Consider the following 137,722-nt stretch of genomic DNA (forward strand, 5'->3'; position numbering starts at 1 on the left):
CAGAATTTGATCCATATTTATTTATGGGTTAACACAATATTTAGCTCTTGAACTTGACACTTAAGTCTACTTCGATATCCGTTCTTTTCTTCTTTCCACTTTGCGATTTTAAATTGGTAACTAGGCCTACTTTAGTCCCGAAACTTATATTTTGTTAAAACATAATGATGTGACATACATAGATTGTGCCATGTTATCATTTGAAAAATTATGAGTTAATATTTTTTTGCTCTTGAACTTGACGATTAGGTTCACTTTGGTACTTTTTTTTTTGTCTTTTTGATATCGAAACTTGATAATTAATTTCAGTTTGGTTCTTGAACTTAAATTTCATAAAAATACAATGACGTAACAGTATGAAATTATGTCATATCATCACTTGAAAATTAAAATAAAATTATATAAAATCTAATTTATTTTTTTAAAATTAAAATGTTATAAATTTTTTTAATTTTCATACAATAATACGATCATGTCATTATCACACATTTACGAAATCCCGGAAATGTTCCGGTTGAAAGTATAAATGGGCCTTATAATATTTTATGTTTTTTAACTATGATGGGCTTTACTCTTATTTTGCCCAGCCGTTTTTTTTTTCACGGCAATTAGCAGGCGATTTAGATTCGAGTAACCCAAAATTTCGTAGCTGGATCCGCCTCCGCCTCCGAACAGTTGTCACCGGAATCGGAAATTGAGGTTGTAAACAATACATTTTAACAGATCGGTACTCATGTTGATGAAAAATGGGTTATTAGTTTTGATTTTTTGATCAATTAATTTAGTGGAGAAGAAAACAAAATTTCCTATTTTTCCTTGAAAATTGAATTTTCATTTAGGGTTTGGCTTTCCCATATTTATTTTTAATCAGCCTTTGATTGTTTAGGAGTATGACCTGTCATATAATTGATCAGAAAACATTATGTATTTTGCTTGTTTGTTGAGAATTCTTGTAATAAATATCTGGGTTTTTGGGAATCTATTGTTAGGGTTTATCTAACTTATCATTGTTGATTTCTTTGTGTTATAATTACAAGTTTTTTTTTGTTTAATTTCATCTGCGTATGGTTTCGAACATTTTTTATATCGTTTTCTATATAAATTGTTGGTTGAGATTCGTTATTTATGGGATTATTAAGAGCTATTGAACACAATGAACAGTAATTTCAGTTCTGAAATATTTTGCTTGTAATTTTTTTTGCTGAAATCTACGTGATATGTTGTTGGATTTAGATAAGTGAAGATGAATGGAGAAGTCCCCAACATAAAGAAATGGGTTGTTTTCTATCCTGTTTATATTAATTCGAAGAAAACAGTAGCTGAGGGAAGGCGAATTAGTTTGGCTAAAGCCTGTGAAAATCCCACTTGTGCTGAAATTGCTGATTGCTGCAACCATCTCAAAGTCCCTAATGCCATTGAGGTTTGTTCTTGTGGGATTTGTGATGTTATTGTGGAAATGTGGAGGAGGATGAGACCGTATCTAGTTTGAACTTTTTGCCTGATTAGAACTGGAGGTTTCAAATTACTTATTAAGTATTCATGATCGAAATTTGTTGTGGATTGTAACAATTGTAAGTATTTGGGAATTAGGATTTCAGAATTTGGATTTGGATTTCGAAAATATTATAAATTGAGTAGTACACTGTTTAGAAATGTAACATTCATTATCATTTCTCAAATCCATGGATTTGCTAGAAGCCTATTTAGTAATGAATTTGAAATCCTTAAAATATTTGGATTTTAGATTGAATACCAACTAATTTGACTATGATATATGCATTTCATTCTTACCATTTATATAATAATTAAAATCCAAATCCAAAATTTTAAATCCAAGTTCTCAAATGGAGCATTAAGTGACAATTGAAATTCACGGAGTCGACTGTCGCCACAGTTTTATATTGCCTCCTTTGAGGATTTAGAACTGTTATAGTCTCTGAAAGCCACAAGCATGGATTTTGGTTTCTCATTCATTGCTCCTTTCATCATCCAAGCATTCATTTTTGGTTCTATGCATGCAGTGTCTTACCATTGTTGCTTTTTATCATTGCTTCCTTCTGCCCTGTTTCAGAAATCTAGATATAAATAGATGTATAGGGCTTACTATTATCCATTTGTTCTAACAGCTATAAGTATTTCCTCGAGTGAATCAAAATTAACCGAGGGCTGTCGCCACAGTTATATATTGCCTCATTTGAGGATTTAAAACTGTTATAGTCTCTGAATAATGGTTTTTAGGTTTCTCATTTATTGCTCCTTTCATCATTCAAGCATTCATTTGAGAGTGATGGCTCTATATATATGGTGTCTTACCATTGTTGCTTTCTATCATTGCTTCCTTCTGCCCTGTTTCGGAAATCTACCTATAAATGGACATATATGACTTAGGGTGGGTTTGGATAGGTGGTGCGTTTACCTGCGGTTAATGTTAAAACAACGGTCGCGGTGAGATTAGATATTGTAGCGTGAGACAAAAATTAAGCTAAATGCACCGCACTACACCCCACCTCCCATCCAAACTCACCCTTACTATTATCCATTGTTCTAGCAGCGATGAGTATTTCCTTGCATGAATAAAAATTAACCAAGGGCTGTCATCACTGTTATATATCGCCTCCTTTGAGGATTTAAATATTTTCTCATAGTCTCTGAATGCCACAAGCATGGGTTTTTGGGCATTTTGTGCATTGCTCCTTTTATCATTCAAGGATCCATCCGAGAGTGCTGGCTCTACATATGCTGTGCTTTAGCTTTTCCATTGTTGACTCACTATTATTGTCCCTATCTCTTGTATACTTTTTTCCCGAGCCAAGAAGGTTGCCCCTCAAACCTCAGTGTCCTGCTACTTTTAGGGCAATTTATTAGCTAAATATTTCAACATCTTATGACAATAATCATTTACCTAACATCTAGGAACTCGGGGCACTCGGAATGTATATGCCTAATATCTTCTTCATCTCGTTGCATTGTTACTTTATCAACTATTAAACAAACTGTTCTTTCTACTTGTTTATAACCAGAATGGGTGATTTCTTGTTGTGCAGATTGATAAGGCATACCCTCGTGATTTCATGCAAAGAGGGAGAGTGAGGGTCCAGTTGAAAAAGGAAGATGGGACTTTATGGAATCCGGCCATTTCTTCAAGTAAGTGTAGCTTTAGAAAAGAATTCTACTGCCAGTTCTGAGTTCAACATGATTTTCATAGAAACATATGGGCATAAAATTGGTAAAAGTACCATGGAGGTCTCTAAACTAGGAGTTAGATTGTATTTTACCCTCTACCAAAAAAAAGGGGCAAATTAATCTTTGTACGTAAGTTCAAAAAGCAAATTGGTCATTTTTGTTAAAAATTTCATCCATTTGTGCTGTTAAAAATTGGCATGGCTAACAGAATAGTCAAACAGTGATATGTGATTTGTCACGTTTACCTCGTACTGACATACAAAGACTAGTTTTTAACAATAGAAATTGATGGAAGTTTTAACAGAAGAAGCCGATTTTGCTCTTTAACCTAATGTATAAGGACTAAGTTGACCATTTTTTGAGTAAAGGGGACAAAATGCAATTCAACTCCTAGTACAAGGTTTCCATGGTACTTTTACCGTTTAAAATTTGGTTTTGTGGTGAGTTATTTTAGTGTTTCCTCTGGGTTTGTACTGCTGTATCTGAATTATAATGTAACTGCACTTATCAGTTCCGAATTCACGAAATCAGATTATGAAGGGAGAAATGTTGTCATTCTCTCATTGCTATCATTAAATTTTAAGAAAAGAAAGAATAGTGCCAGGAATGTTACCGAGAATTCTGCTATAAAAGATCCATCCATAATTTGTTTGGTTGCAGGGAAACAGCTGATGCTCCAAGTTGCGGAGTTGGTACCTAGACACCCGGGAAGGACTAAGAAGCAGGAAGCTCCATCGACATCAAGTGCTGCTGCCGGATCTTCCAAGCCCGGGAAGGGTGGAAGAAAAAAGCGATAGTTCTGTAACTGCCTAATCAACAGAAGGTCATGATTTTCCCTTTGAACATTTTCAATTTTGCCATCAAGTTAAACATCTTCATATGGATATGGTTTCTTTTTGGTTTATCTGAGTGAGCTTTGGAGTAGATGGTTCCAAAGGAATTCCTTAAATTATTGATAGGTTAATCATTAAACCCTTGGATTTCTTTGAACTTTAGGTTTTGGTTTATGAAATGCAGTTTACAGGGCATATGCTTCTTAAATTTTAGGGATAAAGCAAACATTTAGTCCTTGAATTTGACAATATTTTTCCAATTTGGTCCTTGAAATGTTTTGGGTCCACACTCCACATTAGTCTTCAAACTTAGCAACTTTTCTTAATTTGGTCCCTGAACTTAAATTCTGTTAATGAGTGATGGCATTGGCACAAGTTGTCAAGTATTGAGACTAATGTGAACAAAAATATGTAGGTAGAAAAGTTGTCAAAATCAAATAGTGCATTAACCCTAGTATATTAAACTAAATTTCTCATTATTCCTCAAACGGTGTTTATATCTTACATTTTACACTTCTAAGAAACTATTACCCTTTATTCAATCTTGAAGTTGTTTTCTGGTCCTTGGTCTTCATTTTTTAATATTAATTGCGCAAAACGTCTCAAAGTATTGCCCAAATTTTAAATTGGTCCTTAAATTATAAAGTGTTTTAATTGAGTCTCTTTTTGTCAGCCTAGTTAATTGAAATGATATGAAAATAATAAATATATAAAAATCTTGAAAATAAGTGTATATCTATTTTAGATAAATACTTTTATTTAATACTCAATAACATAATTTTTTCTGTAGTTTTATAATTTTAAGTAGTTGATATTTTTAAGTTGCACCCAATTATTAACAAATTTATTTAGAACAATAAAAGAAAATGTTGCTAAAATCCAATGCAACAAAATATATACATATATAGATACACGAGGAGTGATCTATTTATATTGGTGTAAAATTAAAGTTGATTTACATATTTTTGGATTCTTTTTGTATGGTTAATATTTTAATGATCCAATTGTTAAATTTAATATTCCATTCGTATAGGTTACGTATATCAAATTTGATGTAAATTAAAAAATTCCAATTATTTGCTTTATATAAAAATATTTCTCATTGAATATGTATATTAATATATTTAATATTGTAAATTAATATGATAAAAATATTCGATTGATTTGAAAATTTATATGCATGACAAGTACAATTATATCAATAAATTTAACGTGAGGATTATTAAAATAATGACCGTACGAAAAGATGTAAAACAATTTTAATTTTACACCAATGTAAGTAGATTCCTCCTCTCTCTATATATATCTCGTGAAATGTTGGTTGCATGTTTGCAATTCATTTACAAAAATAATTGAGATTGCAAGATAAAGTAAATAGAAATTTATATTCTTTTGCGGACTTGGCTTTTAATTATAACGGTAAATTATATTTAATGTTAAACTAAACTATTAGTAAGTTCACATTTTGGTCACTCGATATTAAGAAGTTACAAAATAACTATTGAATTATTTTAAAGTTTTTATTCAAATCATTGGACTATTCAAAAGTCGTCTTCAAGTCATTAGACTTTTAAGTTTTTTTTTTGTCTTAAAGTTGGTCTAGCAAGCTCCAAGTGATAATCGATATGATGAGTGAATACCCATTGACGAGTATAACATATTTTAGATCCAAGTCGATTCGACAGTTAATGTTGGAGATCAAATAAGAAAGTTATTTGGATTTTGATTCGCAAATTTATGGTAGTTAAAGTTGTTTTATGAAAAAAATTATGATAAAAAGAAAGGGATTGAGAGTTTTCGGTTGGTGTAAGTAGTGCAGATAGAGAATGCCATACAATAGCTATTTTAACAGCAAATTATAATACAAATGAAAACAAAATGTAACCAAAATGTAAACTTATTAATAGTTTAATGACTTTGGATGTAATTTACCCTAATTATAATTCAAATGGGTACTGAATTATAATTATGTTGGAACTTGGCTTTTTATTATAATACGAATGGGACGAAATTATAATTATGTTGTAACTTGTCTTTTAATAATAATACTAATGGGGACGAAATTATAATTATGTTTGCAAAAAAGTATGCATAAAAAATCTCTCTCAGAGTTTCTAAACATTAACAATAGGGAGAATTAAACTTAAAAAGAGTTTCTAAATTTTATGCATAATTTTTTAAATATATATAAATTATTACCATAAAATTATTTTTTAAATATTAAGTTTTTTATGCTGAGTTTGAGCTAAAAAAAAGTTCAATTCGTCGATTAAGTCATAGTTAAATTGTTATAGGCATTATTACAAATATAATAGGATGTGAATTTGTGTGAACTGAAGTATATTATCTTTCTATTTACGGATTAGAGAGGAAACTATGGGTAGTTTTAAATATTGTCTCAAAACGAGTAAATACAATCAGAATTTATAACGAAATTATTAAAAAAAAATCCAACTCACCTCTTATTACTATTTAAATAATTAAGAAATATTTTTAATATTTAGAAAACGTGGACAGAAAACGAGTTTTGGTGGAAAAGTGAAAAAAGTAGTTTTTCTAAACATGCGGAAAAGGTGTATAATGATTAGATAAGAGAATAAATTAGGTGAAAATATTTTATAAGTCCTTGTACTTTTTAAAAATTTAAAAATAAGTTTTTATAATTTTAATTTCAGTAATTTAGACCCTTTAGTTCTTAGATTTCAAAATTCACATTGTAAATTTATTTGTTAAAATTTTTTAGTTTGAAATTTTGAAATAAAAAAAAATTACTTGGTAGCCGTGTAATTGAAAAAAAATGATATTGTAATAAACTTGAATTTAACAAAAAATTTAACAGTGTTGACAGTTGGACTTGAATTTTGGAAGTCTAAAAAATAGAGGGACAAAATTTTAAATTTTTAAAAAGTATTGGAACTTATGACACATTTTAACCAAGAAATTATTATGGTAGAGAGAAGGGATAAAGCAACATTTAATATTTGAAATTGGTAACCTTTTCAACTTAGTCCCTAAATGTCCTTTTGGTCTACAAATTTTCACAATTTTGTTCTATGTGATGATGTAGCACTTTGATGTTAGCGTTATGTCATAACCTAAAAATTTATATATTCAAAAAAAATTAGGTGATGACGTGGTATAATATTAAAGTGTCAAGTCATTATAGGATCAAAATTAAAAAAAAGTTGCTAAGTTGAGAAAATTGCCAAACTAAATGTCCCTAGAGAGAAAGAAAACAAAAAAGGTTAGCTTCGCTAGAAGCCCTCAAGCTACGCCATATATTCTAAATTGGTCCTAAATTGTGAAACCTCAATCTTTCTATCAATTTAGCCTTCAATTTGAACATTAAATATTAGCATATTTTGAAATTACTTGTTTTTTAACAAATCAAATCCGAACTAACATCTTAAGGTGACGGCTAAATTGATAAAAAGAAACTTAATTAATACAATATTGATATATTTTTATCTAGTAAATATGATATAGATATTTTGAAATTTGGAAACTAATTTTAAATTTAGATTAAATTCAGACCATAGTTCAAGGACCAATTCATGAACTAACCCAAAATCGCAAAGAAAATTCCAAATTGGAGAGAAAATTCAATTAGAATTCCAAAAGAAGAAACTTTGGTTTTCAAGGGGTTGATAAAGAAAGGATCCTTCCCTTTGTCTTCACCCTTTGGCTTTCCCATTTTTTAATTTTTATTTTCAATTTGTCCCTTAATCTGTTCTTCGTTAACATCCACAGAAATCCCCATTTTTCAATTTCGTTTTGTTCACTGCATAAGTTTTTTTATTTTTTTTAATTTTTTAAGAAACCTAAATCCGATCACAAGAGAAATCTCATGGCCACTACTGGAAACAAGAACATCAATGCTAAATTAGTCAGTTTTCTATCTCTTGCTCTTACTTTTTGATCTTTTAAACCCTATATAAAGATTGGGTTTTATTTATTTTTTGGTTATTGCTTGAATTTTGTGCTTTGGGTCTGTTTTATGTGCTGAATTATGATCTGGGTCTTATTGAATTTTGCTTCAGGTTTGAATTTTGTTGCAAATTATCAGATGGGTTTGACTAATTTTTGCAAAATATTTTTTTGATTTTGGTATTTTGGCTTCTTTTCATGTTTTATTTTGTTAGTGTTCTTGTTTTCTTTCCTTTTGAAGCTCTAAATCTTAGTAAATGTCTTTTTAATTCTGCAATTTTTTCTTTAAGATTGTGAATATTATGTTGATATCATATGCTTTGAATAGGATTCATATGTTATAATCTTAGAGCTTATGCCTAATTTGTTATGCGTATACCAGAAAGTAAAGCTTTGTCTTCCGTTTTGATCATTGAACTGGTTAGGGACCTGATTGGTCCTCTATTATTAAATGGATTTATCCCCTATATTATTAAAAAGAATAAAATAAAGTCAAATTGGAATAGAGTTAACATTTACAGTAGAACAAATGTCATTTACTGTTTAATAGAGCTAATTTATTTAAATTTTTTTATAATTTTGTAAATGAAATCTTTTATTTGGAATCGAGTTTCAATTACAAACAATAATTTTTAAGGTATTTTTTATACGGTAAATGTTAATTTTGTTATAATTTGGAGTTATTTGATTCTTTTTAATAGTATAGGGACTAAATTGAGCCATTTAATAATAGAGAGGTTAATTAGATAAAATCCCTATAATACAGGCACTTCCCAGGTACTATAACTTTTTTTTTTTATATCAGGTTCTACTTGGGGATGTTGGAGCTGGGAAGTCGAGTCTCGTATTACGCTTTGTTAAAGGGCAATTCGTTGAATTTCAGGTCGGTCCTGTAATGGATTTTGGTGAGTTTAATCAGAACATTTCTAGTTTGAAACTTTTGACATCGATCTTATAATGATGTAGGAATCGACCATTGGTGCGGCTTTTTTCTCCCAAACGGTGGCTGTGAATGATGCAACGGTCAAGTTTGAGATTTGGGATACCGCTGGTCAAGAGAGATACCATAGCTTGGCACCAATGTATTACAGAGGAGCTGCGGCTGCGATCATTGTTTATGATATAACAAATCAAGTAAGTTCATGATGGATGGCTCTAATGTCTTTTACTACATGATTCGGTAATATAAGCGCACTAAAGTGCCTACTACTCGAAATGTGACATTGGGAAATGAAGAATACGAGGTCATACTCGGCTAAATTCCATAAACATTATTGCTTTCAAAGGCTAGCTTACTTTTTTAATGTGTTTGCGACACAATGTTTGACTTAAGTTTTGTCTCATTGATGCATTAATCGAAGCATTTTGTTATAGTTTGAAGTTTGAAATGGTAATATTCGTTTCACCGAGTATCTGGAAGAATTGTAATAGCATTCTTATTTTGCAGGCATCGTTTGAGAGAGCCAAAAAATGGGTCCAGGAACTTCAATCGCAAGGTAGTGATTTCGTTTTATATTTTTCCTTGCAGAGATTCTTCTTACGACTTGTTTACTTAAGTGCTCCGAGCAATTGAACCCTAATTTTTTTTATGTTGAATTTCTTCTTTTCCTTTTCTTGGGAAGGCAATCCGAATATGGTAACGGCACTTGCCGGGAACAAAGCTGATTTACTTGATGCAAGGAAGGTGACATCAGAGGCAAGTTAATAGTTTCTATATTGCTTTTAACTTTTCATTCTTTTTGAAGTACTCATGTTTAGATACGTAGATATAACTTTCCAAAAAGGTTAAATTCTGCTTATAGTCCTTGTACTTTAGCTTGATCAATTTCAATCCATTTTCTTTTTGAATCGGTCAATTTTAGTCCATGTAGTTTTCGAAATTTGAAATTTTAGCCCTAACCCAAACAATTGTAGATTTAGCCCATATTCTCCAATTGGATCATTCTTTTAAGTCCCTATACTTTTCAAAATTTGAAATTTCAATCTTGACAATAATTAGAATCGTTAATCCATTAGTTGAATTTTTTAGCAAGTAATATATTAAAATACCACACTAACATGGCATTAAACATATGATAAGATGTTTGCCGCATTAGATTTGGGAAATAATGAAACTTAACAAATTTAACAATTTGGTGAATACTAAAATTTGAAAAGTATAGGGACTAAAAATGGTCGAATAAAAGTACAAGGACTAAATCCACAACTTTCACACAAAATACAGACTGATGACAGAATTTAACCTTCCAAAAACCCTTCAAAGACCTGAAAACTTGAAAAAAATATGAACTTAACATTATCTAACACTTACTCGAGTCTTAAACACATTATATATACTAGTAATATGCAATTCTTAGCATTCCAAGTTAGAAAGGATGCTATAATAGGTGTAGTTTCAGATTTTTAACATTTCGAAATGACCCTTTTTCTCTTTAAGATGGTAAAGGGTATTATAGAATCACGGTTCGGTTTTGGTTTGACATCGACGTACATGCGAATATCTAGTTGACTTCTTTACTCTTTCGTTATTCAGGAAGCAAATAAGTACGCTCAAGAGAATGGTCTTTTCTTCATGGAAACTTCTGCAAAGACCGCATCCAACGTCAACGATATTTTCTATGAAATAGGTAAGGTTAATTCGGGTAAAAGTACTATAGAGGCTTCTGTACTAGGAGTCCCTGTACATTAAATTAAAGAAGAAACTGGTCTATTCCGGTAGAAATTTCATTCATTTTTATTGTTAAAGATCGGTTCCTGTACGTTAGAATAATCAAACAGTTATGCATGGAATGCTATGCGTACCTCATTCTGACATATAAAGATCAATTTTAACAATGGAAATGGATGAGATTAGGACCAGTTTACTCTTTAATCTAACATGCAGAGATTAATTTACCTATTTTTTTAAGTAAAGGGAGCAAAATGCAATCTAAATTCTAGTACAATGGTTTCCATGGTACTTTTATCAGTTAATTCGTTGTTTTGTTTAAGCTTCCCCTCATAAAAAAAATGCAGTATTTGTTCCATATATCGGCAATTGACTGATTTTTATTTCTGACAGCTAAAAGATTACCTCGAGCACAACCAGCACAAAACCCTGCCGGAATGGTTCTCATGGATAGACCTACAGAACGGACGGCAAGCGCATCATGTTGCTCGTAGATGACGGTTGTTTTTCACCGGCTTGTGTTCTCGTGTATCTCGAATTAGTTCATGTAATGTTATCTGCAATCAAGTCTCTTGCCCTTAATTTGCCTTTGCGTATGAACTATTTATATGAACTATAGATTTGATAACACTGTTTAATTGTGTTGGAGAATTGTGTTTTACTTGTAATTAAAGTGTGTTAATTGTATGCTTAAACTTCCATGGTTATAACTTTTATGTTCTACTCTATTTTCGGGGTTTTGGGAAAATCGAATTCAACTAATCGGTTGGTTTTACGATTCAATCGTATAAGTTGAATTGAAAGATAAAGAAAAATAGTTGGAAAAAATAAAAAAAAATTTGAATTTTCTGTTTATTAATTTTAATATTGGATTTTAAAAGTATTCATGCATTTGGTCAATACACAATGTTTCGACAAAAGTGTTTATTATTCATTATCATAATGGAAAAAAATTAAAATTTTTATATTTTTTATAGGGTTAAATAATTATTTAGGGCCTGGACTTGGTAATTTTTTCTACATTGAGGTCTGAATTACTTTTTGATTTAAGTTAGGTCTTAAATTGATAATTGCTCTCATATTGGGACCAGGACTTGGCAATTGCTTATACATTAAGACTTGAACTTTAAGGCTTTCAATGACTAACTTAGATAAAAAAAAAAAGTTTAGTTCCAATGTGGGAACATTTGCCAAGTTCAAGGTTTAATTTGAACAAAAAAAAAGTTCAGGCTTCAATGTAGAAAAAGTTGCTAAGTTTAAGTCTCAAAATGTGATTTAATCATTTTTAATATTATTCATGCATCGATCGGTGCCCAATGTTCCAAATGTGATTGGTATTGAGTGAAATGAGCTCATGTGATTGGTATGAATAAAAATTTTGACCAATTTGAAAAAAAATTGGTTATACTGATTTATCATTGGAACAACGTGCACCAACTGAAATAACAAATAACCGAAGTCGCTAATGACTACATTAATGCGAATTGATACTAAAAATAATAGAAATTCAATAAATAATTGAATAAAAATTTTTGCCTTACATAAAAATTGTGATTATCTTTGTCAATATTCCCATAAATGTGTTCAATAAGTTAATGTTTTTTATGTTTAAAAATTGAGAAAAATAAATAAAAATATAAGTAAAACATGAACAAAATTGTTGATAAACCAAATACACATTCAAAGGCATTCAAAATGACAATAAAAATCCTCCATTCAAACAAGTTCACAAATAAGCACAAGCCCAAATTCAACCATTCCTGTATTAAGGACATTTTCTCGATATTAATAATTAAATTTGTATTATTAAATCCGAACAATAAAATGATTAAATTTATTAAAATAAAAATAAAGGGGATAAATTTTAAATATATGAAGAATACAAGGACCTGAAGCATAATTTAACAAAAAAATGATCCCTAATGGTTTTTTTTGGCTAAGCCAAAAATCCAATTTATTAATAGTGAAGAAAGCTAAGCATTACAATCGTTCTAAGGATTGAAGAGCACAACAAAGTAATAACATCGTCACTGCTTCAGATGATGACGTGTTATCAAGAATTAGCAAGTTGTCTGATATTGATGGGTGAAACATATTCAAGGCCACCATCCAATGCATACTTTGCTCCGATTACAACCGCCGAATCCGGTGGATGGAATGGATCCCAGAAAATGTATTTACTTCGGTCGGGACAAACTCGAGATGACGATATGCATGGAATTAGACCGCCATGTGCCCCTATCACTTCACAACAAGCATGATCATCATTCTCAAATCCTGAAAAAAAAAAATAGAAAAGATCAAAATTTAAAGCTCATTAACTTTTCCAAACCCCAAATTTAGAGTTCATTGTTGAAAATAGTTCACCATATGATCTATAGTTGTTAATTATGTCTTCCGTTAAAGCATAATAATCGATATAAGCGAATGTCGATCCCGGTAGGTTTTCGGTAAGATCTTCGAGCAAGTTCTTCAGTTTAGAGTTATATAACATGGCCATTCTATTTAGTAAGGAAACACAAGCCTGGCCACATAAATGTACGTCCCTCTCAAATGGTATTAAACCCACTTTCGGGGCATTAAGCACTGCAATCTTCCTAGCATCCAAGTTATAAAGCCTCTGCAATTTACATAGATTGAAGATGGTTAGAAATCAGATGTTGTTTAGGTGTGTTCCGGAGTTGAATTGAGTGAACATCTTGATCAAACAAAAGTTAGTGAGGGTTTGTAAAGAAAAACCCGGCTTTTACTTGATAGATCGAGATGTTTACTTAGTTTAATTACTCAACAAAAAAATAGATCTAGAAGTTTACTCGACTCAATCACCCAGAAGGTGAAAAACCCCTTCAACCAGGTGAGCGCTTGATCAAACAAAAGTGAGTGAGAGGTTGCAAAGGAAAACCCTCACTGACTTTTACTTGATAGATCGAGATGTTTACTCGGTTTAATCATTAAGAAACTCTTAAAAAAGCCATAGCTAGATTGTTAGAAATAGATCTAGAAGTTTACTTGACTTAAACACCCAGGAAGGAAAAACCCCCTTCAAAAAGCCCTAGAGTGCTAGAAATCAAACCTTATTTAGGTGTTTTTTAAAGTTGAACCGAGTGAATTTTTTGATCAGGTAAAAGTTAGTGAGGGGTTGCAAAGGAAAACCCTCACTGACTTTTACTTGATAAATTGAGATATTTGCTTGGTTTAATCACTTAAACTCTTAAAATAACACCAACTAAATTATTAGAAACAAATCTAGAAGTTCACTTGACTCAATCACCCAGAAGGGAGAAACCCAATCAATAAACCCAAGAGTACTAAAAATTGAATCTTGTTGAGGGGATTTCAATGGGTGAACCGAGAAAGGATTCTATGAAACAGGGATTGTTCCTTTTCAATAGTTTAAAGCCATATTAGCAATTTCATCTTAAATTTCAGGATTTTCGTTTGGATATGATTTTTTTTAGGATGAAAATGCTGATATGGCATTAAACCATTGGAAAAAAGATACAGATGACGTGGCATCACTATTTTATACAATTCTTTCCAAACTGTATAAAATTTGACCCAGTGAAATTTTTTCAATAAATCCTAATAAATGAAATTACAAATCATAAATTGAGAGCAATTTAGTGGGAAGAATTTAACTGTGAGTTGGGATTTGAAATTTGAAATTATTTCATCCACATAATCGTTGGTACCCAAAACTGATCGAAGTTCTCCAAATAAGATATCGTTAGCCCCAATGCCAAGAAAATAGAGTGAGTTTCTAAGCAATGCTTGAGCCGCTGTTGCACCAATTCTTGATATAATGTCTTCCCTAGTCTTTGCAAAGTAATCCACTTGTTTATCCATATTAATTCTTTCACCCTGCAAAAAGAGAATATTGCTTTAAACAAGCTTAAATTTAAGATTTTAGAACTAAAAGGGACTAAAGTTGATATTATACCATTTAGCTAAAGGGGGCAAGGCCATTATATGCCCTCCACTAGCTACACACCGGTTCAACATAGTAACTTTTTATGGTCAAATCAGATTAAATTAGTTTCGGGTTTCAATCCATCAAATAAAATTTTCGAGTTTAGATCAATATTGACAAATTTATCTGTAGTCGACAAATAACGATATAATTTAGTAATGCAATAGAATAAGGAAGAAATTAAGCTTACAAAAAATGCACCAGTGGCTTGTAAAATTCCAGCTCCAGAGGAGGCATAGTTAACACCTTTCAAAATCATATCTCCAGTTGTATTAGGTGCTAGGAAAGGAGGAGCATAATCTATAAAGCCAATTTCCTCTTCTGTTAATCAAACACACACACACAAAAAAAAAATTAGTATAGTAGGGACCTGCTATGTATCCAAACTCGAAGGTCTAATTGATATTTGGGAGGTTTGGGTGAAAATATTACGCTCGAAAATGGGCTTAGTAAAAAATAAAGGTTCGCTTAAATTATACGTTGTATTTGGACTTCAATATTCAAGACTTGATCTCGTCTCAACTAGATATTACCATATGAAAACTAAATATATAATATTTATGTTTACAAATTTAATAAAAAGGAAAAATAATATAAAAATAACATCATTTTATATGGGCGAGCCTAAACGAACTTGGTTAACCATTTATAAATACAAAAAAGCTAGGATAAAATTTGAGATCCATAAGGGTTTGACCAAACTTGGACAATTATATATGACGTTGATACCACACAGATTTAGTTCATAGAAACTAGAGATGACGAGGGGTGGATGGTCTTTTACCCATCCTGACTTCGACCCAATATAGTCTTAACTTATCCCAACCCCTATTAATTCACACACCTTAAAAATTTAAGGTGTACCTGATCCCAACTTAACCCGAGATGCTATTATTTTTAATTTTTATAAATGTATATTATTTATCAAAATAGAACAATTGTTGAGAGTGCAACAAGGAAAGAAAGTAAGCAAGAGAAATGGTTGAATTAAAAGCATTTTTGTAATTATCTCGAGGCAAGGTAAGGTGTTTTTTCTAAACCTAGTCCCGTCTCAATACTCGGCTCAACTTGCCTCAAACGTAATTTCAAAAAGTATTCGACCTTATCAGATCGGGACAAGTCAAAATATGTTAGTTTGTATTTTTTGTCATCCCAAATAGAAATACCTCAAGTCAACGTCATAAAACAAGAATCGCATCCGCGTTTTCGATAGCAAAACAAGTAGAACAAATATCGAATATAAATTACGAAAGAATTTTGCAGAAACTTGCCTACAATGTCGGCAATAGTTCGAGAATTGGTGTAACGACCGGACGGAATTCCTTTGGGGAAGTCGATACCATCAGGATACTCGGGTTTCGCCAATGTGTCGATGTAATAGTTGTTTCCCCCGTCAACCAAAGAATCTCCGAAAACAAAGAATGCACTAATATTATAGGCAAGACCAATGTGTTTGGCTAAAATATGAGACAATATGGAACAAATGATGATAAGCTTGTTCCGAATGGTGCCCATTTGTGGACTAAAAAATAAGAACAATAAAAAGCTAAGGTGGGTTTTGGATTGTTTTCTTAAGGACTTAATGAAGAACTTAAGCTTATTCCGATTGTTTAAATAGTAAAGCAAGCAAAGAAATTCATTACTTAGATAAGGTTAAAATATAATCTAAGTCCTTGTACTTTTCATACATTTGAAATTTAGTCACCCTACTTTATTTCAAGGAATTTAATCCCTAAACTTTTTGGATTTAGGTTTATTATAAATAGGGGCGGACGGTAATGGTGGCCAAGGGTGGCCTTGCCTCTCTCCCCCCCTCGGTCCCTGTCCGCCCCATTTTTTTAATTTCAATATTCCCTTGATTCTTTTTGAAAATTTTAATTAGGCACCCCCAAAACTTGGTCTTAAGACCCGCTACTAATTATAAACTCACTTTTTTTTGTTACATAGCTACCAAGTGAGTTTTTTTATTCCAAAATTTAAAGAAATTAACAATTAGATATGAATTTTGAAATCTAAAAAATAAAAAGACTAAATTCTAAATATATTGAGAGTACAAGGATTTGGAGTATTTGGTGGTTCTCTAGTTGGAAGGAAGTCACATATATGCAATTTTTTTATCATAAAATTCGAACTTGAATCCATATTCGTTGATTATCTACACTAAATCAAGTTTTATTATTTGAATTTAAATATCGAATTCGACATATTTTGAAAGAGTAATAGTCAAATTTAGTTAAATTAACAAAAAAAATGTAAAAATTGAGAATTAAATTGGACATTATGCCAAAAACAAGTTGTAAGTTAAATAAAGAAAGGGTAAACTATCTCATTAGTCACTCTAAACAGTGGTCGTTCCTGTTTTGGTCACCCCAAATTTTTTATTTGTTAATTTGGTCACTCCAAAAAAGAAATCCATCAAATTGTTTACTCTACCATTAAATGGTAATGGAAGGACTAACGATGTATTTTCACGTATTGTTTTGGGGTGACCGAAATAAGAACAACTCCTATTTAGAATGACTAACGAGCAATTTACCCTTATTTTAGAGTGACTAAAGTGGAAATACACAGTCAATATTTCGTTACCATTTAACGACAAAGTGACCAATTTGATTAATTTTTTTTCTAGGTGACCAAATAAAAAAAATTAAATGACCAAAATAAAAGCGACTCTTGCTTAAAGTGATTAACGGGTTATGATAATCATTCCCATCATAAATAATTCGTCACTCGAAATGTTTTTGACTTGCACGACAAACGACGGCTTCGAAACTTCGGCGCAGATCTAAGAGCCGAAATGCAAAAGAGATATTAAATAATCTCTAAAGCCTACGGACCAAAATTTATTACCTTTTTTGAATAAAATTGCTATGAAGTCGAATATGGAATGTAACTCAAGTCATCAATGTGCTTCATTTCTAGTTATATATTTAATAAATTTTGACTTAAATTTAATGCAAAAAAACTCAAATTTAATGTAAATAATTAATGAATTTAGATTTAAATTCGAATTTTATAAAAATTGTAGATATATGATTGGTTGTTATTAGGAGTGTTCAAATTTCGATTAAAACCGAATTAATCGACCGAACCGATATAAATCACTCAGAGGTCGGTTAATAATTTTTTGAAAGTTCGGTTATGGGTAATTCAATTCGAAATCGGGTAATTAACTGAACTTAATAATTAATAATACAAATTATATGTAGTTTTAATTCAAGTCAAATGAATATTATCAATTTATTTATTTTATATGTTTTATACTTTTTCAACAAAAAAGAAAAACATATAAATTTCGAATAATTCGGTTGACTGACCAAAATAATTGAAAATTTCGGTTCACTTAATTTTTGTTGAAAAAATTTTGGTTTGGTTAACCGTTAAAGGACAAAAAAGTTTAATTAATTCAGTTAATACTAATTCGGTTCAGTTAATCAATCGGTTAACCGTTTGAACAACCCTAGTTGTCTATCGCTATAAAAAAAAACTAAACTTTTCAGTTTCCTTCCAATAAGGGGAACCACCAACCAATGTAAAAACCTCTTGACAACAACAATATAAAAAGAATAATGATAGTAAGGATTTATCTCTAATCATTACCATGGCATTTTGGAAAAAAATAATTCACTTGTAGTTATGTAACGAAAACTAATGTTGGGGAAGTTGCTAGTGCTCGTTCCATGTACTGTTAGAACAAAACTATTTTTCTACTCAGGTCATCGAGTTGGGCCTTGAATAAGTTTCGGTTGTACCGAGTTTGGTCTATTTAAGTGGCATATTTGACAAAACAAGAAGCATGGTTCAACCAGAATGCTAAGACTCCCAAAGACTTCCAACCGAATTGCTTGAGGTGATTGGATAAACATGAAAGACTTATTATTATCTCTTGGTGATTAAAATTTTATTTTAGAGATATATCATATTTGTTCAAGGGAGTTTTTCAGCTTAAGGAGGTTATTTTGCTGCCTTCCGAGCCTATTTAGGCGTCATTCTCCCTTGGGGTATCATCGACTTTGAGGGCTGAATATCTTTTGAAAGTTTGAGTATTGTGTTATTTTTCAGCTTGCTTATTTGTTTCTTGTATTGAGTGTTGATTTCGTTGGCTAGATTTGTCGAAATTCTTTCCTTTGAGGCCGTGTGGTGAAGATCAATTGTTCTCTATTGGGGTTGCATATACTTGCTTGGTGAAGGAGTTGTGAGCTTTAGCCAATAGGGAAAGAAGTGTATTGTTGAATTGTCTAGTGATTAAATAAAGATACATTCTGAGTCAAGGCTTGGCAAATGTAGGACCATTGTGTCTAAATTGCGTAAACAAAGATCACTTGTGTTGATTCTTTTTCTTTTCTTATTTGCATATACTGCTTGTTTTCTTTCTAATTGTCGTTATAACAAACATTAAGCAAAGTTGGTTTATTATATATGTAAACTAATTATTTTTCAAGTACCTTTATAATAAACTTGAATTTAACATAAGAATTTCAAAAAGTTAAGAGACTAAATTCCTTAAAAATAAAAGTAGGAGGACTAAAATTTCAAATGTATTACAAGTACATGGACTTGCAACATATTTAGCGAATTTGAACTCAAGTTATATATGGGTACTCTACATTAGTATTTTTTTTAATCACCCAACTATGAAAAGTTACAAAATGATCAATCAATTATCTTGAATTTTTAGATTTTTCTATTTTTACATTAGCCAGCTGGTAATTGAAAAAGTTATGATTTACCTATTATATATTTAATTTTACACTGGTATAAATAGATCTCGCTTTATTGTTTTTGGTTAATTACAAGAGGAGGGCAAAGCCCTAACAGCAATGCGACTAGCGCGACTCGAACCTAGACCAAACTTGAAGCGATAAACACCTTAACCATCAGTCCAACACACGAGATTCAAATGGATCTCTCTTTAATTTTAATTCGTTAATTTTATAACTCAAAAAATGAAGCACATTGATGACTTTGAGTTGGTCCATAGTGAAATTATACGAGTTGCATTCCATATTTGATTTCATAGGTAATAAATTTTGGTCCATATATACATCAAGTGGATGAGATCGGTGGAGTGGTCTCAGTTGGAGATGGGATTGGACGTGTTTATGGATTCAATGAGATTCAAGCTGGGGAAATGGTTGAATTTGCGAGCGTTGAATCTTGAGAATGAGATCTTGTCAAGCGCACTGGATGTTCCCGCGGGAAAGGCTATGGTGTATAGAGAGGAGTATTATCTTTTTGTGCATTTCGGCTTTTGGATGGGCGCCGAAGTTTCCAAGCCGTCCTTTTTAGTGCAATTGGATAACATTAGTGACGAAGTATTTATGATGGAATGATTGCTTTATTATTTGTGACCGATAAAACATGAAGAATCTTTTTTAAGATTTTATTATCTTTTTCTTGAATTAAATATTTCATTATGTTTATTTGTTTTGGTTAAGGATTATTATTGTGAAGAGAAAAATGAGTCGAATTTTATACAAGTTTGTGGACTAAGAGATAAGTAATTTTTTTTAAGTTGTTGTTATTGAAGTTTTGGAAGACAATTGCCTCGAAACTGTGCATATCAAGTGATTGACAATTTCGCCTTAATAACAAATGATTCAATATTTGGCAATAACTTTAACTGAGGTGAAAAATGATCATTATTTACGAATAATAATGATAGTTATTTGTCACTGACAAATGACCCATGACCACATTTCACTTTTATGGTCCATACAATGCTAGTGAGAGGATACCACAATGCTAGTGAGAGGATACCACTTATTTTTTATTCGAGCTATGAATTCTACTATCGTAAGTGATGTCATGTACTCAACTTATAGCTCATTCCTACTCAGGATTTAGGAAAGTCACACTAGAAATATCACAAGTGAATAAATCCATAAACGGATCTAGGATAAATTCATCTTAAATCTAATCCTATGAATTGTTAATTTAGACAATCACATCTATGTCTCTATTTTTTAGAGTTGATAGCTCCAATAGTTAGGCAAGTTATCTCCCTTATTGGACTTATAGATGACATAATAGTCCCATATTTATTATAATCATTTGCTCAATATGATTCTGCAAACTTTGGATAATTTAGATGACCTACTAATATAGGTTATTTTCTCTTATTATAATTCTTTCTAATAATGCAATTTATTATTAGTTAAACTTTAGTTAATCAAGTAGTGTATATTTGCTTATTCATTTTGCTTTTCATGCAAAAATCATATAGGATAATCATATAAAGATTAATTAATCAAACATGTAATAATTTTATTTATTTAACCAATCCAAAAAGATTACAAGTAGTATGATGAAATCATAGCACTAAGGGCACAAATCCTAACATTTAACGGCTATATTGACAAAATAACATTGTAGCAACGTAAAAATTTTAGCTTAGTCGCTAATTAGGGTGTTTGATTGAAAATTTAGAGACCGAGGTTTGATTTTAAAAAGGGAGTCGCCACCGATCCTTTTTCCTAGGTGTGATCGGACACCTAATAAATCTTCATTTTAACCAAAAGTTTTATTTTTGATAGAAAGAAGACCAAATTTGGGTCCACGTTAAAATCCAGAGAAAAAATAGAGTTCGGGAGTCGGTTACGCACGAGGAAGGTATTAGCACCCTCGCGACGCCCAAAATTGGTATCTCGTCAAACGTATGTTGTCTTAATTTTAAAAAATGTGAGTTCAATGATATTTAACCGTGACTCGATTAAAAAATGAGAATTTTTAGTTTTTTTTATTTTTTTGATTTTTTTTTTGAGAAGGACATACCGTTTTAACGCGAGTCAATTGATGTTCACCCAACATAGCGATGAAGTCAATGACTTAATGTTAAATTGGTACGTTACCTTGCTTATTGAAATTGATTTAAAACATGAATAAGAATATTATTTTTATTTAAAACAATAGAAACTTATAACAATATTGTAATAAAATGAGATTTACGAATATATGAAGCAGATGATAAAATAAAATATTCACGATGTATTTGATATTATGCATGATAATAATAACATTAAGCACGAAATAAAACAATGGATTATATATATACATATAACATATAATAGTATGTGAGGTGACGGAAAATATAATATTAAAAATACTAATAATACTACATATACATATATGTATATATATTAAAGATGTAACATAATAATAGTGTTAAAATATGCATGACGGCATTAAAATCTATACACAATATAGTACTTAAAATATATACGTAAGATATAAAAATGTATATACATAATATATATATAAGAATATATACATAAAGTATTAAAGTATATGTATAAGATGGTATAAAAATGTATAACTAGAATATCGAAATACATATATGCCTATATACATATACAAATGCAATATGTACGTAATGTAATGTACATGACATTGAAATAATGTTAAAAGAAAAATACTAATAGCACCATGTAATACATATACGTATAGTATTTAAGTAACAATAGTAGTAATAAAATGCTAAGGTATAACGCCAATAATAATAATAATAATAACAATAAATATAACAATAATAATAATAATAAGCAAAGTGACAAAAATATAATATTAAAATATTGATAATGTTATATATTTATATACATGTATTTATGTGAACACATTAAAATATAATAATATGGATGAAAAGTTTATGTAATATAATATTAGAAACACGGTATAAAAACATAACACCTATATAATACTGTAATAAGAAAACGGTGTTTTTAATAATTAATTACATATCTATATATATGTAGATAATAATAATAAATAATAATAGTGAAAATAATAAGTACAATATGCTATTAAAATTCATACATGATATATATATACACATATAATATAATGCTTAAAGTATGAATACATAATATATACTAGAATATTAAAAACAACTATTAATATACAGATATTTAAATACAATGAATTAATGCTAAAAGGTGTATACATAAAAATCATACATGATAGTATAAAAGTATATATATTAGAAATAATAATTATATATAAAAAGGTATATGTACATGATATATAAAATATAAAAGAAACATAAAATATATACATGTATAAATATTAAGCAAAAATAACACAGACACTAAGAATGGCAAAATACTTAGTAAACAATAGATTTAGTAATAATAATGAACATAATAAAATACAATAGTAATAATGTTATAGTAAAATTGGGAATAGATAGTAATTATATATATAATAATAGAATAATAAGTATAATGGCAGTAATGATAAAATAATGTAAATAATATATATGATATAGCAATAGCACTAAATAATAAAATAATAGAAAAAGAAAACAGAATAACGAATCAAAATAATAAAATGATATCAAGGATTAAATTGGAAGCTAAGTAAAAACGGAATAAATTTTTAAATAAAAACGAAAGGTAGGGACCCATTAGAATACGCGAGAAACTTAAGGGGACCAAAAATGCAATTTTCTGAACTATTTTAAAACGCACAACAGCAAAGGGATTAAATTGAATCACGCAACAACTTTCAGGGCCAAACTAAAGTAAATTAAAACTTGATTGTAAATTAATGAAGAAGCGGAAGGGTTAAATGCGCAATTAACCCTTCTGTTCAAAAACACGCGAACCCTAGGCCGGACGGGTCGGGTTGGATCGGGTAAAGGGCTTAAATGACGTAGTTTTGGGCCTTAAGTACAGCCCCCAAAACGACGTCATTTCGGAGGGCTATAAATAGACCTATTTTCAGAAAAAAAAAGTCATTTGTGAAGAGAGAAAAGAAAAAAAAAGAAGAAGGGAGAGAAAGAGAGAGGAGGGGGGGCTACCGGCCATAGGCCGGCCACCGTCCGGTCGACGGACCTTCGCTGGCGCCGGTGCCAGCCACCGTACACGGTGGCCGGAGAGGTAAATTTTTTTCTTTTTTCTTTTACTTTTGCTTTTTAAATATATATTTATTAAATATGCGTTTATAGATTAAAAATAGGCTAAAAAATGAGAAATAAATAAAAATGAATCACGTTAAATTTGATATCGGGATTTTTTGGTTGCTCGATTGATGTTACTCTTTTGTATTTTGAATCGCTGCTTGTATATGTATTGTAATCTACTTAGGTATTGATTTTCCTTGAATATTCGAATAAACATCAAAAAAAAAAAAAAAGAAGCCAAAGCCCCTAATCTGTTTTTCATTCGGCTTTTTATAGCCTCTTTTTTCACTGCCTACATCTATTTATTACGTGTTTGCTTGTCCTTACAGGTGGGTTGATGGCCGGTGGAGCAGAGCTAGTGGCGCCAGGGGATGGTGCTGGTGGCTGGTGTCAAAGGGCAGGTGGGCAAGTGGGCAAGTGGCTGAGGCAAGTGGGAGCTAGGGTTTGTGATGGCTGTTGGGTTAGGTTTAGTGGGCTTTTGAATTGGGTTTGGGGTATTGGGTTTAGGTTAGTCTAGACTTTTAGTGGGCCATTCGGATTTGGGTAGTATTTTGGGTTTTGTGGGTAATGTATTTGGTTTAATTTGGGCCCGCAAATTGGGCTTGTATAGACATTGTCGATATAATATTGATACATTGTTAACTCAATTAAAATATTTTAAAGTTTATGGATCAATTAAAATTTGGATATGATTTGGGGACATTTCATGCTATTAACCATTTAAGAAATATAATTAGATTTGAAAACATGCTTAAAAATTGATGAGTGAAGGTAGACTATTAGGTAATAGGTACTCAATTTATTAACATGAAAGGGATTTTTTTTTAATTCAGGGATATTACGCGCTTAAGGGTGTCCAAATTTCATGTCATTTAAATTGTTGCAATAATGTCAACTAAATTAAGACTCGAAAAATGTAATATTAATATATATATATATGAGTTTATATTTGATGTGCTGACAGTGGATAATTCTGTACATTGTCAGTGACTCGGAAAATGGCATGTAATCAAGAATTAGCAAGTTGTCGGATATTAACAGGTGAAACGTATTCAAGGCCACCATCCAGTAATTGCTTTGCAAGTATTAAATTCGCCGACTCCGTTAGATGGAATGGATCCCAAAAAACATACTTTGTTCGATCAGGGCAAATTCGACAAACCGGTAAGCATGGAAACAGACCGCCATGTCTCCCTATCAGTTCACAACAAGCATGATTCGCCTTCTCAAATCCTGGAAAAAAAAGAGAGATCAAAATTCATATCTCATAACTTTTCCAAACCTTAATTTTAAAGTTTATTGCTGAATTTCACCATATGATCTATAGTTGTTAATGAGATCTTCTGTTACTGCATAATAATCGGCATAAACAAATGTTGATCCCGAAAGGTTTTTCGTAAGATCTTCGAGTAGGCTTTTCAATTTAGAGCTATATAACTTGGCAAGTTTATTTAGTGAGGAAACACAATCTTGGGCACAGAAATGTATGTCTATCTCAAATGGCATGAAACCCACTTTCAGGGAACTCAACACAACAATCTTCCTGGCATCTAAGTTATAGAGTGTCTGCAATTCACAAAGATTGAAGATAGTTAGAAATCGGATATTATTTAGGGGTTTTTTTCGGAGTTAAGCTGAGTGAACATCTTGATCAGGTCAAAATTAGTGAGGGTTTGTAAAGAAAAACCTTCATCAACTTTTACTTGATGGATCAAGATGTTTTACTCGGTGTAATCACTTAAGAAGCTCTTTAAAAAAAACCCTAGCTAGATCGTTAGAAATTGGATCTTGTCGAGACATTTTTGGTGGTTGAACGAAGTAATCTTCTTGATTAGGTGAAATTTAGTAAGGATCTGCAAAGAAAAACCCTCACCAACTTTCAACCGATAGATGCAGAAGTTCACTCCACTCAATCACCCCAAAAGGGGAAAAACCCTCAACAAGGCCCTAATGCTAGAAATTGGATCTTGTTGAGGTGATTTCAATGGTTGAATCGAGTAACCTTCTTGATCCATCTGATGATATTTATAAAGAAAAACCCTTCGATCACAAGGGTGAAGGTGGTGGGAAGACTACATTTTAGCCCCCTTCAAAATCTATAAAATTTTAACATGATACATGATAAAATTATAGTTTGGCCCTTTAAAAATGATAAAATTTTGATTTAGTCCTTCTAAAACTATAAAAATATACGTCAATACAATGGTAAAATTGTATTTTAGCTTTCATAAAAACAAAATAACTTAATCCTGACCCCCAAAAAGAATTTCTTGCTTCTCCCTTGCTCAATCACCAAAAAATTTTCAATAAACCATAATAGTTGAAATTAAAATCATAATTTGAGAGGAATTAGTGAGAAGAATTAACTGTGAGTTGGGATTTGAATTTTGAAACTACTCCATCCACATAATGGTTGAAATCTAAAGCTAGAGAACATTCTCCAAATATAATATCATTGGAGCCAATCATAACAAAATAAAGTGAGTTTCTAAGCAATGCTTGAGCCGCTGGTGCACCAATTCTTGATATGATGTCTTGCCTAGTCTTTGTAAAATAATCCACTTGTTTATCCATGCAAATTCTCCCACCCTGCAATACATATAATTAATTATATATAGATAATCCAATATTTTCACTAATATTATCGATTGAGTCTTAACTTGATTGGCATGGACATTGTTGTCAATGCAAGAAGATGTGGCATCGAGTGCGCTGAAGCGCATTATCCTCCTATTTACAGGTTGAAAAGGGGGCTATAGGTAGTTCTAGACATTGTGTTAAAAAGAGCAGATATGATCAGAAACTATAATGAGATTGTTCAAAAAAAATATTTTCACCAATATTAGTTTGATATCTTCTTCAGCAACTCAAATCAAAACTACCCATTAACTTAAAAAGGTGTTTGGCTGTAAGATTCACCAATGGTGAAAGATATAATTGCGTGCATTATGTCTAAACAATACCTATAACAAACACAATTTAGTAAAATATGTTTTTAGGTAGTCTTATATTTTGTCAACCAAAGAACAAAATCTTACATTCTAGTCAAATTAACCAAACAAGGTAATGCAACATACCTGGTAATATCGATATCCTATTACCAAAGATAATCTTACATTCCGTGAACCAAGCACCTCGTTAAAGTTATCTTAAATTTATAACCTCGATCTAAGTCATTTTAAAATGAATGACATCTAAGCTTAGACATGTCAATTAGGTGTATTAAGTTAATTTTGGGATGAAGCAATCTGGATATGGTTACTCAGGTTTTAAATTTTTTGTGTCATTTTGGTTTCAAGTCAACTTCGATTCATATTATTTAGGGTTTAAGTTTTTCAAGTCAGGTTAGATCATTATAAGTCAAATTATTTTAGGTTTCAGGCACTTCAAGTTCTAATCATTTCAAGTTTGAGTCAGTTTAGGTGTTGGTTAGACAAATTCAAGTTTTAACTTTTTTATGGTCAAATTAGATTTTCAAGATTAAGTCAGTATTGGCAAGTCTATCTTAACCAATATTTAGTAATGCAAGGAAGAAATTAATCTTACAAAGATTAATCCACTAGATTGTAAAATTCCAGATCCTGAGGAGGCATAGTTGACACCCTTCAAAATCATATCTCCATTTGTATTAGGTGCCAAGCAAGGAGGAGCATAATCTTTAAAACCAAGTTCCTCTTCTGTTCAAACACACACAAACAAAAAATTACAAAATTATTGTGTTATCCATCCAAACTTGAATGTAAAATTAATATTTGAGAGATTTGAATAAAAATATTATACCTAGAAATAAGTTCACTTAAAAACAATGTTGTGCTTTGACTTCAATATTCTAAACTTAAGCTCGTCTTGATTAGACCTGACTGATTTTTCAATTTTATAATATATTATATAATTTATAACGTATAAAAACTAAATATATAATACTATACTGTAAGTATTAAAAAATGTTATGTTGATTGTGTTTTGGAAATTTTTAAAAAAGGAAAAAGAATATCAAATAAAAAAAAAGACATCTTTTTATATGGACAAACATAAATGAGCTTGCTTAGCCATTTGTAAATATAGACATATTTAGATTAAATTTGAGACACACATAAGCAACGACATAGGGAGGGGGTGGGCAATGGCATTGGCCCCCAAAAATGGTAAATTTGCCCTTTAGCTCATTCAAAAATTTATGATTCATCTTTAGTTCCCTAAATCAATTTTCTACGCATGGATCAGGTCAAGCTTAGGCAACTATAAAATGTTGATACCATACATGAGCTTGACCCAAACTCAACCTACTTTAGTCCATAAACACTAGAGATGACAATTAGGCAAGATATGTTTTTTCCCATCTTGACTCTGACCCAAAATATTCGCAACTTACCCTACATGTTTTTTTCCATTATTATGGGGCTTAATATATAATTTAGTACTTGAGTTGAAACTTTTTTATAATGTGGTACTTGTGTTATTTTTTGCCCCAATCTGGTACTTGTATTTGACAAAACTTTTATATTTGAGTACCCCAAAGGTAATGGTATTAACTTTCTAGTGTTTAATTTCAGTTTTAAAGTTGATTTGATGAAAATTCATAATTAGCTAATATATTAGCAATTAAATTTAATCAAATCAACCTTAGTATTTAACAAATTAAACAAATTCAAAATTAATACTAAATTTATTTTATTAACAAAATCATGAAAAATTCAAACATTATAATAATAGCAATTAACTTCCATCAAATTAACCTTAAAACTCAAAAATAAACACTAAAAATAATTAACACATTACTTTTGGGTACCAAAATATATAACTCGATATCAAATGATATATTAAGCCTTATTATGATAATCTAAATTACAAAATGATAAACTTGCCTATAATGTCTGCAATAGTTCGAGAATTGGTGAACCGACCGGACGGAGTTCCTTTCGGGAAATCAATACCATTAGGAAACACCGGTTTTGCCAATGTGTTGATGTAATTGTTGTTTCCCACTTCAACCAAAGAGTCTCCAAAGACAAAAAATGCAGTAATATTATGGGCAAAACAAATGGTGGGCACCCTTAAATGGTTGCCTATAATCTCAATCACTAAACAAATGGTCATAAGCTTGTTCCAAATGGTGCCCATTTGTGTTGAAGATTTTGAGAGGTGGGTTCTTGCTGTTTTTAAGCTTTTGGGTTATGAATGGTTTAAATAATAAAGCAAGCAAAGGTTAAGTAGCCTAGCCTATGATGATAAAGAAGCTTTTACATTGGTTGATACTTGCCCTACTTGAAAGCTTATCGATTTATGGAGATGACAAGGATTTGAATATTTATAATTTTTGTAAAATTTGAATATGAATCCAAATTTATTAATTATCTTCTTCTTTTTTCTTTACATTCATTACATGGTCGCCTCACCTTCACCTAATCGCCAGATTCGAATATTCGAATTCAGATTTTAAAATTATTATTCACCATTAGGGGCGAAGCCAGAAAATTTGTTTAGGGGATCGAAATTAAATTGTAATTTTTACGATAGCAAAAATGCAATCTCACCATTTTAATAGCCTATATCTTTATAATTTTTAAAAGATTAAATCAAATTTTTATTATTTTTAGGGGGAAAAAGTACAATTTTACCTTTACTAATTTAAAATTTTAAAAATTTTAAAGGACTTAAATGAAAAATATTCCGTTTTAAGGGGGATTGGAGCTGCCCCTGTCCACCACAGATTTAGGGTAGAAGCGAATAGAAATAATGAATATCCATTATTTAAATTCATATTACTTATTCGGATAACGAATGCAGATTTGAGTTCAAATATTTCAATCCACACTATTTACAAAAAGTTTATAATTTTGATTTTTATATATATAAGAAATTTTAGCGAATTTGAATTTGAGTCTTTGTTTATTTTAATATCCGAAAAATGATTGAAAATTTGAAATCTCCCTTTTGCGGATTTGGATATCCAGTGAATAATAATATTTAGTTCTGATTCGGGTAATAATAACTGGGTATGAATTTTTTAGGCATATTTGAATTCAAATAATTAAAAAAAAACCTATATTTACCCTACTACCATTCATATTCCGGTGAGGCTTTTCAAAAACAAAAAAAAGTTCAATGATGTTTAAACCGGACCAGTTGGATAGGGAATCTGCCTTAATATCATTTCGGAGAAAGCCGTTAGACCAGTTACCCTGGGAACCAATACAAATTAGTTAAACCAGAAAATTTTTATTTTTAATATTTTTACTTTTTAAAATTTTTAATAATTTATTTAATTGAATCGAATAGACCAGTTAAATCAAAGAACCAATAACTTAACTAGTTCGACCACTAATTCGATTCTATTAGCAAACTATTTAATTTTGGAGATACGGTTTAGAAAATGGTCCATATTAGGCTATAGATCATTTATTTATTTATTTATTTATTATTTTTTGCATTTAGGCTCTAAGATCTGTGCCAAACTTTCTGAGCCGTCCTATACTATAATTGAAAAACAAAAGTTATACATTTAATTATTATGAGGACTAAATTGAATAATTACTTGGATTCAGTTAAGGTATTGATGATGTGACACTCAAAATTTATGTCACGCCATTACTTAAAATTTTAAAAACTTTTGTATAAATTCTAAAACTACCAAAAAAAATTATTTAAAAATTATAAAGAAATTATTTTAAACAAATCAAGTGATGGCGTGACATAATCTCAATACCATGTCATTATGTACCTTAATGGAATCTAAGTTTGTGGGGAAAACTACCAAGTTTCGAAACTAATATGGATAAAAAAAATTAGAAGCCACCTAAATATTACTTTACCAAAATTTTAACGAATATTTGTACTATTTCCAAAAGAAAGTGTTTGAAAGGATTATTTTCGCAATATTACCATTTTTTATGATTTTACTATATAACTAATTGAATAAATAAGAACAATAAATACATTCTACAGTATATTTCACTATAAATTTCTTTTTCTTTTAGGTAATATTAGAAATTTTATCACGTGCATATACGTGTGGAAATCACATATTTAAAACACGGGTATGCGTTAAAAATTAGCATATAATAAATAATAATACATAATGTTTGAAATTAATAATAATAACAACACGTATACAATATGTACGGAATTAAAATAAAAAATTAGTTTAATTTGTGAGTATAACGTTTAAAACTAATAATAACACATATGCAATATAGAGAAACTATTTTATAGACCATTCCCACCGCATCATCCATGGTATATTTTCAATTATTTAATGACATTTCAGCAATATTTTTGCATCTAATTCACACATAATTTTGGTAATTCTTTTACCTTGAATCTTAAACTTCGAATCCGGAACCTTAGACCCTGAATGTGGTTCGAATTTGAGTTTGAAGTTTAAGAGTCGAGGTTTTGGGTCAGGGTTCTAGGTTCGGGATAAAAAATTACCATAATGATGTATCAATGGCATGGAAAAAATTGTTGAAATGTCATTAAATAATTGAAACTGGACCATGGATGATGTGGTGAAAAAGGTCCATAAAATAATTTCTCGGTAAATCTATCATATTAAGAATATTGGTGAGATGGGTTCAAATCTCAACATTTGTAATTTATTATTATTATTTTCAATTAAAAAGACAAAATTACCCCTATAATAATATACCTTATTTATAATATATAAGGTTATTTTAGTAATTTCATTGACTAAATTGATGTCGAATTGACTCGTGACACCAACTCAATCACACACTTAAACAATAGTATAAATACCAATATGCAATAAAAACAATTAATTCATAATTAAAACACAATAATAATAATAATTAATTCACAACGTTAAATTCAAAGATTTTATATTAAATTTCAAAGATTCTATATGTACATTTATGGTCTATCAATAATATTGAGACACTTTACCAGTAGATTTGCTTACCCCTTTTTACCTTTTTTTATTACACTTAGTTATACTTAACTTCGCACTGGGTTTTTTCGGGTTTGGATCATTTTCAAATTAGATTGATTTCGAATTTGAATCCGGTGAGTTGAGGTTATTGATTTTTTATGATCAAATCAAGTAAATCAAGTTCAGGTTCAAATTGATTAGAACAAATCTTAAAAACTCGAGTCAATTTAACTATTAATTGAATTAACTAAAATTTAAAAATACACAATTATAATTAAAATTAATAAACCGTAATATGAATATAAAGAATATTGAAAAGAAGAATCCGATACTTTTCTTTTTGCGTTATCATAAAGCAACTATAAGATATAGCTTGTAATGATAATATCCTCTAAAATTGCATAAGGGAATATTGTCATCAAATCAAAGAATTGAAAAGCCATTTTATTTTCAGTCCCCCACTTTAACTTTTTATTTTTTATTTTTGAGTATCCGATTCCAATACATTTCCCAACGTAAACCCGAAAATAATATTTAAAAAATTTAATATATTCGTATTTTATTCACACTCGAATCCAAATAATTTCTTTTTCATGCTATAAATACAATACTCCTATGGAGATGAGATGACACTAAGAGTAAAAACATGGGTGCTTCACAATCACATGAGGACTCGATACATCCTCAAGACTCGAAACTGAACTTAGAAAACAATAGGGTCGAGTTGAAAAACCCAGAAAGCAACATCTCGGTTCGACCGATGGAGAAAAAAATGGACTTCGTTGATTCAAAATCATCAAAAAAACCTGAGAAAACCCAAGTTCCATATAATTACGAAACAATATTGAGAGATGTCGATTTGCCTATTGATACGTCCACTATGGATAAGTTGATTTCTCAGCTCCATTATGGTGTTTTCTTGAACCAAAAGAGAAAGGTAAGTAAAAATATTTTCAAGGTTCGGATCTTGATATATGTATTTTTTTTTTTTGGATTTTGTTATTTCGATGCGTAAATTATTGTTGTTGTTGTTGCAGAAGTATTGGGTTGATAAGAACAACAAGAATTGTTTCATGTTATTTGCAAGAGATTTATCAATTACTTGGGCCGAAAACGACCATCATTGGCATTGGTTTTCCCAAAAGGAAACATCAACCAGGTATTCATATTCGATATTCGTGATATATATTGATATGGGTACGAGAATTGATACTCCGAGACTTTCTTAATGTAGCGATGTAAAAATTCCGTTTTCGATCGCAAATTGAGGCGATTATTTGAAAATTTAAAAAATCGACTTTCGATTTTATTAAAAAAGGGAGTCGCCACCGATCTTTTTTCTAGGTGTGACCGGACACCTAATAAATCATCCTTTTTTAGAAAAGAAAACTTATTCTTGCACAAAAATGAAGGCCGAATTTAGGTCGACGTCAAAAGCCAGAGTAACGTTGGGTTCGGGAGTCGGTTACGCGCGAGGAAGGTATTAGCACCCTCGCGACGCCCAAAATTGGTATCTTATTAAACACATGTTGTCTTGATTTTCAAAAATACGAATTCAATTTGACATTTAAGTGTGATCCGATTGAAGGAAATGAGAAGTTGTAAGTTTTGGGTTTTTTAGAAGGATATCCCGTTTTTAACACGAGCCGACTAACTTCACCCAACATAGCGATGAAATCAATGACTTAATGTTAAAATCGGTACATTGCCTTATTCTTAAAATTAAAATGTAAAAAGTTTCTAAAATGATAGTAAAAAAATCTAAGAATATTATTGTAAAAAATGCGAATAGTGATGTGAATAATATAAAATATTAAAATATCAAAATATTAGAATAATAATTGTACAAGCCCAATTATGCCTGGCCCAAACTAAATTACCCAAGCCCAATTTACATCAAACCCTAGCCCAAATAATAAGCCCATTTGCTTAAGATTTTTCAGCAACCCTAGCCTCCTTCAGCCTCAGCCGCCGCATGCCTTTTCTGCCGCGTGCGCCACCACCGCTCAGGGCACCAACCACCGGCCTCACATGCCTCTGACACACCTGCAAAGAGAGGAACACGCGAGCAGTAAAAAAAAACAAGAAAAAATGACAAATAAAAGAAACAAATAGCAAAACGACAAGAAAAATGGATGTAAAATATTGTAATCCGGCTTTAAAAAGCGAAAAAGGATATCCCTTCTCTGGGGTACGCACACTGAAAATACAAGGCAGAACAGAAACTTCGAAGGTTTTCAATCTTTCATTAGATATTTTCGTTTCTTGTTTCTTTCATTTTTATTTTATTTCTAAACACAAATCTTTTAAATAAAAAGAAAGAGGAATAAACTTACCTGAGTGGTCCTACGCTCTACCGTCGCCAAGGGTGTTTCACCGGCACCAAGGGCCTCAAAACCTTTCAAGGTTTGGTCTCGGCTTTGGCGGGTGCGTCGGTTTGGTAAAAGGACCAAAGCGTCCTCTTTTATTTGTTTTTTGCCACGAACAAGGGCTAAAAGGGCCATTTAGCACCTCTCCGACCACCGTCCATGGTGGAGGGGAGGTGGTCTGGTGGCGGCGCGATGATGGGTGCATCACCCTAGCAGAGAAGAAACGAAAACGAAAAGGGGGGAAAAGAAAAAGTTTTTGTTTTTTTTCTCTTGGAAATTCAAAGAGGAACCAACAAAATAGAAAAAGAGGAACTTTTTTTGTTTTAAGTCATATGGAACGGTGCCGTTGGTGTACTGGGGGTTGCGAATTCTCCCTAAAAGGGATATTTATGCGATTGGTCCTTCTCCTTCGCAACCCCCATTCAATCAAGCCCATTTTTTGTCTTCTTTTGTTTTTAAAATTTAGCCCTCGGATCCTGTTTAGTTTTCGTTTTGATCCCTAATTAACTTTCCAATATTTATACTTTTAAACCCCGAATTTTAATTCGTTTTTAGCCATGTCCTAAATCTATTTAATTCATCTATTAACCCTTTCTTAAATGTTTCATTTATATGTTATTTCAAATATTTTATATGTTATTTATTTACACCTATTCTAGCTTATTTTAATGTACTGTTTATTCAAATTCTTATTATTTATTTTAACCTGCTCTATGTATATTTGTTACCTTAATCTATTTTATATGTATTATTTATTTTTTATTCCTTACCTATTATATATATACATATAGTTTATTTCAAGCTTTTTATATATTTATAATTCTTTAAAAATTGTTATATATTTATTTCAAATTATTTTATATTTTAAATTATTGTATATTATGTATTTCGGATAACTCTCTTTATATTACCTTTGAACTATTAACATTATAAAACATATTTATATTGTCTATTTTTAATTCTTTTACGTATTATATATTTTAAACTTCTTATTTATTACCTTTAAATTAAATTGTATATTATTTATTTTAAAATTATTTTATATACCTTATTTTAGACCCATTCTACTTATTCCATATTTTACACTTTTATTTGTATATATTTATCTATTTTAAAATATTTCATATGATTTTTTTATTTGCTTTGTATAATATAGATTTTAAAATTCTTCTACATTATTTATTTTAAACTCGCTTTATGTATTATTCATTTGAAATTGTTTATTTATTTACTTTAAAATTTATATAAATATATATTATCAAATTTTAAATTATTATATCCATTTTTCATATATATATACATACTAGTTATTTCTTTGATGTCTCGTATATTAACTATTTTAAAAATCTCTTTTACACATACTCTATTTTTAATTTATTTTGTACATTGTTTATAGTAAATTTCTTTTTCACGCTATTCATTTTAAATTCGTTTGTTATTATTCGTAAATTTGTTTACATTTTATGCATTTAAGTTTGCCTTATATCTTTTACCATTTAATCCATTGGCTTTTTTAGTTATCGACGCTATTATTTGAATGTTGCATGATTATCGCTATTGCATGTATGTAAATTTGCTTACTCACGTTCATATTATTGCCATGCACTTGTGGAATATTTTATGCGTGGATCATTGTTCTATGTCATACCATATTTTATTTCATATCTTTGCCTCGCGAATTAAACCTCAATGTATTTATCCAATAGATCACCTTATTTTAACCTAAATAAATAACACATGTTGCTTGAATATTGCATTCGCTACTATTCAAAAGCAAAATTTTCCAAATAAGGCAATGTCATGCATTTTGAAAATTCGAGAAAATCGTGCCCTAACTTACTGAGCTTCGATCCTTTTCTCGTTGATTCTAAGTAATCGAATACCCTTTTTAAAATTTAAAATAAATGAGGTTTAAACAAAAACTAAAGGCAAGCTTACTCTCGAAATTACGATGTGTTGTATCCTAACTTATTGGACGTGACATCTTGTTACTTCGAGATAAGGAAGCATTTTCCATTTTGATTTATTTGAGTAATTTTAAAATAACAATATAAGGAGGGATTGTATTTTAAATTCTTTTTGAGTTTTCAATTTTCGACACTAAGACACCAATTAATCAACTAGGTACCAATTTTGGGCGTATCGAGGGTGCTAATCCTTCCTCGTGCGTAACCGACTCCCGAACTCATTTTTCTGAATTTCGTAGACCAAAATCGTTGTTTTAATAAAATTAAATCATTTATTAAAAACAACCACTTTTTGAGGTGACCCGATCACACCTCGTCAAAAAAGGATTGGTGGCGACTCCCGTTTTCATTCTTTTTTAAAATCCAAGTCGACCCCGTTTTCATCCAAAAAATGGTGTCAACAGCTTGGCGACTCCGCTGGGGACAATAAGAGAGTCAAGCCATGTGTTGATTATTTCTTGTCTTTTTGTTGAAAGTGGAAAATTCGATTTAAATTTACGATCCTCTCATTGCATCTCTTCTGTTTTGAGTTATTTTTTTTATCGTGTTCTGTATTTTATTTTATACCTCTGCACATTGCATTGCATGACCGCTGGTCATACCCTTTTAAGTGGGAGTGAGAAACTACGCCTTCGTGAGGTTTTCACCTCCGCATGGGATAGTGAATCACTTCCGGGATACATCCGTACCTATGTCTTCGTGAGATTTTCATCTCCGCATGGCCATAGAGAAATGTATCCCCCTGAACCGAACTCGGTCTGCATGAGCCTACAATGGGTGTGGATCGAGGAATCTGCTGGTTCAGGTACCCTTACTTTAGAACCAAACCTCATGTAGTGAACCTTAGGAGCTCACCCTAGGTAGAACCACTTCGAACCCCTAGTATTCACCCAAATAGGAGTTCTATTTATTCTTGCTTGCTTTTGCTTTGTACTAACATGTTTTCTTTTTGTCATGATTGCATTGCATTTTCATCATAAAAAGAGGTGTTGATTCACGTTCAATTGCTAAATAGAGAGCTTGTCATAAGAAAATGGGTTTCTTGATAAAGTGGATGATGATACGGTTGTCCTAATACGGTCCGAGAAGATATAACAAAAGAAGGATGATAGTTCAGTAGAGGACTATACGACTTTGCCTCGTTGCCTGAAGACTCAAGATGACAAAGATTATTCGAGAACCGCTAAACTTTTTAAAGAGAAGCCAACGAGCATCACAAGGATGAGTGAGTAACGAGTTGCGGCCCAGATGAAGAAAAAAGAGATAGAAGGGATGTCCCTTTTGAAGAGTTCGGGAGATTTATCTTAACGCTCGAATGAAGAAGAGGATCGAATGTCCCCGCCTATGACGGCAAAGCCGTATATATATCTACTTTATGTAAATAGATTTGTTTTCTATTCCAGTTGTTCTAATAGAATTGAACCAAGAATCAACGTTTCTTTTGGCATTCATTTCATGCATTTGCATTACATTGCATCATATGCATTAGACTTTCACGAAGTGACCCTAACTAGGTAAAATTATTTCAGTTACCCTGGAAACCAACAAAAATCTAATCAAATATCACTACGGTACTCGTCGCCAAACGAAAGCAATGGATCAAAGGTTGGAAAGATTGGAACAGTTGCAACGAGAGATGCAAGATCAGATGCACGAACGACTGGAAAAAATCCAGCAAGACATGTTAGAATCCCAGAACACTGTGATGAACCAATTAAAGCAGTTATTGACTGTAAGGAATGACAAAGGAAAAGGCCCTTTAGTTGATGCTGGGGATGATCACGATGACCCTGCCTATCCTCCAGGTTTCACCCCAACTAACATCCAAGTGCAACCAGAGGTGTACCCGCAGAGGGCACCTGTTACCATTAGATCCCAATACCAGGTCGGTGCCCCGGCATCGATGAACTTTCCAATAGGCTCGGGTTCTAATCCCGGTGATAATCCTACCAACCCCGTGTTTCCTGATCTCGATAACATGGCAGAGATGGAGAAAGCGAAAACGGACTTGTCAAAACAACTTGAGGACCGATGTAGATGGCTAGAGGAGAAATTTAGAGCCATGGAGAACATCGACTACCATTGTGGAGTCGACGCCAAGGACTTGAGTTTGGTACCTGATCTAGTACTCCCTCCCAAATTCAAAATGCCGGAGTTTGAAAAGTACAACGGGACTAGTTGTCCTGAAGCTCATATAACTATGTTCTGTCGAAGAATGACAGGATACATCAACAATGATCAACTGTTGATCCACTGCTTCCAGGACAGTCTGATCGGGTCTGCAGCTAAGTGGTACAACCAGTTAAGTCGCGTCAACATCCATTCATGGAAGGACTTAGCACAGGCTTTCATAAAGCAGTACAACCATGTGACAGATATGACACCCGATAGAATCACATTGCAGAACATGGAAAAGAAGCAAAGTGAGAGCTTTAGGCAATATGCCCAAAGATGGAGAGAGGTCGCGACACAGGTCCAGCCACCTCTTTTAGAGAAAGAAACCACGATGCTTTTCATCAACACTCTAAAAGCACCGTTCATTAACCACATGTTAGGAAGTGCTACCATGAGCTTCTCAGATGTAGTGATGTCTGGTGAAATGATTGAAAATGCAATAAGAAGCGGGAAGATAGGTGCGGAAGAAGGCATCAAGAGATCAACCCCAAAGCACAAAGACAATGAGGTGAACAACACGAGTACATATAGCATGGGTTATTCAAAACCAATTACGGTGAATCAGCCAAGAAAAATGGTCGCTAACCAACAAGGCTCATTGAGACAAGAACCTGGAGTGAAACCAGGAATTACGGGGCACTCAATAGAGAATTGCATCACCTTCAAGAAACTAGTTGAAAAACTCATCAACATGGGTATTGTCAAGTTGGGTGACTCATCTACTGCAGAAAATCTGTTACCCAATCATGATTGGCAATAAGGTGAATACGATGTATGAAGAGATATTGGGAAGTGTTCACATCAATGACATGCATGAAGACACAACTGAAGAGGGAACTTTGTTAGATGTCTGCCCTCATAAACTTGGAAGTGTTCTAAATAAATCAGACTGTAAAAGAAGTCTCTGTAGTATTTAGAGCCTACTTAGAGTAATATTCAGAACAAACTTGTTGCTTTTAGCCTGAAGCAATATGAATTTTTTGTGAAATAGGCTCATGTCTGAACGTCGTTATTTTAATGAAATGCATCTTTGCGATCATTTTTGAGCTAATATTCTTTCATTCTTTATGAATAATTACTTTTAATCTTTCATTCTTTCTCCAAAATCATTCATTCATTCATAATTATACTGTACAAATAATTATTCTTAAATTCATACATTCTTTGTATATTCTTTTGCACCAACAACAGGTCCCTGAATATCAACGACATGAATGACACTGCTACAGACTTAGAATCGCCTTTTGAGTGAGACATGTGTTTAGAGGAATCTCATGACTTCGAAGATAACATAGATTGTGGCCTATCTCCGTACTTATTGAGGAGGGTAGAACAAGGTGAAAACAGATTCCACCTTACGAAAAATCAATGGAGTCCATGTGAGGCATGAAGGTTACTAGGTCGATCTCGCCAAAAAAAGGTCTGGTGGTCATCAGTTTATCTTCACGGGAAGAAGCTGCTTCATATGCCAATGTCACGAAGTCGACAGCAATTTTTTTTGAAAAGTCACGAAAAGTCAAAAAGAATCATATTTGACAATGCACTAAATTTGAACAAGAGCAAAATATAAGAAGTTTGCAGTCTGTTCAAGATTAACACCATATCGCCAAAAAAAACTCTCTCAGGGCAACGCCCTCTTTTTGGGCTTATTGCGGTTTCACCTATTGAGGTCGAGATTTCCTTCTCTTTGAGTTTTTGGATCCAATCCTGGTTGGAGAGGAATGTTCAAAATATCTATCATGGTCAAATGTACCAAAAGCAAATGGTATGAGTTCACCAAAACAAGGTTTGCTCCAGAGAATTCCACAAGGGGGACCCGATATCAAAGAAGATCCTTCCCATACAAAGGGGACTTCAGAAGAAAGTGGATGTCAAGCCAGAAGGACCTTATGTGGAAGGTTTTATCTGGGAGAGTGTAGGTATTGACCAAGATAGATGGCAAGAACTTGCCTAATCTTGAGAATTTTGATTTAAGGAACAAATACTTCACTTAAAAAAAAAAGAGAATTAATGAAAAAGAAGAAAAGAAAAATGAGTGAAAAAAGGAGAGGCCAAGGTGAAAACCCGCAAAGGGCGCCTTGAGACCAAAGGGGCTTGAGTTGAAAACCCTAAAAAAGGGGCGACTCAAATTTTGGATCAAATTAGGGCATGAGGCGATCAGAGCATCTCAAATTTTGATCAAATCGGGGCATGTAATGATCTTGCTATACCTGATTCAACAGGAAAGGGTAGGTAGCATCTTGGGGCATCGACAAAGTCTTGTAGATCTCCTAAACACATGTCAAACACAGAATGGTCTTTCAAAGAGTTGGTACAGAGAAGTTCAAGCTACGATATCTGGGGCATCTTGTCCTCATACTTTTTTTCTATTGGAATACTTCATTCTTTTTCAAGATACGTGTTCCCAATTAATTCCCCTTTTATTCTTGCTATCCTTGATAGTTTATCCATTTTGAGCTATGCTCTCAAATCAATTCTATTTTATCTATCGTTATGATCTTTTGCAAGCATGTTGCATTGGAATAATGATTAATGGACTAATAAAACTTTCACGAAGGAAGTTTTGCATATTACTCTGAAAAGTTTCTAAATAATATAGGAGCCTGAAGCAGGACAATTGTTTAGAACACTCCAAATTTAAAGGTTGGAAATTTGGGAAGAAATAGTCTAAGTTTAGACTTTCTCTTTGGATTTTTGTTGTCAAACGCGTTGATTGACAAGACGCCATGTTGGTGACAAAGCTTGAATAAACAAGAAAGTGATGATCTTCAGGCAATAGGAAGAGGTTACCTCGGGAAGGAGAGCCCTCGTTTGCGCATGAGTCGTTGGTACGACACATTGGGAATGATGTAAGGGACCAGAAGGATTTAAATATTATACCCTTGAATTGCGATAGGAGAAGATTGACAAAAGCCATATCTTTCTACCTTAGGGTTACAGTGGGAGATTGATGGTACAAATTTTATGTCCCAGTGGGTTGAACTCCGATGTTCACAGTGGGGGCAATCAGATTACGTGTTTCTTTGGAAATGCCGGCTGGTCAAGAAGGCGTTGCGACACGTTAGTGATAAAGCCTTAATAAGCTTTTGAGCGATGATAACCTAAGCATTAAGGGATTATTTTCATGACATTCTGCATTCATTCAAATACCATTCACGCATGTCTAGTTAGGAGCATTTGATTCATTTTGATCATGCCATCCTAATCATTAGGCATAATTAGGTTCATTATACAGGTCATGTTCCCTAGAGGACAGATCAGTAAAAATTGAAGATAAACCTTGCCTCTCTCGGTCGTAGCAGAGCTGGTTGAAGTTATCAGATCTTGCCTTCCTGCATTGACAGCGAAGCAGATCGAAGACAAACCTTACCACTCTCGTTTGTAGTAGAGCTGGTTGAAGATTGCAGATCTTGCCTTCCTATATTTGGCAGCGAAGCAGATCAAAGATGGCAGATTTTACCTCCCTGACCACAGTGGAGTACATTGAAGCCGATAACTCTATCTCCCTGTATTCGGCAGTGGAATAGATTGAAGATTGCAGATCTTGCCTTCCTGTATTTGGCAGCAAAGCAGGTTGAAGATGGCGGATTTTACCTCCCTGATTACAGTGGAGTACATTGAAGCTGATAGTTCTATCTCCCGGGGCAAGAAGTAGATCGAAGATAGCTGATCCTATCTTCCTATATTGGTAGGAAATGGATCGAAGATGCAGATCTTGTCTTCCCATATTGGTGGCGAAGTAGATCGAAGAAAGCAGATCTTGTCTTCATGTATTGGCGTGAAGTAGATCGAAGATAGCTGATCCTATCTTCCTATATTGGTAGGAAATGGATCGAAGATGCAGATCTTGTCTTCCCATATTGGTGGCGAAGTAGATCGAAGAGAGCAGATCTTGTCTTCATGTATTGGCGTGAAGTAGATCGAAGATAGCTGATCCTATCTTCCTATATTGGTAGGAAATGGATCGAAGATGTAGATCTTGTCTTCCCATATTGGTGGCGAAGTAGATCGAAGAGAGCAGATCTTGTCTTCATGTATTGGCGTGAAGTAGATCGAAGATAGCTGATCCTATCTTCCTATATTGGTAGGAAATGGATCGAAGATGCAGATCTTGTCTTCCCATATTGGTTGCGAAGTAGATCGCAGAAAGCAGATCTTGTCTTCATGTATTGGCGTGAAGTAGATCGAAGGTAGCAGATCCTATTTTCCTATATTGGTAGGAAGTGGATCGAAGATGCAGATCTTGTCTTCCCATATTGGTGGCGAAGTAGATCGCAGAAAGCAGATCTTGTCTTCATGTATTGGCGTGAAGTAGATCGAAGGTAGCAGATCCTATTTTCCTATATTGGTAGGAAGTGGATCGAAGATGCAGATCTTGTCTTCCTATATTGGTGGCGAAGTAGATCGCAGAAAGCAGATCTTGTCTTCATGTATTGGCGTGAAGTAGATCGAAGGTAGCAGATCCTGTCTTCCTATATTGGTAGGAAGTGGATCGAAAATACAGATCTTGTCTTCCCATATTGGTGGCGAAGTAGATCGCAGAAAGCAGATCTTGTCTTCATGTATTGGCGTGAAGTAGATCGAAGATAGCAGGTCCTATCTTCCTATATTGATAGGAAGTGGATCCAAGATACAAATCTTGTCTTCCCATACTGGTGGTGAAGTAGATCGAAGAAAGCAGATCTTATCCCTGTATTTGACAGTGGAATAGATTGAGGATTGCAGATCTTGCCTTCCTGTATTTGGCAACGAAGCAGATCGAAGATGGCAGATTTTACCTCCCTGTGACTACAGTGGAGTACATTGAAGCTGATAACTCTATCTCCCTGTATTAAATAGTGGAATAGATCGAAGATTACAATCTTATCTCCCTAAGTAGTAGTGGAGTAGATCGCATTAAGTCTTATCTCCCTAAGCAGTAGGGAAATAGATCAAAGACGAAGGGTCTTAAACCCCTGAGCAGTAGGGTAACAGACCGAATTGCAGACCTTATCCCCCTAAGTAGTGGGGAAACAGATCAAAGACAAAGGGTCTTAAACCCTTAAGCAGTAGGGTAACAGATCGAATTACAGATCTTATCTCCCTAAGCATTAGTGGAGATAATCGAAGACGAAGAACCTTAAACCCCTAAGCAGTAGGGTAACAGGTTGAATTACAGATCTTATCTCCCTAAGCAGTAGGAAAACAGATCGAAGACGAAGGGCCTTAACCCCCTAAGCAGTAGGGTAACAGGCAAATTTACAGATCTTAACCCCCTAAGCAGTAGGGAAACAGATCGAAGGTGAAGGGCCTTAACCCCCTAAGCAGTAGGGTAACAGGCTAAATTTACAGATCTTAACCCCCTAAACAGTAGGGAAACAGATCGAAGGCGAAGGGCCTTAACCCCCTAAGCAGTAGGGTAAAAGGCTGAATTTACAGATCTTAACCCCCTAAGTAGTAGGGTAACAAGCTGGAAATCAAATATCTTCTCCCTGAAATGGCGTTGGAGCGGCTAAAAGCCACAACAGATCTCCTTGAAGTCTCAGTAGATTGAAAATCACAGATCTCATCTCTCTGAAGTTGCAGTAGAGCAGATCCAAACAAACCTTATCTTCCTAAAGTTACAACGGAGCGGGTTAAAATAGCAAGACTTATCTCCCCGAAGTTGCAGTAGAGCATAATAAAGCTACCTGAAGAATAATGAGCACCAAAGAAGTCAGACTCGGCGACCAGGCAAATTGGTCTTTCCTGAAAGTCTTTGCTCTATTCTCGTTACACGACAATGAGCAAAGAGGGGCAGCTGTACAAGCCCAATTATGCCTGGCCCAAACTAAATTACCCAAGCCCAATTTACATCAAACCCTAGCCCAAATAATAAGCCCATTTGCTTAAGATTTTTCAGCAACCCTAGCCTCCTTCAGCCTCAGCCGCCGCATGCCTTTTCTGCCGCGTGCGCCACCACCGCTCAGGGCACCAACCACCGGCCTCACATGCCTCTGACACACCTGCAAAGAGAGGAACACGCGAGCAGTAAAAAAAAAACAAGAAAAAATGACAAATAAAAGAAACAAATAGCAAAACGACAAGAAAAATGGATGTAAAATATTGTAATCCGGCTTTAAAAAGCGAAAAAGGATATCCCTTCTCTGGGGTACGCACACTGAAAATACAAGGCAGAACAGAAACTTCGAAGGTTTTCAATCTTTCATTAGATATTTTCGTTTCTTGTTTCTTTCATTTTTATTTTATTTCTAAACACAAATCTTTTAAATAAAAAGAAAGAGGAATAAACTTACCTGAGTGGTCCTACGCTCTACCGTCGCCAAGGGTGTTTCACCGGCACCAAGGGCCTCAAAACCTTTCAAGGTTTGGTCTCGGCTTTGGCGGGTGCGTCGGTTTGGTAAAAGGACCAAAGCGTCCTCTTTTATTTGTTTTTGCCACGAACAAGGGCTAAAAGGGCCATTTAGCACCTCTCCGACCACCGTCCATGGTGGAGGGGAGGTGGTCTGGTGGCGGCGCGATGATGGGTGCATCACCCTAGCAGAGAAGAAACGAAAACGAAAAGGGGGGAAAAGAAAAAGTTTTTGTTTTTTTTCTCTTGGAAATTCAAAGAGGAACCAACAAAATAGAAAAAAGAGGAACTTTTTTGTTTTAAGTCATATGGAACGGTGCCGTTGGTGTACTGGGGTTGCGAATTCTCCCTAAAAGGGATATTTATGCGATTGGTCCTTCTCCTTCGCAACCCCCATTCAATCAAGCCCATTTTTTGTCTTCTTTTGTTTTTAAAATTTAGCCCTCGGATCCTGTTTAGTTTTCGTTTTGATCCCTAATTAACTTTCCAATATTTATACTTTTAAACCCCGAATTTTAATTCGTTTTTAGCCATGTCCTAAATCTATTTAATTCATCTATTAACCCTTTCTTAAATGTTTCATTTATATGTTATTTCAAATATTTTATATGTTATTTATTTACACCTATTCTAGCTTATTTTAATGTACTGTTTATTCAAATTCTTATTATTTATTTTAACCTGCTCTATGTATATTTGTTACCTTAATCTATTTTATATGTATTATTTATTTTTTATTCCTTACCTATTATATATATACATATAGTTTATTTCAAGCTTTTTATATATTTATAATTCTTTAAAAATTGTTATATATTTATTTCAAATTATTTTATATTTTAAATTATTGTATATTATGTATTTCGGATAACTCTCTTTATATTACCTTTGAACTATTAACATTATAAAACATATTTATATTGTCTATTTTTAATTCTTTTACGTATTATATATTTTAAACTTCTTATTTATTACCTTTAAATTAAATTGTATATTATTTATTTTAAAATTATTTTATATACCTTATTTTAGACCCATTCTACTTATTCCATATTTTACACTTTTATTTGTATATATTTATCTATTTTAAAATATTTCATATGATTTTTTTATTTGCTTTGTATAATATAGATTTTAAAATTCTTCTACATTATTTATTTTAAACTCGCTTTATGTATTATTCATTTGAAATTGTTTATTTATTTACTTTAAAATTTATATAAATATATATTATCAAATTTTAAATTATTATATCCATTTTTCATATATATATACATACTAGTTATTTCTTTGATGTCTCGTATATTAACTATTTTAAAAATCTCTTTTACACATACTCTATTTTTTAATTTATTTTGTACATTGTTTATAGTAAATTTCTTTTTCACGCTATTCATTTTAAATTCGTTTGTTATTATTCGTAAATTTGTTTACATTTTATGCATTTAAGTTTGCCTTATATCTTTTACCATTTAATCCATTGGCTTTTTTAGTTATCGACGCTATTATTTGAATGTTGCATGATTATCGCTATTGCATGTATGTAAATTTGCTTACTCACGTTCATATTATTGCCATGCACTTGTGGAATATTTTATGCGTGGATCATTGTTCTATGTCATACCATATTTTATTTCATATCTTTGCCTCGCGAATTAAACCTCAATGTATTTATCCAATAGATCACCTTATTTTAACCTAAATAAATAACACATGTTGCTTGAATATTGCATTCGCTACTATTCAAAAGCAAAATTTTCCAAATAAGGCAATGTCATGCATTTTGAAAATTCGAGAAAATCGTGCCCTAACTTACTGAGCTTCGATCCTTTTCTCGTTGATTCTAAGTAATCGAATACCCTTTTTAAAATTTAAAATAAATGAGGTTTAAACAAAAACTAAAGGCAAGCTTACTCTCGAAATTACGATGTGTTGTATCCTAACTTATTGGACGTGACATCTTGTTACTTCGAGATAAGGAAGCATTTTCCATTTTGATTTATTTGAGTAATTTTAAAATAACAATATAAGGAGGGATTGTATTTTAAATTCTTTTTGAGTTTCAATTTTCGACACTAAGACACCAATTAATCAACTAGGTACCAATTTTGGGCGTATCGAGGGTGCTAATCCTTCCTCGTGCGTAACCGACTCCCGAACTCATTTTTCTGAATTTCGTAGACCAAAATCGTTGTTTTAATAAAATTAAATCATTTATTAAAAACAACCACTTTTTGAGGTGACCCGATCACACCTCGTCAAAAAAGGATTGGTGGCGACTCCCGTTTTCATTCTTTTTTAAAATCCAAGTCGACCCCGTTTTCATCCAAAAAATGGTGTCAACAATAATAATTAATATTGACAAATAAAAAAATAAAATAGAAATAAAAAAGTGTACATAATATATATATTAGAAATAACAATGATGTTTAAAAATAATACTATTAATAATACTACATAAATATGTACATATATAAAAAATAAATACGTGATAATATTAAAAATATGTACATAATATAGTGTAAAAAATACATACATAATATAATTAAAATATATACATAAGATAACATGTAAAAAATATATATATATAAATAAGATAGTATTAAAGATATATACATAAAATAGTATAATATATATACGTAATATAGAATTTAGAATATACCTAATATATTAAAAGAATATATATATAATATAATATTAAGAAATATAATAATAACAAAAAAAAGAGAGAGGGAGAGAGTGGGTGATTTCCGGCCACAAGGCCAGCCACCGTCCGGTCACCGGATCGCCGCCGGCTGCCGTCGGCGCCACCGTACACGGCAGCCGGACCTCAAAAAAAACTTTTTCGGTAAAAATAGATAAGCTTCCTCCTTTTATTTTTACTTTCGGATAAAAGAAACAAAATAAGATTGAAAGAAAAAATGATAAGCAAATAAAGAACTTAAAACGAGAATAGACGAAGAAACCTCTTTTGCTTTGATCTTTGATTAATCTCCAAAAAAACTATTCTCTCCAAAAACTAGCCTTTACAATAACTCTTCTCCTTGATTACTCTCAAAAATCCTTTACAATAACTTTCTCCTCCAAACCTTCTTCCTCCTCTTAAATACAAAATATGAGAAGGCTTATATAGCCATTTACAAAATATTTTTTATTGTTTATGTCTTCATTTGTAGGTACAAGGGGTGGTAGAGTGTGGCTAGTGGAGTAGGTAGTGGAGCAAGTGTGGCTAGTGGAGTTGGTGGTGGAGCAAGTGTGACTAGTGGAGTTGGTGGTGGCAAAGGCTAGGATTTAGTTGAGAAAAGTTTAGGTTGTGGGCTAGGTTTTTTTATTTTAATTTGGGCTTAGGGTTTGGGCCATTGGGGTTTTGATGTAAATTGGGATTTGGGTAGTTAAGATTTTGGGTTTTGGGTTTAATTTTGGTGGGTTAGGTAAGGCTAAATTGAGTTTTGATGTAAATGGGTTAAAATTGGCCTACAACACTTAATACGTAACTTTTGTAAGACTTAATTAGAATTTTCAAAAAAATTGGAGAGATTAGTTTTAAATTTTAAAAAAAAAATTAAAAGTCTTATTACGAATTTTATAAGCAAATTATTACGAACTCAATACACATATCTGATAGTGAGCAAATGTTTTCTAAAAAGATTTAATTTTCAACTTTTTGCTCTAAACCTCTCAAGTTTGGGCCAAATTTTAAAATAATTATAAACATCAAAATGCTTCAATCAAATCCTAAAACTAACATATCCTTTCGAATTCTAATCAAATTTTTTCTTCGATTTAACCATTAGTGTTCAACTTAGATCAAACGTGGTTCATTTTCTAAAACATGTATAGATTAATAAATATTTCTAAACATGTTAAATCCAATATGACATTTTAACGTCAAAATTGACCGCTAGAGTGATCGAAAGGACTTGATTGGAACACTACTTTAATGTGAGAATTTGATTATAACGTTTTGAAGTTCACAGAAAAATTTAGAATTAAACCCATAGTTTGGGGACGTCTCTTGTGCAATTAACTCGCAAAAGCTAAACATAGTCAACTGCCAAAATGGTAAATTTACCATATAGTCCTGTTAGAATTTATGAAATTACAAATTAATACAATGTACTTTAGCCCTCAAAAATTTATTTATTCATTTTTTACCCTCTAAAGCAATTTTCTAACTTTGTCCTTGTACCCCAAACCCGAGCATAACATTAATTGTAAGGGTGTTGGCGGGAGGCTGGAAATGCCCTGACCCCTCCTAAAATGGGAAACTCAACCATTGACTCTTTGGAATTTATAAAATTTTAAGTTAGTATATAGTAAAATTGTACTTTGTCCCCCCCAAAAAAAATTTTTGATTTAGTCCTTTAAAAAATTATAAAGATAATAGATATTAAAATGGTAAAATTACATTTTAACTCTCATAAAATTATACAACTTAATTCCACCCAAAAAAAAGAAAATTTCTGACTTCCCCTTGATTAACCGATTGCTTTTTCATTTTATGCAGTGATGATTCCATTGAAGTTGTTGAGCTTCTAGCAGTTTGCTGGTTAGAACTGGTCGGAAAATTCCCAGTATCAAAGCTATCACCTTCAACATTATACGAAGTTGTTTTCATTGTCATGTTAAGAGAAGCAGCTTTTGGATGGGAAACTGCAATAAATTTGAAATTAACACTTCCCAATGGACAAAAAATAGAACACAAAGAGACATTGATGAACAAGCCAAGAGAGAAATGGATTGAAATCCCTGTTGGAGAATTCAAAGCCTCATTTGATGAGCAAAAAACAAAAAATAGTGGAGACTTAGAGATTTACATTCATGAATATGATGCTGGTGAATGGAAGAGAGGACTTGTTGTTAAAGGAGTTGCTATTAGGGCAAAAAATTGATGTTTATCGGGTCGGACTTTACATTGACGGTGTATCAAATACAAACTCTGTAGTTTGTGTGTTAGTTTACTCTGTAGACGAGATAGCTATATGATCTGATGATATGTGCGATGTTGTTTGATCTAGTGTTGAGAAGCTTATTATTATTGTTATTATTATGATAATAAAACGTTGCCGGGTCGGTGTTGTTTAATTATATTTATATTCAATTATATGTGCTCAAGGATCAAATTGAAAAAATTCATAAATGTGAAAGGTTAAATTATTAAATTATTTAGAATTAAAATCAAATTGATAGAATGTGTAACCATTGAAGCAAAATGTGCTATTGTATCAATTAGAAAAAGACTAACCAAGAGTGACCAAAACAAAAACGATCTAAAAAGTTAGTGACGAAATTGAAAATTTTTATAGTTTAGTGACCAAAACAAAAACACACTAATAGTTAGATGGCTAATTCTATAGTTCACCCTATATATTTACAGTTTTTAACAAGAATAAATCAAACTTTTATCATTTTTTAGTGGCCAAACTGCAATTTTACCATGTATTAAACGCTTCATAGCAAATTATTTTATATAACATGGATACTTACAATTACAAACGCATTTAAACAATTTTACACCATTGAAGGACACACCATGCTCATAGTTCAAGGTCATGAACACTTAAATATATATACAAGAGTTACAGAGAAATTCGCTTTCATGGAGTCCGATCTCTATGCATCAACGGACACACTTATGGCATTTAGCTCGACATGTTGCTTACCCTCGTTTTGTGGATGAACAATGACGGTTGCATGAGCTTCGGACCTCAAGGAGTGTTTATTACTTCCCCCTTGCGAAACAGAAATTGAGCTGACGAGTGGTTTTCTACTACTAACTGTGTCGTCGAGATCGTCTTGATCTTTGGTGACAATCTCCCACTCCTCTTTGAGTGAAGTAACTTGTAAGCCTTTCTCGTGGTGACTTTCCATCTCGAATGCTGTCGGTAAAATAACATAATCGTTTATTGGGTTATAGAAAGGGTCCGGTTCACCAGCCCTCAACCAGTGCTTGAGGATTCGGAAGACGTGAGGCTCACAAAGAATTCCCCGGTGCTCACCGGGGACTGCAACCCTTGCTTCTGCATGGAGTCCATCTGCCTGAAAAGTAACAAGAAAGAAATCAAGTCAGAGATGCCGCTGTTCCATTCGTGCAATACAGAACGAGATTACTATTCAAAACGAATAATCCGACATGCAATAATCACAAGAACTAATAATTGCTTCATCATCTAATTCTGAATATAACTTCACATAAGTCAACCGTTCTCCATGAGTTCTTAGAAGTTAATGGGGTGTTATAGAGTAAAAGTACCATGGATACCCTTGTACTAAGAATTGGATTGCACTTTGCCCCTTATACTCAAAAAATGACAAATTAATCCCCGTACATTAGATCAAAGAGCAAACCAGTCTTTCTATTAAAATTTCACCATTTTTATTGTTAAAAACAGAATAAGGTACACGAGACACAACATGTGTAACTGTTCGATTATTTCATCAGTCATGCCAGTTTTTATCAGTAGAAATGGATAAAATTTTAACAAAAATGACCAATTTATTTTTTGTTCTAACATTCAAGGATTGATTTACCCTTTTTCTCTTTCTTTTTTTACTAAAGAGGGCAAAATGCAATCTAACTCCTAATACAAAGGCTTCCATGATAATTTTACCGGTATTATAGGCATCATTTGTATTTCAATTACTATGGTAAATAATAAAATAACAGAAACATATACGAAGGGGAGTCAGCCAACCTTAGCTGATTCAGCTGGGACTGTTCCATCACCATCAACGCATATATATTTGGGCTGATAAAGAGAAGAAACTCAGTAATCAAATCTGTAAATACAAAAGTAGTCTCTAGAACTACAGCACAACAAAAATCACCTGAAAAAACCGTAAGTCCTGTATATTCGTGACCGGTGTCTCCTCACTTCCGTAGCTGCAAAATTGTTAAATCAATAAAGTTTGTAACAGAAAACAGAAATAAACATCTAGCAATTTCAAAAGAAAATTCGAATAAGAGGGATCACCAAACACTGTGTGGTGTCTCAAGATTGATCCCGTATATATTGTAGAATTTAACTCCGGAAGGAACCTTAGCGTGAGACAACACCTTTTGAGTCTCTTTAACCCATTTCAAGATTTCCAAATTAAAAGGTAATGGAATCATCTCTCCGTTATAATCGACCTGAAATTACAAAAAGCAAGCAAATTGCTTAGAACCCTTAATTGAAGAGAATCTTTTATTTTTTCGTTTCTGCACAATCAAAGTTCATAGCTTACCGTGTTGCCAGAAAGAGCTTCCTTGAAAATATCAATGCAATTTCCCGGACGATAAGATTCTAGAATAGTTCGAGGATATCCATCACAACCTTCTTTCTCCCTCCATATCTCAAGAAGTGGAATATGTTGCCAATGGAAATGTGGACAAGCCATTAACTCGTATATCGATGGGCACTCAATAAGCTGAATGATGCAGAGCAAGAATAAATAATTTGCTCAAAAAAATGAAGGAAAAATGCAAATAAGGGCTGTGTGCACCAAAATGCAAAAAAAATTCTTCCATCTAATTAAGGCAACATGGAGTAGGATGAGTTAAGACATCGAACTATAGATTAAACTTCATTTAAGATTTTAACAAACACTACCGTATATAATCAGAAATAAGCTTCTATATAAAATTCGTAAGTGGTGGACATATCAATAGCAAGTTAATGCCCTCAAGGGCATCTACACCGAAAACAACAGAAGTGTAATTAGAACATAATTAGGTAAACTACACTGGTAGTCACTATTGGTAAGTTCTTTTTTTGGTCACCCAACAATTCAATTTTGTCTTTTTGATGACCAGCCATTAAATAGCTAACGAAAAAATGACGTGACAACTTTTAAAATTGACATAATAGCAATTTTAATCCTCAGCATTTATACATTGTGTCAATTTAATCTTGATTCTAAAATATTTAACCCTCAGTATTTACACATTGTATAATTTTATCTTTTTTTTGTAGTTTTTCTTTTTAGGTAAAGGGTCACAAAGAAAAACAAAACAACAAAAAAAAGACTAAATTACACAATGTGTGAATATTGAAGGTTAAATTTATTAGAATCAAAACTAATTTGACATAATGTAAAAATGTTGAGGGTTAAAGTTGCTATTTTGCTAATTTTAAAGCTGCCAATTTTCCGTTAGTAATTTAATGGTTGGTGACCAAAATGGAAAAAGTCGAATAGTTGTTGGATAACTATTTTGTAACTTTTTATAGTTGGGTGACCAAAAAAGAAACTAATAGTTGGGTAACTGCCAATGTAGTTTGCCCAACATAATTACATACCAATTGATGCATGCTCCATTTCGAAATGAAAAAGTTCTGTTCCCACCCATCAACGAATGACATCCCGTTTAAAAAGGTAGAAGCAATATATCCAGGTGCACCTGTTGAAAATATTTAAATTACATCTCGATAAGCACTTGAATCAAAATTAAACCGAACTAACTACTAGATCCTCTCATTCTTTTTTCGTAAACTGTTGGATTCTTTAGTGGAAATTGAGCGACAGCATGCATACAGTTTTGGAATTCGGTATAGTACAATTTCCATTGAGGCAATTGATGATTTGAATTGAAACTATTAAATGTCTTGTACTCTACTCAAGTTACAAATGTCCACTTACCCCGGAATGGTGCAGCAATTGCAATCCAATTCTTCACGTATTTCTGAAAAATCTGAAGAAGAAAGGCAACAGTATATCACAAAGAGATACGATACTAAACCTTATATTGATACAAGAAAAGTGGAGAAGCAGAGCAAGGAAAACGAAAAAAAAAAAGAAAGGAATTCCTTACATCGCTGTGAAGGCCCATGAAACATTTTACCAAAAGGCCGCCCATCGAGTGACTTATAACATTTATCTTCTTCCCTCCTGAAGCTTCATATACCAACTCTAATTTCTCTGCCAGCCGATCCATTGTTTCTTGCAACCTGAAAGAGAAAACAAATCTAAGAATACAAAGAGAAGCTACCGTACTACTTTAGAAAGAGAAACGATTAACGAATTATTTGAAAACGCTATGGTTATGATCTTTACCTATTACTTTGGCGAAAATCATAACCAAACCCAAAGAGTGTTTTCCCTTCTTGGAAACCCCATTTGAGCATTTCAACAATCATATCGTGAAAATAACAAACACAGTCACGTCCCACGATCTTGCACCAAAAGAAAAAGAGTTCATCAAAACCCATCAATCGTTCATATCATCAGGTTCCAATTCCATACAATTAAAGGGTTAGATATGGGTTATCTTAGCATTTTGGAATCAACAAGTCTCATTTTCACTGAAAAAATACATTATGAAGTCTTAACATTAGTTAAGGGCTGGAAAAATCGATTTCTTAAGGTTAGTTTCCAAATAAAACTTCTTTGATCATGCATTCCAAGATAGTAAAGAATAGGTGAAAGTACTTGCGGCACTAAATCAAATTAATCCCTCGACTATTAAATGAATCAATTATTTTAATCCTTATACTATTAAAAAGAATCAAATAAAACCAAATTGGAACAAAGTTCACATTTACCAACTAAAAATGACATAAAAATTATTATTTTCATGTACAATTTAACTTCAAAACAAAATATTTTATCTGCAGAATCATAAAACACTTGAAATTTATGACTCTATTTAACAGGAAATGTTAACTTTGTTAAAATTTGGCCTTTACTTGATTCTTTTTAATAGTATATGACTAAACTAATTTGATTCGAACCTTATAATAGAGGGACCTGCTGGATAAATTCACCATAAAGAATTATACACATAGAAACATACCATATCAGGGTCCAATACATCAATGGCGCCCAGGCCATATCTTCCTCCAGGGACTTTAATAGTTGTATTTGGATCTAAAGATTCAGTTCTACCTGTTTTCACAACCAATAAAAATCAACAATTACATAATCACTCCGCATAATTTCAAAACAAAATTACTCTCATTAAAAATGAAAATTACACTTAATTCAATGGAAAGTTCTTTAAACAAAAATCAACTAAATATTAGCTAACAGATCCCAACACGCAATAGTTTATTCCAATGATTATCAAATTAAGATTCCCAAGTTTCTTAAAATTCCCCAAAATACTCAACTATATAAATATATAATAATATACACTTTCAAGTTTCAAAAATTACACTAAATTACCAGTAGAAGGATCAAAACGAGACCAGAGCTTGGTCCGGAACTTGTAATTGGCACCGAGAATCCGAACCCATACCCGTTCTTCTTTACCATTCTGATCATCCACGGCAGTCAAAATCGAGCCGGCGATACCCGGAACTAATAAAACCGGGTCCAAATTCGGGTCGACGTAAGGTTGGGGTTTCTTTATCAGCTTCAACCATATCTCCACCGATTGTAAAATATCTTCCAACAACATCGCCATCCCAAATCAAAAACTAATTACAATTTCCCAAAAAAAAATAAAATAAAAAAAGGAAAGAATATGTGATTAAATATTTAAGAAATGTGAAATTACTATGGGGAAATTGAGATTTTTTTTATTTTAGGGTTTGAGATTTCGGAGGGGAAAGAGTTTATCACGTAGAGTTAAAGAGGAGGAAAGACAGAGGAGACAACAAGCAACCGAGTTTACTTACAGAGCCTAAATAAGGAAGATAATGCAAAGCATTTATATTGGTTTAATACAACTTTTAGTCCCTCAACTTGACAATTAGGTCTACTTTGGTATATATACTTTTTTGGTCACTTCGGTACCTGAACTTGACAACAAGGGCAAAGCCAAAAAAATTTTTTGGGAGGAGCTGAAATTAAATTGTAATTTTTACGATAATAAAAATATAATTTCACCATTTGAATAGCCTATATTTTTATAATTTTTAAATGATTAAATTAAATTTTTATCATTTTTAGGGGGTCAAAATGTAATTTTATTTTTATTAATTTAAAATTTTAAAAATTTTAAAAAGTTTAAATAGAAAATTTTTCATTTTAATGGGACTGGGCCCCTACTAAGCTTGATGAAATCCAAATTCAATAGCCAAAATGGAGAAAGTTTAAGTACCAAAATGAATCTAATTATCAAGTTCAATAGCTAAAAGTTATATTAACCCATATATATTTGATAAAAAATAAAATAATAGTCAAAATATAGGAATTCTTTTTTCTTTTTTTTTATTTTGAACAATTATCTTTTCTTTTAAGTTTATCTAAATATTCAGGGCTAATTGTAACAAAAGTCCCCAACCATTGTTGAGAATTTAAATTGGCCCCTAAACATCAAAGTGTTCTAATTGAATTTTTAAAATATCAGTATTGTATCAATAAGGACTTTTCACAAATTTAGGCATTAAGTTCCATTTGAATATGACATGAATTATATTTAAAACACGTGAATCAAATTATAAAAACGTATATACTTACATCAAGAATAATTTTAATTTGATACGTTAAAGAAAAAACAAATGCCGATAAAATTTAGGAGAGTTATTTTCTTTAATATGTCAAATTCAAACTATCATTAGGGGTGGTGTCGAGGGGCAAGTAAGGATCCCCCCTCCCAACAAATTTTGTAGTTTAGTCCCTCTAAAATGTAAAGATATAAGTTAATATAATGGTAAATTTTCATTTTGACCTCCAAAAATTTATAATTCAATTTTGTCTTGTAAAAAAAGGGCTCTCCTACTATCCATATAATAGATATGCACCAATTTATAGTTGGATCTATGTGTTTGAAATATGTTCCATGTCAGATTTAAGTTGGCATTTAACATCTAGACTAATGGTAGGATTTGATTTATATGATACTAATACTTTGATGACTCAAATAGAATATTTTAAAGTTTAGGAGCCAATTAAAGAATCTAAAACATAACTTGAGGACCCAAAGTGGAATTAATCCCATATTCTTTTTTAAAATTTACAAGTGACACCTCTATATAACTCTTATTAGAATTAACCACATAAAACATGATGGAACTGATAATCAAGATAATATATTGACTTAAATCATAAATTTAGATATATATATATATAACACTTACACATGATGTGACTTAAATCATAATAAAATATGCACTGAAAATGTATATATATATATGGTAGTAAACATTTCAGTCAAAAAAATTGACAATTTTTTCCATCTTTGTCCATATTAGTTCCGGAACTTGGCAAACATGTCCCGATTTGGTCACTAGACATGGATTGCATTAAGTCATGATGATGTGACGTTCTGAGATTGTACCACTTCATCACTCGAAAATTTTTATTTTTATTAGATTTTATATAATATTTTAAAAATTTTCAGGTGACGTCGTGACGCAGTATCATAGTGTCACTTTATAATATCTTAATGGAATCTAAATTCAGGGATCAAATTGGAGAAATTTGCCAAGTTCGGATACTAATAAGGACCAAAAAAGTCTGAGGACCAAATTGAAAAAATTATAAAATTCAGAGACTAAATTTTAATTCATCATTTCTTCTATTTAAATTATTTATAGCACATGTAGCAGCTACGTACGAATACAATTAAGTTTAATTGATTGGTCATACTTTTCAAACACGTCCTCGTCAAAAAAGAAGACAAAAGTAACAAAACCCAAAATGAAGTTATCAACCAAATAATTAAATAATATATAAGGTTAAAATTTGCCACCAGTCCTTATACTTTGGTCAAATTTAGAATTTAGTCCCTATTTATACAAAATTTTGAAAATTAAGTCGTCTTTTTTGTTAATTCCAAAATTCTAGTTCCATATTTGACATCACTAGTATTTTTGGTCAAAATTCTTTAGCTTGACACGTTGATTAAATTTTGATAGAAAACACTAACAATATCGATTATTGAACTAGGATTTTAAATGGAATAAGTAAAACAATTTATTTTAAATTTTAAAGTATAAGGACTAAATCTCAAATTTTGTTAAAGTATAAGGACTAATATATTTTAACCATATAAAATTAAAATTTTTCGATAAATTTAATTTTACTGAAAAAGAAAGAAAGAAATTAGAAATAAGATTTTCTTCCGATAATAATTTTGTTTCTTAAAAGTAATAGTTTAGACCCCACTCTTTCTTTAGCAAAAAGAAATTAATAATGAATGCCGCGTGTTGGTCAGATGGTTAGGATTTTCATCGTTCCAAGTGTGGCTTGAGTTTGAATCGTACTAATCGCATTATTGTTAAGGCTTTATCCTCCTCTTATAATTCACTAATTTTGATGGATTGTTTTGTTGTGCTGGATCAAATCATTTTAAAATTTAAAATTTTAGAATAATTTCGAATTTAAGTTAATTTTGAGTTGATGGTTATTTCGAGTTTGTTCATTTTAGATTTATGTCATTCAAATTTGCCAATTAAGTTTTTCAAGTTTAGATCATTTAAGATCTGCAAGGGCAAATGCAAAGAGGTAAGTAGGATCCTTTGCCCTTCAAAAAATGGAAAAAAAATCATTTTAACCCCTTAGAATTATAAATTTATATATGGTAAAATTACATTATAGCCTCTTAAAACAAAAAAATTTTCATGTTTAGTCCTTTTCAAAAATAATAAATCATAAATAAATATATAATAAAATTATATTTTAACCCTTCGAAAATTTATAATTCAATTCCGACATGCATAAAATATGTCAAACATGTTGCAGATTTCATGTTAAATCTCAGTTTCACTAAAAATTTCAAACTTATATCTACATATATGTACTCTCTTAATATTTGTCCAAAAGTCGAGCTATTCATCTAAGCTTGAAATTTTTTTCTAAATTTCAAGAAGGTTTAGGAAAAAAAATATTAGGTACGAAAAATGAATTGTAGCAAAAAAAAGGGACTAATTTAAAATATAGATCAAGTTCGAGTTTAAATATTCAAGGGTCGAACTGAACCTTGCCCGTTTTTTAAGTTTGTTATATTTTATGCATTTTGTAATTTATAATATATAAAAATTAAATCTATAATAATAGATAATATTGTAATGTAAACATTAAGTCATACTTAAAATTTTGGGTGAACTACCTAGTTGGTCACCCAACTTTTCGGGCTCTTTTATTTTGGTCGCCTAAATAAAAATACTTGCAATTTGGTCACCGTCGTTAGAGAAATTTTTCATTTTAGTCACTCAAATATTAAATCTCTAACGGCGGTTAATTGTGCATACCACATTATCATTTTTTACCATCTTTTTTACCCTCACTGCTATTCATCATCTTTTTCCTCTCCATGCCACCCCTACTTCCACTATTCTTCTCTTCCTTTGGTCCTTGCTTCCAACCATTGCACCATTCTGCTTCCATTAATTCTCCTCCATCAATTATGTAGTAGCAGAACGTTTCAATCAGATTTCTATGGAGGAGAATTGATAGAAGCAAAATGGTGTGGGAAGAAGAAGAATGGTGGAAGTAAAGGGTGGCATGGAGGGGAAGAATATGATTAACAGTGATGAGGGTAAAAAAATGGTCAAACATGATGATCTGGAGCGTATAGTCAATTGTAGTTAGAGATTTAACATTTGGGTGATTAAAAAAAATTCTCTAACGACAGTGACCAAATTGTAAGTTTTTTAATCGAGATGACCAAAATGAAAACGCTCAAAAAGTTAAGTGACCAACTAAATAGATTACCCTTAAAATTTTAATAAATGAAAAATTATTAAAATAGTATATTTTTAAAATATATAAACAATAATATAGCTGGATTTAAAACATATTTGAGTTAACCATTCACAAATATGAACAAACATGGATAAAATTTCAGGCTCGTATTTCGAGCTACCAGACTTGGATAAGTATAAAGTGTATTAATCTTCATACATAAACCTAGGTCGAACCCAATCTAAACTCTATACAAAATTGTCAAAGAAAACATTTTCTTTTAATCTCACATTATATGTTCTTTAATTCTTGATTTCTCCACCACTTTCTTGTACATAAACAACCCAGAAGATGTCGTACTTCACGCTCGGTGAAAACCGATCGAGGTACGGCAGCTCCTTTTTCCGGAAATCGGAGGTAAGGATCCACGAATAGCAATGGAGGAGAGATTTCCATACGTAAAGGCAAGCTACCATCGGCATGGTTTGGCATTTCAAGCAAACGCCCGTTGTCGCACCATCCATCTTCGAGAAGCGTGACCTGAATAAGGCCAAGTTCGCGTAGGTTACATCTTGTAGTTCATTGAAACACGGCGACGAAATGAGGTTCAAGGAGATTATGTCTCCATTGGAGAACTTGGCTGCATTTGACCCATCTTTTGATTCACCGGCATATGAATCGAAGAAGCTATGTTGAGTTAAAATAGCCATGCTTGACATACTTGTTAACATTGATAGCTGAAAAAAGAAATAGAGATTTTGAGTGAGTGCTCGATATAAGTATATGTTTGACATGGATATATTTGATTTTGACTTGTCATCTTATCTATCTATTTATTAGGCTTATTCATGGGTTGAGTTGGGTCGGGTTTTAACAAAAAATTTAGACTCATTTGATAGGCCTGGATTCAAATCGGCTTAAAAAATGGGCCTAAAATTTTACCAAAGTTCAACTCGGATAAAAAATAATAAAACCCAAGTTTGGCCCGGTTCGCCCATACTAAGTTTTTTTTATATAATTTTTAAAAAAAATATAATATATCAAAACACTAAAAACATTAACCTTACAAATTGAAAATAATTTTTTTTTAAATCTTTATACTTAAATAACACTAACATAGCTGCAAACTTAACAAGCAAATGCTTTTAAAATAGTAGCAAAATTAACAATAAAATAAGAGTTATACAATATCCAAACAATAATAACAAAATAATAACAAAATAATAACAACATAATAGTGAAAATGCAGCAAAACAATAGGAAAACAGTAAGATAACAGTAGGAAAACAATAAATTTTTTTCTTTTTGCAAATTTAGGCCGAGCCCGAGCCAAAAAAGTTTTACCTGAGGCAAGGCCCTTATTTTTTTGTCCAAACCCATTTTTTGAGTATATATTTTTATTCAAACCCTCTTGATTTTCGGACAAGTCTTCGATTATCTATTTTGACTCAAACTCGAAAAATAAAACTTAATCAACCTAAAGCTGAAATCAACCCAATCCAATTTGAACATAAAAGTTAATAACCTTAAACCCGTCAAAGCCAAATTTGAATTTATATTATTTACTTGAAATTTATCTAAAATTGAAATCGATTCAAACTTAAAATGATATAAATAAATAACCTGAAATAACATTAATTTAAAATGATTCAAACCTAAAATAAGTCTTTGAAAAAAAATGTGACCCAAATTCCAAAGACATGAAGCCGAAATTACACCAACCGAAATGAACCGAACTCAAAATCAACCCCAACCATTTGGACAGGGGTGGAATGTCATTGCAGCCGGAGGGGCCCTGGCACCCCAAAATTTTGAATAATTTTCATTATGCCCTAAAATTTTTGAAAGTTCGCGATATTCACCTTGAAATTTATAAAATTTTAACTAAACCCCTCACACTTTTCGGAATTCTTATTAAACCCCTAAAGCGGCCCAAAACTTAATGAAACGTTCTTCCCCATGCAATCAATACTGCAAAAAGAAGAGCAAAAATACAACAGTTGCAGGAGGAATTCATCTTACAAGTGTTTTAATCAAAACTTCTTTGGTTTCAGTAGATTTCTTCATCCATCCTCCATACCATATGATCTGAAAATACCAATAAAAAAATGAAAATCAAGCAAAAAAAAAAAACAAAAAGGGCATCAGAGAATAAACATAAAAAAGCTTACCAGATTGCCATGGATGCTCTTGAAAATAGAACTTTGAATACAACCCAGATTTTCAGTACAAACACTGAATCGTTTCAATGATTCAATGAGTTCATCAACAAGAACAACTGTTGGCTTAAATGCAAAAATGGATATATCTATATTTCTGTTATTGAAAGGTACAAAGCAAGACATACTTTTTTTCTTTTCTTTTTTTTGTTGTTGGGTGATTTTTTTGTTTTTTAAACTCTCTTTGTTGTTTATATCTTGAAATGGCGTAGTCGAGGGGTTAGAATAGAAAAGCAAAAAAGAAGAAGGAAGAATTCAATTGAGTCATGGGGAGTTTGCTTGGTCTACCTTAGCCTACTTGCTACGAAATGCAATATATATATATATATATAAGATTTTTGAAAAAGCAACTAATGAAAACACATGATATTATTAGTCTTCTGTTTTGACTCTTTCTACACTTTCTTTTTATTAAAAAAAAGTTAAATTCCACCAAATGTCATGAGCTATTAATAAATTTATGTTTTGGTCATTTAGGGTTAATTTATCATGGTTGAAAAGTGACGTAGAAAAGAGATTTAAAAAATGTTTTTGAAAATTTTGAAAGTGCTTTTATCATTACTGTCAAGAATGCTTTTAAGAAGATAAAATATCAAATTTAGACCTGATATTGTAAAGTAAAAGATTTAGTGGGAGGATAAAAGGGTAATTTCATGGGTTAAAAAGTTGTTTGTTTAATTTTTTTTTGTTTGAAATTAAAGTTTGGGTTCAAAAGTGCTTTTCAAACTTAATGGTAAACAAAGCATTAACTTTATAAAGTTACAAAATATTCATTGAATTAATCGAAATTTTTTTTTAAAGTTACTGAACTATTGCAAAGTTTTTATTTAAATCAATTAATTGTTAAGCTTTTTAAGGAAAAAAAAGTACAACTAGCGAGCTCTAAACGACGATTGATATGGTGGATCAATATCCATTAACGAATAGAACATACTTTAGATATAAAAATGTATCATTAAAAATTGACTATAAAAATTAGGAATGAGAGCTCTCAATTGATCCAGGTGATGCAAATAGAGAAGAGCCTATAATAGCTAGTTTAATAGTGTAATGACTTAATTGAAAACTTTGAAATAGTTTAATGATCATTTTATAATTTTTTAAAGTTAAATGACTAAAACGTAAATGTACTAATAATTTAGTGACATTGGATGTAAATTACCCTTAAAAACAACATAATAAAATTCTCTAAATCACAATTATATTAATTAGATGATGGGATAACCACGATCAAGGTGAAAAAAATGCACAGTCAAGGTGAAAAAAATTTATGTAAAAGATCTATAATAAGTTAGTTGAAATATAGAGTTGTTAAAGAAAATTTAAAAAAAATAATTTTACAATAAATAATGAGTCCTTTAAATAATAATATAAAGGTTATGTCATGGATTGAAATTTTTAAATAAAAGAAATTTTACAATTTTTTTTCCCAAATATAGCTGCATATTTTGTCCTATTAATAATTGGTATAAAGAATTATTTTGTAATAGTTAATTATTTATTATTATTATTATTATTATATTTTAACATAGCAGTATATATGGTAATGAAAGGAGAAAGAAGGAATTTGCCAGATGTTATTAATAGCATGGAGACATGAAATAATTATTATTTCAACTTAGATAATTATTCTAAGTTGAAAAATTATTCTAAGTTGAAAATCTGTACAAGATAACATCTCTTAAATTCCAATTCAAATGTTAGAATTATGCATTATGGTATATGAAAGACTAGAACCTTTGAACCATAAATATATATATATAAAGACTAGAATTATTATTTTAAAAAAAACACTAACAGTGATACAAAGAAAAATAACAGTAGTTTTTACCTAATCAAATTATCGAATAATAAGTTGGGAACAATTAAATTTGGACTTTTCTCAATTGTAAAAAAAAATGTTAAAACGATATCGTTTACTATATAATTTTATGTATATATGATAAAACTCTAAAAACCAGAGCTACTGAAAGCTTTATAATTGATTTTACTTGTCACCATAATCAAATTGCTCTTCTTCTCCCACAAAATTCTATGTGGTATAGAAAACCATGATTTTCTTTTTTTTTTCCCGAAATCATTGCGTAACTATAAACCTGCATAAACCAGAAAAAGCAAGGTTTTCCGTTACCGTTTTATGACATACATAGATATATACAGACGCTTGTATGTATGTATGTATGTAAACATGCTTATATATAGACATATATAGATATATATGCACACACATTGCTTTGAAAGCGAAGTTTACCTGGACCCATAACGCACTCGCATATATATATACATGTGTACCTATCTATATATGTACATATATATATAAACCTACACAAACAAGAGACAGAGAGAAAGCTATTTGTTTTCATATTTTTCTTATTTACGACTTAAATATGATATGTGATCTAACCAAAGTACAAGCAAAGAGCTTCCAGGGAGACAGATGCACATATGCACGCACACACACACGTAGATATGCATCTGCTGAGCAAAAATAATGTATATATACATCCATGGCTTTGAAAGCTAAGTTTACCAGGATGCATGCATATATATATATGTACACACACATGTATGAGCTTCCAAGGACAATGCTCACCTAATTATAGGTCTATGGGGATCTTCAGACCATCACGTGCAAGTTGGACATGGATTCCTTCCCTGCATACAGTTAAGAAGAATAATGTCATATATCGGGGGCTTTTTCTTTTGTTCTAACTAAATCTTATGAGAAATTCCAGTAAATTTGTATAACATAAGATTTTGTAAATTACTAATTTACCTCTCAGACCATTCCATGAGAACCTCATTGTCTTTGTGTTGATCAAAATCATGAGTCATTCCAATTAATAGAGCTCGTTTAGGACATATCCGCTTTAGAGCGTCAAGAGTCTGGAAAACATAAAAGAGACGGGATATTGATCAGCTTGTGTTGGCCATAAAGCATTACTGGAAAATTTTTATATGAAGATCAATTGTTGGAAAAATTTAGAACAAACCTGAGGTAAGCATAAGTGAACGTTATGGGATCCTTTCTGCCATGCAGAAAACATAAAACATTAGTTCAAAGAAGATATATACAATTAAAAATACAATAAATAATAAAACAGAAGAGTAATTTTACTACTGCAGTATACATTCATCAAAAAAAATTTTACTAAGATATCCGTGATAATCAGACAAAGGAAAGATCTCAAAATTTTCATAACCATTTAATTAATTTCTATATTCATTATATCTCTATAATAGTAGTTTTTAAGTTTCTGAAAATCGAGTTAATACTGATAACTTTTTCAAGACTTACAATTAAATAAGCCACCATTTGTAACCCAAAAGCAAATCCACACATGGCCTTTCAACTATGTTAAACAATAACCTATAGTACAACACAGTGATGTAACATGAAAGAACATAATATGCACAGCAGCACATACATAGATGCAGATAGGTTATGAAAGAATCAGCATGGATTAAAATTGTCTTTTTGAATTTTTCTAATTCCTAGACAATTCACTAACAAGAAAAAATGAAGAGAAGTATTCAACAACTGTGAAAAAGAAAGAAGCAAGGGAGTAACACACCTTGTACAAACAATCCAATATCAGAAGATCCAATTGCCCCCTGCCGCTTTTGGAAATAACTGTGAACATAATATTCTGATCAAACACAATTCATGACATAACATATTTTACCATGAAAACAAAAATCACAAACAAACAAATCATAAAAGTGAGAAAACATGTGCTTTCTTTTCACCAAGTTGCACTCAATATCAAGAGATCAGAGTAAATGCGTAATGAGATGTTCCCAAACAACTATCTTATCTTTTGAAATTTTAGTCAAGTCATAAAGAGGTTTCCTGTTTGTGAACCGTGCAGAGAAGCACTTTCATTAAGGTTGACAACAACACTATGTTTCAAGTGACAAAAAAAAAAGGGTTTGAGTAAAATATTAAAACAAATGCTTGAAGGGCTCTTCAATTGTTAAGTCATAAGGAAAATCCAATAAACATATATTCCTACAACTTTAACATTGACAAGCTACTAAAAGTAACATGTAGAAAATAGAAGTGCCCCCACCACATTTAACATCACAAGAAGGAGAAAAAATGCATAAAAGGTGTAAATGCATGTGCGCCAACAAGAAAAGGAGCAAAAGCAACACCTACCATACTCTGTGTTTGAAGGAAAACGTGAGACATCAGAAATGTAAGCCACTTTAGACTTTTCACCAAAAAGAAAACCTAAACAAATATAATCTTCTCCATGCATCACCTGCATCAAAAGTATGATTAAACACTTAGGCATAAACGATTAGGTGGAAACTAGATACCATCTTAAGAAAGCATACTAACTGGCAAAGGAATGAATTTTAGTCCTGAAGCAACAAATGGCTTGTCATAGTCTTCCTCAATTACCCTCCAGTCAAGTTGTGCCACCCGCCTTACTTCTTGGCCTTCTCTAAGTTTCTTCTGAACCAAATATGGAAATCTTGAAGCAACGCTGTTTAGGGGACATACAAAGTAAACATCATCCAACATTGCTATAGACATCATAAACCCAAAACAGATCCTTTTTGCTATTGATAGCTTGCTTGGGAAATAAGCTTCAATTTTGTATAGCCTACTTAAAAGCATGTTAAATCAGTAGCCTCTCACATTATAAAAAACATGTGAAACAACAGATGTCTTGATAATGAATCAGCATAACAAGCAATTTGTAGGCTATGATCAATGACCCCATGAATAATAAAAAACCCATATTATACCTATCCATCGCGTATTGAGTTAGGTAAATTGCAGTGGGATCGATATCATTCGTAGGACTATGTGGTTGCACAACACGTATATCATCCAGACCAAGAACTGCATCAGCATGTTCATGAGTCAAAACAATCTGCAGTTCATGAGTCAAAAAAACGGCACAAAGCCATCATATACATCAACAAACTCGCTATAAATCCTATAAAAAAAACATTAGAAAAAATAAAATCAAACGTAAATACTAACTGTTATCCCAAGTTACTACAAAAAAAAAATAAACATAAAACAAGGGGAATTCAACTCACGGAATCGATTCGAGGAATCTTGTGGAAAGTAAACCATCGCAAAACTTGCTCCTTGAATGTCTTCCCAACATCAATTATAATATAATTATGCATACCATTGGTCGAACAATAATCTATAAGCAAAGATGTATTACACCTGAAACAAATAAAATAAAATAAAGCTAAAATCTTTTAAGAAACTAACCCGAAAAATATCAAATTATGCACAAAAAAAGCTCGGAAAAAGTTCAAATCTACGATAAACATAGAGAGAGAGAGAGAGAAATTGTATGGACAATTAAATTTAAGCAAAAAAAAAGGCGAAAAAAAGGGAACCTGTAATTAGGGTTATGTTCGGGAGGGATAGAGAGGGATTGAGAACAAACGTGACAAGGAGGATCGGAGGGCTGGATCAAGCACATTGCGTTCGGAACGGCACTGGAGCAACCTGTTCCGAGGAAAATCAACGCCGATCCATCGCCGACTCGGCTGCGATCATCGCCGGCCACATTATTCCCGTTTTGGAGCGGCTTTTGGTTCTCCATTATTTATTTTTATTTTTATTGGTTTTTCTTTTGAAATATTTTCAATGCTTCAATAGAGAAAAGATGGAAATTTCTTTTTGGCGTAAAGGGGAGGAAGAGGGAATTTTGCGAAAGGTGAAGGGTATTTATAGGGAAGATATCGCCCGCGAATTGTTAACGGCTCTGGTCCTTGTATTACCGCCACGTGGCGGAAAGTTCAAAATTACCGACAGATGTGATGTTTCTATTTTTAAATTAATAAACGAAAATATTTTTTTTAAAGGTTCCATTATCTTCTGACAAAATCAAATATTTTATAAAATTCAATTTCCTTTTTTTAAAAAAATTTAATTACATCCTTTTATTGAAATTCAAACGTAAAAATTAGATAAAAAAATAATATTTAAAAAGAAGATGATAGAACTCAACTCCAGAAAGGATTGAATATAAATGAAAATATTGAAATTCAAAATTGAAATATTAATGTGACATTAAATTATTAAAAAAAATACAAATGACGTTGCGTCACCGTTTCATATAATCTTTTTCCCAACTCAAAAACTTAGAAGAGAATTAGATTTTTTTTAAATATTGATAAAATATTTGTTTTATTAACAAAACTATTTATTGGTATTTTGTTAAAATATGTTTTAAGTCTATGTACTCTTTATAAATTTGAAATTTAATTTTTATATTTTTTAAAATTCATCTGTCAAATTCACTAGTGTAACATTTAGCAATTAAAAAGATACTCACTTCATGATCGTGTAACAAAAATTTTAAATATACGAAGACTATCAAGATTTAGAGCACATTTTAACTTTTCTTTTGTTACAAAATTTTATTGAATTTCATAGATACAAATCGTGAACTAGTTTCTATACCCGTGCGATAGAAAGGTTTTAATGTAATTTAATATTATTTGAGAAATAAATCTGATGATAAAAATATATAAAATGTATTGGATGGGAAACAATAGTAGAAGGTTAAATATATAAATGTAATTGTAATGATCACATAGGAAGTTAATAACCAACCAATTCTAAGTATTTCCTATTTCATTTGTCTTTATTCTTAGTGCATTTTTTTTTTGGCAAATGTGGCTAGAGTCTTCTTTGTCAATATATGTGGCAAGTTAAAAAAATATTTGGACAGTAAGTCTGTTACCAACAAGTTAGGAGGTCACCTGCGAATTTATCATTTTAGGATGACCATTCAGACTTCAAATGACTTAATCTTCATCTGAAGCATAAAAATGTTGGTCACCAATATCATATGGGTTCAATTGTTTTATCTCATCAAGTTAAAATGAATGACAGGGTCTGTTTGCCCCAGATATCCTTGTCTAGTCGAAGATATCTCCTCATGCACTTCGTAATGATAGTTAGATGGCAAATCCAACATGTTAACACCATCTTACATGAGAACTCTATGAGAACCCTGTCTATAAATACCTTCAAAAACAATGAAGAGGGATTGACCTTTCAAGAATACTAAGGTTTTGTTCAGGAATGCTACTAGAAGTGCAAAAGCACTTTTAGATAACTGAAGCAATCCCAAACAGAGTGCTTTTTCAACTAAAAGCACTCTCAAGAAGTGCTAATTGATCCAAATGGAGAAGTTGGTATCAAATGCAGTGCTTGTTGGCTTTGGTTGTTTGGGGGTGAAAAATATAATTTTACCCTTATTAATTTACTCTTATCTACTCAAATGCAAAGTGAAGCAATGCAAGCCTTTATTCAAGCATAGCTTTGGGGTGTATCTGCAAAATATCAACCATTGTTAAGCCATTTTTTAAACCTCTGTTTTAATAAAAAAAAATTGCAGAGCAAGTTGCTAAAGGTATGAGATTGAAAATTTTGGTAAATTTTGAAAATTTTGATACAAAGGATGATTTTTTTTTTTTTAGAAAAAGATAAATCATTTAAAATATCTTACTCGGAGAAATTCTAGGGTGAGCTCTAAGCTCGCACCAAAATTTTCAAGCTCCAAACTTACATCAAAATTCCCAAGTTCATACCAAAATATCTAATACCGAACTTCTAGAATGCATGCAATTTCGATTTTTTTTTTGTTCTTATCTATGACTCTTTGATGCAATTTAAGATCCAAGACTCAAATTTTCACACCAACTAGATGGTAAATTATTTCATTCATTTATTTATTTATAAAAAATATAAGTTCTTTAATTGAATAATTAACATCTTACGACATGTAAGAAAATATTTTATTATTGATTCCGGATATCCCCAAATGAAAGGGTTCCCTGGACCGTATTGAAGAGAGCAGTATTATTTACCTAATTTTCATAGAGATAGACCTATATATGGTAAAGAAAAAATATTTAATCATGCACATTCATCGTTACTTGATTTTCATTACTTGAAGGAGAAAATAGTTGAAACAAAAGTATCATTGATATAACTATAGATATCCTCATCTATTTTACGATTGAGCCTAGTACTATTTAGACTCAAAGTGCTATTTAAATAAAGCCTTCCAAACAATGTCGACTTCGAAATTCGAACTTGGTCTAAATACCTAAGGAAAAAGTCCAATTTCACTTCTTCCAACCACTTATTGGTAAAGTTGTCTTATTATAATAATAAGACATAACACTTGAAATATCGGATATTTTTTCGAATAAAATACTATTATTAATAGTGACCAAGAACAAAAAGAATATAAAGACATGACATATAATACAAATAATAAATATATTACTACAAACTAATGCATAAATGTTATGTCTGCATAACAATCTCAAAAACAAAAAGAGACAAACTGACAATAACTGTAATACTTAAATAAATAAAAAAAGGTGCATAAAGCATTAAGTTTGCAAGTTGCAACTACTCATTCAATGCATCTCCAACATTAAAGGGAAACATATAAAAAGATTATGGTGGAGGAGCCCAGTGTCTTAAGACAATTCCAAGGCTTATTCCAACTTGCTTGTTTTTGCTTTTATCAAATCAATTTGGATATTTATGAAAAAGGGTATCTTATGTTGGAACCTTTTAATATCTTTATTTTCAGAAATTTAATTCTATTTTTTAGATTTCTAAATTTAAGTCCAACTAGTAATACTATTAAATTTTTTGTATGACATTTTAAAGTAATAATAATAATTCACTTAGTAGCAATGTAATTAAAAAAATGGCGTTGTAATTAACTTGAATTTAATAAAAAAATTAAAAATTTTAACAGTTGTACCTGAATTTTGAAATATGAAAAGTAGTAGGACTAAATTCCAAATTTTCAAAAAATACATTGACTTATGACATATTTTAACCTTACTTAAAACTTTAATATCACGAGTCAATCAGACATCAATCAGTTAGTAAACTATTAGAAAAGCTAACAATTATAAGAGATCTTTGTTGGCACCTCAAGGTCTAGACTAGCAAGTGTTGGATGCAATGATAATGCATATTGCACTCTAATCGAAACTTTTATCTAAATCCGTATTGAACCGAACTTGACCAAAGTCCTAATCAAACTAATGACATCTATCAAACTCGATTTTTGGATAAGTCTACTTATGTATATAGTATACTTGACAACCATGCCAACATCGTTAAAAATTTAATGTTTTTATGAACATTTTCGTTAAGAGAAAGCTACTTGACAATTTTTGAAAAATTAATAACTAAATTTAGTTTAAAACAAAACTAATAAGGATCAAATTGATAAAAGATAAAAATATTAAGGGTTAAATTTATTATTATTTTATATGTAGGTATGTGAGATATTTTAGATGATGTCTTGGAAATTAGTATTGAGAAATAACCAAAGGTGGGAACATAAATGAAATGACGGTGTTGGATCCAGAAAGGACTAAACTGCACTCTTTTGTCTTCTTTTTCCTCGAACTTTTTCAAGACAAAGCAATCCCATCATATAATGTCGTAAATTGGAGACTTGGATCATTTAAAACGGGGGATTTCTACAATGATTCAAACCATGTCACCCCCAACATTATTTAAATTGGAGCGGACCGACCAATAAAATTAAAAATTGATTGTTGAAGAAGAACATTAAATTAGTTAATTCGAGAAGAGGCATGGATAAATTAAATCGAGGGTTGAATTGATTTTTTTATTATTTTTATAAATTTTCTAATAATTTATTAAACTGGTGAAGAGATGGCTATTAGTCCGGCATTAAAAACTTTGGATTGAATCATGTCAATTTAGATTTTAAAAAATTTTTGAGTAATTTTGTGCGAGTCAATTTCAAATATAAGTCATTTCGGGTTTACATTATTTGGGTTTGATCAAGTTTAAGTTTTTTGGATCAGTTACTATGGGTTTGAATCTTTTCGAGTTTTGATCACTTTAAATCATTTGTTCATATCGTTCCGTTATAATTAAATCAAACTAAATCAAATTTTTAAATTCGACTTAAATTTTACTCACTTAGGTACAAAAAGATCAATCTGATCCCCTTGATTCATATAAAGTTCCGTTCAATAAGGTCCATTGTCTATGTTTTTTATTTTGAAGTTTTTGGTTTTTTTTAATTAAAATATCTTGATTTAAACTAAGAAAAAAAATAAAGATATTATTTTTATCTTAAAAAATAGAGATATTATTTTTCATAACCTCTTCCAATTTTTAAGTCGAAAGAAAAATACGTTTAAACGTGATCGAATTCAAATCCTCCTGATCGTTGTAATAACAATTATTTGGAATTTACATTTTAAGTTCGAACTATTAATAAATTTACATATTGTTTATTCAATTTCAAAAAAATTAAGTCACTGAACTATTAAAATCGTTGATGTATGACCTTCTCTATTAAGCTCCCATTCTTCTTCTCTTCTATAATTTATTTTTTTCCTATGAAACAACTTTCTTCTATGATCTCCAACACTAAAGGTCAGGTCGACTTAGACCTGACATATGTTGTTAAATAAAAGCGTTCGAATAGGTCAGAAATTTAAATGAAAACTTTCGAACAGTTTAATGATCATTTTGTAACTTTACGTAAACTTACTAATAATTTAATGACATTACAGGGTTTGCTAGCTTATAATATTTGAACTTTCATTTTTCTTAAAATATTTTTACGAACTTTCAACGTAGGTATTATAAGTTTTTCAATCCCCCCCCCACCACATTTTGACATTGGCCAATATGTTTTGGACTATATTGAATATATTGAAAAGTAACCAATGAATAATTGTTGGTTAGTAAATTGGATTATTCAAAAATATTAAGAAATATTCATATTTGGATTATTATATCTAAAATTTTTCTAAAAAGCCCTCATTGATTAACACTTTTTACCAACTAATTTTTGTTTTCAAATATCGACGAAGACGAGGACGAAAACGATTTTTTAAAAGTTTTATGGTTTTTGAGGCAAAAAACTTCACGATACAGCATGTCTTGTCTGCTCTTTTTGAGAATTTTGTCATCTTTATTTAAATTGGATTATTCAAAATTTTAATAATTTTTTAGTTAATTGCACCATACATCCCTAAATTATAACCTGCATTCTAAACTAGTCTCTAAACTTTAAAACATTCTAACTACATCTCCAAATTATCGAGGTTATGTCAATAAGGTCATTCCATTACTAAAAGTTGCACGTTGTAAAGATCTTGGTTTTAAAGTTTTCGAAACTTTTACAAAAGCTTTATCACTCATTCTTTCTTCTTCTTTTTTCGATTTTACTTTATTTTTAGTTTTTATTTTTAAAAGTTATTGCAGTAACGTTCACTTTTCTTTCAAAATTTTCATTTTAAACTATGTTATATAAAATTTTACATCTCATTTAAGGGTTAAATTAATTAATTTAGTAACAAAAGGATCGTAATTATGTAATTAGAATGTTTCAAAGTTTGGGAACCAATTTAAAATAAAGGTTGTAATTTAAGGATGTGGGGTGCAATTCATGAAAGTTTTATGTTCTTTTTTGTCCCACAAATAATTTTTGCGAGGAAATTGTGGTCTGTCATGCACTTTCCTTGCTAGCTACCATTCCAAATGAGTTAGACATGATATAATTAACAAAAAAAAAATTATGATATATATAAATATAAGAAAAAAAAATTAAAATTTACATAATATAAATTATTAATTTATCAAAAATTAGATAAATATAAAATAATTAAACTTAAATGTCGATTAAGTCTTAGTTCGATTGGCATGGGTATTGTTGTCAATACAGAATGACGTATATTTAAGTACACTGAAGTGTATTATACTCCTATTTATGAGTTAAGAAGGACTATATGTAGTTCTAAGTATTATATAAAAAATAACTAATATAATCAGAACGTATAATAAATTTGCTTAAAAATAATAATAATTAAACATAAATATAAATATATATATATTTGTCTAAATATCTTTGGCATATTGGGAGTCTAAAAACAACTAACATGTGACACTTTTCCAGAATAATAAAAGCAGATTCTTTTTCTTGAAAAGTGAAAAGATAATAAGGATTAAATACATTTCAAAATTAGTATTTTAGATATTTTAGGTTTAAATTGATAAAATATTTAAAATTATATGTAGGAAATCAATTGAATATTAGTTCGATTGGCATGAGTATTATTGTTAATACAGGGGATATAAGTTTGAGTGTGTTAAAACGCATTATTCTCTTATTTATGAGTTGAGGAGGGCTACAGGTATTGTATTGCTAGACTTTCAAAATTTTAGTCCTAACCAAATAGTAGCTATTGACTTTATTAATTTAAGTTATGTTATTTTCAAAATTTGATGCGACAAGTATATTATCGCTGATATAATATCGTTTGCATTAAGATTGAAGTTTTGAAATTCAAAAAATATAGTGACTAAGAATGATTCAAGTGGAGAAAATGGACAAAATCTAACTTTACGCATAATACAAAACTAATAGGAGAATTTAAACAAACAGATTTAATTGTTACCGTTTAGTCAATACTAAATCAAAATTCAAAAAAGGACAAAAACTGAAATGACCCAATTCAAGAAGTGCATGGACTAAAATTGATTAAATTAAAATACATATATTAAATCGATAACTTACATAAAGGGGTAAACTACACCCAATCTCACTAAATTATTTATATTTTGGTCACTCAACTTAAAAAAGTTACAAAATGGGCACTTAACTATTCAAAAGTTTTTTTATTTAAGAAAAAAAGTACGACTAGTGAGCTCCAAACAACGATTTGACGATCGATACAGTGAATCAGTACCCATTGATGAGTTGAAGAACATACCTTAAATTCAAGTTGATCTAACAATTACTGTTGGAGATCGGATAAAAAAGTTGTTTGGATTTTAGTTTGCAGATTCATGATGTTCAAAGTTGTTTCATAAAAAAAACTGAACTATAGAAGAGAAAAGAAATGAGAATTTTCAATTTGGTGCAGGCGGTGCAAATAGAAAATGCCATACAATAGCCATTTTAACAGCCTAGAGACTTAAATGAAAATTTTTGAATTGTTCAGTGATCATTTTGTAACTTTTTGAAGTTTAGTGACCAAAACGTAAACTTACTAATAGTTTAGTGACCTCAGTATAATTTTTCTTATGTAAGGTACAGGGTCTAATAGCATAATTTTACATTTTTAAATGTTAACCAAAAGGAAACAAAGACTTTTCCACGCGAGCTTGCATATGTCCGCGTTGATGGTGCATGACGTGATCAATGCTCCGGTCCCATATATATATACCTCTCATCGTCTTCTTCATCCACATCATTCATAAAATCCCTTTAAAGCTTATAATTTCAATTACCCCAACAAGAAAAAGAACCCTAAATTCCCTTTTTTTTCCCCAAAAATCTCTAAGTAAATCTTTCCTCTTCGCAAAAAACCCAGAACTCGAAGCCATAGAATTTGATTAATTTTACGAGTTAAATGGAAGAGTATTGGCGAATGTGCGTTGGAGTCTCAATAACCCAAAATTTCCCACATCGAAAACCCATGGAAAACACTGGTTTTTTTCACAAAAACGCCGCCATTTTCATGGCTGATGATCATGATTTCTCCGACGTCTTCGGTGGTCCACCGCGGAGTGTGCTTTGCAGGAAGTTCACTGATGATTTAACCCAATCGGCGTCGTTTTACGATGATGCTTTCGGGCCATTGGATTTCAGTTCGTGTTATTCGATTAAGGGTGGGAGGAGTTTGCCGGCGTTTAGGATTCCGGCCAAAGTGGAAGGGTTGTTCTCCACTGACATTTTCGGGTCAGATGATGATCTCCGGCGATCTAGCTGGGAACGAACCGAGTCGGATTCATCTTCGGTGATGAGTTGGGAGGAAATGAGCTGCCTCCGTCGACCGGACGGTGATGATATCGGACTGTCGTCGTATTTTGCGCCAAAGCTCACGTAAATCAGTCGGCTTTTAGCTTTTAAACATAAACGTCTTTTGTTAACCGTTTTCTAAAGTTTCAGCTGTTTTTTTACTGTCTTGTTGTTTGACGTTTATATCCCTGACTCGAGTCTTATTTTAAGATGAAATTAGGGGTAGGAAAGCAAATATCATAAAACACCAAAACACTGTCTTTTTGAGTATCTTACATGCTTTCTAGTTAATATATGATAAAATTATATTTTAACTCCTGTAAAATGATATAAAGTTGTGATTCAGTCCTTTTAACAATTATAAAGTTATAAGGTTATAATGGAAAAATTACATTTTGACTCTCTTAAAAAAATTATAATTTAATTTCAACCCCTCTAAAAAAATTTTAGACTTCCTTAGAGAGGTGAATTTAGATTATAGATTGCTAAAAGAGTTAAAAATACAATTGTATCATTATATAAACATAAAATTTTACAATTTCTTAAGGGATTAACGATTCATTTTAGAGGGTCAAAATTTAATTTTAAATCTAAACAAGGACAAAATATTTTTTTTTACCATTAAATTACCTTAACACTTTATTATTTTTAAAGGGCCTAAAGTGTGGTTTTTCATTTTGAGGAGGCCAATACCATTACCTGCTTCCTTCTAGTGTTGCCCACAAAAAGAACAAATTCCGGATTTTCTACTATAAGTTGAGATAAAATTATAAAATTTTGAGGTTAAAATTCAAGATAATTTAAATTTTAATGAGATCAAGACCCGTAGTTACATGAACTAAGGGTGTGTTTGATAAACTGAAAATTTAATTTATTGCTAAATTTGATAATTACTGAATTTATATTAAAAAATATTTGATAAAATAATAAACATAAGTATAAAATATAATTATATTATTTGATAAAAGTAAATATTAGTTTTTAAAAGATTATTAGTCTTTTAATTTTAATCTTATTAATATAATATTTTATATTATTTCGATTAGTTTTGGATGAAAGAAAATTGTAGTAATTTAAATATCTCATTTTTAAAAAAATAGTAATTTATTTTAATTTTTTAATAAAATAAAATTAATTTAATATTTTCTATATATTAAGTAAAAAAATTTAATTTAATTTTGTGAAGAGTGCAGGATCTATGCCATATTTTAACCACAATAAAATTCTTTAAAACGCCGTCGTTTTGAATTTGTTGAATGCTGTAATCTTACGTGATATAACTCCACGCAGATGGAACTCAGCAACAATGGTGACAAATCAAGAACCATCAAAACAACAACAACAGATGCCTCCATTTCCAAGCACTGCTTCGTTTTATAATGGAAATCTTCACTTGGAAAACGAAAACCGTATTGATAATCCGATGAAAAGCTCATCGCTTTATCGTTTCAACAAACGTACTTCTTCCCCGGAAACCATTAGCTTGGAACCCCATTCTTTTTCAAGCATCAAAATATCATTGGCCGATGATTCGGAGTTCAACTCCCCTTCGTCTCTGTCTTCATGTTTTAATCAAGAACCTGAGACCATAGCCAGAGTCCAGACTAATCCGTTCTCAGAAGATGAATACGATGATGACGAGGATGACGAAGACGGAATGAGTTCTTATGTTATTGAGATAAACTCTGATTTTAGACAAAGTGGCAGTGAAGAAGCAGTTTCAATTGATGAAGCCATTGCTTGGGCAAAAGAGAGATACAACAATACCCAAAGAGAACATGAAAATGATCAAACAATGCAATCTCCATTGGTAAACTAATCTTTTCTTTTCTATCCTTTTTTTTTTTAAATTTATTATGATTTTTCCGGGTTATGATCATCTACGAACTCTCTTAAGACACGAACAAGTAAATTCTAGTTCTTAAATCTCTGCAGGAAGAAAAACCGAGAAAACCGAAAGCCGAAGAAGAAAAAGACCAAGATGTGAAGCATTGGTCATCTGGCAATGAAAATAACATCCGAATGCTCCTTTCAACACTTCATAATGTAAGATATTATTATTATTAACCCAGCTTTTGGTTTCTGTTGAGGGGATTTTGACCTCAACAAATCCAGTATTGGGCTCGAAGTGTCTAACCTCGCCGGGTTCAAAGCGGGGGAGTGGCTTCACCCACCATGCAAATTCACAATTTGGTGGGATTTGAACCCATGTCCTTAGTATGGTAGGTAAAAACACTTCCCCTATGTGAACCCAACGAGGTTCTCGGCAGACACGGAAGACAAAACTCGGGGATAAAATCAAGTATAGACACTCCTGACTCAATACCAGGCTTGCTAAGAGGTTCATCAGCCAATCTCGACAGATGACAGATCAAAGACTTCTCCCCGAGAGGTCAAAATCCCTCGACAGTTTCCCATTATTTTTAAGGATTTCATTGATTTACAGGCTGATATAGAATGGATTATTAATTCATTTTTATCTATCTATATATGTGTATGTATATGAATTACAGATTCTATGGGAAAATAGTGGTTGGCACATTGTTAGGATCGTCCCGAATAAGCAACGAACAAGTAAAAATAGTAGAAGAAATTGAGAAGATGAACACACAAATTTAACGTGGAAAAACCCCTCAAAAGAGGATAAAAAACCACAGGCAAAGATAATTTTACTATAATGGCAAAAGAATGAAGAGTACAAAAGATGGAGATAAAAACTAAACCCCAAAAACCCGAAAAACAAAGAACCCTCAAACGTAAACACAAAATTCTCTGAATGTGTTATGAGTTCTAATCTAATGGGTGTCTCTCAATTCTAAGATTGTAAAGGAGCCTATTTATAGGCTAAATTAGTAAGTCAAATAAACTATACTAATAAATGCTAAATATATTATACTAATAAATACTAAATCTTCTAGAAAGAAAATATATTTTTGTTTAACTTGACTTGCAAGCAATCTCTTAGAATTTGGGTCACACAATTCTAACACACATGATAGATCTCACAAGCCTTGCAGAAAGCTCACAAGTGAAAAAAGCTTATCAAAAAGCAAGGCTATGTCTTCACCCAGACAAACTGCAACAAAGAGGTGCAACATTATCACAAAAATATGTAGCAGAGAAGGCCTTTTCCATCCTCCAGGTAAGAAACATCCTTATCTTTACATAATGGTTTGGTAATGTATCGGTACTACCTTAAACCCAAGGCCTTTTCCATCCACCAAGTAAACTTCTATCGAAGATCTTTAGCTTTCGTAATGGCTATAAGCCGACTAGCATGACACCAAACTACTTTAGTTTCTTCTGCAACAAGTAAAAGGTTTGCGGTAATACAAACAGGGCAAGATTCACACCGAGTATAACTTATACACTGCCCTAATAACTTCTCCGCCTTATAATTAACTTTTGAGGTTTTACGGTTTTAATTTCTGTTTAACTCGATATTAAACTAGGTTCTGTAAATCATAAACCCTAGATTCTCTCGTCTTCAAGTTGTCTTTAAGGTCGGGTTAGAGTTTGCACCAATATGTAGCAGAGAAGGCCTTTTCCATCGTCCAAGTAAACTTTTATCGAACATCCTTATCTTCTATAATGGTTGGTACCGTATCGGTTTTAAAGTAAAAACAGTACAGGAACCATCATGTTATATGCCCACTAGCAAGATACTGAACTACTTTAGTTTCTTTTGCAACAAGAAAAAAGTTTGCAGAGATACAAATAGGGCAAGATTCGCATCGAGTATAACTTATGCACCCTATTAAATTCTCCATCTCATATAAGCTAAGTTCCTTAAATTATAAACCCTAAATTCTCTCGTCTTCGGGTTGTCTTTAAGGTCAGGTTAGAGTTTGACCTGATATTAGAGATAAGTTCCTAAACTCTAAACCCTGTACTTTCCATCTTGGGATGTTTAAGCTACAAATTACTTCACATCTTATGAACTAGCTTTGAGGTCAGGATTTGAGCTAGGTTGCTTACCAGCTCCGTTAGATATTCGATTAAAGCTCTTCGGTCTTATAAACTAATGTTCTTGAGGTTTAAAGTTGGAGTTTCATTTTTAAACTTTATACTCTAAATCAAAAGGTTTAATAAAAGACGGTGTATATGAATAGGATGCATGGAGTGCATTCATCTCCCAAGATGTCTTCTTCAACAAGTCAACAAAAATGCAAGGAATTTTGGAATCTTTTTGGGAAGCTTGGAACAAACAAGGAGTCCACGGAGTCGAAGGAATAAGGGCCGTGTTAAAAGCTTAAAAGACAAAAAAAACATGGCGATTTGCAGACAAATCTTATGTATATTGTAAGAAAAATTGCAGTTAGAATGTTGTATAAATCTTATGGATATATAAAGAATGTTGTATGTTTGTTTAATGTTTTTCAAAGTGACAAAATCAGGTTTAAGCATCTAACTTAGAACACAAGTAATGTACAGAATCTAAACTGATGTGAGATAAGAACACTTTACCGATTGAAACCTGGGAATCAGTTTTTCTCTCATTTGTTCCTAGTGACGAGTATTCGAGTGAGATTAATAAGTGCTTGTCTCGACTTTGTTACGTCAATGTTGCTACTTTCGGGCAAAGAATCAATGGCTGCTGCAACAAGATTATCATGCTTTATTGCTAGCTCTTTCGTCCTCTGTATTCCACGATTCTTCCATAGGTACTCTAGAGCCTGCAACCGTAAAATTTGGTGAATTGAAATGCATATTCACCGGTTCGATTGAAGTAGCATCGGGGTTGCATATTCAAACTTACGGTATCAACATTAGCAGGGTTGTCAAAACCCTGCTGAATCACCGATTTTAACCGAGGAAACTCTTCCATAGCAAATAATATTGGAGCAGTTACAACTCCCTGTAAAAAACATTTGTATACCTGTGTCTGAATATATGCTGGAACCGGATACTTACAAGAAAACGAGGAGTATGTCCTAATATATGTCGGATACAGATGTAGAAGCAGGTCACGATGAATTACCTGCCGTATATCAGATAAAGAACCCTTTCCCAGGGAGGCTGATGTGCCTGTGAAATCGAGAACATCGTCTACGAATTGATATACCAACACACGGTAAAACACGAACTATGTTCCTTGAACTTAGGTGAGTATTTAGAGACCATATCCAAATATGTGTTGGACATGCCATAAAACTCGAGATGGCATTTTACGAAATTTACAAACCAAATTCTTGCCGTATTCGAAACCCGACATTGCAACTTCGAGTGTATGATGGGATAAGAGGGACATTGCTTTGCAACTGTTGGAGAAATCATTATACTTTCTGGTTAAAATATATTTTAAGAAAAAGTTAGAAATTAAATCTTCCTATTTTTTATTTAAAAATCTTAATCTAAAAAATTGCAAGTTTTTTGGATCAAAATCTGTTAATTAGGATTCCCTCACATAATATTTCATATGATTTGATGAAAAATAAACATATTAAGTTAACAAATTTTAATGGAAATTACCAACCATGATAATAATTAAAATAAGGTTTTAAATTGAAAAAATAAAAAAAAATTAATTTTTAAAGTGCAGGGACTAAATCTCAAATTAAATAGAAACACAGGGACTAACAAATATTAACCATTTTTGTCAAGTAAATACCCTTTAAAACATAGAGTACTCATAAACATTAGATTAAGAAAGGTATAGAATTTGTATTGATATAATAAGCCATGATAAAAGAAAATTGAAACAATATTCCAAAAGAATTAGGGACCAAAATCTCACACAAATTTCTCACAATTACAAATGTTATATAAAATTGTATTCAATTTCCATGCTTAGCTCAAAACAAGAAGAAGAAGAAAAAAAAACCCTTTAAAATCTTTCCCCAAAAAAGTTCCCATTAAAATTTCAATTTTTTTTTCTTCAATGATACTAAAAATTGAGAGTTCTTTGCATTACAAGAAACAAAAACACCATGGAAATGAGCAAAGGAACAACAAGGAAAATCTTGTTTGAGATCCAAATTTCATGGCTTTTTTCGTAACACCCTTCTTCTAAAATTGTCTCTAGCTTTGAACAACTTGGGGATCTTTTCGGAGATATGAGACGCGCGTGTGCTATTTCGACCCAATTCATTTGTTTCTTTATTCTCACTCTTTTCATCATTTTAAAAATAAAAAATATTTTTTGGGAATTTTTTTGGGGGAGTAATTGAAGATTGATTTAGAGTTTATATAGGAAAGGATTGTAAGGAAAAATACTAAAAAAAATTGGTTGTTAATTTACATTCAATAGAAAACAAAGGCATGTGAGTTTTTTTCTATTTTTTTTATATCAAAGCATATTTTTATGGGATAATAATAGGATTTTATGTATTTTTTTTGGGATTTAAAAAAAATAGAATATTTTGTTTCTACTTATATAAGAATAAAATATAAATAAAGTGTGTATTTATATTTAAATAATTTTATTTAATAGTAACAATATTGGTGGATGGAGTTATAGTCAAATTTCAAAATTATACATGAATTTAAATTTAATGTGTATTTTGATACATGAACTTTGATATGATGTAATTTGTCTGTGCCAACAATCTTTTAGCTTGATGGCAAGAGTATTATGTTGTAGGCGTGAGAACATGAGTTTCTTTTCCTCAATTATATATATTTAAATAAACACATAAATATAATTATTTTACATATAAAATTACACAAAATCAAGATTGGATTCATGCATCACTCATTGCTTAAAATTTTGAATCAGTTTATTATCGATAAATTATCCAAGTATTATTATTTAAATTCGAAATAAATGTATTATTCATCATATATCTAAATTTGCAAAAAAAAATTATTTCAAAATTTCTAATCATTTTTAGATATCCAAATCCAAATTTAAATCCGATAAATTTAGTTTGGCATAATGTCAAATTTAGTCTTTAATGTTTACATATTTTTTTCAATTTAGTCATTATTTTTTTAGCTAAATTTAGCCATTAATATTTTGGAAAGAGTCAAATTTTAACCATCAAACTTTTGAAAAAGAGTCAAATTAATTTTTTTAAGGAAATATTGACTAAAATGTTCAATTTTTAAAAATAGCAGCCTGCATGGGCAATTCACGTATATTTCATGCTAATTTTTTTAAAACTTCTATGAACTTTTTTTATAATCCTTTTTGAGTTTTGATTTTTTTTAATAATTTTTAAATTATTTATTGGCGTGTCATATAAGATAAATAATGTCATATGGACTACCACGTAGGTTGTCACGCCAATTTCGTTAAAAATTAATATTTTAGTTATTATTTTCATTGAAGATAAGCAAATTGATACTTTTTGAAAAATTAATGGCCAAATCTAGTTCAAAAAAATAATAAAGGCCAAATTGACGAAATGTAAACCTTGAGAACTAAATTTATCATTATGCCAATTATTTTTAAATACAAAAATCAAATTTATAATCATTCTAACGAGTGAATTCATATTATCTAAATCTAAATCCAAATCCATATATGTTATCTTAATAAGATCTACGAATTCAAATAATGGATATCTAATATATCTATTCATATCCGCTTTAAATTCACGAGGAATAATAATTTTATAATACAAATCTAAATATTATCTAAATCCGCAATAATCAAATGTGTAAAAACACAAATTAGATATCTGTAAATATTCAAATCTACCATATCCATAATTTAAATAATGATATAAACTAACAGGTTAAAAGGTTGAAATATCATTAAGATTTAAATAAAAATTTTAATAATATGTCACAAGTCTTCTATTAGATTAATCAAAATTTGAATTAATCAAAATTTGACCTAATCAAATAATTTTCGATAATTTGATCAATTTGAACATTTCACCAATCCCTAAATCAGGTGTTGCCTAAATCAAATCAATTAAATAGTATAAAATCAATTGATTTATGAATCACTGTGAACTGATTAAATTAGACCAAAACATTAATTAACTCGATTTTTACAGTTTTTTTTTCTAAATAATTTACTTATTTTAAACAAACTACTACCAATTTAATCATCAATCCAATTTTATTTAATCATCAATTCAATTTTAATCTGATCTTGATTCTCAATTTAATTATTTTAATCCAATCGACTGATTCAATTCCATCTTTAGTTCATTTTTTTTCAACCAAGTGACGGATCATTAAAGAGCATCACTTTGATCAATGAAGATAGAGATTTGTTGCTTGCTTCAATCATTTACCGATCACAAGATCTGGAAGAGCAATCAATTTTGGATCTAGGTTTCAGAATCTGACAAACTGGTAAATCCACTGGTTTGTTGGTTCAACTGATTCCATTAATCCATCCAATTCAATTAAATAAATCATTAAAAATTCATAAAAAAAACATATATTAAAAATCTAGTTCAACCGATCTATACCCATTCCTGAATTAACCGACTCAAAACTTCTCTATACTAGCATCTCGACCAATTGCCAATCCAAGTAGTTCAACTAACTGGTCTAATCCGATTCGAATAAAAGTTTTGAATACGATATGATACAAATATCACAAAAACATGAAAATAATGTAATAAATAGGACACGATATATTAATATAATAAGTTTAAAACATGAATTATATTAATATTTACACAAATGAGACAAAAAAGAAAAAAGAAAAACATGAATTATATTAATATTACCTACAAAGGGATTGCCTGATGATATTTTCTCTGGTTCAACTATAAACAATGTATATATAACCCAGCTAGTGATGCCACTCGATTTTTCTCTTCTCGTTTTTTCCTAATTCCGAAACGGAATAGCTAAATGTGCTTTTTTCCGGATTATGATATAAAAATCACTCACCAATGAGAAAGCTCGAATGTATGTCGATCTTGTCTGAATCACCCTGAAAAGCTTTTCCTGTTCCAAGGTAAATAACTCGTGTCTCCATAAGGCCTGCAAACGGTACGATTATGACTCGGTTAACGCCTTTTATAACATATGAAGAGATGATATCCGTTCTTAAGAGATAAACTTATTTTGTATTACCTCTTGAAATTTTTACCTTCGATATTTTACATGTAGCAACATGAAGATGATAGCAAGCGTAAGAGAAGAACATCCGACAAAGACACAAGCATGGCCAAGAAAGTCGTTCTTTCCTCCTAACCAGCTTGACGTTGAAAGGACGAGCTTCTTTTTACCACCGAAACTATAAGTGTTGTAGTTGTTTGTAAGATTGACTACTACGACATCATCAACATCCAAATCTTCTTCGATTCTCCCGTACAATTTCCGGAAGCTAGGGAGAGCAGATGTACGCATCCATACAATAAGATCTTCCTGGTCGCTTAGCTAATTAAATGCATCCATTCAGCCGGGCCACAAAAAGAGCAAAGAAAAGTGGTTATTGGAGTTTGGAAACAGGTGTTTTTGGTAGTTAATAAGTAATTGGGTAAACTACAATAGAGATCACAACTATAGTTTTTTTTCTTTTTTGTCCCCTAACTATGAAAAGTTACAAAATGGTCACTCAACTATTCAATTTTACCTAACACAAAAATGTAAACATCCAAAAATAAAAGATAGTTGGGTGACCAAAAAAGACACGGAAAGGCCATAGTAGAAAATCTCGATACCAAGGTAATACTTACAGGAATTTCCGGATTCAGTTTTCCACCACCAATCAAGGTTCCATTTTGGAAATTGAAAGGATATACATTCTTTCCGAATTTGTGGCCCCTATCACTCTTCCACGCAATGTTTTTCCTGTTCACTTTGAGTTCTGCTCCCTCACGAATAAATTCAAATGTATCATTAAATAAACTCCATGCTATCAATCCGCAAGGAACAATAGGCCTATTGTTATTCGACTCCACAGGCTGACAAGAACTTGTGTCATGATACTTCTGGCCATCCAAGAGTTGCTTATCGCTTCTGCTTTTGACATACCTGGAAAACATTTAAAACAAACAAAGTGCAAATTGAAGAAACAATGGAGATTAAAGCTAAATGTAATATAGCTCTGAATCAATTTATCATCAGTGTTGATCGAGTTAAAGCATTAAATGATTAGGTGAAAGAGCCTGCACCTTCGATGGTTCTGATAATAATTATCGAGTTGATAGTAAATGTAAATTGGAGCTTTCATGTACTTGTGCACCTACAAAACAAGTTATAGATGCAAAATAAACAAACATTAAAAAAAAATCCACGGTGAACCAGCGTTTTAAACGCATTCCGTGAAGAAGAAAAACAAAGATGTGTTACCAAAAAACGATAACAAGCAGCATTTTTAAGACCAGAATAAAGGTATTCTACTAAGAAAAATGCACCTACATTTGAAGCGAGTAGCTGTTTATCTCAGCATCTATTCATGAGGGGTTAATATACTATTTGTTACTTGAGTTTAGCTTTAATGTTCAATTTGGTACTCGAGTTGGCTATAATGTTCCATTTGGTACCTTTGTTTTTTCCATTTGATACTTGAGGATTTTTTTGTCCCAATTAAGTACCTACGGTTTTTTACAAAAGCACACATGCCATATATTCATTGGGCCACGTGATGCTGTTTGGTCTAGATACCAAATTGAACATTGAATCCAAACTCAGGTACCAAATTGGAACAAAAAAAAAACTTATGTACCAAATTGAATATTGAAGCCAAACACAGGTACTAATGGTATATTAACCCTAAAATAAGAATGACATGCTAAGGTTATGGTAAAAGGATAGGAAGAAATACTATCCACAAAAAGAGGCAGAAATGATCATGAGTCAAAGCATTGGAAACTTTAAAAGAACATTTGGTGAAAAAAAACAGATCCAGCATTTTAAACGTTCTCAAACATATTGAAAAAAGAAGTTAATTTGATTTCACCAACTAGTTCGAGTTTGATAGACACAGTAAGGCAAATTTACCGTGCATTAGTTCAGTTAGCCTTCCTTCCAATTCAAATAAACTCACAGATAACCAGAGGTTTTAACTCAGTAAATTTGAAAGCCTAAGTAATAATCCAGAAAGACAGAAGCACTCAGTTGCAGTCTTAACTGCAGTGTAATGCCTTGTAATGACTGCCGAAGAAAAGGTATATAGCTCGGCATATAGTGAAATGCAAGACACCTTCCATGTAATAGGCAGAACTGGCTACGCTAACTTAAAGGTTACTTAAATAGGAAGTAAAGATTGTCACACTGAAGATATATCAATAAAGAAAGGGAAGTATCACCTTCATGAAACGAGAACAATTCTTGGGAATTGAGTCATCTCGGATATATGAAACTTTATCCATTCTAGATGACTCAGGTACACAATCAATATCATATCGGTCCACAATTTCAACAACCTACCAATCAAATAGAAAAGGTTATCCACATGTATGTTCTCGATAGAACAACAGATGCTAGGAAAAGAAGTACAATAATAACTTGACACATGAGATAACAAGAACCATAGAATGGATAATTACACAATGAGAAGCACGCAGAGTGACCAGGCCAACAGGAATGAAAATGACACCCATAAACAAAAATATTGCTATAACCTGCAGAAGTGAAAATGACACTATAAAATTAGATAAGAACCAGCATTAAAGACAGCCAACACTACAAAGTGCAAGTTAAATATTAACCAGAGATAAATTAAAAATTGAGGATTAAAGAGAGTTGTCATGCTCTCACCCATCCTGGTGTTAAGACAGGTTTGCAAGCCGGAAGACTTTGCTGAGTAAACAGATAAAAAGCTGCAAAACAACCATAACAAGCAAAATGTTATGAGGCAATATTCGATTGCTTGCCAGACTGAAAAACAAAATTGGAGACAATTGCAGACAGCTTTGCCACCACTTCATATAATATAGTACTTCTGATATGAAAGCCAAAGTTGCAAACTTGCAATGAAATGCAGACCCAGGCTCACAGTTGAGTATCAATGCATATGCATTTATGCATGTCTAGATATCATCCAACCTTCTTTTGTTAGCAGTTAGCATAACTATCCATATATTTTAAATTTTAACGTGTTCTAACCAAAAATAGTCCAGTATATAACAGATCATTTTTACTTGATGGTGATTATGGAGAGAAGATTTAAACAAAGCACCATCTTTCCACTGACTATTCTCACTGCTGCAACTCCACAAGTAGAAAAGATTCGACAACACATGCTTGCACACACTGATGCGAGAACAGCCTCTGTTGCATGTGAGGACACAGTGACATGGACAAACAAATTTGCTTACACTTTTCTAGCACAAAAATGCAAACAATGCAGGTAACGGATACATAAAAAGAACAAAAGAACTTGTATTTTGAAGCAATTATGTTTGTTTGTACATCTTCACTTGTAGATGGAGCTTGAGCACATGCATGAAAGATAGGGAAGCATGTATATTCATGCCTCTGCAGCCGTCCTAGGTGGGTAGTGCATGAGGATCTCTTAGGGTGTCTATTTCAGAGAGAGAGAGAGAGAGAGAGTGTGTGTGTGTGTGTGTGTGTGTGTGTATGAATCTAAATAAAACCAAACCAACGAATATATTAAGTAAAAAAGCCTCTAAGTCCAAAAACTAAAAACATTGAGTTAAAATAGAAAACCTGTTTCTCTGGCGCTGTGTCTCTCTCTATCCGTATCCATCAGTTCTGAAAACCCGGAATCGATGTTCTACCACTCCCACCAAATACAGCAATCCCTTAATGCAATCTTTGAGTTCCTGTATAACAACAGACCAATCAAGGTGGTAAAGCACAAACCTTCACAAAGATTATCTCTATGCATTATCTCTATGCATGCACTTTTACTTAAAATTCAGTATTAAACCTTACTAGAAGATAATTCAACTACATTCTTCATTTCATCATCTTCATCATTCACTCCACATCCAACATTTCTCTAAGCACATGCATTTTACAATGTTGATTTCATTCCTAGGTTACATAAGTATAACTTAAACTCAAAACAGAGATCAATCTCATCATACCTTCAAATTCAAAATACCTAATTCTACAATTTCCAACCAAACAAACGTAGCATAAAGTTACAAATTCAAATCTACAATAATTCCATTAATCCTGAATCTAGAAAACTTCTCCATCCTGAAGCTAAGTGATAAACGATCCAAAACATAATTTTTACACATGCACTTTTACTTAAAATTCAGTATTAAACCTCTACTGAAAGATAGTTCAACTACATTCTACATTTAATCATCCTCATCATTCAATTCACATCCAACATTTCTCTAAGCACATGCATTTTACAGAGTTTGGTTCCATTCCTAGGTTACAAACTCAGAAGTATAGCTCTAATTAAACTCAAAGCAGAGATCAATCTCATCATTGATTCGAATTTAAAATACCTAATCCTACAACTTCCAACCAAACAAACAGAGCATAGAGTTACAAATTTCAAATCTGCAATAATTTCATTAATCCTGAATTTAGAAAACTCGTCTATCTAAGTAATAAATATTCCAAAACATTAACTAGGCTTTCACTTTTCTTTTCTCACATCCACGGCAACCTGTACATAGCTCCGATCAGCTAAAAACAAAGAACTCAATCACGAGAAAAGAAGATCGAATTAAAACCAAAAGTAAAGCAAAAAATATATAGAGATTTACCTGATTTGGTGAGAGCTTTGAAAATGGAAGGTCCGTTAGGGTTTTCTTTTATTCGCTAATTGAATCAAAAAGTGAAAAAGATTGCTTTGGTTCAAGAAATTAGAATCTTTTAAATCTGAATTTTCAATTTTCTAAGAGGGAAAAAAGGGGAAGGGAAAAAGGAAAATGCCAAAGTCAAGCAAAATAAAATAAAATGATAATATTTTTTTTATTTGGGATAAATTAACCTTTAGTCCCTAAACTTGATAATTCCTTTCATTTTAATCTCTATACTTGAAAATTTTCTATGTTTGAGATTGTGTCACATCTGTGGTAGTTGGCATTGTACTAGTACCGGCTGTACCATTCTGATCCTCAATGATACTAAGTAATATGGGTTTCAATGTGTACCGGTCGTTCCACTGTGTTTCAATTAATACTAACTTTATATCGGCCCATACTAATTGATAGTTAAACTTGGTTTTTATTTTTTTATCTTAAATATTGTAAAAATTACATTTCAACTTAAAACATAATTATTAAATTTAGTTATCCAACCTAATTTATATTTTTATATAAATATATTTGTGTGAATGGAATTTAGATATATTTGCATGTAAATATAATATATAATTTATTAAAAATTACACTATAAATATAGATATGTGTGTACAAATAGAAATGTAGATAAACTTGAAATGGTATAACGAAACACATCGGTACTGATACGTACCACTATCAAAACAAAAACGATATGTACAAAAACGATATGTTACTAACTACCTAAGTCATGCCACCAAGATGAAACAAATTACCAATTTTAGGGACTAAAGGTTGCTTTTATCCCTTTCATTATTAGTTATTTTTGGGTAAACTACATTAGTAGTCATTCAGCTAAGGGTTTTTCGTTTTTGGTCACCAAACTATGAAACGTTATAAAACGTCACCTAACTATTAGTGAATTTATTTATTTTGGTTACCCAACTATGAAAAATTACAAAATGGTCATTCAACTATTCAATTTTTGTCTTTCCATCCAAATATCTTATTTTTTTGGATGTTTGCATTTTTTTTACGTTAAATAGTTGGATGATCATGTTGTAAAATTTTTGTAGTTGGGTGGCCTCAACTGTAGTTTACCATTAATGAATGTGCTTGAGAGGTCCTTATATTATAAAAACCCGTTTAAACTAGTCCATCTACTATTAAATGGATTAATTTAGTCATTGCCCTACTAAAAAGACTTAAGTAGAGCTATATTAGATATAAAATTATCATTTACCATTTTAATTGTTTAATAGAGTTAATATTTTTAAAGTTTTTATGGTTTTGTAAATGAAATGTTTTGTTTGAAATCAGACTGCAATTGAAAAAAATATTTTTCAAGACATTTTTTTATATGGTAAATATTATTTTTGTTACAATTTGGACTTATTTAATTCTTTTTAATAATATAGGGACTAAATTGATCCATTTAATAATATAGGAATGAATTTGATACAGTGTCTATAATACAAGGACCTCCCACATAATTTAACCTTTTCCCATTTTTTTTAACTACAAACACTTTTGGACACTGCCATAAAAAGGTATTAGAGTTGCTTGCAAAGTACAAAAATATGGACTTCGAAAGAAGCCACAGAGCCAAAACATTCTTCAAAACCGACCCAATGAGCCAAGAACAGCAACAACCTCCGCCGTCGCCTCCATTCGATCCCAGTCGAAGTAGCTCTTTTTCTCCCTTTTTTTTTATTTCTGGGTTTTCTTTTTTTCTTTTTCCATTTAAGGGATTTTGATTATTGTGCTTTCATGTTTTATTCTCTCTCTCTCTCTCTTTTTATTATGAATTTGGGTTTTTAATTTTGAGAAAATTGAAGTGTGTTTGTAGTTAATTAAGTTTGATTATTTGTTTAAAAATCATCTGTTTTGCTTAAGAAAAAACTGGCTAACATTTGTTTTGAATTCATATGCATACATGTAAAATTAGAAGCCTTTTAATTACTTCTTTGATTGGTTTGGACTTTGGAATTATAGCTATTTATGGTGTTGATGAGAGCTTGGGTTGTGGTTTAAAGGATGCCTTTGCTCGAACAGAATGCTTTGCCAATGGGTTTAGAGTTATTTAGCTAGGGTGGATTTAGGGTTTTGTGGTTACCATCAAACACTTCTATGAAACCTCGCATTCTTTGTGTTTGATTAGTTCGAAGCCTTCATTGGAACTATAGCTATTATGGTGTTGAGGAGAGCTAGGGTTGTGGTTGAAGGGCCCCTTTACTTGAACCAAGAGCTTTGCTAATGGGTTTAGAGTTATTTGGCTAGGGAGGATTTAGGGTTTTGTGATTATCATCCATCACTTTTATGAACCTCGCATTTCTGTGTTTGATTCATTCTAAGCCTTCATCGGAACTATAGCTATTATGGTGTTGATGAGAGCTAGGTTTGTAGTTGAAGGACCCCTTTACTCAAACCAAAAGCTTTGCTAATAGGTTTAGAGTTATTTGGCTAGGGAGGATTTAGGGTTTTGTGATTATCATCAAACGCTTTCATGAACCTCGCATTCTCTGTGTTTGATTCATTCGAAGGCTTCATCAGAACTATAGTTACTGTGGTGTTGATGAGAGCTGGGTTTGCGGTGTAAGGCCGCCTTTACTTGAACCAAAAGCTTTACTAATGGGTTAAGAGTTATTTAGCCAGGGAGGATTTAGCGTTTTGTGATTATCATCAAACACTTTTATGAAATCTCACAGCCTTTATGTTTGATTAATTCAAAGCATTTGTTAGAACTACAGCTATTACGGTTTAAGGACGCCTTTACTTGAACCCAAAGCTTTACTAATGGGTTTAGAATTATTTAGCTAGGGAGGACTTAAGAGTTTTGTGATTATCATGCTTCTATGAACCCTGCACTCCCTGTGTTCGATAATTTGAAGTACTTATCAGAACTATAGCTATCTATGGTGTTGATGAGAGCTAGGGTTGTGGTTTAAGGAGACCTTCACTCGAGTCAATTGGTTTTAGTGTTATTTGGCTGGGAAGGATTTAGTGTTTAGTTGTTATCCTCAGAATGCTTTTATGAACCTCGCACTCTGTGTTCAATTAATTAGAGGATTTTGTCAGAACTATAGCTATTATGTGGTTGATGACAGCAAGGGTCTTTTGGTTATAGGATGCCTTTAATCATATCAGGGCGGTAGCTTTGTTAGCAGGTTTAAAGTTATTCTGCTAGGGAGGATGTCCAGATTTTCCAATTTATGAACCTCGTGCTCTGTTTCGCATTATCTCTCAATATATATATGTTTGTGCAGTGATCGGCATCATTAAGAGGAAGGCCTTAATTAAAGAGTTAGCTGCCGTATACCATGCTGAATGCCTAGCAAAATGTCAAGAACTTCTGGAGCTTCAGAAAAAGTGGGATGAGGTATTTCATTTATGCACCTTTTGATTTCAACACTTTCTTCACATTGTTCTCATAAATATAGAGCAAGACTCGAACTTATTAATGTATAATTATGATTATCTGTCATACGAAACCTTAGTTCGTGGTTGTTTCCAATATCTAGTCTGCATGATATGCAAATGTTTTTGTATATAATTGAACATATTCCAACCATTCCGGATTACTGCTAATCGTCACTGCCCCTTTAGAACTGGGAGAAAAAGTTATATCTCAGTCATGTTTGTTTAGCAGCTAATTAAGAAAAGGAAAAGCAAATATTCCTTCCTAATTTATAATGCTGTTATCACAATTCATAGGGATACATGGATAGTCCAATCCCTACCTTATCAATTCAAGGACTTTCATGGCTTTATGTTTACGGGAATAGTAGCATTCCACTATAGTAATTATTTTCTCACCATTTGCAGCCGTTTATCGATCTCAAAATCCCCGACGATTTGAGGAAAGAGAAAATAAGGCCCTCAAAACGAGTAAAGAAGTCTCGCTAAGCATATGGTAAGATTTGAGTGTAATCTTTGTTGCATATCTATTAACATTGTTGTTACTTTAAGCTTAGCTGAATTTATAAATGCAAAATCATGAATGTTTTGCCTAATTTACAGTGTGTTGAATGGTCTCAGTACCCATCCATCATTTAAGTGGTCAAATAGAATTACAAGCATTAATATCTATATATACCTATTTGCAGATGATCTGATGAATCCGGGATTTTTTTTACTTTACTGCATCCACAGACAAAACATCTCTCGAAACAAGCAAGCGGAGGCCAAAAAAGGAATCGATCAGGATTTCCTGTTTCCATCAAATTTACTGTATTATATGTAACAACATAAGGGCATTTTAACTTTGTCTAAAACACAATCACACTTATGATGTTAGCACTTTGTTTCATAGTCAATCTGATTAGGGTTAGTAACTATCATTGTGCTTGATTGAGCATCCTATAGTGGCTGCAAGTCCCAAGGTTATTGATCTACATTTGTTTCTACTCATTTCATGTAAGGTGGTTTTGATTTTGGTAACCATACTTTTCTTTAAAAATTTGTGCTTGATAGATATTCTAGTTGTTTCATGCAACCACACTTATATCTAATACGTTAGAAACTCGAATCTAATTATCTACAACCCTTTCCCCAATCCCATATTGACATATATGTCCATCCCAAAATAAGAACTTGATTATTCGATCCACTTTAGTATTTAGTACTTTTTTTTCTACTTTGATACTTTAACTAGACAACTATGTCTACGTTGGTCATTGAACTTGGCAAATGTAAGAATGGCATAACACTATAAAATTGTGACATCATTGTTATTTGACAAATCTCGATGAAATCTAAGTCCAAGAACCAAAATGACAAAAAAAAAGTGTAAAAATAATAAAGTGAATCTAATTGACAAGTTTGGAGACTAAAAGTTCTATTAACCCGAATCTCCCTTGGGATGAAACAAGCAAAGTACATTCAGAACACAGACCACACAATAAAAGTTAAATTTGCAAAATAACTATTGATAGTAACCTTAGTTGAAACAAGGCAGAGTGGGCACATTTTAGTCTTGTACACTGATTTTTCATAGTTGATGTCTTCATTCACCCAAATCTTCACCTAAGTTCAGATCGAAACCCTTTCATCACCTAACACGGCTGTTTTGAAGTGGCAACCATTATTTTATCACCAAATCATATCATAGTATTCAGGATAGAACTAATACGATCAAACTAAGATCTAGTTCAGACCTGTATCGTGCATCCATAGAATGGTTCAAAGAATCCATGGAACTTTATCAAATAAACATTAAAAAGCTAAGTGTAAATTACAATTCTTAATGACCTTCATAAGGATATAACATAAAGCATGGCATGATCATATACCTACAATATTCACATATAGAAGGATTATAGATTAGAAAAAAAAGAGACTACAAACTCAAAGCTCTTACATCATCAAATTAGTTGTAGGTGTCCATTGTGACAAGCATACGCCTGAGATTAGTAAAACAACCAGCAGATGCATTTTGGCAATCTGTTCAAATGCTTGCACCGCATTATCAACAAGCATGGATCAATTTCACTGGCAGTCTAAAGCAATGTTTAGCATCCATAGGAAACTGCCCTGAGACTACCCTACAATATGTAACAATTTTTTGTATGAGCATTGGCTTTCCAAAGCATGCTATCCATCCTCCCCCTTGACCATTGTGCACAACCTGTTTCCCTGGAAACAGCAAAATGAACTTTAAATACAGAAAATGTGCATCAATAAAAAGGAAATGCAAGCAAAACAAAGATGGGAAGGCATGCTATCAAAGTTACTAAAACTCCAGTACGGATATGTTCATTTATTTTCAAGAATCCAGATACGAGTTTTGAATGCATCCCGTGATGTTTACCCGGACAAGCAGTTTCAAGAAAAGGTTTCTCACAACTCAAATGAAAATTGAAATCCAAACTCCACCATACACAACCACCAATTCAATATGCATGCTTCCCCCTCAATACATATGCATCACCAAAAGAAATAAATAGCATAAAACTATGTAATTAAAGATGGTCTTATGTAAATGAATGCACCTCATAGCATTATATGTGCCAATAACTTAAACTTATTAACTAAACAATAACATAGAATCAAATTATTTGCTCCTCTATACAGCAATTGAGACTTTTTACCTTAGCAGATCCGAAGGTGAGTATCAAAACGAGTTCATCTCCAAGCAGTAAGTCCTTCTCTTAACCAGCATCTTAGCCGCAGTCCCATAAGGCCCTTCAAAAGCGTTCGATAACCAAGAGGCATCTGAAACCTCGTTTTTTGAAGCAGATTGTTCACTAGGCCTAATAGCAACCAAAGTAGCACCTTTTAAAACAAACCCATCAGGCAATTCCAGGTAAGGAGCATACCAAAGCCTCATATTCAACGCAGGCACCAATGTCCTTTTCGAAGCAGAAGAAGCCGATAATGGCTTCACTCGCAATTCCTCGAGCTGATCCCTGTTCATACAAAGCACCCCTTGTCCATCTGCATCGGTTAAGACCAAGCTATCCAGCGTTTTATGATCAGCAATTATCGGTTGAAGCAAATAATGCCTCGCTGATGCTGCGATTAACGAACTAATCGTCCAAACAACCCTTAATTTCAAGCCACCGTTAGTATAAAACGTTTCTGGGATACTACCGTTATCGTCACCGTTGCCGACGCCAAATTCCGGCGAAATCCCATTGTTAATAACGGAAGCAGCTCCAAGGATAACGCAATTATCAAGTGTTGACCCAAAATCAGCTCTCCACTTCAAAAGAACACCATCATCAATCCCTAACTCACCACTAGGTAATTCGATTCGTAGGAACCGAATCTCGTTAAAATTCCTAAGAACCTGGGTCGGAGAATGATGGGTAACCCCACCATGATCCATTTCCCCATCATCACCAACACCAGGAGCAACGAACAACGAAGACGACGAAAGGGAATTTAGGGTTTCATTCAAAACCGACCGTTTAGGACCAAGGAATTGACCCAAAGCTTGAAGCGGTTTAACAATGCCCCCGAAAACAAGACGAAAGAGATTCGAAAAAGGACCGACGAGAGCACGCGATTTATCCGATGAAGACGAAGAAGATGAACAATCGTCATCGGAGATAACACAATCGACTCGAACGACGACGTTTTCGACTTGAGGAACAAGGGAATGGAAACGACGGGAAACAACACAGCACCGGCCGAGAGCTTTAACGTCACCGATCTTGTTGAAGACTAAAAGAAGAACCGAATCAGGAAGACGGTCGAAGTGATCAACCGGTTCGGGTTGATCCGGATCTGGATAAACCGAAGACATTGTTCTTTTCCCCTTGTTTAAAGGGAAAGAAAGGAGAAAAGGGTTGAATTCTGTGCCTAAGGAGAAAACGAAGCTTTAGGAATAAAGGAAAATGGAAGGAAAAAGGTAGAAAATGGGTAGAGGGAAAAGGATATAAATGGTGGGATGAGATAGATCCACGTAATTTTTTTCTAAATTATGTTATTAGTCCCTATAATATACATTAATTTCATATTTAGTCCTTGTGTTCTAATTTAATCGTTTTTAATCTTGTATTTTTTATTTTTTAAATTTCAATCCCGATCAAATGCTTGAAAGCCCGGGGGGGGAGCAGCTAATATGATAATTTCGATTTAGTTCTTTTGAAAACTATAAAGATATGAGCCAATATAAAGGTAAAATAGTATTTCAGCTCTCATAAAAATATATAACTTAATCTCGATCCTCCTAAAAATATTTTTGGCTTTACCTCTAATTTTTGTTTTTTTTTTAAATCTTGTGTAGTAAACATGTTATCGCATGTTTAATGCTATGTCAGCTTGGTATTAATACATAATGCTTGTAAAAAAACAAAACCAAGTCATTTTACTTAATTGATTTAACAACTAGTCAATTATTGTTTGAGTAGAGACTGAAATTTCAGAATTTGGAAATTATAGGGACTAAAAAGTGATCAAATTGGATAATATTGACTAAATTCACAACTTACACATAGTATAAGAGTAATAGCAGAACTTGATTTAATGGATTTGACTCTTATCATTTGGATTAGGATTTCAATTTCAATTTTGAAAAGTACATGTACTAAAATTAGTCAAGCTATAGCATAAGCACTAAGTCCATATCTTACTCATAGTATGGGGACTAATAGCAAAATTTAGCCTTTTTTTCTTATCTTTACACAGTATGATTTTCATCCCTCTATCAAATTTTACAAGTTAATAATCAACTTAAACTATTTATTTTTTTCCTTATTTGTTGCAAATAAATTATTAAATTGTTGATTTATGTTAATTCCTCGCATATAAATTACGAAACTATTGATTTTCAAACCAACGATATAACGACAATATTTAATAACGTTACGTAATTTATTAACTTTTTTATTTTCATATAACATAAAGATCAAATTTTATCAATTTAAAGTAAAAGAACTAATTTAACAGTTTCAATACAATGGAAGGATGCATTTAGAATTAGACCGAACTAAGCAAAAATGTGTGAATAGGAAAAAATAGATCATTATCAACATGATAAAGGATTACTCATTTGTATATCGAAAGCCAGTGGCTTCAGATTGCGTTTGAATTCAAATTAGATTTACGTATGATATTAATACATTTTATGTTTATTAAAGTATAATTCTGCCTGAAATATGAATTTAAATTTCTACCTGAACTTACTCATATTTACAAATGACTATTCCGAATCTATATTGGGTCAGTTTTATTAAAATTTTAATATAGAAAATTAACATATATATTGTTTATTATTTTCATGTTATTACAATATTACATATTTAATTTTATAAAACATAAATTACATTATATATAAAAAATAAAAATATATATATTACAAAAATTATAAAAATAGGTTGAGCCGAATTTATACCTTAAATGATAAAACTTAAATCCGACCCATATTTTAAATGTTTCTATCTATAAACCCCTTTTTTTTTTTTGATAAATTCTATCCATAAAACCTTACACAACAGTGAATGGGATCATATTTGTTGATAAGTTCATAGCCTTTCTAGAGTGAAACATCAAACTATTGGGGACCAATATTTTGATGTGATATAGGGTTTGGCAACATATCATATCTTTTATTTATTTGTGTATATAAAAAAAAGTTAATATAATATTTGATTATTAAAATATATAATTTTTATTAGATACAAGTATCCGTTAACATATTGGATTGAAAAATAGTATAAGTACCATATTGAAAAAAGTGTTAAATTTGGATATCGAATTATATATTAAACCAAAGCAAGTAACAATAGAAGGCAAAATAACCCTTTGAGTCGATTGAGTCTTAGTTATATTAGCATGAGCATTGTTACCAATGCAGGAGGACGTGGGTTCGAGTGCTCTGAAGTGCATTATCCTTCTATTTATGAGTTGGAGGGAGGTTATAGGTAATTCTAAGCATTGTGTTAACAAGAGCAGATATTATCAAAGCCTATAATGAGATTGTTAAAAAAAAACTTTAAAACCCCCCACAAAACCATCCCACTCGAGGTAATTAAGACATTTTAATTTTATTATAAAAAAAATTTAATATGGGTAGACTGGGTCAAATTTTAACATTTTTATTCGATTTAAGTTTAAGTAAAATTTTAAATCCATTTTTAAACCGAGCTCTAGCCTAAATTTTTTATTTGACTTGGCCTTAACCTAATTTCATCCATAGACAATTTTATTTTAGAGCATTTAATAGCATTTATTGAAACAGAGGTTGAAGTTATGGAATTAATTCAAGAGGAAAAAGAAAACAGTTTAGCATTAAAAGTAATAATCAAATCAAAAACCAAGTCATCAACAACAAACTTTACTATAAAAAAAATTAAATTAATTTTTGATTGATAAAGTCTTAAAACAGTAGAGATGTTTATGAGTCGGATTAGATTCTGGTTTGAAAATAATTTTATTATTATTTCAACTTAGTTTAATTCGAAATATGTTCTTAAAACTTTACTCAAAACTGTTCGTATTTATAAATGAATAACTCAAACTCATTTTAAGCTCACTTATATTAATTTTAAAATGAAAAATATTTTTAATTTAATATTTAATAATTTTATTTTCTACTTATTAAAATTATATATATATAAACAACTTAAATATGTATACATTACAACATTAAATATTACTATACATATATTTTTTTTGTTATATATATATTTAAATTTATTTTTTGTGTTATAAAGGACATAATATTTAAAAATAAAACAATATAATATATTATAAATTTAGAAAAACAAATTAGGTCGAGCTTGGGCTTTGAATGCTTAAGTTCGAGCTATATTTATATCTTAAATGAACCTATTTATTTTTTTCAAACTCATTTTTTGGGCACAATATTATTGTTCAAACTCTTTCAAATTTTAAACAAGCTTTCAAGCTTAAACGAATAACTCAATCCATAAATGAATCTATTTAATCTACGATCAAATCTAATAAGTACGAAAATTGCAATTTCCGAATCATTAGGGACGAATTTAAAATTGCAAATTAATCCAAATTTCAAATTCAGTTTTATAAAATGCTTTTGTTACAAAAATATTTTATTTAAAAGGACTTGCGTTGTTATCAAATCTTTAATTGGAACCAAATCATAGACTTGTGTAACTTGGCAGCACTGGATAACTGCTCCCTCTGGAACAAGAATCCAATTTCAACCACATTAACGAGCTGCTAGTTAGAGTTGTTCTTAGTTGGTCTTGGTGCGTGGGTTACCCTAGAACAACCACTTTTTCTTTTATGGTACGCCCTCACTTTCTTATCCAATCAAACCTCGCCACCTACGCAAGTGAGCGCAGCCCATTTTTTAGCATTAAAAGCCTAAAACCCAAAGCAAAATAGCCTTCGATAAATCGCCAAATACAAAGGTCTAATTCTGATTTTAGTCCCTCTATCATGCTGAAAATTTTAGATTAGTCATTACTTTTATAATATTCTCAATATGATCAGATTGATAGCAATGTTGTTATTTGTTCATTCAATCAAAATCAATCATAATCAATCAATAATAAATTTATAAATTACCAACCAGGCTTGTAATGGTTGATTTAAATTGTATATGTTCTGTTATTAATTTACATCGAATTTTTAAAAAATAAATCGGTGGTTGAACTGAGCTGACAATTGATTTTCGGTTCAATCAGTTCAAAATTAAAACATTTTAATGGGGTAGATATCAATTTATGCATAAACTCTGGTTCAACGTGAAATGTGATACATAAACTTTTATTTGGTACAATCATGCACATGAAACTTAAACTGTGATTCAAATGTGCACATGAACCTTCGATTTTAATTCAATCGTATATATTTAAATAAATGAATACATACATTTATTTTCATATTAGATTAATAATAATTATTTGTGTATTCAATATATCAATGTAAAGTGGTGTTAATTCGATAGTGTTTTTAGTAATTTGTGAAAATTAAATCAAATTAAAATTTTATTTATAAATTCGCACAAAATCAAAGTTAATGTATAGTTTTAATATTTATCTAAATTTTAAAAAATAAGAAAATTCTTAAATATTTAAAAATATTTAATAAATAATTAGAAAAAATTATAAAAAATTTAATGGATAAAAAAAACATATAAACATCCATTTTATAAATTATAAAAATTAAATTAAATATTAAATCTAATTTAAATATAATTCAACTAGTTTTGTACCGATTCAATCTAACTCTAGTTTATTGAAACTAACTGGACCACCAATTTCTGGTTCAATTAGTTCAATTAATCGGTCCGATTGATTTTCAGTAACTATATATACATCTATTGATAATTCTATAAAAATAAGTAACAATGCTTTGGAGCTTTGAGATCCTAAATTCGAGTTCCATCCAAAATTCCGGAATCCTTCTAAGTGTGCAAATTAATGTAGAGAGGTTAGTCTCTAGTTTCAACATAATTAAAGGGGCTAACCTCGTAATTATGGTTTAACTCGTTAAATCAGTTAGTCCAATTGATTTCCAACAACTATATATACATCAGTTGATAATTCTATAAAAATAACTAATAAGGCTTTGGAACTTTGAGATACTAAATTCGAGTTTCACCCAAAGTTCTCGAATCCTTCTAAGTGTGCAAATTAAAGTAGGGAGATTAGTGTCTAGTTTCAACATAATTAAAGGGACTAATCTCAAATTATACCACAACAAAAATTAATTAAAATAATCCTCAAATTCTCCGCCCATTTTCATTTTCTTTATAACTCCTATAAATATCACTAACTCATTTAACGTTTCCATTTCTTTGAAATTCAATTTAATTTATTTATTTTTTCCAATTTTTTTTTCGCGGGTGCAAATCGAAATCCCAAATGGCGGCTACCTTCCATGGAGTTGGAGCTACTGTTGCAGCTTTATCATCATCATCATCACCATCGAATTCTTCCGGTTCCAAGAAACTCCTTTCTTCTCCTTCTAGATCCTTCTCCGGTTCGATTCACTTTAAATTTTTCTCCGATTTTTCTTTTTCTCAATTCATTTCATTTTTTTAATTGAAATTTGATTTGATGCAGTGCGGAAACGAGCGAGCTTCACAGTGGTCAGATCTGATGGAAGTGTGAACTTCGATCTTAATTCCAAAGGTTGAAGAGCTCAACAATTGATTGCTAATGCAGTTGCAGTAATGATTTTCTTTTTCTTTTTTTTTTATTTATGTTTTGAATTTTAATTAGTTTTTTTTATGCTAAATTTGATTGTATTTTTGTTTATTTCTTTTAGACTAAAGCTGATAGCTCTCCAGCTTCGTCATCTTCGAAACCAGGGTATGATTTTGTTTTTTAATTTAACTTTCGTAGTTTACATTACGCCTTTTAAGAAAGTTAAAAGCTAGTGATTAAGTATACTAATATCTCATGTAAATTTGAAAGATGTAAATCGTAGTACTATATTATTAGCATTGATTGTCAAATTTTGTTAATCTTTTTTCTTATTTGGAATTTAATGTATTTAGGCTTTCTATGAGGGTTAATATAACCTTTAGTCTGAACTTGGCAATTCCTTTTTGTCCGTTTTGGTACTTGAACTTGGTAATTAGGTCCATTTTAGTCTCTGAACTTATCAAATGTAAAAACTTGATGATGTAGCATATTCTCAGTGAATCATGTTATCAAATTTTGACGAATCCAAGTTTAAGGATCAAAATAAACTTATTTGCCAAGTTTAGGTACTAAAGTGGACCCAAAAGAATACAGGTACCATGCTGGACCTGATTGCCAAGTTTAGGGGCTAAAAGTTATATTAACCCTTTCTAATAAGATTTATCCATTGGTTTCTTCTATTTAAATATTGTTTTTTTTTTCTTCTTTTGTTTAATCTCATAGTCCTGCTTGCATGCTTAACAAAGGTTTCATCCTCATTGTTGTGTAAGGTTCATGCATTTGATATTTTGATACCATTCGTCTCTTTGTAATATAAAATGCGGTTTTATTTTTTGCAAATAAATTTATTGTTGATCTTGTTCTGTTATAGCCAGCTTAGCTTCCATTTGTATGTGTAGTGGAAGGCAGTTCACACGATACTGGAGTGCCTAAAGGTACAATGCCATTTAGGCACTCCAGTATGGTTGCAAACTATGTTACTCGGTGTAACACTCCTTACCCGTATCCAACACCGGAATAGGGTACGAGGCATTACCAAAACACATACACTTGTAAACGTATTTAACCGAGTTATAAAATTTCATCAAAATTAAAACTTTCAAAATAATTAACATGTTTCTATAACTTTTCACAATATATCCTCAAAATATTATAATCATAATAATTAGGGCCTGCGAGACCCGATACATACTCATGCAATTTAATGCTTCATTTCCATTTCATTCAATTCGCAATTTCTCATGTTCATAATTTAAATCATATCACTAGCAATTTCCATTTAATTCACGTACAATTCAATGACATCAAATTCAAAACTAATACGTATTTACCATTTAACTCAATGTTTATTGATTATACCATTCAATAACATATTTATGAAATTCTCAATTTAGCAATGAAAATATCACTTTAGTTTGAATAACAACATCGTCCTGATATAAATACACTACCACTTATCCATTTACTTTAGTTCTTTGGGCCCATTTGTCACTTACCATCCTTAATCAAATTAGGGAACGGTCACGGAAAATTGAGTACTTCACTTTCACTTTGCCATAGTATAACTATGGTCTTACGTATGATCACTTATCACTTGTCCCTGATCAGATAAGTGTAGCCACCTATCACTTTGTTTCTTGATCAGATAAGTGTAGCCACTTATCACTTTATTTCTTGATCAGATAAGTGTAGCCACTTATCACTTTGTCTCTTGATCAGATAAGTGTAGCTAAAGCTATCACTTATCACTTTGTCTCTTGATCAGATAAGTATAGCCGAAGCTATCACTTATCACTTTTCACTTGTCACTTGATCAGATAAGTGTAGCCGAAGCTATCACTTATCACTTTGTCACTTGATCAGATAAGTATAGCCGAAGCTATTACTTATCACTTTCCACTTGTCACTTGATCAGATAAGTGTAGCTAAAGCTACCACTTATCACTTTGTCACTTGATCAGAAGTACTCAAATCCGGCGTTCCGCTCAATTTGATCATTTATTCATATATTAGGCTTACCAACATGTGTTAATTCATAAACTATTCATGGTATTATTTCATGCCAAATCATATACTGAATATACCATACACACATACTATGAAACTTTATTTTCACACATGAGCTTAAACCATGACCAATAATGCACAAAAATAAGCATCATTCATATTTCATCGTTTATGAGTTATAATCAAACATATCACCATTTATACACGAATCATTCATATATTTCCCAATTTTCCTCCTCCTCCTCTCCATTCCACATCCTTAATGTGTATAACACACTTAAACAACATTAACCATAATTTCAATATTCACTAACATGTATATTCAAAGCTGTTTATCCGAGTCAGAGTCACTAAATTATTTTTATCCGGAGCTAAAGAGCTCCAAATTAAGATCCGTTAATTTTTCCTGAAACTAGACTCACATATCTTCATACCATAAAATTTTCATAATTTTTGGTTCAGCCAAATAGTACAGTTTATTCTTTAAAGTTTCCCCTATTTCGCTGTCTGACAGTTCCGACCACTCTTCACTAAAAATTAATTATCTCATTGTACAGAATTCGGATGATGTTTTAGCTTGTTTCTTATAAAAATAGACTCATTAAGGATTCTAACCATATAAACTATAACTCATAATCATTTTTGTACAATTTTTAATGATTTTCCAAAGTCATAACAGGGGAACCCGAATTCATTCTGACCTTGTCTCACAAAATCTATTATATCTCATGATTTACAATTCCATTGCTCACATCATTTCTTTTATAAGAAACTAGACTCAATAAGCTTTAGTTTCATATTTTATTTATCCTCTAATTCAATCTCTACAATTTTTGGTGATTTTTCAAAGTTACACTACTGCTGCTGTCCAAAACTGCTTTAGTGCAAAATGTTGATTTCCATTTTGCCCCAAATTTCACAGTTTATACAATTCGGTCCTTTCTCAATTAACCCCTAAATTAATCTAATTTTCTCAATTAGTACTTTACTAGACATTATAAGTTGTTACACAACTATTGAAATTCAGAATTTCCACATATAACTCTATCTTCAAACTCTTTTACTATTAGGTCCCAAACATTCACTTTCTATTCAATTCTTTCAATAAAATCAGCATATGAACAATTTAAAGCTCTAATTTCATGCTAAATCATCATATACTTCCAGCACATATTCATATCAACTTTCAACTTCTTTCATAAAATCAAAAACTAATGGATTTAACAAGTGGGCCTAGTTGTAAAAGTCATAAAAATACAAAAATTTCAAGAAATAGTCAAGAATTGAACTTACTTGTAATAAAAATATGAAGAACCAGCTTGAAGAAGCCCTTCCATGGTGTTTTAGCTGATGAGAATTCAGAAAAATGAAGAGAAATCTAGATAATTCCACTTGGGTCCTAACTTTATTAAGCAAATTTTGCAATTTTCCAATTTTGCCCTTAATTCTCCTTACTTTCTTGCTGATTTCATGCCTCTGCCGTCCAGCCCAAATAGACCTTGGGTCTATTTGCCTTTTAAGCCCTCTTCCTTTTATCATTTAAGCTATTTAATCATTTTCCAAAATTTTGCATTTGTTACAATTTAGTCCTTTTTGTTCAATTAATTATCGGAACTTTAAAATTTCTTAACGAAACTTTAATACTAACTTTTTAACACTCCATAAATATTTATAAAAATATTTATGGCTCAGTTTAAAATCCCCGAGGTCTTGATACCTCATTTCGATTCTAATTATTTTAATATTTATTTCTAGTGCACTATTCACTATTTCAAAAATTTTCCTAACTTCATATTTAACTTATACTTACTAAATTAATAATATTTTCTACCCATTTGTCGAATTTAGTGATCTCGAATCACCGTTCCGACACCTCTGAAAATTCAAGCCATTACATTTTTTTTTCGTCGGATTTGTGGTCCCGAAACCACTGTTCCGACTAAGCCTAAAATCGGGCTATTACAACTCTCCTCCCCTTTAGGGATTTTCGTCCCCGAAAATCTTACCAGATGGTAGGTTAATGATTTACTTCCACAGTATATTTCAAATTCACACATGATTTTGGATTTTCATATCTTTTACAGATAATCACATAGATTCATAAGAAAATCAGGATAGCGATATTTCAGCATCTGAAGCTACACAAAGTATCGAAAAATTACAATCCATATAGAATGATATCCATTTTGATAACCTGAGTAGTTTTCAGAACTATCAAATATTTCTCTCTTTTTATATTGTCCTCATTTTCTAATTCATTCACTTTTCCGACCACATTATTATTCTCCCGTACACGAACTTCTGTAACACTACACTCGTAAGCTTATTCAACCAAAATCTCACAAATTTCATTGTAACATTTTACTAATATGGGGGTGAGTGTAGTAAAGCCTCAAATTTATCTTACACATAAATGCGCATAACACATACCATCACAAATAGCCAATTCATTACTAAGTTCACATTCTCAAAGCATTTAATAAACATTTGCTTTTAATCACTTTTGTTCTCAACACAAATTCTAACTCAAATCACTAATTCACAATCAAAATTTCTATATAGCATCATAATCCAAATATCATAACTCATATGCTTGTATAATTATAACATTCATCAATAAAAAAAATGTTTTATTCTTTGATCCATACCTTTATGAGTTTCAACTCATAATCAATACATTTTCACTCAAACATTTTAGTATTTATTTCTATACTATTAGAATTAACTCAGTTGAAAAACATATCTGTCTCATCAAGATAATTTTCTTCATAGAACAATACTGATAAGGGGGTGATGGTGAAGTCATAAATCTTTCAACTTGCTCTCATAGATACATATATATATATGATTTTGTATTCATCATCAATGTAATACCATCATAACCACGTAATTCATTCCAAGCAAATTAACACATCTATTTATTACAAATGTTTTCTGTCACTCACAATTTCACACAACGAATTTACTTACTCAAGCTCAACGTTAATATCTAATTAAATTCCAATACTTGGCTTCTATTTTACTTACCGACATTTGCCAAATTAGAGAACGTCTTACGGAATTGAGTACTTCGTTTTCTCGATGCCATAGTCCAACTATGGTCTTACACGTAATCACAAATCACATACCGATGCCATAGCCCAACTATGGTCTTACACGAAATCACATATCACTTACCGATGCCATAGCCCAGCTATGGTCTTACACGGAATCACATATCACACATATCACTTACCGATGCCATAGCCCAGCTATGGTCTTACACGGAATCACATAATCACATGTTCACATGTTGCCATGGTCAAACCATGGTCTTTTCTGTCAATTCATCACATATCACTGAACGAAAGTACTCATTTCTGCGTTCTACTCAATTTGACTTCCAATTCAATTTTCATACTATTATAATATTCATGGTTTAGACATAAAACAAAATATCTTATTATCTTTAATTTAACAATTAAACATAAGATTCTATCATATGAACATACTAATTTCACTTATTCAAGCAGATGTACATACACACGTTCCATCTATTTAAGTAAATTTGCTTATCATATTCACTTAATCAAATATGTTGAGCACATAGCATTATATAATCACCAACATACTTGGATGAGCTTGTCACAACATAAACTTTTTTTTTAAACTTATAGTCATCTCTTTTCATACATGAACACATCCATATCACAAATTTTTATACTTACCTTTCCAAATTCCAACATAACGTGAGCATATTTCATTTATCTCAATATCATTTTTAGCATTATCGAAAATAGCTCGATTGAAAATCATCTCTGTCTTAACAAAGCAATTTCGTTAGAGCCCGGAGATATCACATCATCAAGAGTAATAACGTGGCATGTATAGCTAGGCTCACATATGCTACGTTTGGTCCGAGAATCGACTAAACCGTAGCTCTGATACCACTAAATGTAACACCCCTTACCCGTATCCAACACCGGAATAGGGTACGAGGCATTACCAAAACACATACACTTGTAAACGTATTTAACCGAGTTATAAAATTTCATCAAAATTAAAACTTTCAAAATAATTAACATGTTTCTATAACTTTTCACAATATATCCTCAAAATATTATAATCATAATAATTAGGGCCTGCGAGACCCGATACATACTCATGCAATTTAATGCTTCATTTCCATTTCATTCAATTCGCAATTTCTCATGTTCATAATTTAAATCATATCACTAGCAATTTCCATTTAATTCACGTACAATTCAATGACATCAAATTCAAAACTAATACGTATTTACCATTTAACTCAATGTTTATTGATTATACCATTCAATAACATATTTATGAAATTCTCAATTTAGCAATGAAAATATCACTTTAGTTTGAATAACAACATCGTCCTGATATAAATACACTACCACTTATCCATTTACTTTAATTCTTTTGGGCCCATTTGTCACTTACCATCCTTAATCAAATTAGGGAACGGTCACGGAAAATTGAGTACTTCACTTTCACTTTGCCATAGTATAACTATGGTCTTACGTATGATCACTTATCACTTGTCCCTGATCAGATAAGTGTAGCCACCTATCACTTTGTTTCTTGATCAGATAAGTGTAGCCACTTATCACTTTGTTTCTTGATCAGATAAGTGTAGCCACTTATCACTTTGTCTCTTGATCAGATAAGTGTAGCTAAAGCTATCACTTATCACTTTGTCTCTTGATCAGATAAGTATAGCCGAAGCTATCACTTATCACTTTTCACTTGTCACTTGATCAGATAAGTGTAGCCGAAGCTATCACTTATCACTTTGTCACTTGATCAGATAAGTATAGCCGAAGCTATTACTTATCACTTTCCACTTGTCACTTGATCAGATAAGTGTAGCTAAAGCTACCACTTATCACTTTGTCACTTGATCAGAAGTACTCAAATCCGGCGTTCCGCTCAATTTGATCATTTATTCATATATCAGGCTTACCAACATGTGTTAATTCATAAACCATTCATGGTATTATTTCATGCCAAATCATATACTGAATATACCATACACACATACTATGAAACTTTATTTTCACACATGAGCTTAAACCATGACCAATAATGCACAAAAATAAGCATCATTCATATTTCATCGTTTATGAGTTATAATCAAACATATCACCATTTATACACGAATCATTCATATATTTCCCAATTTTCCTCCTCCTCCTCTCCATTCCACATCCTTAATGTGTATAACACACTTAAACAACATTAACCATAATTTCAATATTCACTAACATGTATATTCAAAGCTGTTTATCCGAGTCAGAGTCACTAAATTATTTTTATCCGGAGCTAAAGAGCTCCAAATTAAGATCCGTTAATTTTTCCTGAAACTAGACTCACATATCTTCATACCATAAAATTTTCATAATTTTTGGTTCAGCCAAATAGTACAGTTTATTCTTTAAAGTTTCCCCTGTTTCGCTGTCTGACAGTTCCGACCACTCTTCACTAAAAATTAATTATCTCATTGTACAGAATTCGGATGATGTTTTAGCTTGTTTCTTATAAAAATAGACTCATTAAGGATTCTAACCATATAAACTATAACTCATAATCATTTTTGTACAATTTTTAATGATTTTCCAAAGTCATAACAGGGGAACCCGAATTCATTCTGACCTTGTCTCACAAAATCTATTATATCTCATGATTTACAATTCCATTGCTCACATCATTTCTTTTATAAGAAACTAGACTCAATAAGCTTTAGTTTCATATTTTACTTATCCTCTAATTCAATCTCTACAATTTTTGGTGATTTTTCAAAGTTACACTACTGCTGCTGTCCAAAACTGCTTTAGTGCAAAATGTTGATTTCCATTTTGCCCCAAATTTCACAGTTTATACAATTCGGTCCTTTCTCAATTAACCCCTAAATTAATCTAATTTTCTCAATTAGTACTTTACTAGACATTATAAGTTGTTACACAACTATTGAAATTCAGAATTTCCACATATAACTCTATCTTCAAACTCTTTTACTATTAGGTCCCAAACATTCACTTTCTATTCAATTCTTTCAATAAAATCAGCATATGAACAATTTAAAGCTCTAATTTCATGCTAAATCATCATATACTTCCAGCACATATTCATATCAACTTTCAACTTCTTTCATAAAATCAAAAACTAATGGATTTAACAAGTGGGCCTAGTTGTAAAAGTCATAAAAATACAAAAATTTTAAGAAATAGTCAAGAATTGAACTTACTTGTAATAAAAATATGAAGAACCAGCTTGAAGAAGCCCTTCCATGGTGTTTTAGCTGATGAGAATTCAGAAAAGTGAAGAGAAATCTAGATAATTCCACTTGGGTCCTAACTTTATTAAGCAAATTTTGCAATTTTCCAATTTTGCCCTTAATTCTCCTTACTTTCTTGCTGATTTCATGCCTCTGCCGTCCAGCCCAAATAGACCTTGGGTCTATTTGCCTTTTAAGCCCTCTTCCTTTTATCATTTAAGCTATTTAATCATTTTCCAAAATTTTGCATTTGTTACAATTTAGTCCTTTTTGTTCAATTAATTATCGGAACTTTAAAATTTCTTAACGAAACTTTAATACTAACTTTTTAACACTCCATAAATATTTATAAAAATATTTATGGCTCAGTTTAAAATCCCCGAGGTCTTGATACCTCATTTCGATTCTAATTATTTTAATATTTATTTCTAGTGCACTATTCACTATTTCAAAAATTTTCCTAACTTCATATTTAACTTATACTTACTAAATTAATAATATTTTCTACCCATTTGTCGAATTTAGTGATCTCGAATCACCGTTCCGACACCTCTGAAAATTCAAGCCATTACATTTTTTTTTCGTCGGATTTGTGGTCCCGAAACCACTGTTCCGACTAAGCCTAAAATCGGGCTATTACACTCGGACTTCGGTATAAGCGTTGGATCTAAGTATATATCTGACACGGGTATGGTTAGTCTTTCTTAAGGTTTTCCATGTATTTAGAGGATCTTTGGAGATCATATCCACATAACCAAGTGTCGGACACAGATGCTTCAAAGAAAATGAAGAGTCCGAGCAACATAGGTTTCAACACCCTCCCATTGCACCTCTAAAGGGAGCTCTAGACTTCTCAAAGGCCTTTGTTTCAACAAACATTGTTCTTTTCTGTTGCAATCCTGAAAATTCTAGTGGGATGAGTCGTCTCAGTCCTTATATTGTCATCGACCAGATGCCATGGACCTGTGTGTCAAATGTCGAATAAAAAAGGTGTCATTTGAATGTCAGGTGTATGCATGCATGCATGTATATATATGTCTATGTTTTTGCACGATGAAATGGATTGATGTTGCATAGTCAAAATTTGGTATCCGTACTTGTTATCATCATCAAGTCTCTATATCATGTCAGCATCACTTATCAGTAACATATTTACCTAGATCTATGTTGTATCACCAGGCATGAGCTTTTACTTTTCGAAGCTCTACGAGAGGGTTTGGAAGAAGAAATGGAAAGGGATCCCAGTGTATGCGTCATGGGTGAAGATGTCGGTCACTATGGAGGCTCATACAAAGTGACCAAAGGATTGGCTACCAAGTTCGGGGACCTCAGAGTTCTCGACACCCCTATTGCAGAGAACTCATTCACTGGCATGGGGATCGGAGCTGCTATGACTGGTCTTACACCGGTTGTTGAGGGCATGAACATGGGTTTTCTCCTCCTTGCTTTTAATCAAATCTCCAACAACTGTGGTATGCTTCATTATACATCCGGTGGCCAGTTCACCATACCAATAGTCATTCGTGGTCCTGGTGGTGTTGGACGTCAACTAGGGGCCGAGCACTCTCAACGTCTCGAGTCGTATTTCCAGTCGATTCCTGGAATCCAAATGGTTGCATGTTCAACCCCTTACAATGCCAAGGGCTTAATGAAGGCTGCAATCAGAAGCGAGAACCCCGTTATACTTTTCGAGCACGTTTTGTTCTACAACCTCAAGGAGAGAATTCCAGATGAGGATTACATCTGCAATCTCGAAGAAGCCGAGATGGTAAGACCTGGAGAACATGTTACTATTCTAACCTATTCAAGGATGAGATATCACGTGATGCAGGCAGCAAAAACTTTGGTGAACAAGGGTTATGATCCAGAAGTAATCGACATTAGGTCTTTGAAACCATTCGATCTTTACACCATCGGGAACTCGGTGAAGAAAACACACCGTGTTCTTATCGTGGAGGAATGCATGCGGACCGGTGGTATTGGTGCTAGCTTGACCGCTGCCATCACTGAGAATTTCAACGATTATTTGGATGCTCCTATTATGTGCTTATCTTCACAGGACGTGCCTACACCCTACGCCGGAACATTGGAGGAATGGACCGTTGTTCAGCCAGCCCAGATTGTGACGGCTGTCGAGCAACTCTGTCAGTAGTAGCTGAAACAGTGATTTCGCAGGTGAAGTTTCTATTACCCTTTGACTAGTTCTCATGCAAACTCTGTTTCCGATATATACTTTCCAGTTCATTACCAACATTGTGTCCGTTAAAACTCGATAAATATTTATCGAGTCAAGGCCTGTTATTTGTTTGATCTGGTTCTTCCTTGACTGAAAAAGGCAAAATAGGATCCTGTTTAAGCAATAGTTTACAGGTAGAATACTGAAAAAATTAACTCACGGGATAAAATGTGTATTCCATTTCGTCTATTTTTTTCCCTTTTGGTATGAATATTTGGAAAATTGTGGATGTCAGTATTTGGGTTGAAATATTATTTTGTCTGATATTCAAATTTGTCTACAATGATCAAACCATTTTTGATATTTGAATATGCTATTCACTATTTAAAAAAAAAAAAAAAAACTCAACATTTGATTATCTGAATCAACTAAAGTGAATTGATGCAACATCCCACATTTAAAACATAAGTCAAATCATTCTATTTTCAATTTTGAACTTTTTAAATTTTAGTCTATTAATTATTTTCTTTTCAAAATTGAAATTTTAGTCCATTCATTTTCTTTTCAAAATTGATACGTCCAACATATTGTGTAATCCCAAATCAATTTATCATATCCATATATTACTCATAAAAACACAAAATCAACTTATCATATCCATATATTACTCATAAAAAATTTGGTTAATAAATTTAACTATTATCGTTTACATTACAATTAAAATTTCAAAATCAACATAAAAATTTAAAGATTATTATTTACATTAAAATTAAAATTTTAAAATCCACAAAATATGACGCTTATAAATGCTCTAATCGGAAATATTTAACTTTACACATGATACTATTTTGGTTAAGATTAGATATTCAAATTTTAAAAAAATTACATGATCTTATGTTTTAATTTGCTTGTCGTCCATCTATTTTTTGTATGAGTGGTTTTTTATATGCGTTTAAGAAATAAATTCAATTATTTGTTTATATATGCAATAAATAAGCATAAAAATAAGGATAGAAGAGTCCAGAAATTTTCTTTACAATTACAATCTCAATTACTACAAATTACTGTACATGGATCTAACAATGGGATTTTGAAAGAAAATCAAAGTTTATGCCAAGTAATTGTATATTTGTGGATTGTTCTTGTCTCGTTCCAGGTACTCCCTGTCGATGAGAGACTCGATTCTTTTCTTCAAATCAGCCGGTTTTATCGGAAACTTAAGCTGTTCAACGTCCCGAAAACATATTCTCAATATACGTCAAAAAGGAAAACGTATTACCCATTTGATCATCAATTGCAATGCTCTAATTATCGTACAAGACTAGTATCATTCTCAATCAGTTCGGGTCAAAAATTGACAGGTTTATACACAATGCAAACAGTGAATGTACCTGAGAGGGCACTCTATTATAGGGACTTGACCAAATTAGTCCCTCTACTATTAAATGAATCAATTTAATCCTTGTACTATTAAAAAGAATCAAATAAGACTAAATTGTTTAACAGAGTTAATATTTTTATAGTTTTCATGGTTTCCGTAAATGAAATCTTTCCTTTGGAATTGAACTGCATTTGAAAAAATAATTTTCAAGATATTTTTTATATAGTAAATGTTAGCTCCGTTGCAATTTGAACTTATTTGATTCTTTTTAATAGTATATAGATTAAATTGATCTATTTAATAATAGAGGGACTAATTTGATCTAGTCCCTATAATATAGGAGGTACTTTAACCCAATGCAAAGAAAAAGAATACACTTACCTGTTGGAAGAGTTCGGTTATCAAAAGGGTGTGGCTCAACACTTTCCTTGTCTTCATTATCCGAACAATAGCAGCATCGACCTGTGATAAAATTGAGCAGTAAAGCATATTTTTTATTAAGCTTGTTCATGTGAGGTGTCTTTCCGTTCGTTTCATTTGTATTAGTGGATAGATAGAATGCGAGACAACGCAAGTGTAAAGCAAATCCAAACCTGATATTGACGGTCTTGAAATACTCTTTCGGTAGTACTCGTGTTTTCCTCCACTGTCTCTTTCATCTGGATTGCATTTACCTGTGTTCCGAAAGGAAAAGTTAGTATGGTCCCTTAGACCTATCGATTCTGATTCGAACATGAAAACCCAATTTGATTAATTCAACCTGATACAATCTCATTTGACCATAAAAAGTTAATAACCTAAACTTGAAATGACCTAAATCCAAAACTAACCTGAACCTGAAATGACCCAAAATTTTTAAACACGAGTCAACCCGACCCACCAATTGAGAGGTCTACTTGGGAGTCAGTTCAATTAAATAGCAAAGAGATAAGCTTGACAAGAATTTAGTTGATCTAAAAAAGTATTCACTTACCATGGTTTGATTTGTCAAAAAAACGTTACAAACGTATGTACCTTTATACGATAGAGAGGAGCAGAAAATCCTTCATTGAAAACGAAAGAATCATCATCTTCCACCTCCCTCCCTTTTGGCAACTGCAGCACACGAAAGCAAACCAAGATAAGTTCACCAACTACACCAGCCCAAACACCAAGTTAAAATGGTAAGTGCAATAATTAAATTGGCATACCTTCTGCAGGACTCGTACTTTACCGCATGCAAGGGACTGCAAGGTCCTTCTCAATTCCTTATCCTCTATGGCAGTAGAGTCCTTAATGTCTTGAAAGCTAAGCTTCTCGGCATCGTTGAACAACATCAGAACTACAGTCTAGAGAGTAAACAACAACAATAAATTGAGAAAACTGTTAGAATATGTCTGCTTGTACAGAACATTAGAACAGGGAAACAAAATGAGAACCGAAGTGCTGACCTGAAATAAGGAAACTGCGAGCTCCTTTTTACCTTTGGTAAAATCGGCTTTCAATACACAATGACCTAACGAGTTTTGCCACATTAACCGCCTCCCACTGTACTTGCTTAAGTAGAACTCCTTAAAGATGTCCTGTTACACCAACTAGAATATGGTGTTAGATAACTTCTCAATAGAAGAACTTACCAGTGTTTATAACAGTGAATATTTCATCCTAAAACCTGCAGCAAACCTGATAGACGTTCAACTCGTGAGGAAGCCGAACAACCATAGGTGGATATGTTGGCCAGTACCTGTGCAGCTCAACAGCCAGAGTAGAATTAAATATCTCAACAATAAACTAATCGATTATGCCACTATGACTTAATAGAGATAACGGTGAAATAAGATTTACCCGGTTGTTAAGACGTGGACACTCATCTCGATTCCAGATGGAAGTTTCGTCCTGGCCTGTGATGATTGCTTGAATGATTCATTTATCTCCTTTGATAGTTCAATATCCTGCATAAAAATCACAAGGCAAGGTCAATTGCATTAAAGTTGCATTCGTATTAATCTCATATTACTAAATTTCCTCAAACCAAAAGTATAAGTAAAATGATTTGACTGTATAAACATTCTGGTCATAAGAATCCAGTCACATAGTCATTAGTCAGATCCTAAGTTGACCAATACAAGAGAAGGTAATCCAAGAAATGAAAGATAAATTTAACTTCCAGAATCCTTTTCTCTTCTCTTCCCAACTTCCCCCGTGATTTTATTACATTAATATATTTACCTGCATAATCCATCCTCACCAAGGTTTTCAAAACCAAACCAGTGGTCGAACCAGTCAGACCACCGGTTCCCAGTTCGACCAACTCAATTGAATAAATTATCAAAAAATATTAAAAATAGAGAAAACCAGTTCAATCGGTTCCAGTGGTTCGACTGGCCGGTTCTGAAAACAGTGAGCCTCATGGCACAATAAATTTTTTACATAATGATTAGTTCATTGCATACTCTTTGCAAGGATTAATCATAATCGATCCGACTCCTTTATGAGTTATAACACTCCTGGGGCCAATACCATCAATGGCTAACATTTTTTTAATGGTTATAATTGGATCGCCATGTTTGCAATGGTCAATTGCTCAAGTTCACGAGACATTTTATTAGAAATTCCAGTGGCAATATTTATTGGATACATTTCTTTGACAAAACTTATAAAAGATATAGAGGCAGACCTTGAACATTCCTTCAAGTTTGTTCGTAAACTGGCTGCCACACTCGGTCTTCAGCTGCAGCATCATAATAACATAACAATTTAATACAATCTTTAAAATGTGTCATTTAATGCAAAAAGAAGAAGATAATGACCTTAGAGATCATGGATTTCTCTGCATCAATAGAAGCACTCTTTCCTAGCAGCAGCCTTTTTGCAAGATCCTTCTTATAGAATGCTTCGAATACGTCCTTGCCCTTAGTTACCAACAAAAACATTGTTCACATCTCTAGCATTAACTTGTACGACAAGAAAAGTAAGAAATACACACAAAGAGGACTGTTATCTGAGGGCAAAGGTATATTTAATGATTTTTATAGTGAAAACATGGACCCTACCTGGATGAACCTGAATAAAACCAAAACTTTATCAAGTGTACCCTCTAATTCCTCTTCAGAAGTACCCTTATTACCAGCACGAAGCTTTTCATCCAGAAACTTGGCGATCAGTTCTGCGGGTCGGTTCTATTAAACATAATGCAGAATTAAACCATCAGTTGAGTCAAGTGTGAAAAATATGGTAATCTAAATTAGGAATATTGCTGAACTGGTTAAAACCTAATAAGAAGACTGGAGTTCAAAAGTAAAATAATCTCCAAGTGCAAACCTGACGAATGTTAATTAGATGCTCAAATGCATCCCTAATGTGGTTGCAAAATCCTTCATTCTTCGAAAAGCTTTCTTCCCATATTAAGTCAAGTGAAGCCTTAAATTCTAACAATGATGGCACCATGTCCTTGTCTTTCTCTTCATCCATGACAACGCCCTGCCCAGTTCTCCGAATATATGAACTCACGGCCTGCCTGAGTGCTTCAAGAGAATTGACCCTTGAAAACAGTGAGTACATCCTCTGAAGGTCCTCAATACGGTGTCCATCCATAAGCATCATAAATCCCTATATAAATCAGAGAAATTATAACTATTAAAAGATACATATCCAAGCTGGCATACAAAGTGCACAAACAACTGACGATTCATATTCATACCTTATCAAGAATGGCATGTATATGACGTTCAAGGAGTTGCCTTTCCACTGTTGCTATTAGTGGCTTTCTTGTAAGATCACTCAGGTAGAGTAAACATCTTTCATGTTCTTCATGTAACCTAGTCTGCAAGAATATAATCAAAATCTTAACAAAGATAATTTACACAAAATCTTAAGTGGGATAAACACGTATATTCCAAATAAAAATGGAATAATATGGTAGATCAACATATAAGAAGGATGAACGTGTATGCTTCAAAATACAAGCACTAGTCACTACTAATTGAGAACATAAAACATTAAAAGCACCTCAACATGCTTCAGGTAATCTGGAACATCATATTGTTGCATGTATTTTGTTCCTTCAGCCGCATAAAACTCAGACGTGCACTCTAGGAATGGCTTCTCAAAGCTTCCTGAGTAAATGCCTAAGGCAGTGAACATCTGCAAAAGATGGTTAATGAGTGTTCTGTCGACAGCTTCTCCTAACCTGCATAATCAAAAACAGATACGGTGGATTCCAGGATGCTAACTATAAACACTAAGATGAGAATTTATCATCGCACATCATTCTTGAACCAAGACGGTGAATATGTGAATGGAAACTCTTGGGGTATTGATGATTAAAATGAGTCAGAAAGAACAAAAAGAATAATAGACAAGTAGGCTAGAATTAAATTGATGTTAATTATCCCTTAAAGAAACTTTTTTCTTCAACAGAAACCATGCTACCACAATGACACTAGAACAAGAATGTATAAGTCAATTCAAGTTGACCAATACTCATCATGTTGCAGTTTGCCTCTTTTAACTTTTACCTCTCCACTTGTACTTGCGCACAGGAAATTCAACACAGCATCAAGTTGGTTGGTCTGAAGTCCTCGAAAATAAGTTAACCATAGTATATATTTATATATACTTTCATCCAGTAGTATTGTTAGTTATGTACTATCACCAAAGCCAACACGATAGCAACCAACAGTATAGCTTTTTTCCAATTTATTATACCTATTCATCAATTACATGAAGAGAAGCATAGTTTCATCCATAACTATCACAATACTCAATGATACACAATCCATTACAGTATTCATCTAAAACTATTATGCATATTTTGCATAGGTTATATTTCGGAACCAAAAAACCTAGAATAAAAAGATTTTGTATATTTCAACTTAAAATTCATAAGAATTACCTCTCACTCTCAATCATTCTTAAAAGGCCAGTAACAGTTTTGTGCTCAACTTCAGGAGCTAGAGAAAGATGTTTTCGGAAGAGTTGCAAGCCCATGTCCCATAATGAACGTACATTTGGGGTTTGCTTAACATATGTTCTGTCAAGATACAAGGCTATACTACGAATCATCAACATTTGATCACAAAGATCTTGCCAACATTTCTCAACGAGTGATAAGAAAACAACCAGATCTGGGCTTTGCCCTACCAAAGATCTTAGTGCAGCAGATATATGTTCTTCACACTCTTTTTCAATTCGCTGATAAAGGCTTCCTCCCAACTTGTGTAGGCAAAGATTATTGACATCCTAAAGGAAGCATGATCGATTACCAAGACATAATATCGATCAAATTACAAATGGCTTTCATAATCAAAATAGAGAGAATCAAGAAATAACAGAGGTTTACCTGATAAAGCTTCTCCAAGTCACAAGAATCTGGTTGCTTCAAAAAGATAGCATTAATGGCTGACTTCAACTTTGCCCAAGTCTCCTCCTCAAAATTTGTAGGCATTGTCGGTTTTGCTACACAGAAACAACAAAAGTCAGAAACCTTTCTGAATACATGTTCTACACATTTTGCATTTTAATAATGCTCTTCTAGCTTTCTACCATTAGTTCATGCAAACAACATAGTTTTAGAGATATAATATGATTCAGAAATACAAAAAATAAACCAAAAAAACTTAGTTCAACACAAGCAAATAACCTTACTGATAACAGGTTGAATCACCTGCTAACTAAAACTATAGCTGTTTAGAAAGACTAAGTAGCTGCTTGTACTCATGCAAGCACACATCATAGATGCAGAGGAGAATCCAAGGGCAGGCAGTGGCCTTGCCACCCCCCCCCCCCAAAAAAAATTTTTTTTTTAGTATTTGAATTACATTTTCTTTGATAAATTAACAGAAAATGTCAATAAAAAAAGCAAAAGAGTGTAGGTTGAGAGCTTTTAATGTAAAGTTGCATTAGCAGACCTACAACACAAAGGCAAGAAAACGAAGAATGTACCGAAACCATGTAAACAAACGAGAAACTTAGGACCCTCAATTTGTTTAGTATAAATAGTGTTCCTCTTAAAAACCGATATCAATTTCGAATTATCATAAAATGATTGTAAGTAATGCCCAGATTACACTGAAAAAGGTAACACTTCTTAGGATCAGCTAACAGTTCTCTATAGAAACTTTTATTTAAAACTATATAGGAAGTCATGGAAAGTACTTGGTTTCATTTAAACGGTTTAAATAGAACAATCCATAAAAAAATATTAAATAATTCAGTGCCTATTAAGTATTAATTAGTGTTAGCCCAGTAAAACAGTGAAAAACGAACTATACAAATAAATTAACCAGTGAAAAGATCCTATAATCAATCAAAACTCCAAGTTTCTGAATTTCATCACCTTTAATCCCTAATTCGTCATTCCATAAACGACCCAACAACCAAAACCACTCAGTTTCTAAGATCAAACACTCAAATGAACTAGAACAAGCAATTTAATAAATGCCCAGAAAATAAATTTCACGAAGACAAAAAAATAATGAGATCGAGACCAATAAAAATTATATAAAGAAAAAAAAAACCTTTAACGAATTTGATGACGAGCTTTTTGGCGGGTAGAGGCGGGGTTGCTTTTTTACGAGAGAGATTAGCGGTGGCGGGAGAACGAGGAACACCGGACTTAGAATCATCGCCGAGGGACATAGATGAAGGGTCAAAAACGACGTCGTTACCGTCTTGATGGTGGTGATGAAGGCCGTTTTTGTTTGGGTCTATAGAACCAGCCACCGCTTGGGACTTTGCTTTCGTCATTGATGATTTGCAGATGAAAAAGAAGAAGAAGAAGCAGCAATGGCGTTTTGGGGGTTAGCGATTAGCGTTGCTTAAGAGAGCGTTTTGTGAAAGGAGATTGAAAGACATGAAAGTGATGATCAAAGAGATCGTCGTAAGAATATTTTCAGCTTCATTTACTTATTTATTTTCCTTTACCTTGATTTCTCTTACGGTGCCATTTAGGAAAAATAATTTTAATTATGCTATTAATCCTTGTAATTTACAAAAATTGTATTTAGAATGATCCTGGATTAAATCTACAATTGTACAGCATAATATAAGACTCGTATTGAATTTAACCAAATAAATTCAATTACTACTATTTGAGTTAGGACTAATGTTTCAAATTTTGAAAAGTATAGGGACTGAAATTGATCAAATTAAAGTATAAAAATTAAATCCATAACTTTCACAAGATATAGTAGTTAATAGCATAATTTAACAAAAGAATTACTTTAAAACCCGTAATCAGTCCAACCATCAATTCAACAATAATTAAATAAAAAATAGAAATACATAAAAATATTTTTTAAAAATTATAAAATGGTTCAACCATCATTTTTTTTCTCGATTTCTAAATTTTTTTTACCAATCCCAAACAATTTGCTCAAGTGTTAATTCAATCCCTTTACTCAAATTAATATATAGGTTGATTTCCCGTTCAACTGAACATTTCGATTCAACTCCAACAACATTGAAAAAAAAAGTATTTTCTTTCGAAAAGTGTTAAATATGTAAATTTTGACCCTAATATGAATTTCAATGTATTAATTTAGATTCAAACTTGATCTAATTTTATTTTATTATATAAAAATAATAATTTAAACTTGAATTGAATTAAACCTGAAAATTCATAACTAAAACAAGGTAAACTCAAATGACGAGAGCTCAAAACAATACAAATACAAAAAAAAAAATCGCACTCAAAATAAATTTTTATTGTATTGGAATTTATTATATAAATTTATATTTTAAATAAATAATATGAATACAACTTAAAATATACAATAAATACGACTTAAAAACAACGATGGCGGTGAAATTAGGTATTGTAGCGATACTGTAGTGTGAAACAAAAAGAAAGTTAAATGCATCGCATCCAAAATTACCCTTAGTGGTTGATGTATAAGTGTATGAGTATGATATGTGGTTAGTTTTTACTATTAGTCCATTTAATATGTCTAAATTATATATTTAGTCCTTACATTTTAATTTGGTCATTTTTAATTCTTATGTTTTTTTAATTTTAAAATTTTAGTTTTTACCAAATAATACTTGTTATATTCATTAAACATTGTTGAGTGTTTTTGTGTCTGTCCTCTTTACGAAAGCCAATTTTCTATTTATATGGCATGGTTCCATGATTTGATATACTAGGATTAGATAGCCCCATGTAGGTCAACATGTATTTTAATACAGGGTCAATATGTGTATACTACTATAGAGTCACTTTGTATCTCTTCTTCAACCAGATAGGGGAGAAATGGTTATAGTATTCACCTCTACCTGATTCTTAAGCTGACTCGGTTCCCATACCAACCCATAACCTGAACAGCATGTCCAGCTCACTAATATATAGTTTGCCACCATACAGTTTGCCTGCATGGGTTTGTAGCACCATGTAGGCCACCTCCTACTTAGGAAACATGTGTTGACCTGCATGGGAATCTACTTAATCCTAGTACATCAAATCACGGAACCAAGCTATATAAATAAGAAATTGGCTTCCATTATGAGGATATATACATAAATATTTAACAAATTTTATTTTTTTAAAATTTTATGCAAAAAGTATATCATCACTATTTTCACATCTAGTCACAAAAAAGCCAATTAATGGAATTAATAGTTGTTATTTGTGTCAAAATTAAAATTTCGAAAAATATTGGGATAAGAATGATTAATTTGGAGAACATTTACTAAATCTAAAACTTATACATAATATAGTATTAATACCATAATTTAACCAAGCAAACCTAATTTTTATCGTTCAAGTTAGGACCAAAAATTTAAAATTTGAAAAGCACTCAGACTAAAAGCAGTGGCGGAACAGGGGGGCTGGGAATGAAAAAATTTCCATATGGCCCCTTTAAAATTTTTAAAATTTTAAATTAGTAAAGGTAAAATTACACTTTGGTCCCCCTAAAAATATAAAAATTTGATTTAGTCATTTAAAAATTATAAAGATATAGTCTATTAAAATAGTGAAATTTTATTTTTTCTATCGTAAAAATTATAATTTAATTTCAGCCCTCCTTAAAAATTTTCTAATTTCGCTCCTGACTAAAAGTCACCAAATTCAACCTATAATATATTAAGTCTGACTTGATCCAATCTCAATTTTTTTTTCTTTATTAAAAAAAGTTAAACTTAAGGAAAAGATTTTGAAAAAAAAAATCATCTTTTTTATTGAACAAATTTGGGGATGCCAAATTTTATTTTTAGTTTTTACATTTTAATCCTGTGGGTTGGGGTAGGCATTTAACTCTTCTATCCGGGCCGGACCAATGGCAATGGCGACCCAATTTTTGCAAATAATTTTCGCTTAATGGTTTAAAAAACCTAAAGAAAAGAGATTTGCCATTGGGCTTATAGATTTTGGGTTAAATTCTAAAGTGCAATTTAATTCTTCACATTTTATGTTAGTTTAAATAGGTAAAAATTGGGTAAAAGTACCAAGTCTTTGTACTAAAAATAAAATTGAATTTTGCCTATTTTTTCAAAAAATGGGTAAATTAGTTCTGGTATGTTAGATCAAAGAGTAAATTGGTTTTTTTCTGTTAAAAATTTCATCCATTTTTATTGGTAAAAATTGATATGACTAATAGAATAATCAAACAGTCACACATAGCATGCCATGTGTATCTCATTCTAACGTATAAGAACTAGTTTTTAACAATAGAAATGGGTGAATTTTTTAATAGGACCAATTTGTTATTTGATATAATGTACAAGGATTAGTTTGCTATTTTAAGAGTAGAGGGGACCAAATGCAATCCAATTTCGAGTATAAGGACCTCCATAATACTTTTACTGTAAAAATTGATAATTTATAACAATAGAAAAAGTTACCCTAACTTGATCAAATGAGCTATGGCATTAAATTTGTTTTAAAGATCGACGGAGTGTAATCTATGTATAATATAAAACTAACTCTTTTAGGAATCATTCAGAATAAATATAAGTTAGGAGTAGGGGTAATTTAGGTATTAAAAATTATGTATATTCTATATATAATATAAAACTAACTTTTTGGTGAGTCATTAGGAATAAACAGGGGTAATTTAGGTATTAGAAGTTAGGAGTCGGGGTAATTCCGGCATTAAAAGTTATGTGTGATATATATACAATATAAAACCAACTCCTTCCTGGAGTCATTAGGAATAAATAGGGGTAATTTAAGTATTAAAAGTTAGGAGTAAGGGTAATTCGGGTGTTAAAAGTTATGTGTGATCTATATATATATAAAACCAAGCTCATTTGGGAGTCAATATGTAGAATTAGAACAAGTGACCACTGAGATTCGTGCAAGAGCATACACTTTAAATTTGAAAGGGAGGGTTCGAAAACATATTTATTCTAACTCTAAGGGGGAAATGCATTGGAGTACTAATGTGTACCATTCGTCCGAATTTACATATAGTAATGTCCGTCTCTTATCAAAAACAAGCCATTTGTGATATTATCAGGGAGTTCGTACAAATGCAGTGTAGTTCCTTTTTTGCTCCACAAGGATCAAGATCAAATAAACATTCATTATCTTTTTACCAAAAAAGAAGAAGATAGGATTTGCAATTATTCGGAATTGAATCGAATAACAGGTGCTAAGCATTGGAGTCCTTAGGAATAAATAGGGCTAATTTAGGTATTAGAAGTTAGGAGTAGGGGTGATTTTGGTATTAAAAGTTAAGGGCAATTTAGATATTTTGATAAAAAACTAATTAGTTATTTTAATTATTTGTGCTTTTGATTGTTTTTTTTAATTTGTTGAAAGTTACTTTTGTAGTATTTATTTGAATTAATTGTATTTTAAATATCATATTTATTATTAAATTATTTTTATTAGTTTTTCTATTTTTTTTTTAACAATTTATTTTTTGTACGTCACGTAGATGCAACAAATTAAATTGAATTTATTTTAAGACATAGTTTTAAACTTTATTGTTAAACATATTAATTTAGTATTTTTAAACTAGATTTTATATTGCTTTAATTATATATATTTAATCTATATATGTATATCTATTTATTATATAAAACCAGCTCTTAAGGGAGCGATACAGAAGTAAATAAGGGCAAAATTGACCATGACTGAAGTAAATAGGGCTAAACTTTATTTTTTGTTTTTATTAAATACAGTAAATAGGGTCAAAAATGTCATTTTACTTAGTTATTTTTCATTCAATATATTCAATTAAATATTTAAGTGATTACAATATTAATTTTATATTAGGTTTGAATTAGAGATGCCCTTAGGTCAGGTCGAGTTCTAACAAAATTTTAAACTTGTTTGATAGGCACAGGCTCGATTCGCCCGTATTAAATCAATTTTATTTTTATTTTTATTTTAATTTTAAATTAATATTAAATCATTAAATAAAATGTAATTATTATTTTTTACTTAATATCATTAACGCCTCAACTACTCTCCATAACATGTATGTAACTAAAATTTGATGTTAGAATCAATTTAAATATTAATGACAGAGTTGTGTAACCCGAATCTCGTTTGATTTGGCCTGAAAAGTTTGAGGTATTACTCACTTATTAAAGAAATAAAATAGAAAGGCAAAATAGGGGATCTGTGGGGGCGAACGACCGATGGCTATATATAAATTTGAATACCTTAAGAGTTATAGAAATTGACACACGGTTTCTTATTTCTTTTAGGTTTACGTACGTCTTACCCCTTTTTTTTGCAGATTTAGAAAAATAATTAAATTTTAATTTTGGTCCCTCTGTTATGCCTAAATTTAAAATTTAATGGCCACACTTTAATTTCTAGTGTAATTCAATCCCTATATTTTTATACTATTATTAATTAGTCCAAATAGTTAATATCATTAAATTTTCGATCAAAATATTACGTGTTTATATATAATTTGAATACCCTAAAAGTCTTAGAGTCGAATAAGTAGCTTTCTATTTCTTTTAGGTTTGCCTTGCTGCATTTTATTTGAATTATAAGACAATGATCAAACTTCACTTTTAGCCTTATATTATGCAGAAACTTGGGATTTAATCTATATATTTTATTTATCGACATAGTTTGATATTTCTACGTTTATAATGTCATTAGTTAGTCTAAATATTTAATATTGTTAACTATTTTAATAAAATTGTTGACGTCAATTTTTTTCAGGAACAATATTCCAATAAAAAATTATTTTATCATGAACAGTTCAAATAAATTTTTTAAGAGAAAAAATCCATATAAACGTATTCGATGTTATTTTTATTGCTACATTATTACCAGATGTGTCACATCCAAAAAATATGGCTAGATAAAATAGGGATAAAGTTTAGAAATTTTTTTAAAGCATAGGTTAAGAGAATTAGAAAGCCTAAAAATTTATTTGCGTTAAAATAATAATAAGAATAAGTCTATTGGTTTAGTAATAAAGTTTTTTTTTATCTTTAGGTCTTAAGTTTAAAACCCTTTTTGTGCATTCAACTAAAATATTTTATTTTCCTATTTTTACCCCATGAAAATGCCAAAATTTCAAAATAGCCCAGCTAAAACTATTTTTTTAATTTAGTCTTTATTTTAAAATAGTCCTAATTCTACATAAAATTTTAAAACCTACTTCAATTAGGGAAAATAGTCTTATAAATAGGAACCCTTTTCAAACTCTAAAATTTTTATCTAGCAAATTTTTCAAAAAAAAAAACTCTTAACTTCTTCTTTTTCTCCACCATTACCAAATCAATATTCAAACAAAATAATTTGAAGTTTTCAAAATCGTCCTTCTCCTCTCGAGTAGATCCTCAAACTTTTCATCCAATTAAGGTTTTTTGTGTTTCCAAAATCAAGTGTGGGATCTAAACTTAAATCATTATGTTTGATTCATTGAAGTATTAAGAAGAAAGTAGTGTGTAACGAACACCCCCATGTATGTGAACCCCCATGTGAACCCATATAGGTGAACCCCCATATGCGACCTCCTTTGCATGCGAACACCTATGTGCGAACCTATGAATGCGAGCCTACATGCAAACCTTTATGGATTTAGTATGCAAACCCCATATTTTTAATATGCAAACCCTATATGTACTAACCCTACATGTGCGAACCCTATAGGTGTGAACCCTACATGTGTGAACCCATATGCGTGAATCCTGTAAGTGCGAATCCATATGTACGAACCCTATTGGTGCGAACCCATATGCGCGAATCCTGTAGATGCTAACCCATATGTACGAACCTTGTAGGTGCTAATCCATATGTACGAACCTTATAGGTGTGAACCCTATAAGTGTGAACCCTTCGTGTGAACTTGTTTTGTATGTGTTAGCCGAACTAGGCATGTTAATTCGCATAAAGATATTGTATATGTGAAACTGTTTTTAATTTGTATAAATTAATTGTATATGTGAAATTTATGAGAATGAATGCATGAATACATGCCATTAAATATTAGTATGAAATATTGAATGTAGGATCGACTGATGATAAATAGCATAATATGCTAATCATCGGGAAATCCGGGATCGTTAGTTATTGATATGTGTTTTGGTGTGTTGAGTGATACTAGAGGGCGGATAGAGTGGATGGGTGGGAACTTAAAATTAAAATTGCATTGCATCATGAGCATAACCTATACATGCATTGATTTACTATATGTTCCTTATATCATGTTTAATTTGTCATTATGCTATAAATTAAATGTTATATTGTTCGAATGATTATATATAATGGTTTAAAATTAGATTCACACTGAGCTGTCATAAGCTAACTTCCCCTTTCTTTACCTCTCAGGTAGCGCAAAGAACTAAGTCTCAGAATGGCATCTGAGGAACCTCGGATTAGCAACTTGTTTTTCTTCATATTTAAAAGTTTTCATTAAAGTTCTTCCGTAATTGTTTTGTTTTTGAGTTATAATTATTAATTATTCTTGCTTTTATATATTAGATTTGGGATTGTTTAGCTTATATATATTAAGCATGTTACTTAATTTCTTGATATTTGCATGCTATTCTTAGCTATTATTTACATTTATTATATTATTTTTGATATTTATGCTATTCGTTTATAAACTCTGTTTTTGCACGTATTTGCATGCTATTCGGTTTAGAAAACTATTATTTTAAACGTTTTCTGTTGCTTTACAAAATACTTAAAAGTTTCGATAAACCTTTTTTTGAAAACCTTAATTGTTCTCAAAACGCCACGATAATAATATCAAAATTAAATTTCTAAGAAAACCTGACTTAATGAATGAATGTTTTTTACCGAAAACAAAAGAGCATTTCCCTTACATATCAACACAAGTAAAAAAGTGGCTTTACAGGATCACTTCGGTCATCGAATGTAACTCCTTAGACTTAGCCGAAACTCTTAAGCCGAGTTGGGAGTGTTACAAAGTGATTTTTTTTAAAATTTTAAAATATAATATCAATAAATTTAATAAAAAAATTTAACCGAGAGAATCATAATAGATAATAATAAAAAGAGGAATACTATAGAAAGTTAGTACGCAGAATAAAGTTCAGTGAACCTAACAGCCGAAAGAAAAATAAAAATACTAATAAAATTTGGATGAGAATGACAAGCAATACTACTTTTCATATCCAAAACCACTAACTATACTCTTATATACCCATAATTTATTCACTTTTTTTTTATATTTTATATCATATTATATTTTGAGACAAAATCTAAAATAAAATCCCCCCAAAAAAAGAAAAGTATGGGAAAATAATAATATTCTTTTGACTTTGAAGCAGTTTTTTATATAATATTTGTTGCTTTTTAACTAAAATAATTTTTTTGAAATTTTTTTCATTGTATTCGGTGTTCAGTTGACTTGTAATATCATGATCTATAATCAAATTTTTCTTCGATTGACATGGTAAAATTGAGACGGTCAAGTGCAAAATTAGGGGAGCGGTCAGGGGCTCAACTGCTTTAAAATGGAAATTTTTTAAAATTTTAAATTAATAAAAATAAAATTATACTTTGGCTCCTCTAAAAATATAAAAATTTGATTTAGTTATTTAAAAAGTATAAATATACAGGCTATTAAAATGGTGAGATTATATTTTTGCCGTCGTAAAATTTACAATTTAATTTTAGCCCCCTAAAAAATTTTATTGGTTTCGCCCCAGCATATGTATATATATATTTTAGATTTATCAAAATGTAAAAGACATAACTGCCCTCAAAATAATATTTGTTGCTTTGTAAAATAAATGGGCTTTTGATAGTTCTACAACTGAGTTGGAACTCGGTTAATATGTGACACCAACTTAGTCATGCACTTAAAAAATAATATTTAATTTTACAAAGTAATAAATATTACTAAGAGAAGATTTTATTTTTTATGTTTTATATAAAATTTAGAAAAACACACATACCGGAAGGGGGTATTTTGTTGTTTTATTTTATATAAAATTTATAAAAATGTATATATATGATCAGTGGCGAAATTAGGAGCTGGCAGGGGCCCTGGTCCCCCTAAAATGAAGTTTTTTTCGTAGGGCTCTTTTAAAATTTTAAATTAGTAAAGGTAAAATTACACTTTGACCCTTAAAAATATAAAAATTTAATTTAATCTTTTAAAAATTATAAAGATATAGTCTATTAAAATGGTAAAATTATATTTTTATTATCGCAAAAATTATAATTTAATTTCGACTCCCTAAAAAATTTTTTAGTTTTGCCCTGTATATGATGAAATTTTAACACAAAAGATTATACTCTACTACTCTAATTTCCAACCAAAGTTGTATTTATTTATATATATATTTTTATAAATATATTTATTATATAAAATATTTCACCCATGTGATAAATGTAAAATAATTTTATAAATGAAATAATTTAATTCGTTGAATGTTGGGTTTGGCTTAAAAAGGGCATCAATTAAAAGGTAGCTTTCAACCAATAACAATATGTCCAAACCTTTGCTTTAACTAAACTAGGGGTGTGGGTATCCTACTAGGGATATGGGAAAGGTAAGCATTTATGTTATCTATAATATATATATATATATATATATATAATCATATTTTATTTAAGACTTAATATAATGTTTGGTATCTTAATTTGTCACTTTTTTTTAATTTAGTACTTAAATTTATTAAATGGTATACAAATTACCCAAAACATTAACGATGTTACAAACTTTTGTGTTGTGTTACAAAATATTGTTAGTATTAGTAGAAATTCGTGTTAAAAAATTAGACATTAAGCTATGCTTAATGAATTAATATTGAATAAAAAAACAAGTGTTTTAAAAATCCAAAGTATAAGAACTTTATTTTTTAAATCAGCAAAATAAATAAAATGAAAAGTGATTGAAAATTTAAAACACAAAAGTGAAATATCATGTCATCTGCCATATGTCGGTTATACATTGATGATTTTTACTACCTCGTAAAAATATAACATTGTTAGTGTATTGGATTAATTTGTAAAATGTTTGACAAGTTCAAGTACCAAATCAGACAAAAAAGAGAGAGAGAGAGAGAGAGAGAGAGAGAGAGAGAGAGAGAGTCAAGTTTGAGTGCCAAATTGGACCTAAAAAACGATTAAGTACTAAATTAAGAAAAAATGTCAAGTTCATGTACCGAATTAGGAAAAAGTGTCAAGTTAAGGCGCCAAATTAGTCCAAAGAAAAGTTTAGATACCAAATTAAGAAAAACTATTCAGTTTATGTATTGTCGTAACCATTTTTTAGGAAAATCGGGTATCGACTTGGATTTTGATAATGAAAATGAATAGAGGAGTCACCACCGATCCTTTTTGACGAGGTGTGATCGGGCCACCTATTAAAAGTGGTTGTTTTTAATAAATAGTTTGATTTATTTAAACAACAATTTTGGTCTATGCAAATCAAGAAAACAGGTTCGGGAGTCGGTTACGCACGAGGAAGGATTAGCACCCTCGATACGCCCAAAATTGGTACCTAGTTGATTAATTAGTGTCTTAGTGTCGAAAATTTAAAAACTTGAAAAAATTTTGAAATACGATCCCTTTTTTATAAAAAAGTTCAAGTGTTAAAGACCTTCTCGTCTCAAAATATGAAATGTCACATCCAGTGAGTTAGGACACGACATCTTGAATTTTTTAGAGCGAGCTTGCCTTTTATATAAAACTTACGTATTTTAATTTATTAGAAGGGTATTCGGTTATTTAGGGTAAACGAGAAAAATCGAAACCCAGTAAGTTAGGGTACATTTTCCCGAGTTCTCAAACACCGAATATTGCCTTTGTTTTAAAACAAATTCATATTTCAAGGTGACGAAATGTCATACCCGGTAAGTTAGGGCACAACACTTCGTATCTCCGAGAACGAGCATTTTCAAAACTCGTATAGCAATTTAAAAGAGTATTCTGTTATTTAGATTAAATGAGAAAAATCGAAACCCAGTAAGTTAGGGCACGATTATCTCGAATTACCAAATACGGAATATCACTTTTATGAAAGAATTATTTTAAGGCATTGAGTAAAAACATAAAGTGATCCATAGTAATATATAAAAGCAGATCATGATATTAATAATAACGTATAATAGTGAGTGATAATAACGAGTAATTATGAAAAGATGACGTAGAAGCAAGGTTAGTAATATATAAATATAAACAAATGCGTGAGAAAAAATGAAATGATCGAATACATAAGTAAATTAACGAATAAATGAATATAAAGATGGCGAAATAAAATGATAATGATGGCGGTAATAATAATATAAAGCGCATACATATACGTATCAAAGTACCTACGTAATAATAGAAGAAATAAGAAATATAAAAAATATATATACATAACAATAATAGTACGATATTAAAAGACACATATGCATGGTATATATAAAAATGTATAAGTAATATAATAAAAATTACATGGTATATATACATGTTAGTAATAAAAATTATGATGATACAAATAATGAATGATTTAAGGTTTGAGAGAATTTACAAAGGTATAAATAAATAGGTGACGAAACGATAATAATGAGAATAATGATATATATAAGTGACATAAGTACGTTAAAATACGTATATATATATTTTAAATTAGCTAGTATAAAAACAATAGCATATAGGTAATTACATATAAAAAAGGTTATAGTAATAAAAGTAATAATGCAATAGTGATAACAGTGAGAGGTACAATAGTAATTATAGTAAAAATGTAAAAATAATGATAATAATAATAATAACATTACATAAATATATTGAAAATAAATATATGATAAAATCAAATGTATATACATAACATGTACGTGTAATATATATTAAAACATGTACATGACATACATAATATACATGGTAGAACATAATATGATATATACAATATATAAAAATTATAACAAAATGACATACATGATATAATATTAATTTACATGGGCATAATATGAAATATAATATACAACTATATGTTAAAAGTATGTATATATGACACAAATGTATTAACAAAACAATAATATCAAAAACTAATAATAATAATATATAAACGTATACGTATATATGTTAAATATATATAATAAAACATATATTGATATTAATAATAAATATAGAGGTAAGAATAGGCGTAACAAAATGTACATAATAGAGTATTTGAATATGTATACATAAAACATATATTAGGAACAATAATAATATATATAAAACAACTAAAATATATATATATGTATTATTAATCTAAAAAAATGCCTAAATAATAATAAAATATGCTAAAAATAATCATACAAGAAAGGTAAAATAGAATAATGAATAATATTAAAATAACAAAGAGTAAAAATAATATGGAAACAGTATTAAATATGAAAAAGGGACTAAATTCGGAACAAATATTAAGTTTTGGGGTCGATTTTAAAATAAATATGAAAGAAGGGATCCCTTTGAATGCGCGCGCAACTGCAGAGGATCAAAAGGGTAATTTACCCGAACCCTTAAAACGACGTCGCAGGAGGTAGGATTAAATCACAAAACATGATGAATTTTGAGGCCAATTTGAAAGAAATAATGAGCTAATTGCAAAACGTGTGAAAAGCGGAAGAACCGCGCGCGCAATTAGACCATCATACGAAAACGCGCGGATCTTGAGGCGGGTCGGAGCAGGGTCTCGGGTCGGGGTAGCTAAACGGCGCCGTTTCTGGATTTAAAAGGGCCGGGCAAAACGGTGCGTTTTTCCGGCCTATATAAACTAATTATTATTTTTTTATTTCATTTTCTTTCTTCTCTTCTAAAAAAACTTCTAATCCTCTCTTCTCTCTCTACAGGTACCAGAATCCAGCGAGGAGTGGGCCGGTCACCGTCGTGTCATCCGCCGTGCCGGCCGTCGCTTCGGCTACCGTACACGGTGGCCGAAAATCGCCCGTGAGTAGATTTTTCTCCTTTTCTTATATTTTTTATTTATTTAATATATGCGTTGTTTTATTAAAAATGGGGATAATATATGTGAATAAATTCAAAAAGAAAAAAAAAGAAAGAAAATAGACCTTAGATTTGCTGTTTTAGGTTCTCCGGTCTCTGATATGGGGCTATTCCCTGCTTTTGATGTTGCTAAAGTCTCTGTTTTTTTTTCTTGAAATCGAATGTTGTTCGCTTTTTATTTTCAAAAGAATGCCCCCCTACAATGGTTTTTGATTTGGCTTTTAAATAGCCATTACATTTCTTTTTCTTTTAATATTTGTCTATTCTTCTGTTGTTGCTGCAGGCAAATGGTGGTGGAGCAGAGGCCACTTGCAGGCGTCGGTGGTGGATGGGGTGGGGAGCATGTGCTGACGGCTAGGGTTTCCTTAGCCTTTTCTTTTGTTGTGTGTGTGGGCATGGGTAGATTTGGGGCTATTGGCTTAGTGGGTTTAGGGGTTTTGGGCCCAAAATTGGGCTTGTACATGTATCAGTTGTTATATTAAGCATTTATTTAAAGTTTAAATACAAACTATTTAATATGGGTTTAAATTCAAGCGCACTTCGGTGTATTCTTCCGTCGATTTAAGGATTTGAGAGATTATGAATAAAAATAGGTACTGTATCAAAAAAATTTCGACTCTTCAAACAAAATCTATTTTGCAATAAAAAAATTCCATTCTCCATAATGGGTTTTATAAAAAAATATTAGTTTACAAAATATAAAATTAGTATATTTATATTTATATTTAATATATTATCAGTATATAAATTTATATATTGGTAAGAAATTATATGATGCTACCCATTAAAAATTTTAATTTTCTATATTTTGTTTTAAATAAATTTTAATGAGTTGTCAACATATGAAATAAATGAATTTAAATAAATATTGGTAAAATTCTCTTTGGCCCCTCTTTAATTTTATAGCCTAATTATCTCGATCACCTTTGTATTAATTATTCATAAAAGAAAAATAAAATTGAACAAATAAAAAAAAGGTAAACCATTATAATATTTAGGTATAATGATAAATTTAATCCTCAATATTTATATTTTTATAAATTTTACCATTAACTTTTAAAAAGAGTCAAATTGAATTTCTTTAACGGAACTGCTGACTAAAGCATTAAATTTTTAACGATATTGGCGTGACAACCTATTTGGTAGTCCGTATGTACTTCATGTTGGCATAACACTATTTATCTTATAAGTAATGTTAACAAATAATTCAAAATTTATAAAAATAATCAAAAAACTAAAAATTTTAAAAAGTTGGCATGAGATACACGTCGATTATCATGATTAAAATTTTAACATTTTAGTAGTAATTTTTGAAAGATTGATGGTTAAATTTGACTCTTTTTAAAAAGATTCAGTGCCAAATTTAGTTAAAAATAATAACAAGGACCAAGTTGACAAAAGATGTAAATATTAAAGACTAAATTTGTCATTATACCTCATATTTAATACAGACTTTGCAATTTACTTTTTTTAATGTATGAAAATATGATGTTTTTCTTTTGTAATATTAAATAATTCCATACCTTTCTAATTATTTTTAATTAGATTATAATTTGTTAACATTTAAAACTTTTAATCAAAATCCACTATGAACTCGTGTCAAATTTAATATTAGACCTAAATTAAAACTTTTTTAAGATTAAAAATCCTAGAACAAAATTTTGAATTAATCATTGTTATAGAATACCTCACAACTCGAAATCTAACCCGACCTTGTGAGCCGGAATTCAACTCCTAATTGGAACCCTCGCAATCTTGCAAGGAGGACATCAATGTGTATTGTGAGGTGAAATATCATCCTCTTGCGAGGAAGACACGTAAACACACCTTCAAAGGCAAATCTAGGGGGCTGGCAGGGCCCCGACCCCTTAAAATGGAAAATTTTCTATTTAGGCCATTTAAAAATTTTAAAGTTTTAAATTACTAAAGGTAAAATTGCACTTTGACCCCCTAAAATGATAAAATTTTGAGTTAGTCCTTTAAAAATTATAAAAATATAAGCTATTCAAATGTTGAAACTGCATTTTTACTATCATAAAAACTATAATTTAATTTCAACCCCCTAAAAAAATTTTCTGGCTTCGCCTCCATACACCTTGTGACCCTGAATCCGACCCCTAACTTACACCCTCGCGATCTCACGAGATGGACATTAATGTGTATCGCCAGGAGAAATATCAATCCCTCACGAGGAAGACATCCGAACACCTCGCCACCCTACGAGGCGAGACACACAAGCACATATGATGATACCTGGGTGCAAATCCTATTTGAAAGACACATCTATGATATGCGTCAAACCTAAAAGAGGTATATGTCGTTCTGAGTTATATGAATGGCACCTAACTACCTCTCTAACATGTCACATCAACAGAACCATGTCTTATAAATAAGGAAAAAAAACGTCGAGAGACAGAAATATACTACAACAAGCATAAAAAATCTAAATTAAATTATTTAAAAAAAAATAATATCAATCTACCTCCAACAAAATGTGGGTATATAAAATTAGGAAAAGGTACATGCATCCCAAGGACTATGATGAAAAATAACATAATGATTTATGAGAAATTTACACACAATTGAAATTATCTGTTCAAAAAGAAAGAAAAAAACTATACAAACCATAGTCTACGGTTGGATTTAAATCATTCACGTGCATGTGCATCACAAACATTTTTTTTCCAATTTTTAAAAATACTAATTACATATATTAAAAAATACAACGAATTTTTTGTTCTATTATTAGAAATTTTTTATTTAAGGGTCTTTTTAGATGGGCAGTACGTTTGCTTATAGTGCGGTACGTTTAGTTTTCTTTTTATCTCACGCTACAATATCACTATAGTATCTAATTTTACCACTATCGTTATTTTTGCACTAACAACAACACATCGTCAATCTAAAAGGGCCCTAAATATCATTTTAATTCGAACATCATTATTTTTAGACCATAAAACAAATACGTACTCTTAAAGTTCTTAAAGTTGTTGGAGGAATTGATAGAAGAGAATTGACATGTGTAACACGATTTTGAATTTAGACAAGAGTATCAATCTGCACTGATAATTAAGTCATATCAATAAATGAAGTTTGTTTTATAGTTGTGAAGTCAATGGTTAAAGAAAAAAAAATGTTATTTAAATTTAGTTTTAATATTTAATTTAATATTTAAAATTTTTGTCTCAATTTAGTTCTTGAGTTTAGCTTCAGTGTTCATTTTAGCACTTAATTTTTTTTTTGTCTTAGTTAAACACCTGAATTTGACTTCAATGTTTAATTTAGTAGTTGATATTTTTTTTTGTCCCAATTAAGTTGCTAGAATTTTTTTATTAGAGTATACGTATCAAATATTCATTGGGACATATGATGCGATTTGGTTTGGATATAAAATTGAACGATAAAGTCAAACTCAAATGAGATTAAATGGTATATTAATCCTTGAAAGAAAAGAAAATCCTATCTTTTTCAGAAAAAGAAAACCCATTTTTTAATTTATTTTTTAATAAAAAACTAGCCTCGTTGTTCGAGGATATGAGGTTGTAAATGCTAAGTTTTGAGCCTATATCTAAATACCATCTGTTAAGAGTAATTGTATAAATCAATTGAATCAAATATCAAATTAAAAAAAATAAAAATCTTATTCTGTAAACCCTAAAATAAATTATTTTATATAAATATTGCATTTTTTATACTATTTATTATGTACACTCAAACATTTGTTGACCTTTGTGTTAAGAATAATTAGACAATAGGTGAAAATGATACATCAATGGCATGCTAAAAGTAATAAAAAGAAGAAGAAAAAAGGGCTTTATGTTCTTCTTCCATTTCCAACAAATTATTATGGCCTATATCCTCCTTTAACGATGCACATTTTTTTCCTCTTCAATATTGCTTTTGGATGTGATCTTTTAATAGTAAAATTTGCTTTAAATACCAAAATGATTGATACTAAAAAGGAGAATGGAAGTGGGGGTGGGGGGATTTTCAGAAACCCAAATATTTCAAAAGAGTTTAATTTATATTAGGATGATTATTGATGTTTTTTTAACGGTGGAATTTGTTTGGAGATAACAATTGAAATAAGATGGATTCGCCTTGGAGATTAGACATTCCTACATGATAAACGTGAGCTTTGACATCATTGAAGCTTATTCTTTTGGTACATTAAGGCTTAGTTTGAATGGACGGTGCATTTATTTCTTATAAGGTTAAAAACTGTGGTGATGGTGAGGTAAAAGATTCCACCGCACCACAACTACCGCCCATCCAAAGGAGGCCTAAGTCAACAAAGAGCGAAGTTGGAATAGGAAAGCAAGATGACTTGAGATGATAAAGAGATAGAGAGTGTAGTATTGTAAATAGATGGAATGAGAGTTGTACCTATGCATTCATTTTGGGGAGTGCAATTTGACCATTTACTAACTTATAATCTTGTAAAAATTAAAGGGATAAAAGTGTTATTTTTCCTTTTTTGGGTTTAAGCGGGGGTAGCCCTCCCTTAGCACTACCCTTGATTCATACCTAATGCTTGAGTTGCTTTTCCAAGAAAAACACAATTAGTACAATTAGTAATTCATACAATCTATTTTACAATTTATTTATCCATTGGTTCATAGTTTAACATGCATTGTATGTAAAGTTGTAATGAGTTAGCAAAAGGACGGATTGGACCATATAATATGGGCTAAAATAACATGTAATCAAATTTCTACTCTTTGTCTATTAATGTCATTGCTATTTAATTATAGAGTCAAACCACTAAAAGTGACATACGGGGTACCTGCTAAACATCTCTCAGGGTGACCCAAAGCTTCATTGGTGATTAAACTATATTAGGATGATTTAAAAAAAAATCATTTTTTTTGTAACCCAATAAAAATATATCGTTTCATATGTTTTAGAAAATGCTTAATTGATATCATGCACTATCTAACACTAGATCAATTCTCTTTAACAATATTTTAACTTAATTATCCTAATTTTTGTGTCAATTATTAAATAAAATGAACTAGTAATATGGTAAAGCTAAATTTACCGTTTAAGACTTAGTATTCAGGGTTAATATAATAATTTAGAGTTTTAAGGTTTATGAGTTATAATTGAGGTCAAAGTTAGAATATAATTTAGGATTTCAAGGATGGGTAAGATTTAGCATTTGCATATTTGATCTTGTTAATTAGAGTTAAAAAAGCTAATGAGAGTTCTTTGGTGTTCATAGATACATTATACAGTAATTATTCCATACATTGTTAGTGGAATAAAAAAACTCTACAAACGGGTTTAGGATGTTTTCATGTGTCCTTTTTTGTTTTCCATTTTCGATATTACAAGTACATATGGCAACATCCTAAACTCCATTGTGGAATTTTTTATTCCGTTAGCAGTGTACAGAATAATTATCCTATATTATATTATGGGGAGGGATCCACTTACACCAGTGTAAAACTACTCTAGTTTTACACAATTTAATAATTTTTTGTACGATTAATATTTTAAAAATTTAATTGTTATATTTTATATTTTATTCAAGTTTGGAGTAAATTAAAATTTTCAAACTATTT

The 137,722-nt window shown here is 31.3% G+C and overlaps 15 protein-coding genes, 1 long non-coding RNA gene and 1 pseudogene across 21 annotated transcripts; 7 read left to right on the forward strand and 10 right to left on the reverse strand.

The window, feature by feature from the left end:
• The first annotated feature begins 543 nt into the window (after positions 1–543).
• LOC121230849 (signal recognition particle 19 kDa protein) lies at positions 544–4,211 on the forward strand. Its single transcript, XM_041116354.1, has 4 exons — positions 544–699; positions 1,234–1,420; positions 3,045–3,144; positions 3,844–4,211. Exons 2-4 carry the CDS (start codon positions 1,244–1,246, stop codon positions 3,978–3,980), a joined length of 414 nt encoding a protein of 137 aa, XP_040972288.1. The 5' UTR covers positions 544–699; positions 1,234–1,243; the 3' UTR covers positions 3,981–4,211.
• A 3,352-nt stretch (positions 4,212–7,563) lies between these two features.
• On the forward strand, positions 7,564–11,306 carry LOC121230850 (ras-related protein RABF2b). The gene is made up of 7 exons (XM_041116356.1): positions 7,564–7,902; positions 8,749–8,826; positions 8,910–9,077; positions 9,391–9,439; positions 9,566–9,639; positions 10,477–10,570; positions 11,005–11,306. Exons 1-7 carry the CDS (start codon positions 7,864–7,866, stop codon positions 11,103–11,105), a joined length of 603 nt encoding a protein of 200 aa, XP_040972290.1. The 5' UTR covers positions 7,564–7,863; the 3' UTR covers positions 11,106–11,306.
• A 1,067-nt stretch (positions 11,307–12,373) lies between these two features.
• On the reverse strand, positions 12,374–15,151 carry LOC121230852 (GDSL esterase/lipase At4g16230). Its single transcript, XM_041116357.1, has 4 exons — positions 14,772–15,151; positions 14,251–14,472; positions 12,979–13,231; positions 12,374–12,888 (listed from the first exon to the last, which is right to left on the reverse strand). The coding sequence occupies exons 1-4, from the start codon at positions 14,838–14,840 to the stop codon at positions 12,665–12,667; spliced, it is 768 nt and encodes a 255-aa protein (XP_040972291.1). The 5' UTR covers positions 14,841–15,151; the 3' UTR covers positions 12,374–12,664.
• Positions 15,152–24,380: 9,229 nt separating this feature from the next.
• Positions 24,381–28,669, reverse strand: LOC121230853 (GDSL esterase/lipase At4g16230). The gene is made up of 5 exons (XM_041116358.1): positions 28,346–28,669; positions 27,027–27,157; positions 25,848–26,069; positions 24,794–25,046; positions 24,381–24,713 (listed from the first exon to the last, which is right to left on the reverse strand). The coding sequence occupies exons 1-5, from the start codon at positions 28,599–28,601 to the stop codon at positions 24,490–24,492; spliced, it is 1,086 nt and encodes a 361-aa protein (XP_040972292.1). The 5' UTR covers positions 28,602–28,669; the 3' UTR covers positions 24,381–24,489.
• Positions 28,670–31,996: 3,327 nt separating this feature from the next.
• Positions 31,997–49,298, forward strand: LOC121230854 (protein PHLOEM PROTEIN 2-LIKE A1). Its single transcript, XM_041116359.1, has 3 exons — positions 31,997–32,305; positions 32,406–32,527; positions 48,718–49,298. The coding sequence occupies exons 1-3, from the start codon at positions 32,015–32,017 to the stop codon at positions 49,100–49,102; spliced, it is 798 nt and encodes a 265-aa protein (XP_040972293.1). The 5' UTR covers positions 31,997–32,014; the 3' UTR covers positions 49,103–49,298.
• On the reverse strand, positions 43,664–44,486 carry LOC121230855 (uncharacterized). The gene is made up of 2 exons (XM_041116360.1): positions 44,155–44,486; positions 43,664–43,863 (listed from the first exon to the last, which is right to left on the reverse strand). Exons 1-2 carry the CDS (start codon positions 44,389–44,391, stop codon positions 43,747–43,749), a joined length of 354 nt encoding a protein of 117 aa, XP_040972294.1. The 5' UTR covers positions 44,392–44,486; the 3' UTR covers positions 43,664–43,746.
• Positions 49,299–49,650: 352 nt separating the features above from the next.
• LOC121230856 (lecithin-cholesterol acyltransferase-like 4) lies at positions 49,651–54,872 on the reverse strand. The gene is made up of 11 exons (XM_041116361.1): positions 54,354–54,872; positions 53,983–54,074; positions 53,244–53,362; positions 53,002–53,137; positions 52,830–52,881; positions 52,490–52,590; positions 51,438–51,620; positions 51,185–51,342; positions 51,039–51,093; positions 50,906–50,959; positions 49,651–50,249 (listed from the first exon to the last, which is right to left on the reverse strand). Exons 1-11 carry the CDS (start codon positions 54,592–54,594, stop codon positions 49,824–49,826), a joined length of 1,617 nt encoding a protein of 538 aa, XP_040972295.1. The 5' UTR covers positions 54,595–54,872; the 3' UTR covers positions 49,651–49,823.
• Positions 54,873–58,928: 4,056 nt separating this feature from the next.
• Positions 58,929–61,446, reverse strand: LOC121230857 (uncharacterized). Its single transcript, XM_041116362.1, has 3 exons — positions 60,932–61,446; positions 60,783–60,848; positions 58,929–59,497 (listed from the first exon to the last, which is right to left on the reverse strand). The coding sequence occupies exons 1-3, from the start codon at positions 61,103–61,105 to the stop codon at positions 59,063–59,065; spliced, it is 675 nt and encodes a 224-aa protein (XP_040972296.1). The 5' UTR covers positions 61,106–61,446; the 3' UTR covers positions 58,929–59,062.
• A 1,306-nt stretch (positions 61,447–62,752) lies between these two features.
• On the reverse strand, positions 62,753–66,663 carry LOC121230858 (putative hydrolase C777.06c). Its single transcript, XM_041116363.1, has 10 exons — positions 66,356–66,663; positions 66,041–66,176; positions 65,741–65,868; positions 65,328–65,475; positions 65,142–65,247; positions 64,555–64,613; positions 63,973–64,008; positions 63,756–63,865; positions 63,573–63,634; positions 62,753–63,075 (listed from the first exon to the last, which is right to left on the reverse strand). Exons 1-9 carry the CDS (start codon positions 66,562–66,564, stop codon positions 63,577–63,579), a joined length of 990 nt encoding a protein of 329 aa, XP_040972297.1. The 5' UTR covers positions 66,565–66,663; the 3' UTR covers positions 62,753–63,075; positions 63,573–63,576.
• Positions 66,664–74,232: 7,569 nt separating this feature from the next.
• On the forward strand, positions 74,233–79,179 carry LOC121230859 (uncharacterized). 3 transcript variants are annotated; one of them, XM_041116364.1, is made up of 5 exons: positions 74,233–74,886; positions 76,093–76,612; positions 76,738–76,848; positions 77,812–77,944; positions 78,915–79,179. In XM_041116364.1, exons 1-5 carry the CDS (start codon positions 74,414–74,416, stop codon positions 79,106–79,108), a joined length of 1,431 nt encoding a protein of 476 aa, XP_040972298.1. In that variant the 5' UTR covers positions 74,233–74,413; the 3' UTR covers positions 79,109–79,179. The 3 variants fall into 3 exon arrangements, 2 of the variants coding, with proteins under 2 accessions (XP_040972298.1, XP_040972299.1); XR_005928984.1 differs by having other exon boundaries at positions 74,234–74,886; positions 77,802–77,944; positions 78,915–78,962; XM_041116365.1 differs by lacking the exons at positions 77,812–77,944; positions 78,915–79,179 and adding an exon at positions 77,316–77,414 and having other exon boundaries at positions 74,234–74,886.
• Positions 79,180–79,298: 119 nt separating this feature from the next.
• Positions 79,299–80,053, reverse strand: LOC121230579 (solanesyl diphosphate synthase 3, chloroplastic/mitochondrial-like). Its single transcript, XM_041115494.1, has 4 exons — positions 79,999–80,053; positions 79,784–79,851; positions 79,562–79,660; positions 79,299–79,478 (listed from the first exon to the last, which is right to left on the reverse strand). The coding sequence occupies exons 1-4, from the start codon at positions 80,051–80,053 to the stop codon at positions 79,299–79,301; spliced, it is 402 nt and encodes a 133-aa protein (XP_040971428.1).
• Positions 80,054–83,258: 3,205 nt separating this feature from the next.
• Positions 83,259–88,685, reverse strand: LOC107960267 (putative ALA-interacting subunit 2). Its single transcript, XM_016896574.2, has 9 exons — positions 88,359–88,685; positions 87,334–87,449; positions 86,422–86,483; positions 86,211–86,285; positions 85,971–86,087; positions 84,834–84,904; positions 84,396–84,693; positions 83,807–84,096; positions 83,259–83,697 (listed from the first exon to the last, which is right to left on the reverse strand). The coding sequence occupies exons 2-9, from the start codon at positions 87,371–87,373 to the stop codon at positions 83,643–83,645; spliced, it is 1,008 nt and encodes a 335-aa protein (XP_016752063.2). The 5' UTR covers positions 87,374–87,449; positions 88,359–88,685; the 3' UTR covers positions 83,259–83,642.
• Positions 88,686–89,909: 1,224 nt separating this feature from the next.
• LOC121230860 (uncharacterized) lies at positions 89,910–92,816 on the forward strand. Of its 2 annotated transcripts, none has more exons than XM_041116366.1 (4): positions 89,910–90,062; positions 91,643–91,755; positions 92,202–92,289; positions 92,483–92,816. In XM_041116366.1, the coding sequence occupies exons 1-3, from the start codon at positions 89,957–89,959 to the stop codon at positions 92,280–92,282; spliced, it is 300 nt and encodes a 99-aa protein (XP_040972300.1). In that variant the 5' UTR covers positions 89,910–89,956; the 3' UTR covers positions 92,283–92,289; positions 92,483–92,816. The 2 variants fall into 2 exon arrangements, with proteins under 2 accessions (XP_040972300.1, XP_040972301.1); XM_041116367.1 differs by having other exon boundaries at positions 92,529–92,816.
• Positions 92,817–93,085: 269 nt separating this feature from the next.
• Positions 93,086–95,743, reverse strand: LOC107960264 (F-box protein At5g46170). 2 transcript variants are annotated; one of them, XR_005928985.1, is made up of 3 exons: positions 94,466–95,735; positions 93,736–94,010; positions 93,086–93,439 (listed from the first exon to the last, which is right to left on the reverse strand). XR_005928985.1 is itself a non-coding variant. In XM_016896571.2 (2 exons), exon 1 carries the CDS (start codon positions 95,623–95,625, stop codon positions 94,489–94,491), a length of 1,137 nt encoding a protein of 378 aa, XP_016752060.2. In that variant the 5' UTR covers positions 95,626–95,743; the 3' UTR covers positions 93,566–94,010; positions 94,466–94,488. The 2 variants fall into 2 exon arrangements, 1 of the variants encoding a protein (XP_016752060.2); XM_016896571.2 differs by lacking the exon at positions 93,086–93,439 and having other exon boundaries at positions 93,566–94,010; positions 94,466–95,743.
• Positions 95,744–100,384: 4,641 nt separating this feature from the next.
• LOC121230861 (pyruvate dehydrogenase E1 component subunit beta-3, chloroplastic-like) lies at positions 100,385–111,672 on the forward strand (annotated as a pseudogene).
• A 768-nt stretch (positions 111,673–112,440) lies between these two features.
• Positions 112,441–119,686, reverse strand: LOC121230862 (cullin-4). Of its 2 annotated transcripts, none has more exons than XM_041116368.1 (17): positions 119,302–119,686; positions 118,125–118,240; positions 117,678–118,024; positions 116,792–116,972; positions 116,484–116,606; positions 116,105–116,392; positions 115,837–115,962; positions 115,594–115,695; positions 115,461–115,514; positions 114,629–114,735; positions 114,467–114,527; positions 114,235–114,366; positions 113,995–114,132; positions 113,819–113,899; positions 113,398–113,478; positions 113,186–113,266; positions 112,441–112,645 (listed from the first exon to the last, which is right to left on the reverse strand). In XM_041116368.1, the coding sequence occupies exons 1-17, from the start codon at positions 119,528–119,530 to the stop codon at positions 112,532–112,534; spliced, it is 2,361 nt and encodes a 786-aa protein (XP_040972302.1). In that variant the 5' UTR covers positions 119,531–119,686; the 3' UTR covers positions 112,441–112,531. The 2 variants fall into 2 exon arrangements, with proteins under 2 accessions (XP_040972302.1, XP_040972303.1); XM_041116369.1 differs by having other exon boundaries at positions 112,441–112,670; positions 119,302–119,681.
• A 12,277-nt stretch (positions 119,687–131,963) lies between these two features.
• On the forward strand, positions 131,964–132,720 carry LOC121230863 (uncharacterized). Its single transcript, XR_005928986.1, has 2 exons — positions 131,964–132,098; positions 132,439–132,720. It is a non-coding gene; the product is annotated as an uncharacterized lncRNA (long non-coding RNA).
• Positions 132,721–137,722: the final 5,002 nt, after the last annotated feature.

The sequence above is a fragment of the Gossypium hirsutum genome, chromosome A06 (assembly GCF_007990345.1).
Source record: "Gossypium hirsutum isolate 1008001.06 chromosome A06, Gossypium_hirsutum_v2.1, whole genome shotgun sequence".
NCBI lineage: Eukaryota > Viridiplantae > Streptophyta > Magnoliopsida > Malvales > Malvaceae > Gossypium > Gossypium hirsutum.

Coding starts and splice junctions, on each gene's coding strand:
- LOC121230849 (XM_041116354.1), top strand. CDS start 1,244: ATGAATGGAGAAGTCCCCAACATAAAGAAATGGGTTGTTTTCTATCCT. Junction 1,421..3,044: donor AAGTCCCTAATGCCATTGAG/GTTTGTTCTTGT, acceptor CTTGTTGTGCAG/ATTGATAAGGCATACCCTCG. Junction 3,145..3,843: donor GAATCCGGCCATTTCTTCAA/GTAAGTGTAGCT, acceptor GTTTGGTTGCAG/GGAAACAGCTGATGCTCCAA.
- LOC121230850 (XM_041116356.1), top strand. CDS start 7,864: ATGGCCACTACTGGAAACAAGAACATCAATGCTAAATTA. Junction 7,903..8,748: donor AGAACATCAATGCTAAATTA/GTCAGTTTTCTA, acceptor TTTTTATATCAG/GTTCTACTTGGGGATGTTGG. Junction 10,571..11,004: donor CGATATTTTCTATGAAATAG/GTAAGGTTAATT, acceptor TATTTCTGACAG/CTAAAAGATTACCTCGAGCA.
- LOC121230852 (XM_041116357.1), bottom strand. CDS start 14,840: ATGATTTTGAAAGGTGTTAACTATGCCTCCTCTGGAGCTGGAATTTTA. Junction 13,232..14,250: donor ATTTCAAATCCCAACTCACA/GTTAAATTCTTC, acceptor TGTAAATTGCAG/AGGCTTTATAACTTGGATGC. Junction 12,889..12,978: donor TAACAACTATAGATCATATG/GTGAACTATTTT, acceptor TTTTTTTTTCAG/GATTTGAGAATGATGATCAT.
- LOC121230853 (XM_041116358.1), bottom strand. CDS start 28,601: ATGGGCACCATTTGGAACAAGCTTATGACCATTTGTTTAGTGATTGAG. Junction 27,158..28,345: donor AACTATTGCAGACATTATAG/GCAAGTTTATCA, acceptor GTGTTTGAACAG/AAGAGGAACTTGGTTTTAAA. Junction 25,047..25,847: donor AATTCAAATCCCAACTCACA/GTTAATTCTTCT, acceptor TGTGAATTGCAG/ACACTCTATAACTTAGATGC.
- LOC121230854 (XM_041116359.1), top strand. CDS start 32,015: ATGGGTGCTTCACAATCACATGAGGACTCGATACATCCTCAAGACTCG. Junction 32,306..32,405: donor TCTTGAACCAAAAGAGAAAG/GTAAGTAAAAAT, acceptor TTGTTGTTGCAG/AAGTATTGGGTTGATAAGAA. Junction 32,528..48,717: donor CAAAAGGAAACATCAACCAG/GTATTCATATTC, acceptor CATTTTATGCAG/TGATGATTCCATTGAAGTTG.
- LOC121230855 (XM_041116360.1), bottom strand. CDS start 44,391: ATGCACCCATCATCGCGCCGCCACCAGACCACCTCCCCTCCACCATGG. Junction 43,864..44,154: donor TAGAGCGTAGGACCACTCAG/GTAAGTTTATTC, acceptor CTCTCTTTGCAG/GTGTGTCAGAGGCATGTGAG.
- LOC121230856 (XM_041116361.1), bottom strand. CDS start 54,594: ATGGCGATGTTGTTGGAAGATATTTTACAATCGGTGGAGATATGGTTG. Junction 53,363..53,982: donor ATGTATTGGACCCTGATATG/GTATGTTTCTAT, acceptor TTTTGGTGCAAG/ATCGTGGGACGTGACTGTGT. Junction 51,343..51,437: donor AAGCTCTTTCTGGCAACACG/GTAAGCTATGAA, acceptor TTGTAATTTCAG/GTCGATTATAACGGAGAGAT.
- LOC121230857 (XM_041116362.1), bottom strand. CDS start 61,105: ATGTCTTGCTTTGTACCTTTCAATAACAGAAATATAGATATATCCATT. Junction 60,849..60,931: donor AGAGCATCCATGGCAATCTG/GTAAGCTTTTTT, acceptor TGGTATTTTCAG/ATCATATGGTATGGAGGATG. Junction 59,498..60,782: donor AAGTTTTGATTAAAACACTT/GTAAGATGAATT, acceptor TTCTTTTTTCAG/CTATCAATGTTAACAAGTAT.
- LOC121230858 (XM_041116363.1), bottom strand. CDS start 66,564: ATGGAGAACCAAAAGCCGCTCCAAAACGGGAATAATGTGGCCGGCGAT. Junction 65,476..65,740: donor ACTCAATACGCGATGGATAG/GTATAATATGGG, acceptor TCCCCTAAACAG/CGTTGCTTCAAGATTTCCAT. Junction 63,866..63,972: donor TTCACTTATGCTTACCTCAG/GTTTGTTCTAAA, acceptor TATGTTTTCCAG/ACTCTTGACGCTCTAAAGCG.
- LOC121230859 (XM_041116364.1), top strand. CDS start 74,414: ATGGAAGAGTATTGGCGAATGTGCGTTGGAGTCTCAATAACCCAAAAT. Junction 76,613..76,737: donor AAACAATGCAATCTCCATTG/GTAAACTAATCT, acceptor AAATCTCTGCAG/GAAGAAAAACCGAGAAAACC. Junction 76,849..77,811: donor TCCTTTCAACACTTCATAAT/GTAAGATATTAT, acceptor AGATCTCACAAG/CCTTGCAGAAAGCTCACAAG.
- LOC121230579 (XM_041115494.1), bottom strand. CDS start 80,053: ATGTCCCTCTTATCCCATCATACACTCGAAGTTGCAATGTCGGGTTTC. Junction 79,852..79,998: donor AATGTCGGGTTTCGAATACG/GCAAGAATTTGG, acceptor ATCAATTCGTAG/ACGATGTTCTCGATTTCACA. Junction 79,661..79,783: donor CTTTATCTGATATACGGCAG/GTAATTCATCGT, acceptor TGTTTTTTACAG/GGAGTTGTAACTGCTCCAAT.
- LOC107960267 (XM_016896574.2), bottom strand. CDS start 87,373: ATGGATACGGATAGAGAGAGACACAGCGCCAGAGAAACAG. Junction 84,694..84,833: donor TATTATCAGAACCATCGAAG/GTGCAGGCTCTT, acceptor AATGTTTTCCAG/GTATGTCAAAAGCAGAAGCG. Junction 84,097..84,395: donor AACTGAATCCGGAAATTCCT/GTAAGTATTACC, acceptor GCATTTAATTAG/CTAAGCGACCAGGAAGATCT.
- LOC121230860 (XM_041116366.1), top strand. CDS start 89,957: ATGGACTTCGAAAGAAGCCACAGAGCCAAAACATTCTTCAAAACCGAC. Junction 90,063..91,642: donor TCCATTCGATCCCAGTCGAA/GTAGCTCTTTTT, acceptor ATGTTTGTGCAG/TGATCGGCATCATTAAGAGG. Junction 91,756..92,201: donor TTCAGAAAAAGTGGGATGAG/GTATTTCATTTA, acceptor CACCATTTGCAG/CCGTTTATCGATCTCAAAAT.
- LOC107960264 (XM_016896571.2), bottom strand. CDS start 95,625: ATGTCTTCGGTTTATCCAGATCCGGATCAACCCGAACCGGTTGATCAC.
- LOC121230862 (XM_041116368.1), bottom strand. CDS start 119,530: ATGACGAAAGCAAAGTCCCAAGCGGTGGCTGGTTCTATAGACCCAAAC. Junction 116,607..116,791: donor ATTACCTGAAGCATGTTGAG/GTGCTTTTAATG, acceptor ATATTCTTGCAG/ACTAGGTTACATGAAGAACA. Junction 115,696..115,836: donor TTTTATTCAGGTTCATCCAG/GTAGGGTCCATG, acceptor TTGGTAACTAAG/GGCAAGGACGTATTCGAAGC.